Source organism: Stenella coeruleoalba, assembly GCF_951394435.1.
Source record: "Stenella coeruleoalba genome assembly, chromosome: 1".
Classification (NCBI taxonomy): domain Eukaryota; kingdom Metazoa; phylum Chordata; class Mammalia; order Artiodactyla; family Delphinidae; genus Stenella; species Stenella coeruleoalba.
Window position 1 is genome coordinate 18,168,983 of NC_137169.1, and position 142,834 is coordinate 18,311,816.

General features: G+C 47.4%; 3 protein-coding genes and 1 pseudogene across 6 annotated transcripts in view; all 4 read left to right on the forward strand.

Annotated features, from left to right (window-relative positions):
• Window positions 1-27,483: 27,483 nt before the first annotated feature.
• Window positions 27,484-27,798, forward strand: LOC307175414 (bolA-like protein 1; the record flags this gene model as incomplete). Its single annotated transcript, XM_079900498.1, has 1 exon — window positions 27,484-27,798. One exon carries the CDS (start codon window positions 27,484-27,486, stop codon window positions 27,796-27,798), a length of 315 nt encoding a protein of 104 aa, XP_079756624.1.
• A 3,085-nt stretch (window positions 27,799-30,883) lies between these two features.
• Window positions 30,884-93,756, forward strand: LOC307175421 (elongation factor 1-alpha, somatic form-like; annotated as a pseudogene). Its single transcript has 7 exons — window positions 30,884-30,891; window positions 81,716-81,858; window positions 83,818-83,996; window positions 84,109-84,358; window positions 89,022-89,253; window positions 90,805-91,037; window positions 93,752-93,756. The product of its transcript is annotated as an elongation factor 1-alpha, somatic form-like (transcript).
• An 851-nt stretch (window positions 93,757-94,607) lies between these two features.
• RPL11 (ribosomal protein L11) lies at window positions 94,608-98,802 on the forward strand. 2 transcript variants are annotated; one of them, XM_079915406.1, is made up of 6 exons: window positions 94,608-94,700; window positions 95,427-95,577; window positions 96,593-96,699; window positions 97,005-97,136; window positions 98,181-98,291; window positions 98,724-98,802. In XM_079915406.1, exons 1-6 carry the CDS (start codon window positions 94,695-94,697, stop codon window positions 98,751-98,753), a joined length of 537 nt encoding a protein of 178 aa, XP_079771532.1. In that variant the 5' UTR covers window positions 94,608-94,694; the 3' UTR covers window positions 98,754-98,802. The 2 variants fall into 2 exon arrangements, with proteins under 2 accessions (XP_079771532.1, XP_079771531.1); XM_079915405.1 differs by lacking the exon at window positions 98,724-98,802 and having other exon boundaries at window positions 98,181-98,387.
• A 33,793-nt stretch (window positions 98,803-132,595) lies between these two features.
• The window catches only part of ELOA (elongin A), a 15,730-nt gene continuing 5,491 nt past the window's right edge, over window positions 132,596-142,834 (forward strand). The window contains exons 1-7 of one of the 2 annotated variants that reach the window (XM_079903555.1): window positions 132,596-133,058; window positions 137,866-137,922; window positions 138,708-138,814; window positions 139,347-140,538; window positions 140,910-141,024; window positions 142,063-142,218; window positions 142,323-142,420. In XM_079903555.1, the coding sequence (XP_079759681.1) occupies window positions 132,984-133,058; window positions 137,866-137,922; window positions 138,708-138,814; window positions 139,347-140,538; window positions 140,910-141,024; window positions 142,063-142,218; window positions 142,323-142,420 (1,800 nt within the window). In that variant the 5' untranslated portion in view covers window positions 132,596-132,983. The remainder of the gene's footprint in view (window positions 133,059-137,865; window positions 137,923-138,707; window positions 138,815-139,346; window positions 140,539-140,909; window positions 141,025-142,062; window positions 142,219-142,322; window positions 142,421-142,834) is intronic. The other variant, XM_079903556.1, reaches the window with a different exon arrangement.

The window sequence follows — 142,834 nt, forward strand, 5'->3', positions numbered from 1 at the left end:
TGTCTTGGACACACTCTCTGCCCCTTTGTGTCCGTGTCTCTCTGTTTCTTGGCGGCTCCTTCTCTGTGCCTCTGGCTAGGGCCCTCTTGGGTTGGCTCATGGGGATGGTGCTGGGTTTAATACGTCTCTGGTCGCCCTTTCTCCTGCCTGTTTGGAGAGGCTGGGAAGAGGGAACAGGGATGTGGGCAGTCTGTTTAAACATCCCTCTCCCTACACACGTGTGAGTGGAGATGGGAGCTGGCAGGGGAAGTCTGGGGGAGCCCAGAAGATGGCAGAGAGGAGATTTGGGGAGGCCTGGCCTGCTGGGCCCGGGTGGAGTAGGAATAGGAGCTCTTGGAGGCTTCCAAGGGTTCAGAATTATTTTCGGCTCAGTTTAATTCAGTCTGTGAAAGGAATTCCTGGCCCAAGACCGGATGGTGGCCTTGGGACCCTGATGGGAAATGGGTTGGGTCTCCTGGCCCCCTCCTCTCTAGTCTTTGGGACAGGCTTGGGAGAGGAAGGGGGCTGCTTCAAGACAAAAGGCTTCCAGGTGGCTGGGGGCAGGGCCTTCCATGTACAGACAGTGAGGTACATGCAAGACACTCAGCCTGGGAGCCTAGAAACCGGGCTTTTGCATTTGGCTCTCCCACTCTCTGACAGCCCTGGACAAATCTTCTCCTTTTTGGGCATCAGGTTCCCCACCTGCCCAATGAGTTATTTAGATCAGTGGCCTTCCACCTTTTACTACACCCACAGATCCCAAGATCTCATTTATTCCAAATGCATTGTTTATATTAATTAATCTGCTTTCTCATTTTGTATTTATGAAAGGCAAGCATTCAGTCAGAGTTTCTGATTAGCATGATTCATTGCCATACAGAGCTGTTCTAATTCCAGCCAAAGGCACCCCAGGAGACCCCCAAAGCCCTTGGTGCTTTAGTAGTCTGTGCAGCAAATCCCATGGAGGACTGTGGGCTTTGGAGGCAGACAACTTGGATTTGAATCCTGAGTCTGCTAGTGTCCAGCTGTGTGACTTAGGGAGAGGTCACACCCTCCCTCTGTATCCTTATCTGTAAAAAGGGAGATATTCATAATACCAACCCCACAGGATTGCACTGAGCATTATGTCAGATAACAGATACAACAGTGTAAGAAATTAGGTGCTCAATAAAGAGCAACTGTTCGGATGTTGGTGCTCTTTACCAATGCTGTCCAGTAGAACTAAAATTTAGCCACAGACCTGAGCCACATGTGTAATTTAAGGTTTTCTAGCAGCCACATTTTTAAAAAGAACAAGTGAAATTAATTTCAATAATGTATTTTACCTAACCCATATACCCCCAATACTATTTGAACATGTAATTAATACAAAAAAAACTATTAATTCTATACTATTGTCATACTAAGTCCTCAAAATCTGGTGTATATTTTATAATTCAGCACACCTTAGTTCAGACTAGCCACATTTCAGGTGTTCAACAGCCCATAGACAGCACTGGTCTAGTTAGTTAGAAAGTCAAGATAGACCTTGGAGAGGAAAGGACACCTGAGTTGAGTCTTGAAAGGCAAGTGGGATTTTAATACTCAAAGAGAAGGCAGGAGGGAGAGGGCAGAGAATGGTATGAGCAGAGGTGCTGATCAGCTTGGGTGGGCAGAAGCTAGAGGGTAAAGTGAATGCTGGCCAAGATTGGACAGGTAGATGGAGGTGGGGGTGTGGAGAGCCTTGAACGCCAGGCTAAGCGCATACAGGATGTGGGCATTAATACTGTAGAGTGACTGCCTCTTGGAGATCCACTTTCTTTTCAGGGAAGGAGGCAGCAGTACTGTGGTTTCTAGCACTACAGCTGATTCTATTAAGACCTCTATTAATTCTAGCTATCATTTATTGAAGATTCAGGCACAATGCTAAGCATTTCATGTTAATTATCTCATTTAATTCTCTCAACAAATCCTCATACAGTACTGATTGGAATGGAAAACTTTGAAACTATAAATTGACCATATGACTTAGCAATTCTTCTGGGTATTTACCCAAGAGAAATGAAAATATGTGTCTACTCAAGACCTTGTAGGGGGATAGTCATAGCAGCATTGTTCATTGTAGCCCCAAACTGGAAACAACCCAAATGTCTATCTGATGAATGCATAAATATAATGTAGTATAATCATACGATGGAATAGTATTCAACAATAAAAAGGAACAAACTAGGGAATTCCCTGGCGGTTCAGTGGTTAGGACTCAGTGCTTTCACTGTCTTGGGTCTGGGTTCAATTTCTGGTCTGGGAACTAAGATCCCGCAAGTGATGTGGCGTGGCCAAAAAAAGAAAAAAAAAGGAACAAACTACTGATGTATACAATTCATAGATAGACCTCAAAAATATTAGACTAAGTGGAAGGAGCAAGGCACAAAGGACCACATATTGTATAATTCCATTTACATGAAATTTCCAGAAAAGGTAAATTTATAGAGACAGAATGTAGATTAGTGGTTGCCTAAGGCTGAAAAGAAAAAGGGGAGTGGCTGTTAATGGGTATAGGGGTTTTTATGGAGGGGTGATGAAAATATTCTAAGACTGATGTGGTGATGATTGTGCAATTCTTCAAATATGCTAATAATCACTTCATTGTATACTTAAAGCAGGTAAATATTATGGTATATAAATTTTACCTCAATAAAGCGCTTTTAAAAAAGACAAGCATCCCCAAAACATTTGCGATAGATACTATGGCTATCCCATTTCACATATGTGGAAACCTCAGAAAGGTGAATCCCACGGCTACTCAGCTAGGAAGTGGAGAAGCCAGGTTTGAAACCTACAAGGCTGTGCTCTTGATCGGTGGGCGCTCCCACTTCCTGAAGTTGGCTTGGGCAGTGCCCTCCAACTTTCCAGGGCATTTAACTCCATGTTTGGTGCCAGACATGTTTTCAAGCTGCAACAACTGCTCCTTAGATGACGAGGGTCAGGGGGGGAGGCAGCAGAGGGCCTGGGGTGGATTTGGGACACTGGGAGAACCTCCTTCGTGAGAAAGCTCAGGCAGCAGCTGGGCCGGGGTCATCCACGGCAACCCCCATGCTCTGACACCCCTTCCCCAACCCTGTATCCCTCCCAGGGGAGAGAGGAACTTGGCTCCAAAGCTGAGGCCAGAATGTGAGCCAGAGACCCGACCTGACCCCCACCTTAGAATCTACTGGATCTGGGACTATGACAGGGGAGGGACTGTCCCCAAACCAAACTAACACACTGAAATCCAACTGCCCCACTCAGCCCTGTTATTTTATGATCACACCATATAATCACACCATAGGACAGGCTTGAATTGAAAGTCGTGGGAACTGGAATCTTGATATCCTGGTTCAAGCCTCTATCTTCTCTGTGTCCAAACTCAACGTCCTTGAGCAACTTGCTTACGTTCTCCAGGCCTCAGTTTCCTTATCTATGAAATGGAGACAATGATATTCCCTTCAGAGTGTGTTTGTAAGAATTTGGGGGACCAGAGGTTACATTCACTTCATTTTAGATCACCTACATTACATGTCTGAAGTTGTTATGGCTTTAATAATTGCCCCACTCAAAAGAAACAAGGTTAAAAATAGTAAAATAGTAAAAATAGTTAATAAAAAGAGTATTTTTGGACACTGATTTTGTGCTGTTTCAAGTGCTTTACAGGCATTAACTCATTACTCTTCATAACAACCCATGAAATTGGTATCATTATTACCCCCATTTTACAAATGTGGAAACTGAGGCTCAGAGAGGTTAAGCACATTGACTCAAGGTCACCAGTGTGGAAGGGGCAAGCTGACTGACTCTAGAGTCTTAGCTTTTTGCCATTCAGAATGGAATAGAATAGAACTTAAGACACCAATCTGGTTTACTGGGTCCCGGTGTGTGAGGATAAGGAAAGCAGCAGTTAAGATGATGGATACTGGGGACTTACCTGGTGGCGCAGTGGTTAGGAATCGGCCTGCCAATGCAGGGGACACGGGTTAGATCCCTTGGGTCTGGGAAGATCCCACATGCAGCGGAGCAACTAAGCCCGTGTGCCACAACTACTGAGCCTGCTCTCTAGAGCCCGCGAGCCACAAATGCTGAGCCTGCATGCCACAACTACTGAAGCCCAGGCACCTAGAGCCCATGCTCCGCATCAAGAGAAGCCACCGCAATGAGAATCCCGCACAACGCAGTGAAGAGTAGCCCCCACTTGCCGCAACTAGAGAAAGCCTGAGCTCAACAACGAAGACCCAACACAACCAAAAATAAATAGATTAATTAAAAATTTAAAAAGACGGTGGATCCAAAGTAGTTGGCCAAATTTATTAACAATTATTCACATTTCCATTTCTTCTTTCAGTGAGGTCACACATCCCATCTTCACGGAAGTGCAGTGGAGTCTCCATGACAACTGCATTCATGTTTTTACCTTTAACGTAAACTATTGTAGTTTAAAATATTTTTTAATGAATAAAAGGATTTCACTTCAATGTTTTAAATAGGTAGTACTTTCACCTGGTTCAAAATTCAAAAATCTTTCATGAAAAGCCTCCTCCTCACTCCACCCCTGCCATGCCCCAGCCCACCAGTCTCCACACAGCCAGCCAGTATCACTAGTGCTTTCAGGGGGAAGGGAAGAACTGATACCTTTTGAAATTAGAAAAGGTCTGCTTGATTTGTTCTGAAGCCACAAGGCATAAAGCCTACCTCAGTCTGGTTGATTTCTTCAGGTCTGCCTCTGCCTGATTTCCTGTACCCTTTGATGCACCACTGCTTCCTGCAGGTGATGGTTGGTCTCTTAGGGAAATGGTTGGTCCCTTCTCCCTCTAAACTTTCCCCCGAGGCACCCCCTGCAGTATCTGCTATGCTCCTGACCACGTTCCCTCCCACCTCCAGACACAGCTGGTTCCTCATGCCCCAGAGCCTGCAGAGCCTGTAAATGCCAGAGAACATCTCATCATCTCACCACGGTTGACCGGGTGGAGCTGAATTCAGAGGTCACACCTGGGTGGCCTCAGGCCAAATCTAGCACACACAAAAAATTTTTTTTGGCCTGTCCAGTGATTTCAAAATTGGAAAACTTCACCTGAAAAATCTAATTTTCCAGCTTGAAATATTGGCAGATCCAGCCACACTTAACCTCTATTCATGCATGAATGATGAGATCGTCTGGGGCTGAGTAGGTGCCCCCTTTAGAAGGGATGTGTACTCTCTGGATTGTCATGGTCTCCACTACTCCCTGTTGGTTCATGTGGTAGGCAGATTAATGGCTGCTTCGAAGGTATCCACATCCTAGAAAAGGGAACCCTCCTACACTGTCGGTGGGAATGTAAGTTAGTGCAGCCACTATGGAACAGTACTGAGGTTCCTCAGAAAACTAAAAATTGAGTTACTATATGATCCAGCAATCCCACTCCTGGGCACATATCCAGACAAAACTCTAATCCAAAAAGGTACACGCACCCCTATGTTCATAGCAGCACTATTCACAATAGCCAAGACATGGAAACAACCTAAATGTCCATCGACAAATGAATGGATCAAGAAGATGTGGTACATAGATACAGTGGAATACTACTCAGCCATAAAAAAGAACAAAATAATGACATTTGCAGCAATGTGGGTGCGACTAGAGATTATCATACTAAGTGAAGTAAGTCAGAACAAGAAAGACAAATACCATATGATATCATTTATATGTGGAATCTATAATATGACACAAATGAACTTATCTACGAAATAGAAACAGACACAGATATAGAGAACTGACTTGGGGTTGCCAAGGGGGCAGGGGTTGGAGGAGGGGTGGATTGGGAGGCTGGGGTTAGCAGATGTAAGCTATTACATATGGAATGGATAAACAACAAGGTCCTACTGTATAGCACAGAAAACTATATTGAGTATCTTATGATAAACCATAATGGAAAAGAATATAAAAAAAAGAATGTGTATATATGTATAACTGAATCACTTTGCTGTATAGCAGAAATTAACACAACATTGTAAATCAACTATACTTCGATAAAAAAAGAAGGCATCCACCTCCTAATCCCTGGAACATGAATATGTTATGTGAATACGTTACATTACATGGCGAGTGGGAATCAAGTTTGCAGATAGAGTTAAGGTTGTTAATCAGCTGATCTTAAAGTACGGAGGTTGTCCTGGATTTTTTGTTGGGTTCAATGTAATCACAAGGGTCCTCACAAGAGGGAGGGCTTCCCTGGTGGCGCAGTGGTTGAGAGTCCGCCTGCCGATGCAGGGGACATGGGTTCGTGCCCCGGTCCGGGAAGATCCCACGTGCCGCGGAGCAGCTGGGCCCGTGAGCCATGGCCGCTGAGCCTGCGCGTCCGGAGCCTGTGCTCCACAACGGGAGAGGCCACAACAGTGAGAGGCCCGCGTACCGCAAAAAAAAAAAAAAAAAAAAAAGTGGAAGAGGGAGACAGAAGGAGAGTCAGAGATGTAACAGTGGAAGTAGGGTGTCAGAGAGGTGTCATGTTGCTTGCTTTGAAAACGGAGGAAGAGGTCACAGAACAAGGAATGTCAGCAGCCTCTAGAAGTTGGAAAAAGCAAAGAAATGGATGCTCCTCTAGAGCCTCCAGAAAGAAACACAGCCCTGTAGACACCTTGATTTTGTCCCAGTGAGTTCTTTGTCGAACTTCTAATCTACAGAACTGTAAGATAATAACTTTGTGTCATTTTAAGCCGCTAAATTGTAGTAATTTGTTACAGCAATAAGAGAAAACTAATACAGTTTATATGGGGGGGGTTCTCTTAGGTCTCTGGGGATGGGGGAGTGGGGCACAGCAGGCAAGGGCTGTTTTAAGTATGTAAGACACTTAGCTTAAGATGCTCAAAAAATGGCACCTAACAACTCCTGAACCCACGAGCCACAACTACTGAGGCCCGCGCACCTAGAGCCCGTGCTCCACAACAAGAGAAGCCACCGCGAGAAGCCCGCACACCGCAACGAAGAGTAGCCCCTGCTCGCTGCAACTAGAGAAAAGCCCACACACAGCGACGAAGACCCAACGCAGCCAAAAAATAAATATATAAAATTGATTCTTTAAAAAAAAAAAAAAAGAAACGCCATCGATTGTTATAAGGAATAGGCTTGTCAGGTGGGCTCAGGCAGAGGGGAGACATGGGGGGTTCTTGCTTTGGCTTTTCCTCTGTCTGCTCTCATAACACTCCTCTGCCTGGTTTCCTTCCCAGAGCCCAGTGCTCGCTGAGAGAGCAGCTAGGTCTTGGAGGATGTACATGGTGAACACTCAGAGAGTTAGCAGGTGTCAGCAGCCAGTGGAGCCATCTGATTCCTGATTGAGGACAGGGTTAGAGGGTCAAAGCAGAAAAGCAAGGACTAGGCCCCTGGCTGGCTAAAACGGCCATCAGAGCTGCAGGGGGGAGGATCAATAGCGGGCCCTGAAGTGGGGTGCAAGGTGGGACAGGGCACAGAGTTGATCCAGGCTGGAGGCCTGTTCGAGGTGGTGCTGGCTGCTGTGGGCATGATCGATGGTTAGGAGTCCCGAGGGTGGGCAATAGACTGACTTGCTGGGAGGGAGCTAAACTAATGTATCCTGAACAATTACTGATGACAGCTTTGGCTTACCGTGTCAGACTTGCCAAAACTATTCATGTTTAATAGTGCATATCACTTCTACATAAAACGATGAAGTTGCATTTCAGGTAGCAGTGTCTGAGAAGGAAAACCTCGTGGTCAGGGAGATGTAGGATGCCACGTGGATGGCCACATGACTCACCTGCTCTCAGGGCCCTACACCCCGAGAAGGTCTCCCATCTTCTAGTTTCCATACCCTTAAATGTCTTTAGGATTTCACCACAATCCTTTCACTTATTTTCTGTGTATTTTGGACAAGTTTGTTTATTTATTTTTATTATTTTTAGCAAATACTCATATAATAATAGGTGTTAAGGCACTGTTCTAAGTACTTTACAAATATTAATTTGTTTAATCATCATAACAACCATTGACAGAAGTACTGTTATCTCTATTTTATATTACAGATGAGGAAACTGAAGCACAGAGAGGTTAAGTAATTTTCCCAGGACCACACACTTAGTGAATGGCTGTACCTTCTGAGCCTCAGCTTTCTTGTCTGTTAAATTGGGTTATATTGTAGAAGAGTGCCCTCCAAATTACAGAGTTTCTCAGCTCTGGCACTACTGACATTTGGGGCCAGATAATTCTTTGTTGTGAGGCTGTCTTGTCCATTGTAGGATGTTAAGCCGTATCCCTGGCCTCTACCCATGAGATGCTGGTTACAACCTCCCCTCCTAATGACAATGTCTCCAGAAGTTGCTCAGTGTCTCCTGGGGGCACAGTCGACCCTGATTGAGAACTCTTGCTCTAATGGGATCTGGGGAGGATTAAATGAGGTAATGCATCTAAGATACTTCTGTAGACTCCTTTCCCCATCCTTCTATGCCTATACTGGGTGAATTCTGCCTCCTCAGAACCCTCTCTATCTTTCTGTTCCTTTACAGATCTTGAAAACGTGCCCACCTAAATGTAGACTGGGTGCTTGAGAGCCTCTTGCAAAGCCGAAGCTGGCTTCAGGAGTCAGACCTGTGTTCTGGTCCCATCACTTCCGCTGACACTGTGTGTGGCCTTAGCCGAACCCCTTTCCCTCCCCCAGCCTCAGTTTCCCCATGTGTCCAATGAGGGGGTTGACCTAAAAGCTTTCCAAAAGATCTTCTAGCTGCAGAGATCAGTGACTGGGTTATTCTTACCAGATACAAATGCCCCTTACAAAGTCCAAATTCTTCCAGAGACTTAGTCATTCCAGGGTTTGAACTTTCTCGCAAAAGCCATTTGAAAAATTCCTCCAGCTTAAAAAAAAAAAGCTATTAAAAGAAAGTAAAAGTTTCAAAACCAAATCCTAAGCAAACACCCCTGAAAACAATACACACACACGCACACACATGCACGCACACAACACCCAAGGTAACTCCGAGAACAGGATATGAAACCTCGCAGGCTGGCGCTAAGAAATGATTCACAGGCCTTTCGAGATGCTTCTATTTCAAGGCATGATCCGCCCACTGGATCTGGTGGCTCCAAAAACAAAATAAACCTTAAAGGAGCTGCCGTTTCTTATCTCAACAGAGTTAGCCCAGCCAGCATCCTCAGGTCTCAAGGGCTCCAGCCAGAAGACAAAGTTGAGTCCTGTGAATTCCCTTTCTGTTCTATTTCAAGTCTCAAGCTGCAGGCTTGTTTAAAGTCTTTTGCATCCACCTTTGGTTGGCTGACCCCGAGTTTAAAGCAACACAGCCTAATGGGTTTACAGCACAGCCTGGGAGTTCATAAGTTTAGGTTAGCAATGTCTCTGTATGGCTCTGTCCTACTACATTTTGGGCCGATCATTCCAATAACTGTCTCCAACTAAACAATCTTACCTGGCTTGGGGATTGTGCTAACAATATTATACTTGTCCAGGAAGCATGAATTATAGCACACCATTCAAAATATCATGCTCTTATGTAAAACAAAAATATAAAAGTAATTTATTCGTTCAATGAAATGTTTATTGAACACTTACTATATACCAAGCCCTGGGATGTACTGGTAAGATCCAGTCCCTGCCTTCAACAAGCTTTGTGAATAGGAAAATCTGACAAGTTAAATGTAATAGAAACATATAGAACTATTACTTATAGGAAAAGCCCTGCATAAAAAGTGATACCAAAGTTGGAGCAAAATTTAAAGAAATGCAAATGCTTGTGGTATGGTTAAGTACATTCTCATCTGTGCTTACCCTTGATTTTTTTGTTTGAAATACAGAAAAGTTCTACCCTTCATGATGCTTCAGTTGCTCCCTAGAATCCTGCAGAAAAGGTCACCATCTGGGCCAAACCTACTCTTCTTGCCAATAAATTTCCTCACCCCAATCATATGTTCATACCACCATTGCTACATGGTGTCATCCCTCCTCTTCTTCTTGTCTCTGAGGTCTGACTCAAAAGCCCACTTCCCCCAGGAGGTATTTGCAGACCTATCTGGCCACGTTGTCACTATTCCTAAACACACAGATCTCATGCTCTTTACTTGGCTTTTAGCCTGTCCTGCTTTTGACCTCTCTTGTATTTCTGTCCTGAACTTTTACCTAACTTGTGAATCAGGGGAAAGAGGACGGGAACTGGCATTTATTACATGCTTTCTTGGTGCCAGGCTAGCCCCTTCCTGCACATTTTGTGCCTGGCACAGAGAAAATATTCAATAAATATTTGCTGACTGAATGCTTGGGTGGTTTCACTTCAACCTAATAATAACTCTTTGAGGCAAATGCTATTAGTATTCCCATTTTAGAAATGAGGAAATTGAGGCACAGATGGGTTAAAGCCTGCATTTGAGGTCTTTCTGCCTCCAAAGCTAAGGTTCAGGTTCATTCTCCTACTCTGTATTGTTTTTCTTTCACATACATATTTTTTTCCCTAAAGTATCTTGCACATAGCAAGTGCTTAATAAATAGCTACTGATTGATAGGACACACACCGTGCTCTCTACTTTACCCCATCCCAGACGCTACTACTTGCTCTCTTTTATGGGTCCATATGCTTTATTTCTACACATAGCTTAAAAACCATCCTGCTGTTATCTGTGCCCGTCTGCCTCTCCCACTAGACTGTTGGCAGCATTAATGCAGTATGCCTTCTGTGTGCCTGGCTGGCACATGGTTCATGCTCCATGAAGGTCTGCTGAACTGGGGTGGTGGTGGCGACAGGGTGGGTTGAATTATGCCTTTAAAAAGATAGGGGCTTCCCTGGTGGCGCAGGGAAGAATCTGCCTGCCAATGCAGGGGACACAGGTTCGAGCCCTGGTTGGGGAAGATCCCACATGCCACGGAGCAACTAAGCCCATGTGCCACAACTACACAGCCTGCTCTCTAGAGCCTGCAAGCCACAACTACTGAGCCCGCGTGCCACAGCTACTGAAGCCCGAGCTCTACAGCCCATGTTCCGTAACAAGAGAAGCCACTGCAACGAGACGCCCATGCACCATAGGTAAGAGTAGCCCCCAGTTGCCGCAACTAGAGAAACCTCGCACACAGAAACAAGGAACCAACGCAGCCAAAAGTAAATAAATAAATAAATTTATAAAAAATAAAAAAAATTTAAAAAGGTATGTCTAAGTTCTAACCCCAAGTATCTGTGAATGTGACTTATTTGGAAATAGAGTATTTACAGATGTAATTAAGGTAAGGATGTCAAAATGATCTCCTCTTGCATTCAGGGTGGGCCCTAAATCCAAGGACTGGTACCCTTATAAGAGAAAGGAAAGCAAGATTTGAGGCAGAGAGAAGGCCGAGTGAAGGCAGAGGCAGAGATTGGAGTCGTGAAGCGCAAAGCCAAGGGACACTAAGGACTGTGGTCAGCCATCACAAGCCAGAAGAGAGGCATATGGAATGGATTCTCCCTCTGAGCCTCCAGAGGGAACTAGCCCTGCTGACACCTTGATTTGGGGCTGCTAGTCTCCAGAACTGTGAGAGAATACATTTCTGCTGTTTTAAGCTACAAAGTTTGTTCCAGCAGCCCTAGGAGAATAATAGGGGTGGAGCAAGAGAATAATCCTGGCTAAGAAATTCAGGGCTTGAGAGAAACAGCTTTGACTTTGGGGTCTTGTATACCTGGCTTTGGCACCTACCTGTTCTATGGTCTTAATTAATGGATTCTGCTCCTCTGAGCCTCAGTTTCCTTCTTTGTAAAATGTGGACAGTCATAGTGATAGCTAACATCTATAGGGTGCCAGGGAGTGTGCTAAGCCCTTTCCATGCATCCTAAGACTCGGCCTGAATAACAGTCCAGGAAAAACCATTAATAAAATAAACTGGGTTTGAAATGTACAGTCTCACCTTGCCATGCCTGAAGATTCTGCACCTGGCATTGTTTGGCTCTGAATCTGACATTGTGGTAATGCATGACAAGGGCACAGATGGAGTCAGACAGAACCAGGTTCAAATCCTGGCTCTGGCATTTACTAGCTGGGTAAACTTGTGCCATCTGTTTTGCCCCTCTGAGCCTCAGTTTCATCATCTGTAAAATGGCCAAGGTACTGGTCTCTACTTCATAATGTCGATGTGATGACTGGATTAAATGCTATAAGGGAATGCATGCAATTATGAGCTGTTCCGTGAAGTTTCCAAAAGTGCAGTTCTGGCACATAGTAGGTCGTCAATGAGAGGAAGTGGCTGCTGTGCTGAAAATGATGGTTCAGAAGGGGACAACCCAGAAGAGCAAGGGAGTGAGAAGAGGACTACAACAGCTGGTGGTTGATTTTCCCAGCGGAGGACTGAGGGACAGCGAGGGCCTCTCGGGCAGCTGCTTCCTGGAGTTGTGATGTCACCAGCCCATCCAGGAGGCCATGGTACCCGCGCCTGTCACTGCCTCCCAGCTGGCCGGCTCCACTTCCTGCGCCCTGAGCCTGCCCTTGCCTTCTTTCTCATGACCCTGGGGAGGCAGCTGGACTGCAGCTCAAGGAACAACTCCCATCTGCAAGTTGGGAGAGCATGAGCCCCTCCTCCTTCCCCAGGGCTCCTGCATCTTGGGAGGGACCCTAAAGTGTGACTCTTGTCCAGTGGTTTTCAAACTGGGTTCCTCCAAGCCCTGGGATTCTGCAGAAGTGCCTCAGGGACCACTGAGGGTAGGGAGGGGGAGTGTGGTGGGAGCAAGGGGTACACTAAGCAGGGTACCTTCTCAGGCCACCCCCTCCACTGCTCAGAACAGCCCCACCTCTTGTCTTCTTTACATATTAGGACTTCATATAAAATTTAAGTTCGGAAAAAAAGATTCTGTGAGAAAAGAAAGTTGAAAAACCTTTGATCTTTTGTGGTATGTGAGTTATATCTCAGTTTTTAAAAAACCCTCTGATCTATTCTACCACTTTCATTTTCTAGATGGGAGGCTGAGGCCAAGCGAGGAGAAAGAGCCCATGCATGGTCACCCAACAGGTCGGCGATAGAATTGGGAACCGGGCCACCTGTTACAAGCCAGATGCTGTTTCTACACCACGTGGTACCAGGAGTGGGATGGAGGGCAGACAACTCTGGTTGCCACATCTGACCATCACCACCTCATCCTGTCGCTCTCTGGGACACAGCTCAGATGCAAAGTGGGGCCGCTCAGTGACTAAGACAGGCAAGCTTGAGGCTAAACCACCAATCATCTTGTCTCCCTGAGCCTCCATTACCTTCCTCTGTAAAAAGGAGATACATGGTGCCTAAAGAGGGGTAAAGGGAAGAGCAAATTTATTAGTTGTTCTTTGAACAATTTTTTCTTTTTTTTGGCAGCACGTCTTGCGGGATCTTAGTTCCCCGACCAGGGATCAAATCCAGCCCTGGCAGTGAAAGCACCAAGTCCTAACCACTGGACCACAAGGGAATTCCCTGAACAAATGTTTTTTTCAGTGCCTACTATGTGCCAGGCATTGTACTTGGCTTTGAAAAATTGAGAAGGGACCAGGATGTCAGGCTCCCACCCTCATGGAAACTTACATTTTTATGGGAGAGGCATGAGCATAAGTAAATAAACAAATGACAACAGGAATGTGTCAGAGAATGGTAAGTTCTATGAGGAGAATAAAAAGGATGACAAGGTAGAGACAGAACACCTTTCTGAGTAGATTGGGCAGTTGGAGAGGATCCTCTAAAGAGGCGATATTTGAACTGAGACCTCGAAGAGACCTAGCGAATTCATGCTAAGCAAGGGTGCGGTGTCAGTGCTGAAAAGCGCACGTGAGGGATGAAACTGCCCACCATGAGTATCCATCTGTATCACAATTGCATTATTATTATACATATGCAAATGTGATGTGAACATGTCACATGTGTGTTTCTCTACTTGTGTTTGATGATGGTAATGACTGTTAACCATTTTCGCACACTCACAGTGTGCTGTGTCCTCTTCTAAGCATTTAGATCTGTTGCTTCATTCTCATAGCAACCCTGTTAGGGAGGCACTATTATTTCTAACATTTCACCCATAAGGAAACTGAGGCTCAGAGAGGTAAAATGACTTGCCTGAAGTCACACAGCCAGAAAGTGGTAGAGCTGGAACTTGAATCCAGTCAATCCAGGGTCTGGTTTTAACCACTGCCCAACTTTGCTTAATCCACTGTCTGCCCATAGTAGGTGCTCAACGAAATGGATGTCTGCTTGAGTTTGGGGAGAGGGAACTCTGACCAGACCTTTGGCACGACTGCCCCCTGAGTGGCCCATAACGTCCTGTGCTTACCTTTCCCTGCCTTGCTCCCACCAACCTTCCAAAATAAATCCCTAATGTCCCAAATTGTGGGGGAGAGGGGGGAGAAATGACTGTCGAAAATGTGCTGGCAGGAGACACGATAGTGTCTGCAATCATCTGTGTGGATTGTGAAACCTAGACAGGTTCTGAGACCGTGACTCACAAATTTTACATCAAGAAGGAAATTACCAAGAAGTAATAACTATGAACATCGTTTCACAGAGCATCCTTCCCAGGCTGTGTCACCCTGGGCCCCGGATCCTATATTTTAGTCACAGCAGGCATCTGGAATACAGATGGGAGCCTCGCAGCCCCTCCCCCAAGCTCAAGACATCCTCCTCCCAGGTCCTCTCACTCCAGAGAGTTGGGTTTGGCTCTTCCCAAGCTGCCCCCCATCCTCCTGTAGTTTTCTAAGATGATGATTCCTGCTGGGAAGCCTGGGTTCAGATCTTGGCTCAGCCATTTACCTGCTGAGTGCCTTTGGCAAGTTTCTGGACCTCAATAGCCTTATTCAAGGACAAACTAGGATCACAGATGCTCTTCTCCTAGGGCTCCAAGAGGGCAGCGTTCTTTTTTTTTTTTTTTTAATAAATTTGTTTATTTTACTTTATTTATTTATTTTTGGCTGCGTTGGGTCTTCATTGCTGCACGCAGGCTTTTCTCTGGTTGCGGTGAGCAGCGGCTACTCTTCGTTGCGGTGCGCGGGCTTCTCACTGTGGTGGCCTCTCTTGTTGCAGAGCACGGGCTCTAGGTGCGCGGGCTTCAGTAGTTGTGGCACGCGGGCTCAGTAGTTGTGGCTCGCGGGCTCTAGAGCGCAGGCTCGGTAGTTGTGGCTCACCGGCTTAGTTGCTCTGCGGCACGTGGGATCTTCCCGGACCAGGGCTCAAACCCATGTCTCCTGCATTGGCGGGCGGATTCTTAACCACTGCGCCACCAGGGAAGCCCGAGGGCAGTGTTCTTATCTGTTGTGTTCATGGCCATATCCCCACGGCTTAGAATGGTACCCAGCATATAGTAGACCCTTGATAAATATTTGCTGAATGAAAGTTCTAGCACAGTGCCTAGACACACAGTAGGTGCTCAGCATCTGGTCACTCTTATTATTACTACCGATTCCTGAAAGAGAACCTCCTGACCAGCTGACCTCAGGATTCTTGCTACTCTGCCTGTATCTCTCTCAGGATCAATGAATATGCTGGTTTGGGGTATACTGGTTGGTCCTGGATGGGTTTACTGGTGTGAGTCAGTGTCCCAGACCCTGGACACTGGGGCTGATAGAAAGGAGTTGGATAGACAAGTCTCAGCTCTGCAGAGCCTCCCCTTCTAGTCCTCCTCTCCCAACTGGGGTCTCACTCCTCTGAAGACTTCCTCAAAACTGGTCTATCCTTTGGGATACAGGGACCTTCTTTCTGCAGCGGGGTGCAGGACAGGCAGGGAGAGCACCTGCAGGGAAAGTGGTTCCTTGCATCAGTCAACGTTCCAGCAGGAAGCAGATGGCCCCCTGGAAGGGGCACCTGGAGAGAGTTTAATAAAGAGCCTTAATCTCTGAAAGGGTTGGCAGGGATAAGGGATGGGTGGGCAATTAGGGACTAGCAACAGCCCTGAAGGGGTGAAGGGAAGGAGTGGGGAGACTGTAGCTACAGGAAAAGAGCTGTGGCCTTAGGTAGACACACTCAACACAGTCAGCCCAGCCCAGCAGGGAAAAGGGAGACAGGACAATAAATACCTGACTTCTCTCTCTTCCTTTAGACAACAGTCTTCTGCCAGTGTTTCCACTGGCCAATTCCAAGTGGGAGCCAGAGAGCAGAGAAGCCCAGATGCTTCCTTAGGTGGAAAAGGGAGAGCCAGTCTGGAGGGGCAACTGGAGAAGACACAGCATGTTTTGTTTGTAGCACACCTACTCGTGAGGGGCTTTATACACATTATTATTTGTATTACATGTATTCTGACAGTCACTCTGGGAGGTGAGGAAACCAAGACTCGGAGGGGTAGAGTGACTTGTTCAGATCTTCTGACTGTAAAACCAGTTTCTTTCTTACTTTTTTTTTTTTGGCCTCACTGCTTGGCTTGTGGGATCTTAGTTCCCTGACCAGGGATCGAACCCGGGCCCCCTGCAGTGGAAGGGCAGAATCCTAACCACTGGACCACCAGGGAATTCCCTCTTTCTTTCTTAAAAAGATGTTTTAATGAAGTCTTTAGAGTTATATGGGAGATGGGGGTATATTTCAATATCTTTAAAGCCAAAGAGATGCAAAGCACAGCCTCAGCCTAGACCAGTGTCACTGGAAGCCAGACCTAGACCAGAGCTTGGAAGCCAGGCACGTTTGAATGGGGCAGCCCTATGTAGGCTGAAGAAGGGAGTCCCAGCAGCAAAGCTCCAGGAAACCCATTGCTTTCCAGTGGGCAGGGCCAACGTTATTAATAGATTACCAGTTTATTATAAAAGGATATAACTCAGGAACAGCCGGATGGACGACTTGGGTAGGGCAAGGTATGTGGGAACAGGCATGGAGCTTCCATGCACTTTCCGAGTGCCCCTTCCCACAAATCTCCAGATGTTGACTAACCCAGAAGCTCCCTGCGTTCTTTCCTTGTGGCATGATTCTGACAGATCTCACACTGACTTTCTGGCTGTGTTCTACTTTCCAGGGGAAATCTCCCTTGACCAGGTAATGCTAAGGTTCACACGGTAGGAGATTCAGGGGACAGGGTGGATGGAGAAGATGTTTTATACCGCAGAGCTTCTTCGGTGCTTACCAAACCATTCCAGGGACCATCCCTGAGGAGGAGTCGCATTCATTCTGTGATTCAATAGTTACGAAACTGACAAGGTGAAGGGATCAGGGGCTCTGCTTGGGAGGGGCATCGCCCATGGAGGTCAATGAGTAATTAGGTAATTAGCACCCGGCTGTTCCACCGGCTAAAGAAATACACATATGTACAAAGAGGCATATGCAAGATGATCACTGTAGCTTTTTCTGTAACAGTGGAAAATTGAAAACCTCTAAATGTCCATCATTCTGTGTTTTTATTGTACCTGGGGTTAATTTATAGAGGTGATTGCATGACAACAGTAAGGCCAATGACACTGAAAGAAGTTTTATGACTTACAGTTCCAAAGAGATGGGGGCACACCACACCACATAAGGCTACATGAGGAAGCACCAGGGTCAGTCAGGAACCAGAAGAAGCAAGTGAGATCGTGGCCCAGAGCCTTTATCGTGGTTCCCCTGGGAAGGAATGGGCAAGGTAGGGTGGGCAAGTTTGAACTGCTTAGGATTGCTAGTTTGAATGTTAGTAAGCTCTGGGCTGTAGGGGTGGTTCCTGGGTGTCCAGTACCCGGCCCTGGGGTGATTTAGGGCAGGGAAAATACTGACTTGATGTGTGAGAGTTAGATAGAAGAGGTGATTGGGGATATGGGTTTTGAATTGGTTGGTTTGTATATAAAAGGCGTGTTCTCAGGCAAGTTGCTTACTATTGATACCTAGGAAATTGCTAGCCCTGTGAGGAGCAATCTATCCAGGATTAGCAAGGCTGTAGAATGTGAAAGCATCATAAAGTACAGAAAATTGGGCTTCCCTGGTGGCGCAGGGGTTGGGAGTCCGCCTGCCGATTCAGGGGACGCGGGTTCGTGCCCCGGTCCGGGAAGATCCCACATGCCGCGGAGGGGTTAGGTCCGTGAGCCATGGCCGCTGAGCCTGCGCGTCCGGAGCCTGTGCTCCGCAACGGGAGAGACCACAACAGTGGGAGGCCCGCGTACCGCAAAAAAAAAAAAAAAAAACAGAAAATTTAAAACATGATTAATACATTTAGGGAACGGCTAAAAAAAGACAGTACAGTCATATTTTGGAATATTATATGGTAGTTAAAAACAGTAAGGTATGTCTCCATGTTCTGACATAGATGACCTCCAAGACACTGTTAAGTAAAGAAAACAAGTTACTGAACAATTCTTACCCATATGATTCCATTTACAAATGAAAAAAACCTCAAAATGAACCCTTAACTTCTGTACACCTATACGTATGCGTGCAGTGCACCCAAAAATGTATGAATGGACAGCAAACGGGCATCCAAGAGGAGATCTTTCACTGTAACTGTATGTTTGAAAATTTTATAATAAGTCCGTGTTCATGTATTACCTGTGTAATTAAATAGAAAAAATTCATTTAAAAAACAACCCGGCGGTGGGGGGAAATTGAATGAAGGTAGTCAAAAGGTACAAACTTCCAATTATAAGAGAAATAGGTTCTGGGGATGTAATGTGCAGCTTGGTGGCTGAAGTTTACCGTATTGTATATTTGAAAGTTGCTAGGACAGTAAGCAGCTCTTAAAAGTTCTCATCACAAGAAAAAATAAATTTGTAACTATGTGAGGTGATGGATGTTAACTAAGCTTACTGTGGTAATCACTTCACAATACATACATATACAGATCATTATGTTGTCCACCTTAAACTAATACAATGCTATATGCCAATTATATCTCAATAGAACTGGAAATAAAAATAAAAGTAAAAACAACCTTTCTTCCCTCAGATAATGTCAAACCTAAGTGATGAACACAATGATGGGGAAGCATGGGGGCTGGTTGGTGTGGAAGCAGAGACGTGGGCTCCTGCACCCTAACTAGGCAATCAGGGAGGAATTCCTGAAGGAGGGAGTTGTGCTTTGAAGGAGGGGTGAAAATTAGCCAGGTGAAGAAGTCGAGAAATAGTATTCTAGACAAAGAGAACAGAATGTTTGGAGGAGTTCAGGAACATCTGTATTTAGGAGCATAAGATTTGAAAGGGAGAAGGGTGAGGGATGGGCCTGGAGAGGTAGGTGAGGGCAGATCATGAGGGGTCTCCTAAGCCCAGCTGAGAGGTTTTAATTTCAGCCAGAGGGCAATGAGAAGCTTTGGGAGGGCTTTCAGCTTTGCCTTGAGTGGGCCAGGAGGGTGAGGCCAGGAGTAGGCAAGGCAGTGAATGGATGGGCTAGAATGAGACCAAGAATCAGGGGATACCCCTCTCCCTGCCACTACACTCCAGCCACAAGACTTTCTTCCTGAGTAAAAATGCAGCGACCCTCAAATTTCAAGGTGCATCAGAATCACCTAGAGGACTTATTGAAAACTCAGCCTGCTAGGTTCCACCCTTAAATGTTTTTAGTATGTCTGGAGTAGGTCCCAAGAACTTACATTTCTAACTGGTTCCCAGGGGATGCTGCTGGTTGGGGACCCATGTGGAGAACCCCTGCTCTAACATACCTTTCCATTACACCCTCAAGGCCTTTGCACTTGCTCTTCTCTCTCCTTGGGATGCTCTTTCTGAAATCTGTCACCTCCTCAGTGAAGCCTTCCTTGACCACTCTGTGTGGAGTAGCCACTCATGTCACTAACTTCTCAGCCTGTTTTATTTTCTTTATAGCACTGGTCACCATTAGAAATTATCTTGTTACTGAATTTGTTGACTCATCCATTTGTTGTCTGTCTGCCTCCATTAAAATGAAAGCTCCAGGAAGGCAGGGATCTATCCTTGGCGGCCAAGGACAGTGCTTGGCGTGCAGTAGACGCTCGGGAATTCTTTATCAAATTAAAAGCAGCTAGGGTGGGTTCCTCCTACCTGGGGGAGTCCGCGGGGGCTAGAGTTTTCTGGTGGAGGCCCTGATGATGGGCATCAGGAGAGAAAGATGTTTGGATACTGAACTGAGCTGTTGACACAGGTTAGAAAAACTCATCCTCTTTTGGGGGGAGGGACAGGGTGGGGTGAGAAAGAGTTTAAAATAGGTGACCTTTTCAAGCAGATGTGGGAGGAAGGAAGGGCCCTGACATCACAGCGGAGAGGCCCAGAGCTCCATTGTGGCCCAGGGGCCAGGGCCACCAGAGTGGGCCCCGGGCCTGAGTCACTCCCACCTGTAAGTCAGGCGACCAGGCCAAGCCCCGGGTTGGGGGAGTGGTCCTGGGAGGAGTGCGCAGTGGGCGGGCAAGCGGGGAGAGGTGGCAGCTGCTGCCCAACCTGCATCTCCTTTCTTCCCTCAGCCCCTCTCCAGCAGGCCACCCACCCACTGCATTATGGAGGACTGGGCGAGGCACAGGTCCTCAGTTTCCTCATCTGGGAAGTGGGGGGAGGGAGAAGGCTCAAGTCCAGGCTTCTCTGCTTGTCACAGATGACCTCACCCCAGCTCTTCACCTCCACTCACTGCACTCACACCTGCTAGGAGTTCTGGAACCAGTCCTGCCTTAGGCCTCCATTCAAGCTCTTCATTCCCCAGCCCCACCCCGACCCAAGGACCTCCTCTTCTAAGGCAATGCTCTCCATCCCCCAGGCACTGGGTGCAGGCAAGGGAAGAGCATGGGCTTTGGGGCCTGACAGACCTGGTCCCAGATCCAGCTCTCTCCCTGACACCCTGGTGAATCATCACCTTTCTGACCTCAGTTGTCCTTTCTATAGTGGGTATATCTACCTTCTAGATTGTGGTGAAGATAAAAAAGATCCTACTATGAAAGTTGGTTTCCTTTGCCTTTTTTTCCCAATTTTGTTTTGTAGTAAAATACACAAACAGAAAATTTACCAACTTAACCATTTTTAAGTATACAGTTCAGTGGCATTAAATATTTTTATAATCTTCTGTTCTCACTACCATCCATTTCCATAACACTTTTCATCTTGTAAAACTGAAACTCTGTACCCATTAAACAATAACTCCCCATTCCCCCTCACCCCAGCCTCTGGCAACCACCATTCTACTTTCTGTCTCTATGAATTCATTTATTTTATTTTATTTTATGTTTTATAATTTATTTATTTAATTTATTTATTTTTGGCTGCCTTGGGTGTTCATTGCTGCACGCGGGCTTTCTCTAGTTGCGGCGAGCGGGGGCTACTCTTCGTTGCGGTACGCAGGCTTCTCATTGCAGTGGCTTCTCTTGCTGCAGAGCACGGTGTCTAGGCACACGGGCTTCAGTAGTTGTGGCGCAAGGGCTTAGCTGCTCCGCAGCACGTGGGATCTTCCCCAACCAGGGATCGAACCCGTGTCCCCTGCATTGGCAGGCGGATTCTTTTTTTTTTTTTTTTTTTTTGTGGTATGAGGGCCTCTTACTGTTGTGGCCTCTCCCGTTGCGGAGCACAGGCTCCAGACGCGCAGGCTCAGCGGCCATGGTTCATGGGTCCAGCTGCTCCACGGCATGTGGGATCTTCCCAGACCAGGGCACGAACCCGTGTCCTCTGCATCGGCAGGCGGACTCTCAACCACTGCGCCACCAGGGAAGCCCTGGCAGGCGGATTCTTAACCACTGCACCACCAGGGAAGTCCCTGTCTCTATGAATTTAGTCGACTCCTCTAAGTTCCTCGTGTAAGTGGAATCATATGATTATTTGTCTTTTTGTGATGACTTATTTCACTTAGCATGATGCCCTCCATGGTTCCTCCATGCTGTACCAAGTGTCAGAATTTCCTTCCTTTTTGAGGCTAAATAGTATTCCATTATATGGATAGACCACATTTTGTTTGTCCATTCATCCATAGATGGACATTTTAGTTGCTTCCATGTTTAGTTATTGTGAAGAATGCTGCTACGTACATGGGTGTTCAGATGTCTCTGAGACCCTGCTTTCAGTTCCTTTGGGTATATGCCCAGGAGTGGAATTGCTAGATCACACGGCACTTCTATTTTTAAGTTTTTGAAGAATCACTCTACTGTTTTCCACAGTGGTTGTACCATTTCACATTCTCATCAACAGTTCATTTACCTCCCCCGCCCCTACCCCAGTTCCAACTGCTGTTGCCCTGAAACCTTTCAGAATTTCTCAAACTGATGAATTCCAACGGTACTGACAGCCCTTGGCTGGCCCACCACAAAGCCCTTGACCCCAGCTTGGCTGCAAAGAGACCGTTTCGCTCACCACTGACTCTGCCTCAGCCTCTGGCTAAGAGCTGGTAGTGGGGCAGGAAGGTTTACGAAACACCAACCATGCACCCAGTGCTCTCCTAGGTACCCTGCACGCATCAGCTCCTTCATTCTCCTCACTTCACAGAAGTGTCATCCGCCTACCAAGAGAGAGAGCCCCGGGAGGTCTCCTGACCTGCCCTAGAAAAGACTGGTGAGCTATGAAGCTAGAGAAATGGGCAGGGCCCAGTTTACAAAGGGCCTTGAATATACTCTATCTGGAGGACGATGGGGAGTCACTGCAGGTTTTGGACAGGAAGGCGACACGATCAGACTTGGACTGAAAGCTGAGCAGAGTTGAGATAGGTAGGGAAGAGAGGAGGCTTATGGTTTAATTTCTGCTTCCCAGAGCAGTAAGAAGGGAGACCTTACCCTGGCAAAAAGGGAATGTGATTTAGGCAGGGTACATGGCAACCAAGCTGGCACATCTGACCTGGAATGAGCCCTTTGAGCTGGGATTGGGTGGGGAGCTTGAGGAGGGTCCACATTGTCAAATACAGGGGCTCTGTGGTTTTAGGCAAGTTACTTTGCTTCTCTGATTCTCAAGTTCCTCATCTGTAAAATGGGCTTAATCGTGGTACAACCTCCCGGGGAGCTGTGAGAGTTCAATGAGATCATTAAGACATGCAAAGCACTTATGTAGGCCAATTCCTGGCACACAGCAAGTGCTCAGAACCACCGAGCATTGTGGGATCCTCACTGTTCCTGGGACAGCCTCCCATAGGCTGGGGTCTTCAATCCCCAGGGATATTCCCAAGTCCGGCTATTTCGGGGGGGCTCTATTGAATGACCTTTCTCTGCTTCCTGGAGGGGAGAATGGGAACGGGAGCCACGTGTGCAGGTGCTATCTCCCTGCCCCCCTCCCTCCTTGCCCCCACCCTGCCCTCCCCACCCCCCTCCCCAGCTCTTGCTCTTGGCCCCGGGTCTATTTCCAGCAACAGGGCTGCCTGAGGCCGAAGGCAGCTGTGGGTGGTGAGTCAGAGCCTGGCTGAGAGGACATGGTGGCCCTGGGGGCCTGAAACTGTCACAGCCTCCCTCCCTCGGCCTTTCCCAGCAGCCCTATGAGCACGGTGATGGCAGGGAAAGCTGAACCAGTTCCAGGGTTTCCCCTAGCAGCATCAGCAAGAAGATATGGGGACAAAGCCCCAACATGCCCCAAATCAACCTCTTTGCTGGCTGGAGGTGGGGGCAGGGACCCTGTCCTGTTCATCTCCACTCCCAACGTACCTAGGACTGGGCTTGGCACCTGGCAAGGATGCAATAAGTGTTCACTGACTGAATGCACCAACATTTGTAGGGGACTTTTTTTTTTTTTCAATTAAAAAAAATTTTTGTATTGGAGTATAGGTGATTTACAATGTTGTGGGTTTTTAAAAAAATATCTATTTATTTATTTGGCTGCACCTGGTCTTAGTTGCAGCACGTGGGATGTTCGTTGCGGCATGTGGGATCCTTTTTCTTTTTTTAGTTGTGGCATGCAGGATCTTTAGCTGTGCATGCAAACTCTTAGTTGTGGCATGCGGGATCTAGTTCCCTGAACAGGGATCAAACCCGGGCCCCCTGCATTGGGAGCACAGAGTCTTAGCCACTGGACCACCAGGGAAGTCCCCATATGGGACTTTGGAGAAACAGGATTTGCAGTGTTCAGGGTGCTTATGAGGACAGAGCAAGGGTTCTGCAGACAGATAGACGGAGTTTATGTGACCCTGGGCAGGTGAATTGGCCTCTCCAAGCCTCAGTTTGCTCATCAGTGAAATGGGGATAACAACGTGTACCTTGTAAAGAACCATTGTGAGGTGTAAATGAGGCCACCTCAGAGAACTGTCTACTGAGCCTCGGATCGTATCTATAACAATACGAATCACGTTTCGTTACAAGCATACTAACATATGCGTTCCTCTTCCCTGGATGGCGAGTAGCTCCTGAGTCAGGGCTGGCTCTCATTCACGTTTGCTCCCCCAGGCCAGGCATAGAGCCAGTCCCCCATACATGTTTGTTGCACAACTCACTGACCCCCCATCCATGCCTGGAGCTTGTTGGATTGTGAATAGTGGTAACTGTGACAGCAAGCCGCAGGCTATTGGAGTGCACAGAATTTCTGCCCAAAAGAGAAGTCTGCTTTTGGCTTACCATTTCTTAAGCACTTGTATGCCAAGAGCTTTGTAGCTGATTTCGTCAAATTCTTACAGCACCGCTCAAGCTGGTACTATTATTATCCCCATTTTACCGATGAGGGAACTAAGGTTCAGAGACGTTAAGTCACTTGCTTCTGGTCATGTGTTGACCTAGAGGTGGAGCTGAGTCCAGTCCCAGGGCTGTCTGGTCTCCTGAGGTTCTTAATCGTCCCTGATATCGCTGGTGTAGACAGAAGAGGGAGTCGGGAAAGCACCACTAATGGATTTCCTTGCTGACCTGGGCTGTCTTGAGGTGGCCGGGACCTCGGGACTGGAATGGCCTGTCTGCGTGTCTGTGTGCCCCCACCAGTGCTGAGGACTTTTAGGGATGAGACTATGTCTCCTTCAGCTCGGCAGCTTCAGGGTTCAGCGTAGGGTCTGGCATATCTTATATTAAGATATGAGTCTCCTGAGTGAATGAATGGCCTTCGGCCTTCTCTCTTGATTGGGTCCCACAGTGGTGAGACAGCACAACTGCTTTACTTGAAGGCAGTGCATTTCTGGGCACCAGTGCAACCCGGCTGGCAACAGCGAGTGCCTGAGAGGGTCAACCACCGGCCCCCTGCCCAGCTGAGCTGGCTCCTTAGTCATAGTCAGCACTTCCCTCCATTTCGGATTCTCCCTGTCCAGCCCCAGGTCAGGCCTCTCTCTCTCTGCTTCCGAAGACTCTGTAGTTCTTCCCTGTCCCACACCCAGCTCTTGCACCTGGCCAAGCAGGACTTGCTTTTTGGGGTCACTGAAGGAGTTCTGTGTCGGGTGGTCGGGGCCTTTTACTTAATTCCTTTGAGTCCCACAGCCTTTAGTCATTGCCTAATCCCCAGTTCCTAGCACAGTGCCAGACACATAATAGGCGCTCAATAAATACTTGTTCAATGAATGAACATATCTCAGGACTCAGCACATCTGCAGCTCTATTGAGCTCTCTGCTGCCAAAGCTCTGGATTGATGTGTGTGTGTGGGCTTGCCATTTCTAGGCCTTGGTTTTCCCATCTTTGAAATGGATGGATTTGATGGAACCAGCCCTGTCCACCCCAGCATCCACAGCAGCACGCTGGACAGATGGTGGGCATTCTCACATACAACCTCTCTATCCCCCCCCAACCCCCACCCCCACCCGTGCACACTCAGATTTTGACGAACCTCAAAAATTGCTGTAGGGGAAGCAAAGCCCGAAAATGATTTGTGATCATCACAATTATTGACCTGGGAACTAGCCACTCACTGTGGGTTGGGGCTTTAGAATCGTCAGTGCAAGAGCAAGACTCTTTTGTTCTCTTCAAGGAAGCGGATTGCAGAGCATCGGGAGTGAATGACATTATTGCAGGGATTCAGTGGTTCATCTCTTTATCTATTTACCAACTATTTATGGAGCATCTTCTAAGTACCCGGCCCTGGGGATACAACGATGAACAAAAAGCCCTTTTGGAGCTTACATTCTGGTGGGAGAGACAGGAAATTAAAACATAAGGCTATATATTAAGTGGGAAGATTTCTAATTACAATAAGTGCCATGAAGGAAACCATTGGGGTGCTGGGCTAAAGGGGGCAAGGGATTGGGGGTTACCTTAGCTGGGGGCGGGGTTGAAGCTGGTCCTAAAACTTCACTGAAGAGCTTTTTAGGGCTGCGACTAGAGGATGAGAAGGACTGACCTTGCAAAAAGCAGAGGGAAGAGTATGTGCAAAAATCTCTGAAGGGGGAAAGGGATAACGGTGGACCCTTCTAATTTTCTTAAAAAAAAGAGAATAAATGTAAAACTCTAACTCTTTAGTTATTAGTAGTGCCAGATTAATTTCTTCATTCCACAAACAAGCCCCTACTGTGTCGCTGGCCCAGTGCTAGGCCCCAGGGGACAAACAGTGATGCATGAAAGCAACATTCTTGTCACACACATCCTGGACCTGGCACCCCATGGAGATGAGCTGGTCTGATGTTTGCGAAGGGCTCCCAGCTTGGATCCTCGGGGAGTCCAAATAAACCCCGCAGGTTCTGGTATCCCAGGCCTCCCGCCAGCCGGCCAGCCGCTCCTGGCCTCCATAGGAGGGAGGCTTCTGTTTCCTGCTTCTCCCTCCCCCACCCACCTGGGCACAGAGGGTCTTTCATCCATTGTTACTGCTTCCTGCCCATCCATCTCCAGCTGCTGGTCTGAACCTTGCAGATTTACACTGACAAGCGGATGCTTTTACCAGGACCCTCGAGGGGGATAGGGAGGGGAGTGGCCTGGGGTGGGGGGAGAGGGGGAAGCTAGAGCTTTGTGACGAGGAAGAGTTTCCTGCCCTAAAGAGGTGTCAGTCCCTGAGGGCTGAAAGGACGGGAAGCAGGCCTCTGTCCCCAAAGGCTCCCCCATGCTTGGGGAGGGAGTAATTAATGACCCCTGACTCAGCAGGGCCTCCATGCCCCTTGGACTGGGTTTGGGTTCAGCAACGTCTCCCCTGGCCCCAGTTCTCATGTGTGGAATGAGCACTGAGCTTGGAGCCAAGAGTTTGGGGTTTATGTCCATGTCCGCCAGCTCCTGGCTGGGTGACTCAGGCAAATTCTGTAGCCTCTCTGGGCCTCTGCGTCCTCATTTGACAGGTAGGTCTAATAACCCCCGCCCAGCAGTGTTGTGAAAATGGACGTGATCACGTAGGATAGATGATCGCCGAGCACCATAAAATGAAAAGCATCTCCTCCCCTCGGGCTCCCCTGTCCAAAGTAGGAAGGTTACAAACTGGCTCCTGTTCTAGAAGGCTTGGTTGAACACCTACTGTGTGCCAGCACTGAAGGTAAGGAGCAACAAGACCCAGATCTAAGTGAGACAGGCAAGCAGACAGACATGCGTCAGACAATTGGTTGAAGCATTTGAATAAACCAGTCAAGAATGTGGCTTTGGAGCCATCCTGCTTGGCTCTGCCGTTTACTGGCTGTGTGGCTGTATGCAAGTCACTTACTCTCTCTGGGCCTCAGTTTCCTAAATCTGTAAAATGGGGAGAATACCCACCTCGTAAGATTGTTGTGAGGATTAAATTATTTAATATTTGTAAAGCACTTAGTACAGTACCTGTCACATAGTAAGTCTCAAGAAGTAAAAGTTATTATGGGGACTGCATTTCACCCAGAACGTCAGGAGCCCTGTCCCTGAGTGGAACTGTTGTAGCCAAAGCAGAAGGGACAGTGATGCTGAGTGAGTACCTGGTCAGGTATCTGTTCTCCACGTGGTTGCGTCTGTCTGTCCGGGACAGTGCAGGATCAGGGACCATCCGTCCCGCCAAGGCCATTTGCACAAAGTTGGAGCCGACCCTGGACCCCGAGGTGCTGGAGCTGCTCATGGAGAGCAGTGGCCACATATCCCACCGGGCAGTGGAGGTGCATTTCCGCGCGGCCATGGTGGACTCTCGCTTCCAGGGACTGAGCCCCCTGCAATGGCACTGGCTGGTCCACACTGTGCTGTCTGAGGAGCTGGTGGGGCTGGCCCATGCTCTGACCATCTAGTCAGAGACCCCTGCCCAGTGGAGTGAGAACCCCCAACTGGACATGAGGGCTCAGTCCCCCACTGTCTGGGAGGGAGCAAGAGAACTCAAGGAAGGACCAGGATGGGAATGCACTGGGGGAGAATAAAGTACTGGGGCCTGGGATTTGTAAGGGATGAGGATCCCTGGACCCCTTTCCACTGGCACATACATATTCCCCAGACATAGCAACTCATTCCCGTGAAAGCTAACCCAAGGGAAGAGCAGAATCTCTGACTACTGCTCTTGCCCTGGACTATCAGGAAAAGCTGCCCAGTTGTTTCACGTTCAATTGTGACTAAGGAACCATCAGACCTGGCAAGTTGGAAATAATCCTGTACACTGAACGAGAAATTATATGAAAAAAAGTTCTTACGATGTATAGGTGCCGATGGAGTCAACACAGAGTGGAGAAACGGTGGCCTGAGGGTTCCCAATCCAGCTGGTACCGGACTGTAGGATGGTATGAAGAGCTGAGCCTTAAATGGTGAGTGTGGATGAACCAGCACCAGGAAGGGCAGTCCTGGAGGAGGGCACAATACCAGCACAGGCACCGAGGCGAGAAGCAGCATTGGATGCTCCAAGGAACATCAGACGAGGCACAGTGGGAGATGAGGCAGAGCCGGAACTCAGTGCACTGCAAGCTACGTGAAGGCGATGGGTCATGATTCTGTAGACGATGAGAAGATTTGAAGTGGAGGAGGACAGATCAGATTTTGATCCTTCTCACACCGCCCTGGTTGAAGTATGGCGGATGGATTGGAGGGTGGAGGCTGAAGGCAGGGAGATTACACAGCAGGTCGGTGTAGTAGTGCCGTGAGAAGTCAAATGGAGGAAGGTTAGATGAGAATAATATACTCATAAAGGGCCTAGCACAGTGCCTGGCACACAGTAGGTACTCAGTTAAAGGTCACACACACAAAAAAGAAAATAAATCTTTATGTTAAATTAATATTTCTATGGCAAAAATGAATCAGCCCTAGGATTTTTTAAAAAAAAATCATTCATTGTTGCCCTAAAATTTTATTTCTACAAAATCCTTTAGGTCTATCTTTCTCCAAAAGATGGTGTAACCCACCTCCGATTATTTCCATTTCAAGGGGTAGGTGGGCATTTCCTTCTCTCTATTAGTGCCTCAAATGTACCATATGTATATAGTTGGATATCAATAAATGACTGTGGATGATTAAAAAAAAAGGTCACCATTAATGTTGTTAAATGCTGAGGGTCTGAATTAGGACTGGTTTGGGAAACACTAAAAACGTCACATCTGCAGGAATCTTTGACTGACTGGATGGGGGTGGGGGTGAGAGAAGAGGAGTCAAAGAATTCCTGAAATATTTATTAAGCACTCATCACGTCATGAGCCAATTCACCCAGCTGGTGGTCCAGCTCCTTTCATACACCACTTCTCCTTGAGCACCTACTATGCGCAAGGCAGTTTCCTAGGTGCTGGGGCTACAAAACCACCCAGAGCTTGTCCCTGGTCCCCTGGAGCTCACTGTTCAGACTTCCTCAATGATGGAAGGACCCACTGTCTGCTTTCATCAGATGACCCGAGACTGCTAGGGCCTCTGGAACCACCTCCTGGCAATCTGCAAATGCCTCAAACCCACATGCCCCAAACCAGGTTCCCACCCCTGCCCCTCCTGCTTGCACGTTTCCCCACCTCAGGAAATGGCACTGCCACCCACCAGGCGCTCAGGCCAGAGACCCAGGTGCCCTCCAGAGCCCTCTTCCTCTCTTCCCTCCACCCCACCCCCGATCCAATCCATCTGCAGCTTCTGGGAAGTTTATTTCCAAAACATATTTTGAATCCATCTAGTTCTCTCTGTTTTTCCTTTCCCATCTTAGTCCAAGCCACTGGCGATCTTATCTGGACACCATGTCCGCTGGTCTTCTTGCCACTAGCCCCCTCCATCATTACCCCACACAGCAGGCAAGAGCAAGCTTCTTCGAAGGCAAGCCACACCCCGTGAGTCCACTGCTGAAAACCTTGCTTCAGGAGCTTCCCATTGACCTCGAGTCTAATCCATAAGCCCAAGCAGATTCTCAAAGCCAGCACAGGGCTTGCCCTGCTCCCTTCCAAGCTCCTCCTGCAAGGCTACAGCCCTTTCCCCCTCTTTCCCCCTGCACTGGCCTTCCAGTTTCTTGAACCACCGAGCACCTTCCCGCCTTCGGGCTTTTGCACGTGCTGCTCTCTCCTGAGATGACCTTCCCTCCATTCTTCGCTGGGCTGGCTCCTTCCCCCTCTGCTGGTCTCAGTTTAAATGTCCCCTCCTTCCAGACACCTCCCTGCCCGTCCTGGTCTCCCCGTTAGTCTTCATCTCAGCACTGCTCATTCCCTCATAGCACTTATCCCAATTTGCAATGATTTTATTTGTCCAACGTTGTGACCTGGCTCCCCCGTCATTTGACTAGATCTCTTGAAGGCAGCGTCCATGTCTGCGCCCCACTCATGGTGTTCCCACAGCCTAGCGCGGTACCTGCCCTGCCGCCGGCCCTGTATTGACAGTGGCTGAATACTGAGTTCCATGGGTCCAGCCAGCGCACCAACCCCCTGCAGCACCTCCCAACTCCCTTTCTGTTCAAACAGCATCACACTCTCTCGTCTCCCTGGCCTCCGTGGAAGAACTTGTGGGTTATCTTGTCATCTATCAATCTCTAATAAACCAGGTTATTTTTAGAATAGGTGAAAGCAACGATCTAACATCTCTGAGAGGATTTTCCACTCCCATCTGACTTTCTACTACAATTTGGTTTCCTGTGGTGGTTGCAGAGGCTGCCAAGCCAGCAGGCTTTGTTATTCTGGGGTGCAGAGAAGGGCCTAGAAAGAACACTAAGCCCTCCTTGCACCTTCTTCCACCTTGCACGGTGAGACACTTGAGGTGCCTGGCGCAACCCCCTGGCACACAGCGGGAAGCCTGAGCGGGAGCCTGCTGTCCCTCACCTCTCTGTGACCTTGGGCTCCTCACTTTCCCTTTCTGAGCCTCAGTTACTCATCTGTAAAAAGAGGGGTTGGAGGTCTAATTACGAAAGACTCTGACTGCTAAGATTTGGATGAAACCATGAGCTGGTGAGTCTTTTCCATCCCTGGACATCAGTTAGATGCCAGTCTCAATTCTCTCTATGAATGAAATGTAGTCAGCGCCTCTTATAGCACTTATGCAAATGTATGCAAATTAATGTAAAAATAAAGGGCCCTAGAAGCTCTTGTTTACGGGACCAAGGTTTGGCCAGGCCTGGGGTGGAGGGAAAAACTTAGCTCACGCTTTCACCCTGCTTAGATGTCTTTCCCCACGTCCCACTCTACAGAGAGGAAACTGAGGCCCACAGAGGGAAAGAGACTTGCCCAAGGTCACCAAGCAAGATGCTGGCAAAGGATATTAGCAGCCAGGTCAACGTTCTGGCACCTCTCTCACCTGCTCTTCCTTCCATTCAGCTGCAGGCCTGGGACTAGAACCTGGCTCTAAGGGAAGGGAGCTGCATCCTCAGGTCGGTACAAGGTGGACTGGAATAAGCTTCAGAAGGAAGTTCAACCAAAATGCTCTATATTTGGAGCGGGGAGACAACCTTTTGGTTATATGATCAGGGTGAAGATGTCCTTTGAGTCAGGTGTTGGAAAATAGAGATTTGGAGAGAGCATTCCATGTAGAAGGAACAGCGTATGCCAAGGAGCAGATGCAGAAAAGAGGGCAGCACAGCCACGCTCAGGGGTTCCTGCTTACCAAGACAGCTTTAAGACAAGCTCCCTGCTGTATCCCCTTCCAACCGGAATGCGCTCCACCAGTCTCTTTAAATGGAAATTCTGGAAACTTCACTCCCTGCAAGATAGAGCATATGTAGGGAAAGAGTGACAAATAAGCTGGAGAGCAATGTGGTGACCAACTTGGACAAGGCCTGAAACGTTAGGCTGAGAGACCTGGACTTTATTCTGAGAACAATAGGGAGCCATTGAAGGTTTTATGGCAGTGAGAGAAGTCATCAGATTCATGTCTAGGATGACCTGATTGGCTGCTGGCTGCAGGGAAATCAGTTTGAAGGCTCGGGCAATAGTCCCAGTGGTTAAGGCAAAGCCCTGAACCAAATGGCGGAGGCAGGGAGAGAGCATGGACGCTGGTCTGAATGGAGCAGTCTGAGCCTGTTGGGATGGGGAAGCAAGGGAGAGGACTGAGAACAGTGAGTTCTGTTTAATCCAGGGAGGAAAGAGGCTCAGGCCTCTTCTCTCTGTCCTTCTCAGGACGGGCTATTCCCCAGGCTGGTGCCCAGGCAGGAGGGGAAGGAGGTGCCCAGGTCAGTGGAGCAGCTGCTCATCAGGAATCCAGGACAGAGGGCAGCTTGACTTGGTTCTCTGGGGACTTTTATTCTATTTCTCTAAGTTGTTAAGGAAAGACCTGAGGGCCTTATGGGACCACAAGTCAATATTTCTCAAACATTTATTTAGTAGTCACTAGGGCAAAGTATTAGTGTGGGGGACAGATATGCTGAGGCCATATTTTCTGAATCTCAAAGTGGGACATGCAATCTGCCTAAGATTTTTTCAAATTTGAGATTTATCTATAGGACAGGCACTTTAACGACATCTGTTATGGGTTGAATTGTGTTCCCCCCAAAGATACATTGAAGTACTAACCCTCAGGACTTCAGAATGTGACCTTATTTGGGAATAAGCTTGTTGCAAATATAAGATGAGATCATGCAGGAATAGGGTTGGCCCTTAATCTAATATAACTGGTGTTTTACAAGAAGAGGAGAGAGACGCACAGGGAGAATGCCGTGTGATGACAGAGGCTGAGATTAGAGTGAGGCAGCTGAAAACCACAGAATGCCAGGGACTGACGGCCACCACCAGAAGCTAGGAAGAGGCAAGAAAGGCTTCTACCCAGAGTCTCAGACAACAGGGCCCCGACAACGCCTTGATTTCAGTCCTCTAACCTGAAGAACAGTGAGAGAGAATAAATTTGTTACCGTAAGCCACCTCGTTTGTGGTACGGTGTTACAGTAACCTTAGGAAACTAACAAAACATTGAAATAGGGGCTTCTCTGGTGGCGCAGTGGTTGAGAGTCTGCCTGCCAATGCAGGGGACATGGGTTCGAGCCCTGGTCTGGGAAGATCCCACATGCCGCGGAGCAACTAGGCCGGTGAGCCACAACTACTGAGCCTGCGCGTCTGGAGCCTGTGCTCCGCAACAAGAGAGGCCACGATAGTGAGAGGTCCGCGCACCACGATGAAGAGTGGCCCCCGCTCGCCGCAACTAGAGAAAGCCCTCGCACAGAAACGAAGACCCAACACAACCAAAAATAAAAAATAATAAAAAATTTCAAAAACATTGAAATAAATCACATTTCACTTTTGTCCATTTCAGCCCTGACCACCACTTTAAAGGAGGGAATCTTTTTAGAGCAATCATGTCCATGTCACTCCCTTGCTCAAAACTTGTCCATAGCTCCCCAGTGCCCCGGGCAAGGCTTTGAGGACTTCTTGTCCGGGCCCTGGCTGCTTCCCAGCCTCACCACTCAGCACCTTCCCCTCTCCTCTCAGCACCAACACACCATCTCCTCTTTGGGCCTTTCCTCTTGTTACTCCGTCCACACCTCCCCATCTGCCCCCAAAACCTGCTCCCTCTTCCTTTTCTTGGTGGAGCGGTTAAGAGCCTGGTTTTAAATCCTGGCTCTGTCGTTTCCTAGCATCTGGCAGTAAGACCTTGCGTAAATTCTTACCTCAATGCCTCAATTTCCTCACCTATAAAATGGGACTACTAGCACTTCCTATCTCACAGGTTTGTTTGAGGATGGAAAGGTACAAAAGTCTCTAAAGACTTAGCCCTTTAATCTGGCTTGTAGGAAGCACATGAAAGGATGGTTAATATCACCTCCCTTATGCTTGGCGTGCTATCCTCCAGAAAACCTCCCTGACCACCGCCCTGGCCCCCTGCTGGATTGTGTCACCTGGGTCTTGAGCCTGTCTCGTCATGTTTGTGTCTCCACCAAATTGTGTACTTCTCAGGTTGGGGAAGAAGCCATTCTGCATTCCTGCCTCTGAGCACACAGCAGGTGCTCAATAAATGCTTGTATGAACTATGGAGCAGAGAATTAGTAGTAGCCAAGGAGATCTGGGAGGTAGAGCTTGGGACAGCTTTCATAGGACAGTCTGCCCATCCTTCTGGAAGTGAAAGTCTTACCGTTAGTTCTGAGAGCATGAGAAAGAAAGTGAGAACCAGAGAGAAAAAGGCAGTGGGCAGGGTGCAGGGGGCAGAACCCGAACTCCACTCTGCACACCTGACCTTGCCCCTCAGCCTCGGCACATCCTGCCCCCCGAGGTGCCCCTCCACAAGCTGTCACCCACGCACACCTACCCTGTCCCCAGCCGGCAGCTTCCTCTGACACACATTTTCCATTGCTGGGTGGGGCAGAGCAGGTTACAGGTGAAAACAATCTCTGAGTTTTCCTCTCCAGGATCCCAGCCCCTCACCTGGGTTTGGTTTCTGTCCATGCTGAATCCACCTGTCCACAGCCCCTCACTTCAATGGCACAGGATCAGCTGGGGGCCAGAACATTCAAGACCACGTGAGGTATCGCCTGGTGTCCTGGATCAGGTACAGGACGGGGAGTCGGGTTGCTGGCTCTGCTGTGTTTGAGCTGCGTGACGCTGGGCGAGCCCCTTGCCCTCTCTGAGACTTCCTTTCCCTCACCTGTAAAAAGGAGGAGCAATTCCAGTCCCCAGGGGCTGTTGTGGGAATTAAATGGAGCCATGGAAAGAGCATGAGTGAGCTCTACCAATCTGATTATTTGTGGGGACAGGGCAGGAGTCCAGTGGCAATAGGGAAGCTCCCTGTCTCTGGGCCCAACACCGTGCCAGGCACTGAGGGGCTGTAAGGGTTTAGACTCCAGAGTTTGTTGAGTGTGGGGGAGTTGGGGTCTAGACTCTAATGGAGAGAACCCCAGAATGTACTGGAGTTAGAGACCTGGGATTGGGGACCCCCTCCCTCTCTATGTGACTTTGGCACATCAGTTTCTCTGGTACAATAAGGGGAATAACTTAGTTGCTCTCTAGGTCTTCTGGGTCTGACATCCCAGACTCGGTGCTAAGTGAAGGCCAGGCCAGGTAAGGTTGGGATGGACTTCTGTGTTGTTACCATTTTTAAGCCACTTGTGAGAGCCTGGGATGAAACCTTGGCTCAAGGCCAGTCCTCCTTCATTTCCTCCCACCAGCTTCTGTTGCAGGTTCTTCTGTGTCACTGGCCAGCCCGCATCACTGACCGTCTCATCAGCCAGGCTTCCTTCTGGCTTTACAGGCCCCTGTTCCTCTTTCGAGACCAGCGTGTGTGTTCCTTCCTCAGGCAGCCTTCCTGACTCTTGGTCACGGTTGGGCATTTCCTCCTTGGAGCTCCTAGAACCCTCCATCACCACACTTGCTCCCTCGCTTAGACTAAGTGCCGTCTGCTCACCAGGCCTGAGTCTTACTCACTGTTGCACGTCGAGCATTCAGCACGGGGTTGGGTGCAGAGTTGACGGTGATAGACGGGTAGGTGACAGGATGGGGGAAGAATGAATGAATGGTGGGTGAAGGAATTGAGAGGTGGATGCGTGGATAGGCAAAGAGGACCATGAATGGATGCTTCTCTGGGTGGATGGATAATTGATGAATAATAAATAGGTCAGGGGCTTCCCTGGTTGCACAGTGGTTAAGAACCCGCCTGCCAATGCAGGGGACACAGGTTTGAGCCCTGGTCCAGGAAGATCCCACATGCCGCGGAGCAACTAAGCCCATGGGCCACAACTAATGAAGCCCGCACGCTTAGAGCTCGTGCTCCACAGCAAGAGAAGCCACCGCAATGAGAAGCCCTCGCATGGCCACCAAGAGTAGCCCCCGCTCGTCTAGAGAAAGCCCGCGTGTAACAACGAAGACCCAATGCAGCCAAAAATAAAAATAAATAAAATAAATAAATTTATTAAAAAATAATAATAATAAATAGGTTAGGAATACTCAGCTACTGATCATTATTCTTAACATCACACAACATCTCTGGAGTCACCAAACACACACCCTGGACATGCCAGGGAACTCCCCTTGCTTCCAGCCATTCTTCCACGGCTCTGGTTTCCCCTCCAAGGCATGAATGTGGGTCTGAGAATCTTCCCACGAGAGCCTGGGGTAAGCTGCCCATCAGAATGTCTTACCTTTATCATCGCATTATAACTTCCCAAGCATCAGTGTGAAAATGATGGTGAAGAATTCACTGTGAACTCTACCTACATCCCTAGGCTCCAGGAGTGAGCATTTCTGGATAATCCAGTGTTTGGGCTCGGAAGGAAGTGCTGACCATGGCGTTGGCAAAGATGCCAGGATGACCTGCAGCCACTTTCCAGTGTGCCTAGTCTAGTTGCCACCCTGGCCCTCCCCATCCCCTGCAGCCCCTGCCTGCCACCACTTAACGACCCCCTCCCCCGAAAAAGAGAATTTAACAACTTACCAGAAGTCCTCAGTTCTCTTCTGTCACCCTACCCCCATGCCATCTCAAGGACTTAGAAGAAGAGGGATCAGAACCCATTTTAGAGGGTTATTACTTCCCCCTAATCTGTCCCCTGGAATCAGCTGAGGTACAAACATTGCAGGGTTTGGGGTCAGAGGACTTCAGTTAAAGTTTTGGCTTCAGCCCTCATCAGCTGCTTCACTCTGGGGAGAAGGGGTTGGTCCAGAGACAGAACAGGCAACAGGAAGACACAGGCTTTGGAGATACACAGATGCAGGTTCAAATCCTGCCCCACCAGGGAGTAACTGTGACCCTGGGCAAGATACTCCTCTGAGTCTCTGCTTCCTTGCTTGCAAAGTGGGAGAAACAGCACCACTTAGCTCCCAGAGCTGTTGTGAGGATTGAATGACATGCTGCTCCAAACTAGCCACACGGGGCTACTGAGCCCTGAACTGTGGCCAGGCTGAACTGAGATGCACCATAAACGTAAAACACACATCAGATTTGGAAGACTTAGAAAAAGATGTAAAAAGCTCTAGAATTTTTCTATCAATTTTAATTGATAAGATTATATGTTGATATTTTGAAATGTTGGGTTAAATAAAATGTTATTAAATTTTTTAAAAAGATGCTGCTCAAAAGTACTTCCGCTGTGCAGTCTTCCCAGCCTCTCGGAGCACGACAGTTTCCCTTCTGCCTTGCCGCAGGGTTCGTCCATGCCTCTATTATGGCTTTTAGCAAATATTGTGGTTGTCTGTTAAGGTATGTGTCTCCCTGTCTAGCCCATGGGCTCCTTGAGATCAGGGACTCTATCTTGGTCATCTTTGCCCCTGGCTCCCTGCACAGAGCCTGGGACACAGCAGATACTCAGCAAAAAAGAATTGAGTGGATAAATACCAGTATGTGAAAGCCATGTGAATTTTTATTATTCTACCATACCTGGAGTCCTAGATGAATACCTCAGGGTACAAGTCACACATGATCAGGGCCCTGGCAGGAAACAGATGGTGCACTCAAATTGAGTAATTTGAAGAGAGTTCAATCAAGGGTCTATTAACAAAGATGTGGGCAGGATCTAGGGAAACCAGAAGGGATGGCGCAGTATCCCGGGGCTGGCAACAAGGTGGAGCTGTTACCACCCGTGGCCTGAAGGGTGGGGAGGGAGAGGTTACCTGGACCCAGGGCCAGAGATGTATGCACGGGGCCACTGACAGGAGCTGTAGCCTTTGGGTGAGGGACACAGACAGCCTGTGGCAACCCTGCAGGAAGGGGCTGGGGGAATAAATAAGCTGTCCTCACTGTCCGCCTGCCTCTGCCCTCCTGCCCCACCCAAGCAGAAGCCAGAGGGCAAAGGAGGCCATTGATATCACCCACAAAGGTCACCTACCAGGCACAGAACAGATGGAGATGGGCAGATGACAGTTCCGGAGGGACAAACAGAAAATCCAGCACTAGAGAGAACATTAGGCCCCCAGAATCTTTGAGGGCCTCTGGACATCCTTAGAAAGTACAAGAAATGGTCACAGCCAACCATAGTCGTTAGTTAAGCAACTACTGTGTGTTGGGTGCTGTGCTAATCCTTTTCCAGGCTCAGAGAGTCTAAGAAACTTGCCCAAGGTCACACAGCAGGAAATGGCCAGGACTGGAACATAGGTCGGCCTCAAAATTTTGGTTCTCGTTGCCTCTTCATGACTCCATGTCAGCCTCTATGCTAAGCACTTTGTCTACATTATCTCTCATGTAGGTCATGTCCTTTTCCTGTCTCAGAGAGGTCTAGTGATTTCTCCAGAGCCACACAGCTCGTGGGAGGTAGGGGTGGGGCAGGGAAGCAGGGTGGAAGAGTTTGCCATTAACTGGGGCAGGTGACGGGCAGATTGCACGGTGGCAGCCTCAGGGATTTTTTTAGCCCCACTAGACCCAACGGGTGTAGCCACCTCTCACCAGGTGCCTCCTAGAGTCGCTCCCCAGCTGCAACCACAGGACTTAGATTTTCAGAGCTGGGCAGGGTCCTCAGCATCCTCCAGGCTGGCTCTTGCCTGTGACTCTGAAACTAATAATAATTACGGCAGCGACAGCCATGGCTTCCTGAGCCCCTGGTATATTCATTCATTGTCTTTCTCTACATTGTCACTAAATCTGGCCACAACACTCCCTTAGGATGGTCTGATACCTGTAGGCAGGTATTACAGGCTGCTCACTTTGCAGATCGAGAACTGAGGCTGAGAAGGCAAAGGACTCGTCCACGGTCACACAGCAAATCAGACCCTACAGAGCCAGACCTGCCCTCAAGGCAGTGTATGCAGCTCAGAGCACTGATTCTGGATCCAGACAGGCTGAGCTCATCCTGGCTCTGCACCTACCAGATGTGTTGACCTCAAGCAAGTCATTTTTCTGGATCTAAGTTTCCTCATCTGTAAAAGCGGGATGACATAGTATCTACTTCATTTGGTTGTGCTAAGGATGAAATGAGTTATTCTATGTAAAAGCACTTAAAACATGGGCTAGGGGCTTCCCTGGTGGAGCCACAACTAGAGAAAGCCCGCGCGCAGCAACGAAGACCCAACGCAGCCAAAAATAAATAAATAAATAAATAAATAAAATAAAAAAAAAACAAACACAAAACATTGGCTAGGACATACCAAGGGCTTTAGGACTATTTTACCTCCCAGTCCACTGAGCTTTCCAACCTCACCTGCAGAAGCTCTTAAAATTGTGTTCCTGCGTGATCCTGGCTTTCATAGTAACTGACTGAGTAGCTGCCTCCCCACCGGGGCGTGCCTGTGCTTTCCGTGCTCATGCTTGCCTCATCCAGCCCTCACCGCAACCCCATCCCCACTTTACAGACAAGGAAACTGAGGCCCAGAGAGAAGGAATGACCTGACCAGGCCTTCACCCCTCAGAAATCTCAGAGCCAGGATGGCCGCTCCCAAGTGCAAGCTGGTGATCCCCCCTTCTCCCAACTGCAGGAAACCCAAATTGTTATGATTATTGACATTGTCCAAAACAATACTCGAGACAGTAACAATAGGACAATCATGGAGAGTGCTTATTTCCATTGGCTCCACAATCATGCCGCCACCCATGGGCAGGGAACCTGGGGCTTTAAGAAGAGGCTCCTAGAGAGGCAGGATGAGAAAACAAGCAGTGAAAACCCTGCAGCTGGGCCCCAGGTGCTGGGAGAGAGTGGGGCAGGAAGCGGGCAGGCCATTTCTTTCTTTCCTCTTCTTTCTTATTTGTTTGAGAAGCAACTTTACTTTCTAAATCGGTCATTGTCACCCGTTGGCCTCGGCCCCACCTGGGCCAGTGCCTCTGGTGTCGGGGGCTCAAGAGGAAGCTCTAGGGGGCAGGCAGGACGATGGTACTAGGTGTGGCAGGGCCCGGACCCAGCTGGACTTGGGGGAGCGTGTTACCCTCCTTCGGGTGATCAGAGCCTGGCAGACGGTGCCTGCCTGAGGTGGGACCTGGGTCCTCCAGGTTCAGCTGCCAGGGGGCTGGGGCCCATCCTAAACAGGAAGGTGGTGGGGCAGCAGTTCCAGGCAAGGCTCTCGAGTCAGGCCCCTTTAGCTTCCAAGCTCTGTGACCTCATTTCTCTGAGCCTCTGTTTTCTCACCTGTAAAATGGGAGGGTTTGTTGTGAAGATTAAACATCATTAAATAACATGGCCAGGATTAAGCATTTAGCACATTTACTAGCACTTAGCATATGCACTAGCTGGAGACTCACTTAAGAGGTCAATAGTTACTGGGCATTTCCTACGTGCCAGGCGCTTTTAAAGCATTCTACACATATTCATTCATTTAATCAGCACAATAACACTTTCTTCACTAAAGACATGAGAAAACTGAGGTACACGGAGAGACCAAATGCATTGCACACACAGGGGCAGATCTACGTTTCGCAGGATGTCAGTAGAGCCTACACAATATTGTGGGGTCCCTTTAAGGAAAAGAATATAAAATTATGAATATAAAATGAGGTATAAGGCCATGCAAGTGAGAGACCTGAGGCTTAAACTTCATGAGCCCCACCTTAAATGTCCCTCTAAGCTCTAGACCACCTGCTAGCAAGTGGCAGAGCCCAGGCGGCCAGCTCCAGAACCCACAATGGTTATAAAAGCAGTACTGCTGGTAGACAAGGCAGTCACTGCAAAATGCCATACAAGATGCCAGCAAATAAGAGGCAACACTTCCGCTGTGCTTGCCATGGGCCACACACTCTTCTAATCTAACCCTCCCAATGAACGAATGAGGTGAGCACATTATTACCATGCCCATTATACAGATGAGGAAATTAGGCTCAGAGAGGACCAGTGACTTGCCTGAGGGCAGAGCAGGATTCAAACCCAGGCAGCCTGCCTGCGGGGGCCTAATGTGTAGCCACTACAATAACTGTTACCTCCCTCATCGCTGGGGATCAGAGCCTTCTGTCATCACTCCTCACCTCCCTTTGCAGGTCCCTCCATCTCTTATCCAACAGCAGCTTGGGGTGGGGACTCCGGCTTTGGAGTCAGAGATGCTTGGATACTAATCCCCATGCTGTCACTTCCTAGCTGTGAGTCCCTGAGGCAGACTTCTCACATCTCTGAGCCCCAGTTTTCTTATCTGTAAGCCAGGATTGCATAATTTATAGGGTGGCTATAAAGTCTAGATGCATTGATTATGTTTTTTAATTTATTATTATTTTTTATTTCTGGCTGTGTCGGGTCTTCGTTGCTGCACGCGGGCTTTCTCTAGTTGCGACAGGTGGGGGGCTACTCTTTGTTGCGGTGTGTGGGCTTCTCATTGCGGTGGCTTCCCTTGTTGCGGAGCATGGACTCTAGGCACACGGGCTTCAGTAGTTGTGGTGCGGGGGCTCAGTAGTTGTGGCTTGCAGGCTCTAGAGCTCAGGCTCCGTAGTTGTGGCGCACGGGCTTAGTTGCTCTGCAGCATGCGGGATCTTCCCGGACTAGGAATCAAACCCGTGACATCTGCACTGGCAGGTGGATTCTTAACCACTGCACCACTAGGGAAGTCCCGATGCATTGATCATTATTTGACATGTTTTCTAATATACAATCAATGAACCATATATTGTGTATGTATATTTGCCTCTGTTTCTAGACCTTATGGCTGCCCTGGATAACACTCCACAGGGTGGCTTGGAGGACAAGAGATAAAGAAAGGTGAAGTGCCTGGTCCATATTAACTGTTCAGGACCAGTAGAGATTGCTATCGCGGAGGCAAGGTGAGAGGCCGTTTGTAAGGAGTGGAGTGTGGAATGGAGAAAGAGCACAGAACCAGGTGTCAGGGGAGCTGCACTCTGGATGGATCTCTAGCGCAGCTCGTTGTGCGACCTTGCACAAGATGCTCCCCTCTTTCTGGGCTCAGTTTCTGCATCTGCAGGTTGCATGCCTTCTCCCCAGTGCATGAATGACATTTTCTCTAAGGTCTTTAAGAGACTGAATTTCTGAGTAGGAGCACAGGACTGTTTTCTGGGGTGCCCTGAGGGCTGCTCCCATGGAGGCGCCTGCTTCTCTCGGGGTGCTGTTTGTGGCTACCACCCTTGAGACAGAGAGGAGGGTTTGCAGCGAACTTTCACATCTCATCTGCACTGGTAGCAGCAATGCCGCAGCGCTGTGGCCCTGGCCCGTGAGCTCCGCAGCCACAAGGCTTTGATCTGTTTCCTCATCTGTAAAATGGGGATGGAGATAATAGACTTGCTCATCCCCATTGTACAGATAAGGAGACTGAGGTTCCAGGAGGCACAGAGCTTGCTGGAGGTCATGACCCCCATCTTTCCGTGTCATACTCTCCCTGCCTCACCCTCCCTCAGGTGAGGGCTTGCCCAGTGTGGGAACCCTGGCTTCCTCTCCCCATCCCAGAGACTGGGTCATGTTTTTTTTTCTCTCTCTGCCCGGCATCCTGCCCCTCCTCTCTTCTCCACCTGGTAAACTCATCCGGTGGGGTCAGACCATCCCTGGTGCCCCCACTTATAAACGTTGTGACTTTGAGCAAAAGCCACCTAACCCTTCTGGGCCCCTACTGCCTCATCCATGAAATGGGGACAGCGGTCCTCACCTCATATGTGGAAATGCTCAGCACATCCAGCACCTGACCCATTGTGACATGCACAGAATGTCAGCTCTTTTTGTCCTCATCAGTTTTCTTTTGGACCCACCTCAAATGTTGCCTTCCTGTGGGGCTGCGCCAGTGCCTCCATATGGACCGCGTTTCTCTGGCTCTCACAGCCCGGTCTCTGTGGCACTTATCACCCCGTATGGTAAGCTACTCGCCATCACATCATACCCCATGCTGCCTCAGATGCCTGTGTTCTAGCCTCCTTGACATCTGCTGTGTCTGGCAGGGCGGCTGGTATACCGCAGGTGCTCCGTTAAAGACTGTTGAATGGGTAAATGAATGAGGCCTCAGTGGTGCTGAATGTATGAGCTAGACTTTCTACCCTATCAGGGTAGCAGGCTTCTGGATACTATGACCACTGTCACTACTAACTATTATTGAGCATTTAGCATGTGCCAGGCATTGGGGTAAGCATTTCTCAGTGCCATCTTGCTTGTACCTCTCACTCATCCTATGGGGTGGGTGTTCTGTTAGTTTCCTCATTTCACAGGTAGGGAAATGGGCTCTGCTGGGGGTGGTGGTAGAATCTGTACTGGTCCATCAGAGCCCACAGCCTTTTTCCACTCCGGGGGAGGGTGGATTGTTGGAGCCCAGAACCGTGGGAGCCTGTCACCCCTTCCAGAATTAGCCTTTGCCCATTGCTTCCTTGTAGAACTTCTCTCCTCCCTTGAAGACCTTGCTTCTCCCAGAACCTCTCTCAGACTCCTCAGTTTCCTTCCCAAGTTATGTCCAACCTGGAAATGTTGGTGTTCCCCAGTGTTCTGGCCTCAAACCTGCGGGCTGGTGGGGTGTCCAAACAGGTTCCTACCCACTGGGAAAGGCAAGTAGACCAATCACTGGGCGCCATTCTCCTTGATACAGTGGTTGGGTTGGGCTTGGACGTGTGATGCAGGCTGGTCAGTTAAGGCTCCCCCAGGACTGTTGATGCAGCTAGTGGGGACCATAGGCTTTCTCCTTCTGAAGTGTGAGCTGATGGAATGTGAACATGTGAGTATCTTTCCTGGGACTGGAGAGGGCCCATCTGCCATGGGAGAGAAAGAGAAGAAAGCCCATTCTTAAAGAAAGGCAGAAACACACAGAATCGATAGATGGAGGTGGTGGGGAGATAATCCAATGACATTATCAGGAATCCTGGATCCAGCAATGCCTGAAGTTGACACTCCCTTGAAACTCCAAGAAAACAGAGCCACTAGATTCTTAATCTCTCTCTTTCTCCTTAAAAACAATTTTTTTAACCTAGTTTGAATTGAGTTCTGTTACTTATAATGAAAAGATTCCTAATATTCTCTTCTCTCTAGCCTCTCCCTGGAAGATGTTGGGTCTTATCTACTCCCACATTTGGGGGTTTAGCACAGACAGCCCTTGAAGAAATGGATGTCTGACTCGTACCTCAAAGGTGACCTCACCCTGCTCCCTTCCTGGGTTCCCCATCACAATTAATTTGTCCCCTTCCACCTCAAGCTCCAGAGACAGAAAATTCAGTCACCTTTACCTTCTCTCCCTCAAATCGTTTTACTGTAAGTACTGCTGTTCTGTTTCAGAAAGTTCTCGCCCATCTGTCCCTTGCCATTGCCTTGGTTCGGGCCACCTTCAACTCAAAGCAACAGCTTCAGTCTGTCATCTATTCCCTCTTCTTGCCTTTACCCATTCTCTGCACCTACCACAGTGATCTTTCTAGAACCCACACCTGACCACATGTTTCCCCTGCTTCGAAGCCTGCATGCGTCCCCATCAACCTCAGGATGGAGTCTGAGCTCCCTAGGGAGGCACTGGAAGCCCCGCCCAGTTTGCCTTCATCTGAACTCCTCCCTCCTTCCCGCCCTGCACTTCAGCCACATTTCATGCCCTTTCCCTGAACACAAGACACACTTTCTCATGCCTGGATTTCTCTGCTGGAATTTGTCTCTGCCTGGAATACACCTCCCCTTCTCCTCATGGGAACTACAACCATCCCTCAAAGAGTCCTCTCATGGCTGACTCCTCCGGGAAGTCCTCCTCCTTGTCACCCCTTCCCTGCCTCACCCGTTCCTCCCTCCTCTGTGCTTCCACAACACTTTTACCTCTGAGTAACTGGACCCTGAACCCCCTGATGGTAGGATCTCCCTCCCCACTTTTGTGCCAGTGTGGCATGACAAGGTGGGCTCCATGAGCGAAGGTAAAGTCCAGTGGCCTTTCTCAAGGGGACCCTCGGTAACTCACTGGCTAAATCTAGTTTGGTTCTTGACCAATCCTTGACCCTGTAGGACAAAATAATAAAAATTTTTTTTTGCATGTGGACAGCACTTCACAATTTACAAGTGTTTCCAGGTTTATTTTCTCATTTGATCTTTACATCCCAGTGGACTGTCAGGGAGGACGTTATCAACCCCATTTTACAGATGGAAAATTTGATTCAGAGAGTTTGGGATGGAACCAATCCCCAGGCCTGGGCAAGTGCCTGAGTCTCTCAGATCCTCAGACTTTTCCCATCCGAGCCTCCCCCATCCTCCCCATTTCCCAGGTAGGAGCTGAGAACCAAGGAAGCCCAGAGTACCTGAGTGAGAGGAGGGAATGCCTGCCTCTGGACTGGGCAGTAAGTGATGATAACCACAACGATAGCTGCTGCCCTCACTGTGTACCGTGGTCTAGGCACTTCGTGAGCATTATCTGCTCATGAAGAAGGGTTAATCATTCCTATTTCACAAATGAGGGCACTGAGGCCCAGAGCAGTTCGATTTGCCTCTGTTAGGTTCTTCCTGACGCCTCGGCATCGTACCGCGCTTTAGAGTTTATAACGTTCACGTCGCTTCCCCATCTCACCAGCCTGACACTGGGAGGTGGGTATTCTCCCATTTTACAGAGGCGGCAACTGAGGCTCAGAAGTCAGCGGCGGAGCTGGGAGATGGCACCAGGCCTTCTGACGGGGGAGCGCGCCCGGAGTCGGGGGGGCAACCGGGGTTGGGGGGGCGGCAGGGCCGCGAGTGGGTGTTCCCCCTGCCCTGCCCCGCAGCACGCGCGCCAGGTGCGTGGCCGGTGGGCACGGCGTAGCGGGTGTGCCCGTGTGGGCGCGGGCGAGGGACGCAAGCAGGCGGAGCCCCACGCCCATCCTCCCTCCTACCCGCCCTTTCTCCCGTGGCTGGTGGCAGGTGAGTGGGTGTCGAGGAACCGCCAGGCAGCAGAGAAAACAGGACGCCGCAGAAATCAGATTACTCACCTGCAGCTGCGACTACCCAGGGCTAATAAAAGCTGAGCTTCCTGTTGTTTCTTTATTACCACCCACTGCCTCCCCCAGCCCCAGCCTGCTCCCAGCTGCAGCCCAGAGCCCTAACCGATTGCCAGAAACCAGTAGCTTCGGGGTCCAGGACCACTCTGCTGCCTGAAATTGGACCGTGTGCGCAGCACACCATTGGGTTAATGTTTCCTCAAGGGTGGCCCTCCATCACCTGCATGGGAATCACCTGGGGTGCTGGTTAATAAACTAGGTCCCCAGACACTGCTTCGCATCTGCGGAATCAGAATCTCTGCAGTCTGGGGCCTAAGAATCTGCGAATTCACACCAGTCTGGTGTTTTGCATGCAGGTTAAAGTTTGAGAACCACCGAGTTCAGGTATTGGAGGTTCAGATGCTATGAGTTTATTTTCCTGTCTGTCACCCATAAGTTAGGGATGGAACCTGGCCTCGATCTTAGCCAAATAAGTCCACCCCACTTTCAGGGCCTTCAGATGAGCCTCAGTTTGCTAAGTGGGGATGAAAATAATACAGATTTCTTGAAACTGAAACGAGGCTCAAATGAAATATCATGTTTAGCACAATTCCTGGGTTGCTCCTGAGTTTACAACCAACCAGGAATAGACACTGAACAAATATGATGAGTAAGACCTAAGGGGTGAGCAGGGTGGACAGGAGCTGTAGGGGGAGCATTAAAGGGGTCATAATTCACTCTGGGAACATTGAGAAAAGCTTCTCCAAGTTCAGTCCCCACAATGCGACAAAATGATCCTGCCCAGAGCATTGACAACTCATTATGGCCAGATCTGGTGGCCTCTTCTCAGTCTATCTGTGACTCTGGGGCAGGCCACTCCTCCTCCTTCAAGGTGAGAACCTCCCTCAGCTTCAAGGAGACCTCACAGTCCTATTTTCCTCCTCCTCCTGCCACTGGGAATGTGGGCAACGCAGCCCGCTGCACACCCTCCATTACCTTTCTAGATAGACGCCGTCACTCACTCCTAGTTACCTTCTCCAAGCTGACCTCTGCCCTGAGCTCCCAAGGTGTAAATACAGCACCTCCTAGACATCTCCCCTTAGTGACCCCCAAGCACCCCAACTCAACTAAACCACCTCTGAACTCATCCTCCTGTTCTCCCTTCCAACCTGCTTCTCCTTCTCGGTTCCCTGTCTCAGGGCATCACACCTAGATATTGTTCCATGTGATTTCTGCTCCTTTGCCCCCAGATACAGTCTTCAGTCCCATCAATTTTATCTCCCCAGTAGCTCTAGAATCCATCCCTTTCTTTCCAGCCCTCCTGTCCCTGTGCACTCCACATCCCCTAGCTCAGGACTCTATAATCTCTCACCTGGATTATTTTAACAGCCTCTTTTTTTTTTTTCTTGCGGTACGCGGGCCTCTCACTGTTGTGGCCTCTCCCGTTGCGGAGCACAGGCTCCGGATGCGCAGGCTCAGCGGCCATGGCTCACAGGCCCAGCCGCTCCGCGGCATGTGGGATCCTCCCAGACCGGGGCACGAACCCGTGTCCCCTGCATCAGCAGGCGGACTCTCAACCACTGCGCCACCAGGGAAGCCCTTAACAGCCTCTTAAGCGGGCTTCCTGGCTCAGGTCTTACCCCTCGCTTTAGCCAGGGGGATCTTTTTGAGACACAAATCTTGTCCCTGCCTTGCCTCAAAACTTCAATGATCCCTCTGAGCCTTAAGGGTTCAAACTCCTTCTCCTACCATTCAGCGCTCACGTGGGCAGACTGACACCCTCCTCTCCACCCCACCTCCTCAGCATGTTGCACAAACAACAACATTGACTGAGCTCTTACTAAATGCTTTTATCCTGGCGAGCCAGTTATCTTTAAAGCTTTATCTAAGACTTATAGCATCGCATGACTGTTATTCCTGATGTTGATGAGAAAACTGAGGAGGAGGGAGGCTGGGTATGTTACCCAAGGTCATACAGCTAGTAAATAGCAAAGCTGGGATTTGCACCCAAGTCTCCCTATAGCACCAAAGCTGGTGCTCTTCACTTCTCTCATCTCAAGCTACTTCCTCCCAACTGAGTCATGTTCTCATTTTTTGTGTCTTCTAAGAGGATGACTGGTATATGGTGGATGCTTGTTGAATGAATGAAACCACTCTATCCACATTCCGATTTGATTCTTCCAACAGCCCTGAAAACTGCAGAAGTTAAAAAGCCTTTATTATGTAATATTTGGTGAATACAAAAAAATGTGTGATGAACATCTGGTTTATGAAGAGAAACAACTATGAACCTACTGCCCCAACTTGGGCACTAGAACTTTACCAGCACCGTTGAAGCCAGCTACGTGCTTCCCCAATTCTCTTCCTTGCCTTTCTCCAGAGTTCAGCACAATCCTGAATTTTGTGATCACCATTCACTTGCTTTGGAAAATAAAATACTGTCACCCTATGGGAACGGATCCTACACAACATATTGGTTTGTTTGCTTTTTGACTTTTATATAAATAATATGATGCAGAGATATTCCTCTTTGGCTTGATTTTTTTCACACATCACTAGGTTTCTAAAATACATACATGATTTTGCCTTTTAGCTGACATTCATTCATTTTCTCAGCAGTCTTGTACTCCATCGTCTAAATTAGACCTCAGCTTCTTTATCCATTCTCCAGTCAATGACCATGTAGGTTGTTCCTAGTATTTTGCTATAACTACTAGGGCTGCCGTCATCATTCTTATACCTGTCTCTTGGTGCACACATGTGGGAGTTTCTCTGAGCTACATATCTGAGATTGAAATTGTGGGTCATCCAGGTACATCCATGTTTAACTTTACAAGTGGTGCCAAGTTGTTTTCCAAAGTGCTCATACCCATGAACACTCTCCCCTCCCGCTGCCACAGCGGATGAGAGTTCCAGTTGCTCCACATCTTCACCAACACTTACTAACAGGTCCTCGCCAACACCAACCAACACCAGACATCTTCACGGTGCCCAATATGTCAGTCACCATTTGCATTTCCCTAATAAGGTGTAGCGTCTTTCCATTTGTTTATTTTCCATCCTGGTTTCTTTTTCAGTGAACTGCATGTTCAAGCCTTTTGCCCACTTTTCTATTAGGTTGTTTAGGTTTATTTTCTTATTGCTTTGAGGCATTCTCAGGGAGGTTTCTTGGTTTTGTTCCTTTTTTTTTTTTTCCTTTTTTAAAATTTATTTATTTATTTTTGGCTGCATTGGATCTTCGTTGTTGCACACGGGCTTTATCTAGTTGCGGTGAGCAGGGGCTACTCTTTGTTGTGGTGCGCAGACTTCTCATTGTGGTGGCTTCTCTTGTTGTGGAGCACAGGCTCTAGGCGCACGGGCTTCAGTAGTTGTGGCATGTGGGCTCAGTAGTTGTGGTGCATGGGTTTAGTTGCTCTGCGGCATGTGGGATCTTCCCAGAACAGGGCTCAAACCCGTGTCCCCTGAATTGGCAGGCAGATTCTTAACCACTGCGCCACCAGGGTAGCCCCTGGTTTTTTTCCTTAATAGAGTTAGAATCTGAGACCCAAGTTCAGAGAAGACAGAGCTGGGTCCCAATTCCACCCATCTGATTCCAGGACCCTTTGTACCAATCCCTTTGCCTCTCATTCATTCATTCATTCATTCACTCTTCAACTGTCTACTGATGACCTTCTCAATAAATATTGGAGAAGGAGGAGAGAGTCGTGGTTAAGAGTACAGACTCTGGAGCCCACCTGCCTGAATTGTAATCTCTTCTCTACCACTCACTAGCTATAACCTTGGGTAAATTTCTAACCAATCTGTACCTTAGTTTCCTTAACTATAAAATAAGGATGATACTAACAGTACCTCTTTTACAGGGTTGATGTGTGGGGACTGAATGGGTAAATTCATACAAAAGGGTTTAGGACTATATCCAGCACAGTCAGTGCTGAATAAATAATTAGCACATGCTAGGCACTAAGCTGGCAGGGTAATTGTTCTGGGGACATGGGGATGAAAAGACATTCAGGGACACTCTGACCTCATGGAGCTCACTGTCCAGCAGAAGGAGACAGACACAAAACAAGCTAATCAATTAATTATTATGGCTTATAATAAGGGCAAGGAACCAAAGCACGGGTGACAAGACAGTGACCAGGCACTGACTCAGCTGTGTGTTCATGCAGGGAGAGCCCCCTGAAAGAGATGATATTTAGGCTGAGGTGTGGAGGGTGAGAAAGAGCCACCCAGGCAAAGAGCAGAGAGGAGAGCAGCCCAGCAGAGGGAAGGGTACATGCAAAGTCTCCAAGACAGGAAGAGCAGCGCATGTCCTAAAGACAGGAGAGCAGCGTGGCTGGAGCCAAGAGAGCAAGGAGGTGGGCAGGAGAGGAGGGTGGGGAAGCCACCAGCAAGAAGAGTCTGAATTTTACTACAAGTGCAGTGGGAGGTTTTGGACAGTAAAGTGTTGTTTACGTTTTGAAAAGATGACTCTGACTGCTGCGTGAAGATCAACTATCTATGAATTCATCTAAATACTTCTTGTAGCCACTAGTATTTTTAGCCCCTACCCCCTCTGTGCAAAGCAAAACTTCCCTTTATTGGTCTTAAATTTACCGCTTTCAGGTTTCAAGGGGAGCCCCCTTCTGCCTTGTATCTGAGGGTTATTGGGCCCCATGTGGGATCTCTGGTCAAGATTTTTAGAGTGGTTGAGAGGAAGGTCTCCCAGCTTGCTCCTTACCTGCTCTGTGATGTTTCCCCACCTGTGAAATGGAAATGGTGAGAGTGGTCACCTCAGAGAGGCTGTGAGGATGAAATGAGATGCAGCTTGGCCACAGGGATTGATCGATGCAGGCTGGCTGCCGTGAAGATGATAACGGTGCTGATGGCGATGATGGTGATGAGAGGAGTGATGGGGGCGGGGGGGATCCTGCTGCATGATCTGGGGCGAGTCACTGAATCTCTCCAGCCTGAGCTGAGAAATAAGATAAAATCAAGGTGCTGTAAAATAAGGGTGCTGGACCAGATGGTCTGCGGGGACCCACCCTGCCCCGATGTCCCAGGCTTCCCTGATTTAGACCCTCTCTTCCTCCTCTCAGCCTGGTTACTCTCCTCCCTGCAATTTTGCTGTTCCCTACTGATGTGATGAGAGATGGGGCAGCTTGGCAGAGAGAAAACTGGCCTGGAGTCAGGAGGCCTGAGATTCCAGCCGTGCCATTATGCCAGAGTCCTCACCACAGTGCCTTTAACTTACATTTAAACACGCACGTAGGAGGAGAGAAGAGAGAGTGCAATGTGCAGGAATCGCGGCTGCGGAGTCACACTCCCATCCCATCCCATGAGCACTCACACCTTCGTGGGGACATGACCTGGTGTGACCTGCCCTGGTCCCCCAGTTGGTCCTAGTTGCCCCACATCCAGCAGAGTGTGAGCTCTCACCATGCCCAGGGCGATCCTGGCATTCAAAGGGTTTTTATACTGTGTGGCCCTAAATATAAGCCAACCTTTTCATCTGGTGGTCAGCGGAAGCCACAGCTATCTGTAACAACACAGAAGAATGAACCCGCCATATTCGCCGTCAGCTGATGGATGACCCTGTTTCCTGTTTCACTGGAAAAACAGAAGCAATCAGAAGGAGGCTTCCCCAGACTCCCACCTCACCCTCTGCTCACCTGCTGTCCTCTGTGTCCTTTCTCTGCCTCTGCCCCGTTGCACGGATGCCTCGAGTGTACTTCTAAGACTACACCCTCCACCTGGGCTCTGCACTGTCCCTCTTGCTGACTCCGGGACACATCCAGCAATTCCTCCCGTTTCTCCCGCAGCGTCGGGTTTCCTCCCCTTCTACTGGTTATTCCCATCAACACACAACTATGCTGCAATTCTCCCGGTCTTAAGCACACATACGCACATGCAAACACACACACCTTTCTTTGCTTCCCTTTACGGTAAAACTTCTCCAAGAGTTTTCCAGATAGACACTCTGTATTGCTCTTTTCCTTTTCTCTCTTGAACTCACTCTGGTTGGGCTTTCACCCCCACCACTCCATGAAAACCGATCTTGTCAAGGTTATCAATGACCTCCTGCTGCCCAATGCAACGGTCAGTTTTCAGTGTCCTCCTCAGCAGCATCTGACCAGGTGATCGAACCCTCCTGCTTGTACACATCCTTCCTGGATCTTCCTGGATGCCACTCTCTTGGTTCCCCTCCCAACTCAGAGGATTCCTTTCCAGTCTCCTCCCTCATCTTCCCGACATCCACATGCTGGAGTTCCCTGGAACTCAGCCCTTGGACCTCTCCTCTCCTCTGGCTCACTCTCCAGGTGCCCTCATCCTTCCTGAGACTTTAAATACATTCTTAACTACTGATGACTATAGATTTGTTTCTCCAGCCCAGACCTTCCCACTCAACTCCAGAATCATACATCTCCACTCAGATACTCAGCAAGAAACCCAAACTTCATATGTCCACGACGGAACTCTTCATTTTTACCCTCAAACCTGATCCTCTGTTGGTCTTCTCATCTCAGCAAGTAGCAACTCCATCCTTCCCGTTGCTCAGGCCACAGTGAGTGTCATCCTTGACTCTTCTCTCTCATACCTACATCTGACTCAGCACAAATACCCCGGCCCTACCTTCAAAAGATGTCCAGAGGGAGTTCCCTGGTGGTCCAGTGATTAGGATTCGGTGCTTTCACTGCCAGGGCCCAGGTTTAATCCTTGGTCGGGGAACTAAGATGCTGAAAGCCATGTGGCGTGGCCAAAGGAAAAAAGAAAGAAAAGATGTCCAGAATCTGACCCTCTCCACAGCTACTACCTGCGTCCAAGGCACTGTTTTTTCCTGACTGGTTTTATGTAAAAGCCTCCCAGTGGGGCTCTGCTTCCTTCCTTGCCCCTCACCCCATGTTCCATTTTCCATATCATAGCCAGCATCATCTTTTAAAACATGAATCAAATCATTTCACTCCAGTGGCACCCTTCTCACTTGAAGAAAATCTTAACACCTTACCAAGACCTAGAAGGTCCTAGCTGAGCTGTGCACACCTCTTCACCTTGCTTCCTCTGGCTTTCTGCTCCCTCACTTCAGCTACCCTGGCATCCCTGCTGTTCTTTGAGCAGCCAAGCACAACTGCACCTCAGGGCCTTTGCACTTGCTGTTCCCTTCCCTCTGGCCCATTTAGCCATCCACAGGACTCACTTCTGCTCATCAATAAAGAGGCCTTCCCTGGCCACCTTACATAAAATAGCCCCCTGTCCTCCCCCCTCACCTCTGCCACTTTCAAGCCCCCTCTCCTGCTTGACGTTTCTTCATATCACTCGTCATTATTGAACGGACATACTAAGCATTTTCTTGTTTATTTGTTTATTGTATGTCTGACCCCTAGAATGTCAGCTCCACAAAAGCAAAGACTTTGTTTCATCCTCTGCTGTATTATCCAGAACAGTGCCTGGCTCCTAGTGGCTGCTGAATAAATATATGTTAAATGAATGAAAGTGTGTGAATAACTCAGAAGCTACTTTTTAGTATCCACTGGGCATCTTCCTAAAGGATTTTCAAGCATTTGCTCATTCAACAAACATTTGGTGGGGTATTTTATTTATGTGCCAACTTAAAAAACCCGACTTCCAGTAAGATGAATTTCCACCGTGTTCTCTGTGTCATGGCCCTCCCTGGGTTCCTTCGGTGAGATGCAGAAACCATATATTCAACATGAATTTGTTGAACATCTGTCACGTGCTGACTATCGTGCCAGGGTCTGAAATTCAAAAAGGAGCAGTCCAGGAATTCCCTGGTGGTCCAGTGGTTAAGACTTGGTGCTTTCATTGCTGTGGGTCCAGGTTCCATCCCTGGTCGGGGAAGTAAATGATCCCGCAAGGTGTGGAGCGGGGAAAAAAAAAACAACCCACAGAAAACAAACAAACAAGACAAAAAGGAGAGCTCAAAATAAGACCATCTCTGGAGAGAGAGGCAGAGACGAAAATGACATAATGTAAACACACAATTGCCCTAAGAGTAAAAATATTGGTGAGGCTGTGGGTAACATCACAGGTGGAAATGTAAATCGGCAGGACCTTGAGGAAGGCAGGTCCTTTTGCTCCTGAATCTCCAGTCTAGGAATTTACCCTCAGAAGATTATCACCCAAAGACAGAAAGATACAGGCAAGTTCACTGAACTTTTTTTTTCCATTATAGTGAAAAGTTGGAAACACCAATGTCCAAACCATAGGGGTTGGTTATGAAAATTATGATAGACCCATACAATGGATACTAAGCGGCCATAAACATGAGGTTGTGGAGGAATATTTCGTGAAACTTGAGACCATATTTGCAATATATTATTAAAAGTAAAAAATTTTTAAAAACAAATTGCAAAACAACATGTATGTTATTCTTATATACACATGTTTGTATGTCTTTAGTCCCAGGAGGATGTTTAGAAAGACAGCTCCCACATGTTTAAATGGGGCGGTTTCAGTTATCGAATTGAGGTGGTGGGTGTGTGGGTGTTTATTGTGTTACTTTTTCAAACTTTCTGCATGTTTGAAAAAATCTTACAAGAAAAAGTTGAAAGAAAATGTGGTTATTTTGGAGTAGAATGATTTGGGGAGATTTTTTTTTTCTTCTTTGTAGTTTATGTATTTCATTGAATTTTCTATAATGAGCATCTACTACTTTTACAAAAATAATAAAGTGATTTCAAAATAAAAGATAGTTTGGGAGTTCCCTGGTGGTCCAGTGGTTAGGACTCAGCGCTTTCACTGACGTGGCCTGAGTTCAATCCCAGGTCGGGGAGCTAAGATCCTGCAAGCCGCTCGGTGCGGCCGATCAATCAATCAATAATAGCTCTTGTCATACAAAAAATTTTTTTATTAAAAAAATAATAATAGCTGCCCTGATAGTGTAAAAAGAAAACGGAAGACAATACCACTACTTGCAAATAGAGAATTGGGTAAATAAATCGTGGGAGTCATATAAATACTGTGCTACTGTTTAAAAAGGTGTAATAGAAAAGATATTTATAGTACTTTGATAAGCAAAAAAACAGAACATAAAATAGTCTGTACAGTATTAACTCGTTTTCAAAAAAAACAATATATATATAATGCCCACCCATAGAGAAAACTGGAAATACCCACTCCAAAATGTTAGCAGTAGTTTTCTTTGGGAAATGGAATTACAGGTTGTTTTTTCCCCCTTCCTTTTGCTTATTTGTATGTCATACGTCAGTTTTGTCCAATAGAACTTTCTGCGGTGATGGAAATGTTTTATATGTGCACTGTCCAGTATGGTAGCCACTAGCCACATGTAGCTACTGACCACTTGAAATGTGGCTAGTGAGACTGAAGAATAGAATTTTAAATTGTATTTGATTGTAATTAATTTAAATCTAAGTGACCACGTGTAGCAGGTGTCTGTTGCCTCGGGCAGCACAGTTCTGAAATGTTTACAAAGAACACGCGTGGGCTTTGCAAAGAGGAAAGAGAGCTTTTCTTTCTTGTTTGTTTTGTTTGTTCATTGGCTCTGCTATGCTGCTTGCAGAGCTCCCTTGAGATCTCAGCAAGAGGCAGTGAGTGTGAGGGCTCTGCAGACTGTAAAGTGCTGTGCTCAGGAGCTGCTTCTGTACATGACTCTTCTTCCTCTTACCTGGGCCCTTTTTCTTCCCCACCTCTGGGCTCTGATATGGAGCCCCGATGACAGAAAGCATCTCTGAGTGGCTCCTGGAAGTGGGGAAGGGTGTCCTGAGATCCGGCCTGTGCACCTAAGGAGGAATTCATTCGCTCATGCATTCATTCAACAGCCATTGCACGCCTTCCCCCTGCTGCCCAGGCCCTGCACTAGGACCCAGGTATAGAGGGGCCGTGGCATGTGGAATCTGCCCACATGGAGATTAAAGCCAGGCTTGGGAGGCGTGGAGTGGAGAGTCACAGGGCATGGACACAGAGGGCCTGAATTCGGACCCCAGCTCAGCCTCGTCTGGGCAGGTCATTTCATCTCCCTAAACCTCCATTGTTTTCTTGTGTAAAAGTGTGAAAATAGTGACACTGTCCTGCTGATCCCACAGGGTTGATCAGGGCTGGGAAAGTGAATTGCAAAGGCCTGCAGAGATGTTCATGGTCAAAGAACATTCTCTCCTGGGGACTAAGTGAGCAGTGACAGCCAATTCAATGCCCACTGTAGATATTATTATTGTTAATATTTGATCACAACACACCATAGTTTCTTTAAGCATAGTTAAAATATCAACCTTAGGAAGGCCAGAAAAAGATGTCACCGTTCATCCGTGGGACATTTACTGATCCCCTATCGTGTTCCAAGCCAAGGTGGGATAGGGGTTCTGTCTGGAAATACGGACCTGGATTATGGCCCTTCCCTTGGAAACCTGACAAGAGGGCAGAGGGGACACGAGGAGACAGACGAACTCCATTCGGCCGTTCCACTGGTATATGCCAGGCTACTGAGGACGCAATGGAACAAGGCAGCCTCCGCTCTCAGGAAGCTCTCAAAGGAAGTGAGGGAGGCAGATATTCATCAAATAGCCACCCAAATATATAATTACAAACTGTGATAAGGGTTAAGAGGAGGAAGCAGAGTGCTCTGAAGGCATATGGTGGGGGATCTTGATTTAGTGGTGGTGGGAGGGTCAGAGATGCTTCTGAGGATCTGAAGGAGTTTAATAGGAGGTGAAGGGGTGCAGAAAGAGGGTCCAGGTGGAAGAAACAGTATGTGCAAAAGACCCGAGGTGGGAGGGGGAAGAGTGTTCCTGAGGCCAGTGTGGCTGGAACCCAGTGGGCAGAAGACATGGGCTATATTATGTGGCTGGGGACAGAGCAGAGCCCACAGGGTCTGGTGGACCATGCTTGGGAGCCACTGAAGGGTTTGAGGGAAGGGCAGTGAGGGTAGCTGTCCATTCGGGGAAGACCACTGAAGGGGCAGGGTGGGCACAAGGGTGGCTGGTGTAAGGGAGGTGGCATTGGGGATGTGGACCAGGGGAGAGATGTGAGAGCTGTATGGGGGGTAAATAACTTGGTGTTGGATTCGCCCTGGGGGAGGTGGCAAGAGGGATCCTAGTGTGAGAAGCTCTGTGAGCAAGAAAGTTCTGATTAAAGTGGACTTGAGGGGCCTGGGGCAGGCCTCCCAGGTGGAGCAGGTCTCCCTGGGCTGTGGAATGGGTTGCAGCACCCCTGGTGGAGAGACAGCGGAAAGGCAGTCTCCGCAGATGAACCCATGGAGCAAAACTTGTGTGTGCTTGGGGACCTGGGGGTGAAATGAAACTAACATTGATTGAGTACTGGCCATTTGGCCAGGCCCTATTCCAAATGCTTTGCCTTCACCACCTCATTTAATCCCCACAACAACCCTAGAAGCCAGGCTTGGGAGGCGTGGAGTGGAGAGTCACAGGGAGGTGCTATTATCATTCCCATTTTACGGATGAGGACACTGAGGCTGAAAGAGGCTCTGCCACTGGGGCATGAACTCCAACCAGGCTGACTCCAGACCTGCCTTTGGGCCATGGGGTCAAATTGCTCATGTAGTTTGGGGTGACTAGAGCTGGAAGAGTTGGAGAAGCGAGAGGGATGAGGCCAAGGCTGGAGAGATGGGCTGGGACCAAACCCTGAAGGGCTGCATGTGTGTGGCTGGGGGATCTGGACTTTATTGTAGCAGAATAGGTAGCACGTTCTTAGGGTGAGGATGATGAGATCAGATGTGCTGTTTTGAGAAGTCACTGTAGGACCAGACAGGCAGAGAAAAGCCGGAGTGGGTTGGGAGGAAGGCAGGGGAGAGACCACTGCAACAGTGGAGGGGAGGGTGGGAGAGCAAGGTTGCAGTTGCAGGGCTAGGACAGGGGTGGACCCCAGCCAGACAGTTCCAGGTTCCATTCAACAAGGTGGCTGGCAGGTGGGATGTGAGGGGAGAGCAATCAAACTTGAGTAACTGGATGGTGCTGATTATTTTATTCATGCAGAGAGCAGACTTTTATTGAGCACCTACTAAGTGCCAGGTCCTGAGCAACGCACAGAGAGCACAGAGAAAAAAGATGGGATTGCTGGTCTGGAGAAGCCAAGAAAGGAAGTAGGAAACACTGGAAGAGAGGAAGGGAAGGGGAGGCAATGATGAGTTTGGTTGGGGGTGCTCTGCATTAGAGGGACTGGGGGTAGCCATGTGGCAATGTCCAGGGGACTCTGGAGAGAGGGTCCGGGACTCGAGAGAGAGGTCGAATTTGAGATACACTATTTTGAAAATCAAATCTTGAGCGCTGCCCTGCGCACCCACCCCGAAGGGAAGACTTCATGTTGCTTATTGCCAGTTTTTTGTTTACTTTTCAGGTTTGTACTACAAGGTTTAATAACAAAATGAAAGTTTTTTGGGAAAAAAAAAACTTCCTGAAAATTATTGAACTGTACACTTAAAATGAGTAAATTTATAACGTATAAATTATAGCTCAATAAGGTTTAAACATGCAATTAGGAAAAAACTGAGTCTTGAATTTTCTAGGAAGTCACGAAACACAGATGGGGAGAACATTCCCCACAGAGGGCAGGAGTGAAAGCCTGGTGACGTGACTGGACACGGGTAACACGGTGTGGCTGAACTCGGGCAGCTTGGGAGGGAACAGGAGTTGTTGCCTCTCGCTGAAGCCATCTGTACTAGTCACATCACTGAGCACTGACCCCCTGCGGGTGCTGCAACACGAGCCTTTCATCCTAGATGGAATCAATCCTCCAGACAGCCCCAGAAGGAAAGATGCCATCCTCATCTTACAGATGGGGAAACTGAGGTTCAGAGAAGTTAAGCCAGTTACACAAAGTCACATTGCCTTTATTAAAGGAGTAGAATCAGTCCAGTCCGGCTCCGTCAGCTCCAAAGTTTGGCTCCTAACGAACATTCTAGACCAAGTTTTGTCACGTACAGCAAACATCCCCATCCAAGCAGAGGCAAGCAGTGCAGATGGGACCTGGGAGCCCACTGTAGGGAGGCGAAGGGCCTAGATACTGGTGCTACGATGGCTCCATCTGCTGGCTAAGATGTGGAGCTAGGCCGCAAGGGGAAGGCGCTCATTCCTAACACAATTCTCTTTTTCTGCCCCTCTTCTGAACGTGGTTTCCTCCCAACAGCCCTGGGGGGCTAGTGGGCAGGGATTGTTGTCTGGCTTCAATTTACCAATAAGGAGACCAGGGCTCAGAGAGGAGAAGTGACTTCTCCAAGATGACTCAGAGAAGTAAAGGAAGACCCAAGATTCAAATGCATGTCAGTGAGATGCACTCCACATTCCACCTGCCCCCAGTGTGGATTCAGCGCCCAACGTGTCCCCTGAGGGCATCTAGGGGCATCTAGGTCAATCCCCTCTCTTTCTGGTTCACAGATGGAAAACAGGTCAGTAGTGACCTGACCAACCCAGCTTTGTCTCTGCGGGATTATGCCTCGCAGAGGCTACCTCAGGATCTGCGTGGGGTTTTCTAGGTTCTCTGTCTGGGCAGAAGTCCCTCCCCCTCCCTGCTTGGGAATCTAAACCAGGCGGCATTTCTCTTTGGGAAATGGCTGCCCTTTCTCCTTCCCCAGCCCCTCAGGTATCCTGGGTCTCAGCTTCAGGAAGTAGGAAAGGGAGAAAAAGAAGGGACGCTCAGTAGAAGTGGTGGTCGGAGAGCAGTGAGCTAGGAGGAGAGGCAGAGGCAGGGGGCCAGAGCAAGGCCAAGGTGAGAGGTGATGACGGCAAGGACCCTAGGCTGAGCTACCACTATTAAGGGACCTGCACGAGGTAGGTGCTTTTCGGGGCTATCACCCTTAACCCTCTCAATGACCCTGAGAGGCAGGAAGGATTATTACCTTCATTTACAGCTGAGGAGCAGTATCGGGATTGGAGTAACGTGCCCAAGGTTACACGCAAGTGAGTATTTTAGCTGGAATCTGAAAACAGGAAATGTGACTCCAGGAGAAAGGGATTGATGGAAAGCAGATGGGCTACCCAGACGTCAGGCTAGGAGCGGGGAGCACAGCTGCTGGGGGTCTTGCTGTTGTGCATATGAATGTATATGTGGCAGGGAGGGAGAGTGTCTGAGAGCCTGTTTGCACACCTTGGTGACAGCCCTGGGGCGTGAGTTGTCTGACTGTGGCTGAGCAAGCTGGGATTGGTGAGGAGCCTGAAAGGCTTCTTGTCCCCCATATCCCTGGGCCGTCTCCTAGTCACCCTTCCCAGCTCAGCTTAAAAGTCACCTCCTCTGGGAAGCCCTCCCACATTGCTAAAACAGGGTCAGATCCCCACGTTACACACATGCAATGCTTCTCCTGACAAGCACTCATCCTGTGTGTTAGTGGTTAACTCTTTGTATTTTACTCAGTAAATGCAAATTTGCCTCTGACCCAATGGGGATTGGTAGTAGGCAGGTACCAAAAGACTCTAGATAAAAAATAAACATGTGGGGCAGATTGCAGAGAGACCCACTGGCCTTGAATACTCAGTGTCTCCTGAGCTCCAGGCTCTGAGTTTTACTGAGAGAATGGAGAGCGATGGCTAATCTTCCCATGGGTTAACTGGAGTCATATCAAACCAGCTTCCACTGGGTCGGCTTAATATCCATCTTTCCACCCTATTTGCCAGCCTGTGAAGGTCCGGATAACTGTCTTGATTCCTGCTGTATCCTCAGCACATAACACAAAACCTCACATGTGGTCCTGGCGTTAGGCAAACACATGTTGAACAAATGAGTGAACGAATGAATGAGGCCCATGAGTCTGGGCACCGGCTGGGGAGGCCAGGTTTGTTGTGAGGGTGTGAGGGGAAGGGACCGAGGAAGGACTCGCACAGGGTGGTGGCAGGGGGCCACCAGGCCACTTGTAGTCCCCTCTGCGATGACCTCTCCTGGAGCTGCACAGTGGGGGCTGCATCCGCGGGCCCTGAGACAGCACCTCTGTGCTGGGCTGGCTTCCCCGAAAGGCAACTGGGAAAGAAAGCCTGGAGAAGGCAAGCGATGTGTCCCCCTTCCTCCCCAACCCCCAACCCAGATGGCTGGTCCCCTCTTTGCCCAACCCCTCCTGGGGAAACCGAGGAGGTTAAGCAGCCCATCCCAGGGCAGTGGGCCAGGCCGCCGCACCCGCATCTGGCCAGGTACTGCCCTTGACGCTGTTACCTGCAGCCTCCCTGAGAACAGTGGTAACAGAAATAGGAAACTGCCTCCCAGCCCCCATTCCCACGCCTGATCTGGAAGTAGGACTTAGAGATAGTGAAAGTGGGGAGAAAGCGGCAGAGTCAGAAAGATGCCACTGTTCATCTGTAAGAGGCACGTGAGCCTCAGCCCCCCTCATCTGGAAAGGGGGATAATAATAGCCACTATTTCAGAGTTTGCTGTGAGGATTACAGATTTTCTAGAGCATAGCTCAGTAGGTGACACCACTACCAATATTAAACAGTGAGGAGTCATCCTCTCAGAGTCGGCCCCTCACTAACATTAATACCTTATCTTTATCGAGCACGTCCTATGTGCCAGGTACATTCTTAGCGCTTTACCTGCATTAATCATTTAACCCTCATACAAGGTTGTGCCTATTTTGTAATAAAGACAAGGGGTCTTAGGCACAGCAGGGCACACAGCTAGTAAGGAATGGAGCTGGGATTTGAACCCAGACAGTCTGGCTCCAGAGCGGGTGTCCCCAACCACTTTGCCACATACTTGTATTGCCTGGTCAGGAGCATTTTTCACATTGCTGTGTCATTTGGGGTGATAATCATCTTAGCCTCGCTGCAGTTGGTTCAGCTCAGCATTTTCTGATCACTTATCGGTACCAGGCCCCATGCTGGGATAGAAAAGGAGGCCACAGAGAGCTCGCAGTTGGGTTGGAGACAGACACACAAATACTCACACTAGCAAGTGGTGGGTTCAATGATAGTGCTTCTACAAGGCACAGAGGAGGGAAGGATATACCTTAGGACAGATTACTGAAAGCAGAATGATTGGCTCAAAGAGAATGAATGTTTGTAACCTGAGCAGGGTCTTGAAGGATGAATAAGAGTTTGCCAGGCAAAGAAGTGAAAAGAACAGTTCAGATAGAGAGAAGAGCATGTGCAAGGGCGGCATGAAACACCATGGTAGGTTCAGAGCAGCAATCATTTAGTAGAACTGGAGCATAAAGAGGAGGGGGATGGTGGGCGGATGTTTCCAGGAATCAGGGTTTTTCACTCTACAGCTAATGGCAGCATTATAGGGCAATGTTGCAAAAGCCAGCTGTGTGGACTTGGGCAAGTTCCTTTACTTCTCTGAGCCTCTACTTTCTTTTCTGCAAATTGGGATACAATAAAAACTTCCTCATAGGACTGTAGTGAGAGTGAAATGAAATAATATCTGTTAGGTGTCTAAAACAAAGTGCTCAGTAAATGTGAATTGTTCTTATTGTTACAATTATTATGAATATATGTAAAACACTTACTTAAAAAAAAAAAAGCAACAAGCAAATCTCCTTTTTCCAGATGGACTCCCAGAAGTGAGGGAGGAATTTAACAGATCAGATAGCACATGTTGAATAAATGAAGTTGAATTATTATTTTTCTAATATAAATTTATTTTATTTATTTATTTTTGGCTGCATTGGGTCTTCATTGCTGTGCGCAGTCTTTCTCTAGTTGCCGCAAGCGGGGGCTACTCTTCGTTGGGGTGCACAGGCTTCTCATTATGGTGGCTTCTCTTGTTGCAGAACACAGGCTCTAGGTGCACAGGCTTCAGTAGTTGTGGCACGCGGGCTCAGTAGTTGTGGCTCACGGGCTCTAGTGCGCAGGCTCAGTAGTTATGGCGCGCAGGCTTAGTTGCTCCACGGTGTGTAGGATCTTTCTGGACCAGGGCTCGAACCCATGTGGGGTGTGGATTAGGAGAGGTTGCTTGGCAGAGATAAGCTGGTGTCATCCAATCGACTCAAGAGAGAGGTCACAGCGTGGACGGGCGTCCTCCTGGGACTACAAGGCCAGCTCCCTCACTGCTCCCATCCAGTGATCCGTGGGGAGAAGAGGTGCCTCGTGAGAAGGAAGGGAGAGCCCAGAGGATGCCCTTGGAGGACATGGACAAGACCTCAAAGAAGGAGGTTGAAAAGAGGGGCTTCCCCCTGGCCAGGCAACCCCTCAGGAGAAAAGTCTCTACAGGAGAAAGCCCCCCAGAGGACACTGTCCCCCTTTTCCTGCTGCCCAGGGAAAAGATTCCTGCAGAAAAGACTGGAAAGCTTCTGAACATCGGTAGGAGAAAGGACTCACTCTGAACTCTGCATCTTCTTCCCCAAACTCCTCCTTCTCCAAACTCCCCACCTTGGTCCACAAATCCCCACCCACACAGACTGGCTACCTAATTGGCAGGGCCCAGTGCAAAATAAAAATGCAAGGCCCCTTGTTTAAAAAGTATTAATAACTTCAGGACTGTGGCAGCAGGGCATTAAACCAGCACTGGGCCCTTCTGAGTATGGGGCTGTGCAGGTCACATGCCCGTAAAGCTGGCCCTGCAGCCACCTATCACCCAGGCTGGAAGCCTGACTCTCATCCTTGGCTTCTTCCCCTCCCTCACCCCGACTTCAAGTCCTGTAGATTCAAGTTCACCAAACAGCTGTCCCTTCTCCATCCTAAATGCCATTCCTCTGATCCAGGCAGCACTTCTCACCCCTGGACAAGAGCATCCGTTCAAAAACTTCCAGTCTCGCCTGCTCTGGCCCATCCTCCCCGAAGGAAAGCCACAGAAAGCTCTTCTAAGGCTAGTCTCACCCTAGCACCTCCCTGCCTAAAACCTTCAATGGCATCTGCTATGAACTGAATTGTGTCTCCCCAGCCGCAAATTCATATGTTAAAGCTCTAACCCCCAATGTGACTTATTTGGAAATAGGACCTTTAGGAGGTAACTAAGGTTAAATGAGATCATAAGGATGGGTTCCCCGATCCGATAGGATTGGTGTCCTTATAAGAAGAGACACCAGAGAGCTTACCTCCACCCTGTCCCCAGCACAAGAGAAAAGGCCATGTGAGGCCCCAGGGAGAAGGTGGCCATCTGCAAGCCAAGAAGAGAGTCTCACCAGAAATCGGATCTGCTGCCACCTTGATCTTGGACCTCTGGCCTCCAGAGCTGTAAGAAAATACATTTCTATTGTTTAAGTTACTGAGTCTGCGGTATTTTGTTATGGCAGTCCGAGCTAACACAGCTCCCCTCTGCCTAAGCTCTGGTCATGGTCTTTGTGGCCCTGTGTGATCAGGACCCACCTCTCCAGACCATCTTCTTTCCTGTCTCTGGGGGTCCACAAGCTCTCTCTCCTCTGGGTCTTCCAACATGCTCTTCCTCCACTTGAAACAGTCTTCTCCACCTCCCATCTGGCCAAACGCTGCTCTGCTTTCAGTCCAGCTTAGAAATGAAGCATCCCTGACCTCCCCCAACCCGTGAACCGCCAGGTTGAGACCCTTCCTCCCTGCCCCTACAGACTTTCCACGCTGCCTCGCTTGTCAGTAAGATTTGTCACTCATGTCACTACATATTTGGGGCCTCTCTTACTTGCTAGTTCAGGATCTCCCTGAGTACTGGGACTTATTCTGTTCAACCTTCTGTCTGAAGCATCTGCTGGGCCCAGGGCCTTTTAACCCTGGTGGCTACTACAGAAAGTTTGAGGCCAAAGAATGGGGCTGGAGAAGCAGGGCTGAGGGAGTAGGGAGAGAGTTTGGTTAACCTTTCACTCCCGGGGAGAATTTCAATTAGATATGCTTGGAATGGGTCGTTCATTTATTCAGTCAACAAACATTCATTTCTCTCCCACTTAGGGCTGGGCCCTGGGCCAGGAGCTAGGATGCTGCAGGGAAGGCACCTGGGTCCCCACCAGGAAACACCCAGACACGAGTCATTACATTGATCTGCCGAGTGAATAGTGGGAAAGAGAGGATTCAGAGGTCAGACGAGCCTAGATGCGAATGCAGGCTTTGTTCCTCATTAGCTGGTGACACTGGGCAATCCGTGCACCCCACCTTTTATATCTTGAAAGTGGCCCTGACATCCACCTGTTTGGATTAGGGATTCTCGAACTCCTTGGTCTCAGGAGCATTATTAAGGACCCTCCAGACATTTTGTTTATGTGGGTTATTTCTTTTCAGTATTTGCCATATTGAAAATTAAAATTGAGAAATGCTTAAAACACAGGAATACACAAACACACACTCCTTTACCCATCAGAGCAATGGCACAGTCATGCCCCAGGACCTGTGCTCAAGCAGAAAAGCAAGAACCAAAGCCCCGGCACCCAGGTCCAACTTTACGAGAAGCAGAGGCAAACCTTAAAAAAAAAATTAGTTTTTAAAACTGACATTACAGATGGGCAATATGACAGAACCAGTTGGAGAACTGTGGAGATATTTCTCCTCTGGTGGATGAATAGCACTACCCCAAACCCCATGGGTGTCCTGAGCACCCTGGCAGCCTCAGCCCACCCCAGAGACCCTCCCACTATTGTAAATAATTCTAGAAAGAATATCCCTGTCGTTATATTTCATTTTAAATACCTAGAATTGACTTACTGAGTCAAAAGGATACACATTTTAAGGCTTTAGAGTCATATTCCCCAAATGCCCTGCAGAATGTTTCCATCAATTGAAATTCCCACCAAGCAAGTGTGAGAGTACCCATCTCCCTATGTCTTTCCCCAGCGATGGTCTTTATACTTTTTCTAATGCTTGAAAACCCAGAAGGTAAAAAATAGTATGTTGCTTTAATTTGCATTCCTTTGATTCTTAGAAATGTTGACTATTCTTTCTTGGTTTATTGCCTATTGACAGGGCCTCTTTTTATTGATTTCAAAGAAATTTTTATATCAAGATGATGCAGGGAATTCCCTGGTGGTCCAGTGGTTAGAACTCGGCAATTTTAGTCACAGGCCCGGGTTCCATTCCTGGTCGGGGAACTAAGATCCTGCAATTATGCAGTGCAGCCAAAAAAAAGGTGATGCAACTGCAAAGTAAACTCTTGTTTCCGACCTGATTTGGGTACAGCATCTTCCTTTCCTACCCCCTCTAACCTCCTCCATGGATCTAGGAGAGGAATCATTTTTACTGAACCCAGTAAGCCTTTTTACAGGAGAAATCTTGAGAAGATGGAAAATGAGAGACAATGAGGGATTCCAAGTGTTTCGTATTTTGGAAGATTTTCCTCTCCAATCTATCCCTCCCTGCTTCAAACTGGAAAGATTGCTGTGTTCTTTTGTAGCCAGAATAACTGAGTCATGACAGGGTGTGATCTTTCAGGCTTGCTACACTCTCTGGGCCAAATGGGTCCCCACCCAGGAGATCTCTTCACTTTTGAGCTGTGCTGACACAGGTAAGACCCAGCTTCTTGTCATCTCACCAAGCCCTGACTCAGTGTCTCTGCTGCTCACCAGCTGTGTGTCATTGCAGGAGTCCCTTAACCTCTCTGTGCCTCAATGCCTTCTGAAATGAGAAAAGCATTACCCACACATTAAAGTAATGTGTGTGTATGCGGCACTGGACACAATGCTTGGCACAGTGTAGGTGCTCAAGAAACATCTGTCAAATTAATAACTGACAGTTGTTTTCCTTTCAGTTTGTTCTTGTTGTGTGTGGGGGGGTGTCCATCCTTGTTTAGCTTTCTCTTTTTTCCTACTAAAAACAAACTCAGCTTTTCAGAAATATAATAAACCAAACCTCTGTGCTTTAACCTATGTAGGTTAGAAACCTTTGGTGACAAGGAACAGAAATTAACTGGAGTTTAATAGAAAAGAAAAAAGTGGGGAGAATCCATTACAAAGACTCAGGGGTGTCTCAGATTTCAAGAGCTTGAAATGGGGATTCTTCTCTCTGCTCCCCCCTGTAGGTCTGCTGCGTTCCTCTTTCTGTTTCTGTCTCTCTCTCCCTCAAGACTGTCTTTCTCTGCCACCATGGCCACCAACAACTGCTTCTCCCAGTTAAAGTCTCAACTGCATACAGAGATTCACTAACTGACCCTAAATCCCCAAACCAGGGTCTGACTCAAATCCCAGATCCCAGTCAGATGTTGTCTCTTGAGAAATAACACAGTCATTCACTGCTGGAGGGCAGATGAGTTCATCAGAACTGCTTTTTATAGGCAGGGAAAGACCAGGCCAGCTAGGAGCTTGAGTTCTCCCAGAGACGGGGTGGAAGTGACTAGAAATTGAATTCAGAGCTCACAAAATTGACCTCAGAAGGTCAGAGCTTGAAAGAGATTTCTATATTACCTAGTCTAACTTCTGCCCCCATTAAAAAAATTTTTTTTTAATAAAGAAGGAATGAAGCCCAGAGGTATGTGGTTTGTCCAAGGCCCCCCAGCCAGTCAGAGACAGAGCTGGAACCAGAACTCAGGTCTCCTGGCACCGTGGCTCAGGGTCAAGGTCTCAGTGAGGGAGGGGCTGTGACACTCCCCACTCTCTCAGGGAGCAAGCTGAGGCACAGAGCGGTCAGGTGGCGTGCCCAAGGTCCCCCAGCTGTGGCACCATCTGAGCCTGGGTCCAGTTCTTCCCATGAACCCCTGCGGAAGAGGGGGTGAGAGGGAGAACCGGAAAGGAAGATGGAAAAGTGGGGAGGGCAGGGAGAAGGATGGGGGAGGGGAACTGAAAGGCAGGGGAGAGGAGAGCGCCTCACCCTGGCCAGGATCACCCTGAACGGGTTTGTCCCCCAGGAATTCTAGGCCCCTCTGTGCTGGTCATGGCTGTGAGTCCGTCACCTCAGTACTGCATCTTGTTCTTTCTCTCCATGACCTTGACCTTGCACTTTCCGTCTTCTTGGTGAACCTGATGGATATTACCCCCAGATGAGGCCTTTCCTTTCCCTCCCTTCCCTTCCCTGCCATGTCCATCTTTCCCACCTGGGTGAAGGCTGGGCTCTGATGGGAAATAAAAGGTCAGAAGTAGAAAAACCAAATAGAAGACAAAAACTGGGACCCATGGGCTAAATTCAACACTCAGAAGGTCTGGGTTTGGCCCAGATTGCAATATTGAGCAATATGAAACACCTTAAAGAACCAGGTGTCACACCTGGAATAGATCCTGTACGTGGTCTTGTGACTTGTTATCCTTTCACCCTGTTCTCCAGGTTGTCTTCACAGGAAAGTAAATATTTCTCTATGCCCCAATTTCTATCAAATGTAAGAAAACAAAAGCCAATGAGAGATGGATGTTTCAAGAAAAATGGAAGCATCTTTGTGAACAAGAGCTCATTTCTATATGTTTAATTTTAAACCAACTGTCTGCAGGAAGACAAATGATGCATTTCACCTGCCTGGTCCCAGGAGGCACTGAGTTTGCAACCTCTGCGTTGAATGGTTCTAGCAAGTGTTTCTCAAAGATGGGGCATTTTATTGGGCAACACTCTCTCAATTGGGTGGGAAAATCCATGCATTGAAGACGTTCAGCATCCCTGCCTACTTCCAATCCCTAGAGAATATCAGTAGTGCCTCCCAAACCTCTTAGAGGGTCCTTGGTATAGGTTTCGACCCAGAAGCTTCCTGGGGGCTGGACCAGCATCTGGGTAGCCATGGCACCACCGGCCTGGGCCTGGCACGGGGTTGGTGCTCAGCAAGCTTTTAGCCCGTCCTTCACTGAGGACCTACTGTGTGCCAGCACCATCGAGGCACTTCATATTCATACAACTAATCCTTACAACATCCAGCTGAAATCAGCATCATGAAGCCCATTTTAGAGGTAAAAATGCTGAGGCTCCGAGAGGGTAGCAAATGTGCCCAGGATCTCACAGCTACGGGAGACCAGGACCAATAGAACCCAGCCCGCCTGACTCCAAGACCAGCTGTTTTGTACTTGTATGATCAGGCCACCCAAGATGGCTGTTCTCTTGCTCTCTGTACATCCCTTGCTCTACCAGTCTCTGCTTCACCTACACGCTGTTCACATGCCTGACCTGCTCTCTTAATCATAGAGCCTCATCAGTAATTTCCTATGTACTTGCCCCCCATCCCGGCTAGTGATTGTTCTGATATTTAGATCAGAACTATCTCCACTATGATGGTTTGTTAAAGGGGTGTGCCCCTCTGCTGGCTTCCCTGGTAACTGATGAGCCAACCTGATCTCAACTCCCTTTATAACTGGTAACCTCCCCCCCCATCCCATAGCAAAGATTGCTGCCACGTCTGCCTCACATGGCGGGGTGGCGCTCCAGAACCTTGCTTCAGACATGTAAGACCCCCATCCCCATCCATTAAACCATTGATAACTCTGTCACTGACTCCAGGCTCTTTCTTCTCCCGTGAGGCTGGGCAAGCACAGGGCTTGCATCCCGTGGGGGGCAGCCCAGCAGTACTGCAACACGGCTGCCTCTCAGACCATGGGGGAAGCAGAATGCCGGCCCCTGGGGGCAGAGGTTTTGTTGCTCTCGTTCCCCAGTGCGTAGAACAGTGCCTAGCACATAGTAGGTGTTTAATAATACTTGCTTTAAAAAATGAGTGAATACACTGATGAATGCGACATAGGTTATTACCATATCACAACTGCTAGTTTAGAGAGTCTGAACAACAGCTTTTAGAGCAGGAGAGAGATGTTTTCTACCCAGGGACTCAGGGCAGCCTTCAGAAAGACTGACCAGTGGGCTGGGCCTCGGAGGATGAGAATGGTTTCCATGCACCACGCAGGGAGTGGTAGAAGAGGGCATTCTTGGCAAAGGGAAACATTAGCAAAAGCCTGGAGGCTTGGAGAGAAGAAGACTTTCCTGAGTCTCCTTGCAGCTTAGTTAGGTGGAGGAGCCAAGATTCAAGCCCACAAAACTCAACTTCAGAGCCTGTGCTCTTAACCACTACCCAGACTGCTTCCCATGAAATAAATAGCAAGGTCAGTCCGGGGCATTCAGGGAAGAATTGACAGGAATAAGGGATTGAATGACGATGGAGAGGAAGAAATTGAGAATGACTTCAGGTCCTCAGTAAGTCACTCACTGAACAAGTAGTGAGTGTACTTTCTGTGCCAAACTCCAGCTAGGAGTTAGAGAGTCAACCACAAGTAAGTCCCACCTCTGCCCCCCAGCTCATGGTGACCAGGCCCAAGGGCGAGAGGGCAGCCGTGGGAAGCTGACTCCCGGCACAAGTCATTAAAAGGTATTTCCTGTCTTGCCTCTTCCTCCAGGTACAGAGGTTTATTTGGCATCACAAACACCATAGCAACCATATGGGGGATCTTGTCTCCCATGGCTGTGGGGTTCTTAACCCCCCAGGGGAAGGACCTAGTTCAGGTGGCCAGGGATATCAGTTTTCCCCACTGCACCAGGGACTCTGTCCCCATTCCCTGGGACCACCAAAATCAACTTGTCAGACAGAGAGCTAGTAGTATTCTCTCTTTCTCCCTTTTGCAAACCTGGCCTGAGATGGACGTGCATTCCCCCCTCCCCACTCCCAGGCAGAACTTCCTGTTCCCCCACAGATTATGCCAGCTTCTGGCATTTCTGCTGCTGTTGGACTGAGAGAATCCCAGAATATCAGACCAAAGGCATTGAAAGCGTTTCTAGTCCTGAGAGCCTCAAATCCCTACCCTGGGGAACATGGCCCTGGTTCATGTGTGGACATGGGGCTTCTTCAGAGCAGGGGTCACAAACTCTTTATTTTTCCTTAAATATTTGTTTATTTATTGCTGCATCGGTTTTAGTTGCAGCATGTGTGATCTTTCGTCGTGGCGCGAGGGCTCAGTAGTTGTGGCGCACAGGCTGACTTGCCCTGCAGCAGCTAAGTTCCCTGACCTTAGTTCCCTGACCACGGATCGAACCCGTGTCCCCTGTATTGGAAGGAGGACTCTCAACCACTGGACCACCAGGGAAATCCCCACAAATTCTTGTAAACTGTGAAGTGGGCTGAGTGCAAGGGAAAAAAACTGAAATGCTGCATATATGTATGGGTCTTCCCCCCATTTTTACATGGATTCTAATGTGTAAGATACACAGTTCCTGACCTTACTTTTTTACTTAACTAATCTTGAAAAGCATTTCCTTCCTTCCTTTCTTTCTTTCTTCTTCTTTCCTTCTATTTTTTCTTTTTCTTCCTTCCTTCCTTCCTTTCTTTTGTTCTTTTTCTTTCTTTCTTCCTTCCTTCCTTCCTTTCTTTTCTTCTTTCTTTCTTCCTTCCTTCCTTCCTTTCTTTCTTTTCTTCTTTTTCTTTCTTTCTTTGTTTCTTTCTTTGTTTCTTTCTTTCTTTCTTTCACAGCTGTAATAGTACTCTACTGTACAGATGAACCAAATTTTTAAACCAAGCTAGAGAGATGCCCATGGGTGTTCTTAAATAGAAGAGTTGAGAAGCCCTAAAATTTTATCCACCTCCCTCTTTTTTACAAATGAGGAAACAGAAGTTCAGAGGGAGAGGACTATCATTTATTGAACGTCCAGTACATGCCAGGCATGTTCACACATGTGATCTGGGTTTATCCTCATGAGATATATATTAGTATCTCCATTTTACAGAGGAGGAAACAGAGGCTCAAAGAGGTTAAGACACTTGTCAAAGACCACACAGCTAGTGAATGACAAAGCTGGGATTTAAACTCAGGTCTGTGTAACTCTATGCCCTTAGCCAACTTGTGCTAAGAAGAATGAGGCTGGGGATTTGGCCAGCATTTTAGAGGGGGAGGCAGGGTGGAGTGGGGGCCGTGGAGATTACTGAGAGCCCAGGAGTAGCTGGGTAAAAATTCAGGAGCAGTTTGTGGATTCCTCAATCCCACCTGGAGTTCTTTCAGCTCAAACCCCCATCCTCACCCCACACCTGATCCTAAACCCAGACGGCTTACTGTGGTCCTAAATAGAATGCATGACTCCACACCTGTGCTGTCCCCTGCGTCCTTTGGGGATTCCATTTATACCTTATTCCTAAGGTAGCTTGAAGTTGTCCCAAGCTCACTGATGCTTTGTAATTATTTTTAAGTCTTTTTCTCTTAAATCTGTCTCATTTTGGATACTCTCTATTGCTATGTCTTTAAGTTCACTAACCTTTTTATTGGCTGTATCTAGTCTGTTGTTAGTCCTATCCAGGGTATTTTTCACTTTAGATGTTGTGGTATTAATCTCTACAAGTTTGATTTGGGTCTTTTAAATACCCAAAAAGGGACTTCCCTGATGGCAGAGTGGTTGGGACTCCGCACTCCCAATGCGGAGGGCCCGGGTTCAATCCCTGCTCAGCAAGCTGAATCCTGCATGCGTGCCACGGCTGGGAGTTTGCATGCCACAACTAAGGAGCCCACGTGTCGCAACTAAAGAGGCTGCGAGCTGCAACTGAGGAGCCTGTCTGTTGCAGCTGGGGAGCCTGCCAGCCACAACTAAGGAGCCTTCCTGCCACAACTAAGACCCGGTACAAACAAATAAATAAATAAGTAAATAAAAACTATTAAAAATAAAATACCCAAAAGAATTGAAAGCAGGATCTGGAAGAGATATTTGTACATCCATGTTCAAAACAGCATTAGTCACAATTGCTAAAACATAGAAGCAGCTCAAATGTCCATCAGTGGATGAACGGATAAGTAAAATGTGGTGTATACATACAATGGAATATTATTCAGCCTTAAAAAGGAAGGAAATTCTGACGTATGCTACAACACAGATGAACCTTAAGGACATTATGATAAGTAAGATAAGCCAGTCACAAAAAGACGTACACTGTTTGATTCCACTTACATGAGATACTTAGAGCAGCTAAAATCATAAAGACAGAAATTGTGTGGTTGCCAGGGGCTGGGGGGAGGGGTAAATGAAAAGTTATTGTTTAATGGATACAGAGTTTCCGTTTTGTTAGATGAAAAGACTTACAGGAATGGATGGTGGTGATGGTTGCACAACAATGTAAATGTATTTAAGACCACTCAATTGTATGCTTAAAAATGGTTAAGATGTTAAATTTTATGTATTTTTAACCAAAATTTTTAAAAGACATTAAAAATCTTCCATGTCTCTACTTATCATGTTTAACCTTTCTTCTACCTGCCTGAACACCTAGAATGTAGTTACAGTAACCCTTAATTCCCTTTTCTACTAATTCTATCAGCTATGTCATTTTGGAGTCTGTTTCTATTGACTGGGGTTTTTTCTGCTCATTTTGAGTCTTATTTACTTGCTTATTTGCATGTCTGACAATTTTTTATTGGATGCCAGACATCATAAATTTTACCTTTTTTGGTGCTGGATATTTTTGCGTTCCCATACATTTTCTTGAAATTTGTTCTGGGCCACAAGTTACTTGGAAATAGATTTATTCCTTCAAGGCCTGTTTTGAGGCTTTGTAAGGTGGGATTAAAGCAGCCTTTACTCTGGGGCTCATTTTGTGCCACCACTGAGACAGTACGCTTCGGAGTACTTTACCCAATCCCTCTTGAACTGTGAGGTTTTCCACTCTGGCTGGTGGGAATACAAAGTATTCCCGACACTAGTGAATTCTGGTGATGGTTCTTTCCCCAGCCTCAGGTAGTTAAGTTTCTTTACACATGAGCTAATTCAGTTCCTCAGCTGAAGAGGGAACCCTCTGCAGATCTCTGTCTGCAGCTCTCTCCTCTCTGGTGCTTGGCCCTGCTAACTTCCTTCCTTGATTCCAACTCTACCCCAGGAGTCGGCCAGTCCCTCCCCGGGCTCCCCTCCCTCTGCTGCAGCTCAGAAACTCTCCAGGCTATAAGCTGGAGCCATCGTAAACTCACCTTATTGGTTTCCCCTCCTCAGGAATCATTGTCCTCCATTGCTCGTGGTCCAAGTTAGAAAACCATTGTTTCATATATATATATATATATATATATATATATATATATATATATATATATATATATATATTTTTTTTTTTTTTTTTTTGCGGTACGCGGGCCTCTCACTGTTGTGGCCTCTCCCGTTGCGGGGCACAGGCTCCGGACGCGCAGGCTTAGCGGCCATGGCTCACGGGCCCAGCCGCTCCGCGGCATGTGGGATCTTCCCGGACCAGGGCACGAACCCGCGTCCCCTGCATCGGCAGGCGGACTCTCAACCACTGCGCCACCAGGGAAGCCCTCACATATTTTTTTGTCCAGTTTTTTTAGTTGTTTCAGGTGAGGGAGTTTATCTGGTACCTGTTACTCCATCTTGGTCCACAGCAGAAGTGTTAATAGATTTTTAATGGACTAGTTTAGAGTTTATTTTTAGTATCTACTAAGGAGAAGGGTCCTTGGACAAAGCAGCCTTTAAAATAGTCTCTAAGGATAACCACAGAAAGGCTTGGAGAACTACACAATTCATGAAAAGTAGAGGTCTGTTTTGTTTGTTTGTTTGCTTTTTAATTGAAGTATAGTTGTTTTACAATGTTGTGTTAGTTTCAGGTATACGACAAAGTGATTCAGTCATATATATATGTGACTATAGAATATATATATATACTTTTTCAGATTCTTTTCCATTACAGGTTATTACAAGATATTGAATATACTTCCCTGTGCTATACAGTAGGTTCTTATTGGTTATCTATTCTATATATAGTAGTGTGTATCTGTTAATCCCAAACTCCTAATTCATCCCTCCCCTACCCCTTTCCCCTTTGGTATAGAGGTCACTTTTTTGTACTAGGAGTCAGAGGCCAGAGTCCCTCCTGTTCAAGACAGCATGCAGGCTGGCTTTCAGGGGAATTCAAACTGGTCCTTGCTCTCATACCTGACCCATCTGTCTACAAATGGTGGCATCATTACTCTCCCTCCACCCTCCTTGGTAGGCACCTGTGCGGTTACACCTACATCAACCTCCTCCCCAGAGCCACAGGGAACAGGATAATGGAACCTTGGCATCCCACCCTGGGAAGGGTAAGAATCTTTGCACTAAATATTAAATACATTGGGAGATGGAGTGGCCTCTCATAGCCACTGCCCCCCACACCCCCTCAAAAGAAAACTTAAACTTTTATTTTGAAATAATTATAAACTCAAAGGAAAGTGTAAAAACAGTGCATGGAGACTTGTGTATCCTCACCCAGAATTCCCCTGTGGTGACGTCTTACATAGCTGTAGTACAGTATCTTAGTTCCCTGACCAGAGATTGAACCCATGACCCCTGCAGTGGAAGCATGGAGTCCTAACCACTGGACCGCCAGGGAATTCCCTGTAGTAGAGTACCTAAACTGGGAAATTCACATTACTCCTGCTGCATTACCACTAACTGGTCTACAGATCTTATTCAGTTTTCACCATCTTCTAAAAATTGCACTCATTCGTGTGTATGTGTGTGTAGTTCTACTTTATGCCCTGTATAGGTTCCAGTAATCACCATTACAATCAAGATGCAGAACAGTCCCATCATCACAGTTGCTTTGTCCTATGTCTTGTATTCCTAAACACTCCCACCCTATCCCACCTCCTCACCCCTGTCCCTGTCCCCCTGGCAACCACTGATCTGGTCTTCATCTCCATAGTTGTGTCATGTTAAGAATATTCTACAGGGCTTCCCTGGTGGTGCAGTGGTTGAGAGTCCACCTGCCGATGCAGGGCACACGGGTTCGTGCCCTGGTCCGGGAAGATCCCACATGCCGCGGAGCCGCTAGGCCTGTGAGCCATGGCCGCTGAGCCTGTGCGTCCGGAGCCTGCGCTCCGCAACGGGAGAGGCCACAACAGTGAGAGGCCTGCATACCGCAAAAAAAAAAAAAAAGAATGTTCTACAAATGGAATCACACAGTACGTAATCTTTTGGAATTGACTTTTTTTCACTAAGCATAATGCCCTTGAGGTCCATCCAAGTTGTTGCACGTTTCAATAGTTCATTCCCTGGTGTTGCTGAGTCATATTCCGTGTCATGAATGTTTCAGAGTTTTCAGCAATGATTGCATTAAATACATTTTCGACACCTTTCTCTCTTCTCCTTCTGGGACCCCTATAATGTGAAGGTTAGTACACTTGATGTTGTCCCAGATGTCCCTTAAACTGTTCTCATTTTTTTAAATTTGTTTTTCTTTTTGCTGTTCTGATTGGGTGATTTCCATTATTCTATCTTCCAGATCACTTATGCCTTCTTCTGTATGACCTGTTATATGACCTGTTAGTTGGTTGTTAATTCCTTCTAGTGTGTTTTTCACTTCAGTTTTTGTATTCTTCAGTTCTTACTGGTTCTTTTTTTAAAATATTTATTTATTTATTTGGCTGTTCTGGGTCTAAGTTGCAGCACATGGGATCTTCATTGCAGCATGCTGGATCTTTTAGTTGCGGCATGCAAACTCTTAGCTATGACATGTGGGATCTAGTTCCCTGACCAAGGATCGGACCTGGGCTCCCTGCATTGGGAGCATGGAGCCTTAGCCACTGGACCACCAGGGAAGTCCCTGACTGGTTCTTTTTTATATTTTCTAGTTTGTTGTTAAAATTCTCACTGTGTTCATCTATTCTTTTCCCTAGTTCAGAGTAGCTTTGAGCCCTTAATCTGGCAAATTATTTATGTCTGTTTCATTAGTTGTTTTTGCAGGGTTTTTTCTTGTTCTTTCATTTGCAACAAATTCTTCTGTCTCTATGAAGTTAGGTGAAACAATTACCTATCCTGATCCTGAAGGGTTGTCCTTGTGTGGGAATGTCCCTCTACAGTCCAGTGGCTTTGGTAGAAGAGCTGGATCTGATGTGAGCATGAGTCACATCTCCCCCCAGAGTACCTTGGCAGCTATCACCTTGGTAGGAGGTGGGGCTGGAGGTGGAGAGGCGAGAGCCAGAGCCAGGTGTGAACAGGGGCTGCTATCTGCTCAGTAGATACCACCACCATATCGGGGTGTGGTCAAATCCCAAATTGCTGGAGCAGAAGCCCTGAAGGTCAGGTTCTAGCTGGTTCTGTTCCTTCTCCAGCACCAGCACCTTCTCCCCAGAGGGGAGCAGTGCTGGAGCAAGAGGGGCCAGAGCAGGTGCCTGGTGAGGGCTGGGATGCAGGCTGTGATGTTCCCAGCACACCTGTCAGAGTTCCAGACCACTCCCAATCTGCCACAGGATTTTTTTAAAGAAAGGAAGAATCTGAAGGAAATATGACAATTTAACGATGATAGTATCTGGGTGGTTGTAGGATTATGAATAATTTGGTTTTCTTTCTGTATTTCTATAACCGCTATATTGACTATATATTGCTTTTTTTTTTGAAGCCACTACTTCCTTTTTAAAAAATCAATTAATTAATTTATTTTTGTCTGTGTTGGGTCTTCGTTTCTGTGCGAGGGCTTTCTCTAGTTGTGGCGAGCGGGGGCCACTCTTCATCGCGGTGTGCGGGCCTCTCACTATCGCGGCCTCTTGTTGCGGGGCACAGGCTCCAGACGCGCAGGCTCAGTAGTTGTGGCTCACGGGCCCAGTTGCTCCACAGCATGTGGGATCTTCCCAGACCAGGGCTCAAACCCGTGTCCCCTGCATTGGCAGGCAGATTCTCAACCACCGCACCACCAGGGAAGCCCTATATATTGCTTTTTTATTGAAGTATAGTTGGTTTACAATATTGTGTTAGTTTCAGGTATACAGAAAAGTGATTCAGCTATATATATTTTTTCAAATTATTTTCCATTACAGGTTATTAGAAGATATTGAATATTGTTTCCCTGTTATACAGCAAATCCTTATTGCTTATCTATTTCATGTATAGTAGCTTATATCTGTTGATCCCATACTCTTAATTATCCCTTCCTCCCTCCCTTCTGTTTTCTCTTTGGTAACCACAAGTTTGATTTCCATGTCTATGAGTCTGTTTCTGTTTTGTATACAGATTCATCTGTATTATTTTTTAAATTCCACATATAAGCGATATCATATACTATTTTAGTTTCTCTCACTTGTGTACTGCTTTAATAGTTAATAATTAATTAATTTAGTAATTAATTTTTTCAAACCCAAACTTTAGTGTTGAGGGAAAAAAAGACAGACTGTGAAAATGTGTGAAAGACTGAGCTTGGCCTCCCTGTTTTAAATCCTTTCCTGTACTTTCCGTCCTAGATGTAGGGATGATGGAAAGACACTTTAGTTTGATTCTGGATAAAACTTGCCAATTCCACGAGCATTCACTGCAGACCTATGGTGTGCCAGGCCCTTTGCTAGGTCCTGGGGGATACAGAGATGACTGAGCCATGGTCCTTGCCCTGGAAGACCTCATAATTGAGTCTCCAGTATTGGCTTTTCTTAGAGCTAGAAGCAGTTTTATCTGGAGGCTGAAGCCTTAGACCAAACCAAATTGTCCAAAGGTGGCATTAAAAGAATCAGCAAGTCAGTGAGAAAAGCCCTTTGGGAGAAGGAAAGGGAGAAAAAAGGGGGGGTAGTTGGTGATGTTTTAAAAGAGGAACCCCAGACCTCCCTGGTGGCACAGTGGTTAAGAATCCACATGCCAATGCAGGGGACATGGATTGGAGTCCTGGTCCGGGAAGATCCCACATGCCGCAGAGCAACTAAGCCCGTGTGCCCCAACTACTAAGCCTGCGCTCTACAGCCCGTGAGCCACAACTACTGAGCCCGTGCGCCACAACTACTGAAGCCTGCGCGCCTAGAGCCTGTGCTCTGCAACAAGAGAAGCCACCGCAATGAGAAACCCGCGCACCGCAGCGAAGAGTAGCCCCTGCTCACTGCAATGAAGATCCAATGCAGCCAAAAATAAAATGTAAATAAATAAATAAATTTATGTTTTTTTTTAAAAAAGAGGAACCCAAAGCAGCAAATTGCTTGCTCTGGTCTGAATGCTTCCGTTGTTGAAATCTGAATGCGTGATGTGATGGTATTAGGAGATCTGGCCTTTGGGGACTGCGCCCTTATAAAAGGGGCCTGAGAGAGCTCCCTTGCCCCCTCCACCATGTGAGGACACAACAAGAAGTCAGCCCCCCAGAAGAGGGCCCTGCCCCAACCATGCTGGCATCCTAACCTCAGACTTCCAGCCTCCAGAACTGTGAGAAATAAATTTCTATTGTTTTTCAGCCATGCAGTCTGTAGTGTTTTGTTATAGCAGCCTGAACTAAAACACTGCCGATGGTGGAGTTTCTGGGGTGATGATAGGCTGGTGCAGAGAAGGACCCTCAGGGACGGTTAAGTCACTACCAACCTCCCCTTGGCAAAAAGCCCAGTCCAGTGCTTTTAAAAACCCAGATACTGGAAAACCCCTTAAGAGGTAAAATGAAATTTCTGACCCATTTGGGGAGGTGGTCAGCAAATAATCAGCATGTTAAAACCATTGACTAGGCACTTATTGACATATTTCTACAGGCTAATGCCATACAACAAACAGGCATTTCTGCAGCAAAATCATTTTACAGCTCACATGATGTTCACAATAATCCTGTGAGGACGGCTATCACCATCCTTCCCTTACCGATGAGATAATGGGGTTCAGAGAGGTCAAGTGACCTGCCCAAGTTCACACAGCCATGAGGTGGTAGAGCTGCGACTTGGGGCCTGGTCTTTGGATCCTAAAGCCAGTTTCCTTCCCAGCACTCCACAGAGAGTCTCAGAAACCTGAGCTGAAAGGCCAGAGATGGGTGAGAAATATAACTGTCCCTACTAGATAGGGTAGGAGGTCTCCGGAAGAAAAGAACCAGATATAGAGAAGCCACTTTAGGCCTAACCCTTTTTCTCTTTTAATATTTATTTATTATTTGGCTGAGTCTTAGTTGAGGCACACAGGATCTAGTTCCCTGACCAGGGATCGAACCCAGGCCCCCCCACATTGGGAGCATGGAGTCTTAACCACTGGACCACCAGGAAAGTCCCAGGCCTAACCCATTTTGTGATCTAAGCTTGGCCACAATGCTTGCCCTTGAACAGGTCTCAGTAATACTGATCTTAAGGGAACAGACAAGAGAAGTAACAAGAGCAAAGATAATAAATCAGTTGTAAAGACTCCCAGTTCTGTTTCAATGGTAAAGATTAGCCTGAAGCACTGTCTTGAGCTGTTTGCAGAATTTAAACCCCCTCAACCATGAGATCAACTGGAACCTAAGGAATGATGATGCTGACCTTTGCTGACCCTCAGGACTTCAGCCAACTAAAGCTTGGACTCTGTCAACCTTTCCCCCAATTCTATGCTGAGTTCTCCTCTGCTCAAGCCCCCTCATGAATATGCATGCACCCTCATCTTAAAAATTCCCCAGTTTTGCTGCTCCAGGAGACACCGCCTTGGGAAAGATCTCCGGTGTTCTCCTTACTCGCTGCGGGTGATAAATCCGTCTCCCGCTCCTTGGCTTTGTTGTGTCTTTTGGCTCAACATCCACCGAGAGGTGAACCCAGTTTTTGGGTAACACTAGGGCCTCACTTTACCTTTTATGAACTCGTGGGAGTTAACAGCCAAACATTTCTGTTCACATAAGAAGATGCAAAATAATTAGTAAACAGCAAAGCTTAGATGAAGTTGAAATTAACTACATCATCCAACCACCCACTCACAAATCCTTTCTCTACCACCACCTGTATCCAGGAGGAAGGACCAGAATTGGTCATGTCATCAGCAAAGGGTTTAGTAACAGCCCCTCAGCTGTCCCCAGCTCCCAGTCGCCCTGGTTGTAAGAATATTTTTCTCTGCGGTTTGTGGTTAGAGCGCCCCCAAGTGTTTCTCCTTCGCCTTAAGTCTTTTAAAGCAGGGGTCCCCAACCCACCCCCCGCCCCCGGCCACGGACCAGTACCAGTCCATGGCCTGTTAGGAACAGGGCTGCATAGCAGGAGGTGAGCGGCGGGCATCTGCCACTCTCCATCGCTCACATTACCGCCTGAACACCCCCTCCCCCAGAGTCAGTGGAAAAATTGTCTTCCACGAAGCTGGTCCCTGGTGCCAAAAAGGTTGGGGACCGCTGTTTTAAAGGGCCTACTGTATTGCCAGCATCCTGTGGATTTATAGTGGGGGGAGGGGTGCCGTATCTCCTAGAATCACCACAACACTGAGAGGTAGTTGGAAACCTGGGCTCAGAGGGGCTGGAGGACCACAGGAGGAGGGTGGTAAAGCCAGGGTTCTAATCCAGTTAGGCCAGCGTGTTCTTTCTGCCACCTTTCCCTGCATCACACTGGTCTCCGGGCACAGAGTCAGGTCCTCAGGAACTGATGTGTGGATGGTTCCAAACGCTGGCATTGTGCTGGCCTCACACTCCAGTCCGGTAGCTCTGACCCTTAAGCCTGGGGGCAGCCCTTCCCTCAGGGGAGAGACCCCTCCAGCTCATCTTCCCCTCCAGGTCCCACCCTCGATATTCACTTAGTGACCCACTCCCGGAGGCTGGGACCCCAGAGATGAACAAGGCTGTGGCTGCAGTCACGTCCCTTCCTCCCTTCCTTCCTTCAGACGTTAATTCGCTGAGAGGTAGAGCCATGCTCTGGCTAAGATGCTGGGGTCAGACAACCTGTGTTCCAACCCTCGTTCTGCTACTTTCTCACCGGTGGTCCTGCCCCTGAGCCTCAGCATCCTCGCTCTTCAGAGAGAGTTAGTAGCAGCATAAAGGGGGTGGTGCACACAGGGCTCTGGGGGCAGGGCCCGGAAGGCGGTAGTCGGCGATTCTGCATTTACTCAACAAACTCAGGGTTTGCAATGGGTCGGGCTCTGTGCTGGCTGGAGACAGGAATGAATCCATTTGCTTCCTGAGGCCCAGGATGACCCAGGAGGCAGATATGTAAAAAGCTAGAGCTCCCACCCTTTCCCATACACAGGCCTGAATGCCCAGCAAGTACAGGACCGCCTCCGGACCTCAGGTTCCTTCCTTCACCTCCCATCCTCAGGCCTGCCTTTGACCCTTGGGCCATCTCTTAGTGCCCAACCTGGCATTGGGAGTGGTTGGGGAGAGGGTGTCGTTCAGCATCTCAAAGCCCACAGGTGCCTCCTTTTGGTGGCAGCAGGCTCATCCCCTCCCCTCCTGAAACATGACAGCCCACCCCCTGAGAGCTGGGCCCTGGGTTTTTCCCATGTGGTCCAGAGGACCAGTGGGAGCCAGTGGGGATGTGGGGATGCAAGAGGCAGGCCTGGGATGTGGGCTGTAAAAGGGAGTGGGGCTGGGCACCCGGTGGGTCAGCTCTAGATGCCAAGAAGCACCAGGGGCTCCTCCTGACTCAGGAGGTAGACATGACCCCCTTGGAGCTGGGGGAGAGACCAGAGCAGCCTCCCCAGGCACGAGGTGTTGGGGAGGCCCCCTTCCCCTTCCTTCCCGGCCAACTGTTTTCCTCTCCTGTCTCAACCTCTGCTGGCCCAGTCCCAGGGAAGGTGAGCTGGGGGCAGGGGCCCTGAGCACACCTGTCCTTCTCTCTCCCAGCAGCTCCCAGCATGGGCAAGAGATCAACATCGTGGTCATCGGCCGCGTGGACTCGGGCAAGTCCACCACAAATGAGCGTCTTATACAAATGCGGGGGTGTCAACAAGAGGACCATCGAAAGGTTTGAGAAGGAGGCCTCCGAGCTGAGGCTGCTGTGCCTGAGTGCCCCCCACCCCCTTTCCAGCCTTGGTTTCCCTGGGAGGGAGCCCTTATGCTGGGGGAGGGCACAGCCCGCTCCCGCTGAGCACCTGCTGGGCTGGTAGGTGCTTTTCTTAATCATTCCAGGCAGGCGCTGTGGCTGCCATTTTCCAGGTGAGGAAATGAGGCTCAGGAGGGTTAAACAGCTCGCCTGAAGGTGGCGCCAAGGTTTAAATTCAAGTGTGCCACACTGTATCTCAGGAGGTAAAGCTGCATCCCCATTTAAAAGGGTAAAAGGGCTTCCCTGGTGGCGCAGTGGTTGAGAGTCTGCCTGCCGATGCAGGGGACACGGGTTCGTGCCCCGGTCCGGGAAGATCGCACATGCCGTGGACCAGCTGGGCCCGTGAGCCATGGCCGCTGAGCCTGCGCGTCCAGAGCCTGTGCTCTGCAACGGGAGAGGCCGCAACAGTGAGAGGCCCGTGTACCGCAAAAACAAAAAACTGAGTTTTTAAAATATTTAATTCATTTAAAAATAACAGTATGGGGACTCCCCTCGTGGTGCAATGGTTAGGAATCCACCTGCCAGTGCAGGGGACATGGGTTCGAGCCCTGGTCCGGGAAGATCCCACATGCCGCGGAGCAACGAAGCCCGTGTGCCACAACTACTGAGCCTGCGAGCCACAACTACTGAGCCTGCGCCACAACTACTGAAGCCCGCGCGCCTAGAGCCCGTGCTCCGCAACAGGAGAAGCCACCGCAATGAGAAGCCCACACACCGCAACAAAGAGTAGCCCCCGCTCGCTGCAACTAGAGAAAGCCCACGCGCAGCAACGAAGACCCAACGCAGCCAAAAATAATAAATAAATAAATCTATTAAAAAAAATAACAGTGATAAACCCCTTACATATTAAATAAATATCATAGTTTTGTGTTTGAAAAGTAACTATTTTTCAAAACAAAAAAATCCTAGAGCGGTGGCATTGTTTTACATTTTTTGCAGGTATCATTAATGTCTGGCTTAATGGCAGGCAGCTGGATTCTCTTATCAGCTTCTGCATTAAATCTGTTGCAATTTCATGTCATGTAGCCTCTAAAAAACACAGCTAGAGGACCTGGAACCACTCTTTGAGAACTGCTTATCTAATATATATTCTAAACTGTGGGAGACTTTATACAAGTTCCTAAGTCAGGACACCTGGGTTCTAGTCCTATCTCCTAATAAACTAATTCATTTTCTTGAAGAATCCACCTGGTCTCTGGATTCTCCTGATCTCCACTCTGCCTTCAGGGCCTAGCACAGCACTTAGAACTGAAATGAACAAATGTTCAGGGTCTCCCAGCTGGCAAGAGGCAGAGCACACCCTAGACTAACATGGTAACCTGTATATGCTACAGAATTTTTAGTAGCCTCATTTTCACCAGTGCTGAAAGAAATTCAACTTACCCAGGATCCCAGGGGTAATTCTCAGTCACAGCTACCATTTAACACAGGGTAATGGTTAAGAGCATGAACTTTAGCGTCAGATGCCTTGGGTTCAAATCCTGCCTCTGCTGCTTATTACCTGTGTGACCCTGAGCTAGTCAGTTCATTTCTCTATTATGTCATCTGTAGAATGGAGGTAATAAAACTTCACTGAATCGCTGTGAGAATTCAATGAGATAATCCATGTTAAGTACTAAAAGCAGCACCAGGTACATGGTCAGCATTACATACCTGTTTACTGCTGTTAATTCAAGGCTCACTGTGGCCCTGGGTCATTCTGACTCTAAAACTTGCTCTGAAAGAAAAACTTAATTGTACAAGTAATACATTCTATTATTTTAAAAATTCAAAGGCATCTCCATACACTGCCCTGTTACTGTCTCCTCTGACTCTCAGCTTACTTGGGAACTTTCTTCTTGGTCGGTAGGCAGATTTGGAAGGCAGAGTGACCCTGGGGTTTTCCCTCCCACTCCTGGCCCAGATGGGCAAAGGCTCCTTCAAGTACACCTGGGTGCTGGACAAGCTGAAGGCGGAGCGGGGGCATGGCACACCACTGACATCTCCCTGTGGAAGTTCGAGACCAAGACACACTACATCACCAACATCAATGTCCCGGGTCACAGGGACTTCATCAAGAACATGATCATGGGCACCTCACAGGTACCACCAGGGGGGGCTGTCTGCTCTGCCATGGGTGCCCTGCTATGGGGATGGGCAGTGGTTGTTCTAGGACAGGTCTGAGTTGGACCTTCCTCTCTGTCCCTCAGGCCAGGCAGACTGCACTGTGCTGAACGTGGCAAGTGGTGTAGGCGAGTCTGAGTCTGGCGTTGTCAAGAACAGGCAGACCCATGATTATGCACAGCTGGCCTATACACTGGGCGTGAAGCAGCTCATGGTGGCGGTCAACAAGATGGACATCACAGAGCCTCCTTACTGTAGGATGCACTTTGAGGAAATCAGCAAGGAGGTGAAGGCCTCTCTCAAGAAGATCGGTTGCAACACTAAGGCTGTTGTCTTTGTGCCCATCTGAGGCGGGCTTGGGGACAACATGACAGAACCCAGCACAAAGGTGAGGGCGGATGGGGACAGGGCCAATTACATGAGACTTTCCAACTCAAATCTTTGGGCTTTTCCTCGAATATAATACCTAGGATTTAGAGTGTGCTTCTAGGCCAGTCACTGTGAGTGATCTCCATCGCCATGGGATACATGATTTGATTCCCATTTTACAGAGGAACAAACAGAGGTAACTCAAGACTACGTGACTAGTAAGCATAGAGCTTCACTGTCCAATATGGTAGCCACTGATTATATGTGGCTATTTAAATGATTAAATCAAATAAACGCACTTCCTTAGTTGCATTAGCTACACTTCAAGTGCCCAACAACCATATGTGGTTACCATATTGGACAGTGAAGTTATGAAATATTTGTCACTGCAGAAAGTTCTATTGGGTAGTGTTAGCAGAGTCTAGAATTCTAGCCCATGCTCGCTGCGTCTAAGCTATCCTACCTCTCAGGATGGGTTAAGCAGTTATGGGGGCAATATAAATGTCTAAGATATAGTCACTGTGCCCGTGGATCCCAGAATCTGGTAGGGTTTAACATTCCTAGATGAGTGTCACCCTACTAAGGAAGTCTAGCTCTAGCATCAGACCTGGGTTCAAGCTCCATTTCCATCCCTTGCCCGCAGTAAAGGGACGAGGGAGGTATTAATGCTCTGGAACTTAGGACTCACTTCATGGGGTTGTGGGAATTACCTGGGAGACTCCACATGGGCAACTGTTCACACAAACAGTTGGCGCTCAAGCGCTAACTGCTACTACTTACTGCATTTGCCTAAAGCCTACCTTTTCTATAACTGACTTGAGGATTCTTAAGCTTTTGCTCCCCGTGTACATAGCTATCTTTTTCTGACTATAAAAGTAATGTCTAACATTTTACAAGGAGCATTTCATGCAGATATGAAGCATAAACTGCTATCCCACGGCTTAACAGATAACTTAGTTTTCATGTAGTTCTTTCTCGACGTTCACAGCTGGACTCAAACTAAACATAATATTCTATAACACTTCTAATTTTTAAAATTTCCTTGCCATTTAAACATGTTCAGGGGGCTTCCCTGGTGGCGCAGTGGTTGAGAGTTCGCCTGCCGATGCAGGGGACATGGGTTCGTGCCCCAGTCCGGGAAGATCCCACATGCCGCGGAGCGGCTGGACCCGTGAGCCATGGCCGCTGAGCCTGAGCGTCCGGAGCCTGTGCTCCGCAACAGGAGAGGCCCCGACAGTGAGAGGCCCGCGTACCACGAGAAAACAAAAACAAAAACAAAAAAACATGTTCAGGGGCTTCCCTGGTGGTCCAGTGATTAAGACTCCATGCTCCCAATGAGGGGGCCCAGGTTTGATCCCTGGTCAGGGAACTAGATCCCACATGCTGCAGCTAAGAGCCCCCTTTCTCAACTAAAAGATTCTGTATGACAGCTAAAGATCCCACATGCCGCAACTAAAAAAGAACCTGCATGCCATAACTAAAGATGCCGCATGTCACAGTGAAGATCCCGCGTGTTGCAACTAAGACCCGGCACAACTAAATAAATAAATATTTTAAACATGTTCAATAGTTAATGGGTGTGTTTTGTATTGAATCTCAAAATACAGTATTTTGTTTAGCCATATCCATTATTAAATGAAAATGGTGATTAATGATAGAAGAAATTACTATGTGACAGATACCAGACTAAGCACTTTACACATACAGAACCCCATGAAGAAGGCATTTTATTCCCATGTGAAACAAGAAAACTGGAACACAGTTAAGGAATAGCCCAAAGGCACAAGCTTCTAAGAATACTGTTTCTAATTTTATTTAAAATTGCCATAAGCATTTTGGTAAATAAATCTTTGCATGTGTCCTCAATAACTTAATTAGTATAATCTCTAACGAAACAAAGGGTAGGCATTATTTTGGAGTCTTCTGACATATCTTGCCCAATTGCCCTTGAGAAAGATTAGAACTGCCATTGGCAATGTGTTCCTTTGGACCGTATTTGAACTTCTGCACACAGGGCACTGTGCTTGGTGCTAAGGGTACCACAGTGAATAAGCAGCAGCTCTGCTCACAGCACTCACAGTCGTGTGTGTGTGTGTGTGTGTGTGTGTGTGTGTGTGTGTGTGTTGGGAGTGGGGAATAATATCGTGTATGATGACAAGTGCTGAGAAAAATCTAAAAGGTAAAGGGACAAGGTAAGAGTGTGTTAGTGGTAAAGGGGGACTCACCTAAAATGACAAATCTGAAGTTTTTGATGTCTGTTTCCCCACACCGACTTTTTTGTTTGTTTTTTTGATTTTTGTTTTTGGCTGCGTTGGGTCTTAGTTGCTGCACGCGGGCTTTTCTCTAGTTGTGGAGAGTGGGGGCTACTCTTCATTGTGGTGCACGAGCTTCTCACTGCGGTGGCTTCTCTTGTTGCAGAGCACGGGCTCTAGGCGCATGGACTTCAGTAGTTGCAGCACGCGGGCTCAGTAGTTGCAGCACGCGGGCTCTAGGCATGCGAGCTTCAGTAGTTGTGGCACGTGGGCTCAGTAGTTGTGGCTTGCAGGCTCCAGAGCGCAGGCTCAGCAGTTGTGTCGCACGGGCTTAGTTGCTCCGCAGCACATGGGATCTTCCCGGACCAGGGATAAACCCGTGTCCGCTGTATTGGCAGGCGGTTTCTTAACCACTGTGCCACCAAAGAAGTCCCACCCACACGCTGAGTTTTGTTACACATTTCAGCCAGTAAGATAAGGGAGTTTCATGCTCATGTCCTTTTGAGCATTTATTAGGCATCTACCATGTTCTAGATGCTAAAAGAACAAAGCCTGCAGCCAGTGGACTAGATGGTAGACTTGGAGTTTAGACTCAGCTCTCAAATACCTGTGACATTGAACTCCTCGGTTTCCCCAGCTTTAAGATGGAGCTGATGCCAACCTCAAAGGCTGTGCAGGTCTGTGAGTTGGCACAGAGCTAAGTGAGTTGCCAAGTTCATCAAATTAATTGAAGAGCTCATCCTCATTGAGGAGGCTGCTGTTTGATAAGGAGGCGGCCTCATTATCAACTCCCGGTTTAGCCATCTGCCAGTCATTGGTCCTTTGGCAACCTACTTCTGACCCTCAATTACCCCCTCTGGAAAAAGAAGGGATACTTTTATTTTTTTTACAAGTTTGAATTATTTATACAAAATTGCTTATTAAATTTTCTCAAAGCCTCCTACCTCTCCCCTCTCCCCCATCCTCTATAAGAGCTGAGTGTTAATAGAAATGGTAGCCTTCTTCCTTGGGCCACTAATTTTTGAGTCCATGAGGCGAGATGTGTTCTGTGTGGCTTCTGTACTGCATAGCTTTGCTTCTCTTCCATGGAAGAAGGCTTCCTTGACTGGAGCCTCCTTCCCCATCCACCAAAACCTTCCCTGATGCCCCTTCCCCACCCTTTCACCCATGGCACTTGTTGCCTCTTCCCCTTCTGAGAGTCTCACTAAGAACTGAGAGTTCACAGAGCTTGCTGTGAGTGCCCTCAGGGCCAGGGCACCTACCCTCTCCACAGTGCTGTGGTAGGGGCCGGTGTTCCCTTTGATACAGGTGGGATACTGAAGTTTCGAAGCCTAGACGTTTGCTCAAGGACCTATGGCTGAAAGGAGGCACTTCATCAGGATCCCAATTGTCTGCCTGACCTATAAGGTCCAAGTGCTGACCAGCTCTTGGTCAGCCCACCTGGCCCTTAATATCAACCACCTTGATTCTTTCTGTATGTCCTCTGTCCTGGATTTCCAGTTAACTGATATATCTTTGAAGGCAAAGATGATGTCTCTGATGAGCTTTGGGTAGGGTTTTTAGAGGAGTAAAGACAATGTCTGCTTAAAAGGCCTGCATACAATGCACTGTCATACTGAAAGTCCTCTTCCCAGAAGGTCTTTTACTCAATAATGTGCCCTTGCTTATAAGTCTGCTTCCTTGGGGAGCATCTTAGTCTTTAGAAGGTATGAGCGTTAGAGTATCTGAGTCTTGTTTTCCTTCTTATTACTAATGTTTACTTAACTTTGCTGAACATTAACAAGTCCTTCCTCTTCTCTGGACCTCAGTTTCCCCATCTGTATAAAGAGCAGATGGAATGGGATGTAAGGGCTATTCAGATTCTAGGAATCTCTGCTTCCTAAAACGTATGGGCTCAACTCAGGGGCAATGCCTGCGAGATGTGGAGTAATTGCCACCGTTTAGGGGGCACATAGTACGTATCAGGTATTGTGCTTGGTGGACTGGGTGTGGTCTTTTGTGTCTTTACACTGTTCTGCCAGTAGGCAGTGATATTGCCGTTTCACAGATGAGGAAGTCCAGGCTCAGAATGCTTAAAGAAATTCCTTGAGGTCCCATGTTAAGTGCGGGCTGGTACCTGGGACAGGCTTTCCCAGGGCTGAGTAAGGTGGACATGTGGTTGCTTTTCCAGATGCCCTGGTTCCGAAGCTAGAAAATTATCAGGAAGGAGGGGAACGTGGTAGGCACGAAGCTACTAGAAGCGCTGGACTCCATCATGCCGCCTGCCTGCCCTGCAGACAAGCCCCTGCGGCTGTCCCTGCAGGATGACTGGGGGTGAGCACATGCTGGGTGGGGGTACTTGAGGTTGAGGGCCCACTAGGGTCTGGTTTCTCTGTCCCTTCAGGTATTGGCACCATGCCCGTGGGCCAAGTAGAAACTGGCATCTTCGCCCCCTGCAACATCACCACCAAGGTCAAGTCCGTGGAGATGCACCGCAAGGCCCTGGCTGAGCCCCTGCCTGGTGACAACATGGGCTTCAATGTGAAGAACGTGTCCTTAAAGGACATCAGGCAGGGCAACGTGGCAGGGGACAGCAAGAATGACCCACCCTTAGAGATGGGAGCTTCCTCTCCCAGGTGAGAAAGCCCACTTACGGGTGTCCTCCTGAAGTGGCCATACTGTCCTGAGAGCAGGATGGGTCACTGGGTCATTCAGGAAGTGGTCACTGAGCACAGGCTCCATGCTGGGCTCTTGTCAGCAGTGTAGGTACAGTCAGTCTGGGTTAGTACCCTGACTCTGCAGTGTATTTGCTGTTTGCCCTTGAACGAGATGATGCATTTTGGTGACCTGGTTAATTTCCAAAGTACGCTCTTGATGCCTTAAAGCAGGAGTTCTCAAACCAAATGCATTAGAAATCACTGGGGAAGTGGTTCAAAACTTCAGATTCCTAGGGCTTCCCTGGTGGCGCAGTGGTTGAGAGTCTGCCTGCCGATGTAGGGGACACAGGTTCGTGCCCCGGTCCGGGAAGATCCCACATGCCACGGAGGGGCTGGGCCCGTGAGCCATGGCCGCTGAACCTGCGCGTCCGGAGCCTGTGCTCCGCAACAGGAGAGGCCACCACAGTGAGAGGCCCGCGTACTGCAAAAAAAAAAAAAATTCAGACTCCTAGAACTCTCCCTAGTGGTTCTGATTCAGTAGGTTTGTGTGGAACGTGGGAAGCTGTATGCTTGGACCTCTCAGGTGTTTCCTTGACCCAGAGTCAGAATATGAAGCCCTTTCTTTTTTCTTTTTTTTTTTCAATTTGGCCACGCTATGTGCCATGTGGGATCTTAGCTCCCTTTACAAACCCGCACCCCCTGCAGTGGAAGCGCGAGTCTTAACCGCTGGACCGCCAGGGAAGCCCCATGAAACCCTTTCTTAATGCAATGTCTAGCACATTCTTCTTCTTTTTTAAAAAAATTAATTAATTAATTTAGTTTTGGCTGCGTCGGGTCTTTGTTCCTGCCCACAGGCTTTCTCTAGTTGCGGCGAGCGGTTACTCTTCATTGCCGTGCACGGGCTTCTCATTGCGGTGGCTCCTCTCGTTGCAGAGCACGGGCTCTAGGCGCTTGGGTTCAGTAGTTGTGGCATGTGGGCTTAGCTGCTCTGAGGCATGTGGGATCTTCCCAGACCAGGGCTCGAACCCGTGTCCCCTGCATCGGCAGGCGGATTCTTAACCACTGCGCCCCCAGGGAAGTCCCTGGCACATTCTTCTTTGTGCATGTGGAGGCTAGGACTACCTTGCAGTGATCTTGGGATTATTAAATTGGTGATGTATAAAACAGCTGACCTGGGGCCACCTAACAAGTTAAGTAGCTATTATTATAATCCATTTTTCTAAAAGGTGGGGGGAAGTGGTACACATAATCATATCTATCACTCATAGACATCATTTATACCCAGCTCTGCCACTTCCTCGCTATGAAATTTTGGGTTACACAGGCTCCCTGCTGTGAAAATTAAAGTGAAATGAATGACATTTGCTTTGCATGGAACTTGGCATACCCTATAAACATTCAAATATTCACTATAATTTAAAATGTGTCCAAGGCAGCTGACCCCTTAGCTGGTTAGAGCCACTTCCTTTGAAGGATGCTTGGCTAATACCCTCCCCATACCCCATCCCCCCCACTTCCCCCCAGTTCCAGGTGATCATCCTCAACCATCCCGGCAGCATTGCAGCTGGCTACTCACCAGCTCTGGACTGCCACAGCGCCCATCACCTGCAAGTTTGCAGAGCTGAGAGAGAAGCTTGACCGGCACTCAGGCAAGAAGCTGGAAGACAGCCCTAAAGCCCTGAAGTCCGGGGAGGCAGGCATCACCCAGATGATGCTGAGCAGTCCCATGTGCATGGAAAGCTTCCCTGAGTACCCACCCCTTGGTAAGGCCCAACAGCAACTGGCTACCGGGGCTGCTACCTCCTCCTCCCAGCTCCGGGGAGCCAGTTGCACACCTGAGCTAGGAAGCAGAACCTGGTCAGAGGATCTGAGTACCAGGTTAGAAGGGCCCAGAAAGGGAAAGCAGCTTGCCTAGTGTCAACGGGAAGGCAGGGGCCACTTTAGAGCCTTGCTAACTCAAAGTGTGGTCCGTGCACCAGCAGCATGGGAATCCCCTGGGAGTTGGTTAGACATGCAGAATCTCAGGCTCCATCCAGACCTGCTGAATTCAAATCTTCATTTTAACAAGATCTCCAGGTAACTGAGGTGCACATCAAAGTCTGAGAAGCACTGACCTAGAGAAGGTGAACAGTAAAGAGATGAGTAGGGACTTTTTTTCCTTCCACTACTCTCTGGTGCAGTGGTTTTCAAACCTAGTGGATTACCAGAACTACTGATGGAGCCTATTAAACCCAAAGGCTCAGATTCCGCAACCTCTTAGACTCCCCAGTTATCTTAGGCATGACTGCGCTTGAAGCACAAGAACTTTCTGAACTCAGTACACAGGGAATGGCACTTCCTACTCTGTGCTAGGCTCTGTGCTAAACGTTAGGCTGTCAGGGTCACCAAAGCCGTGGAGAAAAAAGCGGCTACGTGAGGCACGGTCACCAAGGCGACCATAAAAGCCGCCAAAAAGTGAGTGGTGATGGCTACTCAGGCCGCTCCAGGCCAGGGGCAGCCCAGGCAGAGCCGCACCCTGCGAAAGAGTGAAGGCTTGGACGTGCTCTTCTCTTGCCTGGGCCGTCCTAAACCTGCCCCTGCTAACTGGGTTTTCTTTTTTTTTTTTTTTTGCGGTACGCGGGCCTCTCACCGTTGTGGCCTCTCCCGTTGCGGAGCACAGGCTCCGGACACGCAGGCTCAGTGGCCGTGGCCCACGGGCCCAGCCACTCCGCGCCATGTGGGATCCTCCCAAACCGGGGCACGAACCCGCGTCCCCTGCATCGGCAGACAGACTCTCAACCACTGCACCACCAGGGAAGCCCTGGGTTTTCTTCTTGCTGATGAGTTTCAGGCATGGGGATAAAGCACAAGTCATTTTGCCTCTGCTTCTACTGACCTGGATGTGTCAAGCAAGGAGGAAGCAGAGGGGTGCTGGGTCTCATTCTGCCCCTCTGGCTTCCTCCTGGGGGCCTGACTGGTGCAAGAACCAGAGAGCTGGGGTCACAGGGAGGAAAAGGTGTAAAGGGGGAAGCCGGGGACAGCTTCTGGCCCTGGCTTAGATCATCAGTTCCTAGAACAGGACTGGACTCTGGTGTTAGACCCCCTGACTTAAATAGTGTCTATAAACGTTACTGAACCTCTGTGTGCCCATCTATAAAATGGGAAAACAATAGTATTTGCCTCCACAGGGATGTTGAAGTTTGAGTGAGTTGGTGCCTACTGGGCACGGCATATCAGTATCAATTAGCTATTCCTCATTACCACCTGTGGGTACTGCTGTCAAGGGACTCGGCTGGAGAAAAATTGTAGTGGGAGGGAATGAGATGGGAGTTCTTGAGGATAAGCTTTTATGTATCTTCCTAGGTACATGTTTCCCTGAAATTACTTTCTCTACTTTGATGATTTCAGAGTTACAGAGAAGTTTCAAGAAGTCCCACATATCCTTCATCCAGATTCTCCAAATCTTAAATTTACCACATTTGCTTTATCCTTTTCCCTCTAAATATACATTTTTTTCTGAACCATTTGATAATAAACTGCAGATATGCTGCCCCTTTCCTCCAAATACCGAATGTGTGTTTCTTTTTTCTTTTTTTAATAGCAAGTAGTTTGAAAGTTTACTGAGGTTTTTTAAAATTATTATTATTTATTTGGTTGCACCAGGTCTTAGTCGTGCCTCGCCAGCTCCTTAGTTGAGGCAGGCAGGCTCCTTAGTTGTGGCATGCGAACTCTTAGGTGCGGCATGCTTGTGGGATCTAGTTCCCTGACCAGGGATCCAACCTGGGCCCCCTGCATCGGGAGCATGGAGTCTTATCCATTGCGCCACCAGGGAAGTCCCTGAATGTATGTTTCTTAAACCTAAGGACATTCTCTTATGTAACCAAGTTCATATAATCAGGTCAACATTAAATTACCATGCATACATTTCTGAAGTCTACAGATTTTGCCAGTGGGTCCAATAATGTGCTTTATAGGAACAGAAAATGCAGGATCATGTGCTATATCCAGCTGTCACATCTCTGGAGTTTTGGAGAAGTCCCTCCCTTGGCTCTGCCCACCCTAGGGGTCTGCCTGAGGCCCCTGCTCTGCACTAGTGCTGGGTGCTTGGTAGAGAAGGCTCAGAGGATGGGCCTTTTCTCTTTGCTTTCCTCCATCAGCCCAGCTTCCCAGAAGTGTCCTTTCGTCCCTAAGGATGATACAAGGAGAACCTGGGGGCTTCTACCTCCCCCACGGGGATGAGAGAAGGAATTATGGCTGTAGAAGAAAGCCCCTTCACTCCTTTTCCACCGAAGCCCTGTATGCTCTCCTTTCTCCATTTGCTTCTGTCAAAGAAACCCCCTGACTCACAGCCAGCTTCTGTCTGGGGTGTGGACCTTGGCACAGCACCCCCTTGGGTCCTGCTGATGAGGATTTAGTGCAAACCAGGGAGGCCTGTTACTGTCTGAGGTTGGAGTACTTGTCTGTCAGACTAATCTGTAAGCCATCTTTGTGCCTGCAGGATGACCCTCTCTTCATCATGTACCATGTCTAACACTTTTTGGGGGGAGGGGGTTGCTTGAATATAGTGGGTTTACATTAATAAGAATAACCCACTATATTATTATTGTTATTATTACCTCATTTAATTTTCACAACAACCTCAAGTGATATAAGTACCAATTTTATTTTTGGTTTTTTGTTTTTTTTTTTGCGGTACACGGGCCTCTCACTGTTGTGGCCTCTCCCGTTGCGAGGCACAGGCTCCGGACGCGAAGGCTCAGTGGCCATGGCTCACGGGCCCAGCCGCTCCGCGGCATGTGGGATCCTCCCGAACCGGGGTACGAACCCGTGTCCCCTGCACCGGCAGGCGGACTCTCAACCACTGCGCCACCAAGGAAGACCAATAAGTACCAATTTTAAAGCTGAGGGAAACTGAGGCTGAAGGAGATATAATTAGTAACCTGCCCAAGATCTCATAGCTACTGAGCTAGCGAAGACAGGACCACATCTGCCTGTCTTCACAGCTCAGGACTCTTAAGCCAACACTCTGTTCTAACTACTGTTTAAATATTTAAATGCCATTTGTTTACACTGTTACAGAGTAAAACTGTTACTTCATAATTTGCATAATTGACAGTGTATTCTGGCAGTCTCAACAAGCCAAGAACCACCCGTACCTGAGGCTGTGGGCGGGAACAGCATCCCTGGGGACCGGAAATTCAAGGAAATGCCAGTTCAGGGAGCTTTAAAAACCGGTTTTTGGATAAGCCCACGCCCCAGTGGTCAGCCAGCGTCACTTGCAGTTGACATCTGTGTCCACGAGGGGGAAGCCGACTCTACGCGGCTCCAGACGCGCCTCTCTTCCTCTCCCTCATCTCGCTGGTTAGCCTGGGAAAAGGGTCCGCCTTCTGGCCCATAAGGCCCTGGCTCAGAAGTCTCACTTTCTCTTCCTGTTTCCCGTCATGGCGGTGAGTAGCTGAGGTGTGGGTTTGCTTCCCTTCATCCGCTTCCATCCACGGCCGGCGGAGCCTGCGGGGGTTACCTCTCCCGCCGCCCGAGGAGAACGGAGACCGCGATGCCGGCCGTGCCGAAACTGGCAGAGCCATACGAGCCGAGGCCGCGGAGCTGGACCCTGTCGCCTTCCTCCCATCCTCCCAGGAGGAGGCTCGGGGCAGCCGCGGGAGACCCAGAAGCACGGCCCGCAGGCTGCAGCGAGGGCCAGTGGAGCGATCGGAGGGGTGTTTGGGACGCGGGGTTCGGACCTGTTGCTGGGCCCCGGGACTTGAAACTTGCCTGGTGCTGGGGAGCCTCAGCCGGTTCCTCCTCGGGGCAGAGGCCAGGCTTCGGGGGACGCTGCCCAGCCACGTGCTGTTTTCTCACTCCTCACCGGCCGTGTAACGGGGCGCCCTCCGTCACCTTACACTTTGAGCCCCTTGGGGTTCATCCGCATTGTCTGTAACTTTTCCACTCGGTACCTGTCCTGTTTCTGTTCACCCGTTCCGTGCGTGGGGGAAGGAGAAAACAAGACCCCGAGATGTCTTCCTCGGTGCTTCCCACACAAACGTGGTGCTAATTCTTGAACCTTTAGGGCTTTCGGGACTATTTGGGATGAGCGGAAATGCGCTAAGTATAAATATTAGGCTGGCAGTTCCGGCGGGGTTGTGTGTGTTGACGGCTGCGCTTCCTTGTTGCAGCAGGATCAAGGGGAGAAGGAGAACCCCATGCGGGAACTTCGCATCCGCAAGCTCTGCCTCAACATCTGCGTGGGGGAGAGTGGAGACAGGCTGACCCGGGCAGCCAAGGTGCTGGAGCAGCTCACAGGCCAGACCCCTGTGTTCTCCAAAGGTGAGTCGTGGCCGGCAGGGAAGGGCTAGTGGCTGGGGATGTCGGGATGTTTCTTACCTCGCCTGCTGTCAAGCCTGTTTTGTACCCGTTTTGAAGGTGATATCTCTTTAAAGTATTGCCTTCCTGAGCTTCCCAAGAGGTATCTCCCTTCTAACATAGGAGTGGTATTGGAATACCAGATTTTGTATGAGCCGAGATTAAGCTAAGACTAGCCCAAGTAGAGGTTTTTGCAAGTAACGAGAGTATGAGGTAGCGTGGAAATGTTGGGAATGCAGAAAATGGTATTTGGCTTGATTAGCAGTTAGGGTTACATAGGCTACAGCTAGAACAGGGCTGTGTCCCTAGGCTAACCTGGTTCGCATCCCGGCTCCATCACTTGCTAGTCTGTGACTTTGGCTTCTCTGGGCCTCAGCTTCGTTATTTGCATACAGGGGATGGTAGTACTTGCATTACAAGATCGCGGGGGACAGGATAGGTTATATGAAATGCCTGCTGCATACCAAGCACAGTGTAGGCATTACTGTTGTTACATTTTTTGTTTTTAGAGTTTCATTGCTTTGGGGTAATGGAATATGGCAAGTCCTTGGAATCACAGCCTGCCTCTTACTACCAACTGATCTTGTGCAAGTTAACCTTTCACGGCTTCTGTGAAATGGGGATACAATAAGGTTTTAGCAAATATTAGCTATTATTAATAAACATTATTAGTAGAATGCATGGTCATTTTCCTTTAGCTTACACTGCTTATGAACTTGCCCTCCCTGAGACTTTGACATTATGGCTCTGAGGTCTTAATCGGTCAAGTATGGCTGAGTGACTTGGAAGTTGGAAAATCTGTTTCTGTGTTACAAATGAATCTGATTAACGGATACAAGTTGACACTGATTAGAACATCACTTTAGAATGCGGATGGATACTTAATGTCACTTTGGAGTCATGGAGATGATTTTCTGGGGGAGAGGGGAGTGCAGTGGGAGTATGATAACAGCTGACTCCTTGTTACCCCTGCCCGCAGCTAGATACACCGTCAGATCCTTTGGCATCAGAAGAAATGAAAAAATTGCCGTCCATTGCACAGTCCGTGGGGCCAAGGCAGAAGAAATCCTGGAGAAAGGTCTGAAGGTGAGGCTGATCCCTCCGTGGGATAATACTGAAAGCACCAGTTAGCACATAGTTACAGTGGTAGTGGTTACACTTAATGTTCTGCCTTCTGACTTTTTTGAACTTCTAAAGGGTTTTTCCCTTCCCTTTGAAAGTTAGTAGTTATATGAAGTCCGTAGCTGTGATTTGGTGTAGTGGGAATATCAGATTTTGTTGCTGGCCAAATTACATTGAATTGTGTTTTGGGGGTCCTGAGTGTTGCAAGCTGAGCTAGTTATTGCGGGGTAGAGTTGACAGGGAGTGATTGCTGCGTGTTTTTCCCTCAGGTGCGAGAGTATGAGTTAAGAAAAAATAACTTCTCAGACACTGGCAACTTTGGCTTTGGAATCCAAGAACACATCGATCTGGGGATCAAATATGACCCAAGCATTGGTATCTACGGCCTGGACTTCTATGTGGTATGAATACTTAATCTTTTCTACTCCTGGTCTGTGAGAGTGCAGTCTGTTCCTCCTTTATTTCATATGTGCTGTCTTGATGGTGACATGTTGGGTTGGGGCTCTGAGTGTTGTCTGTCTTCTCTCCCTTGGGAAGATACACCTCGTTTGTGGCAGGTGTGGGGATATAGCACTGTGAACTAGATGGACAAGATCCGTGACGTTTACGGTCTAGGATCTAGCAAGCACTGATGTTGCTCAAAGGTGGGCGAAGGAAACAGTTCCATGCAGCCACTGAACTGGAAATTTGAGAGACGGTATTGGGGTTGCATTTGGCGTCTGGGTTGGCTGCACTGAGGCTGCCCTTTCCCTGCTTCTTCCCTTAGACTCTGGGAATGGGGTGGCTTCCATCCAGAGGACGTGGAAGCAGGTTTGACGATGGGGCTGTTTGCTCAGGATGGGGATTTTAATGGAGACGTGACCATTTGTGTCACTGTAATGTTTTGGTCCAACCATCAAAGTAAATAAATGGCAAAACCCTGAAGTCCTGACTAGTATGAACCTGAAGGATGGCAGCAGTCTTCATACTAGATTTGAATGTCCAGAGAAATGGTGGTGAGAGTTGGGTGCTCACGGGGGATGACAAACCTTTAAGAAGCACTTTTGAGCTGAAGCAGAGGAGAGAAATAGTTATTTCTTTGTGCTTCTTGAAAGTTTAAGATTTCTACAATGCACATGTTGGAGTAAAATTTATTTGCTTTTTTTTTTTTTTTTTTTTTTTTAATAAAAGTGCTTTGGGGCATGGGGGCAGTGGTGAATCCTTAGCTGCCATTGGAAGTTAGGTAGGGGAGCGGGGAGGAGCTGCAAGTCCAGCCTCCAGAGCAGACCTATAGTGTATAGGAAGGCGATGTGTCATCTAGGATGCAGGTTCCATCAGACACTGAGATCATGGGTCTCTTGGGCCACCAGGTAACTCTTGAAGATCAGTCACTCCAATGTGTGAGTCTTGTCCATCTGCTCTTGACTCTGAGCTGGCTAGGTGACTGTTGGTTATTCCTGGGACAGGTGCTGGGTAGGCCAGGTTTCAGCATCGCAGACAAGAAGCGCAGGACAGGCTGCATTGGGGCCAAACACAGAATCAGCAAAGAGGAGGCCATGCGCTGGTTCCAGCAGAAGGTAAAGCTTGATGTGTCTCAGGTGAAGTGGTGGAATGTGGTGTTGGTGAATGGAGTTGGGATTCGGGGATGCAAAGTCTAGCGCCCTTTGGTGGGTAGCTCTTTTAAAGGTGGAACATTTGGGCAACTTGGAAAATGGGCTTCCAGGGTTGGTGGTTTAAAAGAACACCCAGAACCAGACTTTCTCCCCAGCCCCGTGAATGCAGATAGCTGGAAGGGGAGGAATATGGCTTTAATAGGAGCCCCTTTTCTCGGGGTATAGTGCAGTTGAGCATAGTGTAGCAATTGTTAAAGATGGCCAGCTTCCTGTTTGGGGGTATGGGATTCAAAGCCGAAGTTCATGTACCTGATTTGAATTCTTGAACGTTAGCCATTGCTGCAGTCTTTACTGTTAACCGCCTGTTCTGAAAAAATAAAATCTGTTCTCTTTCAGTATGATGGGATCATCCTTCCTGGCAAGTAAATTCCCGTTCCTATCCAAAAGGCTAATAAAAAGTTTTCAGTGAAATGTACGATTACTGTTGTGTGTTCTGTGAAAGGAGCCTGGCCATATTCAAGTCCTTGGACCTCAAGCCACTTAAAGCTTCGATGGGAGTAGCTGGTAACAACCCTGTCACCCCTGATTGGATGCCAGTGTTTCCTGGCAGATCCAAACCTGAGAACTTCCGCAGCACTGTCTGTGCTCACCACACCCTTGTTGACAGGCTGTGGTGCAGTGACCCCGTGGAAACTGACTGTAGAGGGGAGGGAATGGTTGGGGCTGGGTTTGAATTTAGAGCCTTGATTAAAGTGGGGTGCAGGGCTCCCCTCTGTTCAGCAATTCTGCTCTTCATTAGAGGTTTTACCAGCAACGATGTATGAAAGGATCAGAGGCTTTGGTGTGGTGCTTGGGATTAAATATTGGACTCAGTTTTCCTTTAAAATGAGAATCTAGAGTTGATGAGACTGTAAGTAGAGGAAGGGAGTGGTCTTTGAGACACATTGCATGGATGTGATTCCTCGCCCTGCATTTTATTAGCTGTGTTTAAATCTGCCTCAGCTTCCCTGTGTGTATCGTGAAGGCAATAATGGTTATATCCCTCAGGATTAAACGGTTTGATACTTGTAGGATGCTTAAACTTGTACCAGGCACAAAGTGCTCAAAAGGGATTAATTTTGTGTTATCATCTGTGAGAAATGTTACTCTTAACCAGTTTGCTCCCCCTTTGGTGTGAAAGTGGAACGTGTCTTGCCTGTACTTTACCAGGTCACTGAAGCAGTGACATTCAAAAGCCACCATTTCTCTATTGGACACAATACTTGGCCAGTGGTTCATAGTTTAAATTTTGAGCACAAGTTAACTCAATAATTTACTCACTTGTGACTAATGAGTTCAGTTGTCCCTGGGCCACCTTTCCGTTGCTGTTAAATGGTTCTCTAATTTAATAGCTGCCTTCGTAGGTATTTTTAAACCTTGAAGTTATTTGGTATGCCCAACTTTTTATGAAGATACTACTTGGTCTTCCTGATAAAGTCTTAGGCATCAGATCCAGATGCTAAAGGAAAGAATCATGAAATGTGTTAGCATAAACTTTTTGTTTCACTTAAAACATCAATGTGCATTCACTTCTCAGTCTTTTACTGTGGACCACCACTTTGTAAATGGAGTAAAGACTTGTGAACGAGCCCAATTCTTGTGATTCAGCTTCACTTTTATAGGTGGGTGCACCTCATTGTTAAACATCTGTAATTATACTAACAACTACAACTGGAATAAACATCTTAGAGAACAAAGTAACTCTTGGTGAATATATTAGTTAACTAGGACTGGGTGCTCGCTGCTGTGGGAAGTCAGTATGTTTTCCAGAGGTGGGAGTGTATGCTAGCTTCATCTAAATAAAGCACCGCAGGAAAATGAAACGTAGAAAGTGGAAGTCCTGATAGTATTGCCATCCTTGTGCTCTTTACTGTTAGCCATTTGCCGTGTAGCTGTGCTTTTAAGCTTGTGGTACTATTTAGTTTAACAGTGTACACCTGCCCACCCTCCACTTGTTCCTGCTGTATTGTGTACTCAGTTGAGTTCACTTCCCATTTAAAAATTAAGCCGCCTGGGCTTCTGGCCCAGAGGGAAAAAGGCCCTAGGGAGTTTGGAGAATAGCTGGATTTTACTCATAGTTCTAGCAGTGGTATTTTAGGTGAGTGATGAAACATGTTGGGAACTGGAACAGGTGAGGACGCTTCCTTAACCAGTTTAGAGCAGCAGTGCCAGGAAAGCTTACCCGCTCTCTGATTAGAAGCTTGGCTTCCAGACAAATGTCACACAGGGTCTGAAGCATTGATGTTTGGGTCGAGCTTGCTTGGATCACTTGGGGGTTGTTAGAACTCCTGTAGGCCCCACCTCAGACCCGAATTCCTTTAACAAGATCTGTAGGTGATATGTATGCATACTAAAGAGTAGAAGCGCTGACCGCATCCTAGGTCAAAACAGAGAGGGAAGGCATAACGGGGAGACTTCTTTCATAAGTTTAGTTTTATGAAGTTCCTGCTGTGTGGTTTTTCTCATTTCCTCAGCTACTGCCCATGAAAACTTAGGTAGATGTTAGGTGACTCTGGACCCACGCTACATGTGGTTGTCCAGAATAAGGTAGTGTCCCTGGCGGGCATCTGTCTATCCCAGTTTCAGGCTCGGGAACACTAGATGCTGCTTGGATGAATGAATGTTGTAGTCCTGCAACTACCCTTTGGGGTAGAGTTCTCAAACTGGGGCAGCGTTGCCCCTCCCCATCCTGGGGTATTTGGATATTTGTGGGGGTGGGCTTTTGGTCATCACAGTAACCAGGGCTGCTATGGGCTACTGGAGGTCAAGGGTATCAAATAGTCCGCCATTCGGGACGATCACAAATGTGTGATGTGCTATGGGGGTAGTTACAGGGTGGTTACTGATGACTTTAGCTACATGATGGGCTAGCTAGCCAGCTGTGCAAACGCTAGCAGGGCCCAGTCTGGTTGAGGAGCAGCAGGGAGACCACAGCCAGAGGGAGCGAGGGAATAGTCAGGTCAGGCCTGTGCGGAGCCAGATCGCAGAGCCTGCTATTGGAGGCTCCAGCTGTTTGGCGAGACAGACTTTAGGAAGGGGAACTAGGGCAGAAAGGGAGGGACCACGTGGGCTGTTGTTCCAGGGTGCTGGCACGTCATCCACATGGGACAGCCAAGCGGACGGGAGAGATCAAAAGCCAGCCAGGGAAGTGTAGTCACGGGAAGTCATACATGTGCACGTGTTACTGTTCTGAGCTGTTAGGTAGAAAACGTGCCAGATAACTTCAGTCAGAAATGATTGCATGAGAATCACAAGACTAAAGACAGTTTCTCCATTGGAAATGCTAATTCACAAACATGGCTCATGTTACCTTCCGGCCTTTTTTTTTAAAAAAAAAACAAATTGAGAGGAAACTATAGCTATAATCTGTGCGCTTTTTTCTCCTCTTAACATAAGGTGTTCTCATGTCATTACAGTGGCTTCATAACGTGCCATCCTTTAGCTCTATAGGCCAGACTACCTTAATCCGTGCAGCCGGCACCAAGTGTCAGGAATGTCAGTTCCACAGAACTGCCCTGGTAGAAGCACTGTCGTCCTGTTTTCTTGGCCCTCTGTCCAGTGAGTGTGTGTAAGGTTCTTGTATCTTAAAGCTGTTGGATGGCGTTATATAAGTTCTGCTCTGCTTCTGCCAGCGTCGTGACCATAGGCAAGTAACAGCACATTTCAGCCTCTCTTGCCCTCTATAGCAAAGCCTATTGGGTTTTGTGCTTTTGCCTTTTCCTCCAGCTTAACCACCCGCTAGTCCCAACCTGTTAAACTCCATGTGTACACAGAGGCGCTCTAGCCGACTGGTGAGTAAAGACTACAATGAGTAGGCTGCCAGAGGGGCCTGCGTCTGAAAGGCTTAAGGCCCAGGCCGCCTAGGTGAGTGGTGAGGTCAGGGCCCAGAAACCACCCACAAGTAGTGTAAACTGCCTGCCGCTGGGGACCTCGCTGGTGCCTGGGGGTACAGTACCACTTTAAGAGCAGCTTGTTATGGAAACCAAGGTTCTGGTTGTCAGAGGGGAATCCAGCCTGAGGTACCTGGAGGCACCAGGAAGACTGAACTTGACTGTTCAAGGTGCAGGTGCAGGAAAGCTTAGGAAACAAATGCAGATGGTTTGTGTTTTTACATATCTGAACAAAAATAATGTGTGATTGTACCAATTAAGGACCTTGTATAACATGATTTAGGATTATATTTATCACTATTGGTTGAACTTGTTATGTAATAAATACATCAACAGTTACCTGGAATCTGAAAGTAGCTTAAAAGGCAAAGGCATTCGACGACCTAAGCAGAAGTGATGTTCTAGACTCTCCCGGTTACCCTGCTAAACACATTGCTTTGATAACATGACTTCTAACCCTTTTAATATTGTGGTGACTGCCTCTGGAAATGTTTTCCTGTAGTGTATTTCTGTTTTTTGCTTTTAAAGATTGGTTCTGCTTCCTGTATTGTTTTCTATGTGTGCAATTTCTTATGGATCTATATGTAAAAAACGGGGTGTAATTCTATGAGGAAATGAAATATGGTTTATACATCTCTCTATTTTCAAAATTCCAAATTTCTTACTGTACTCCAAAATAACTGAAAACAATCAGTTAATTAAAAAGCACCTATTAAAAGAAAAAAAACTGCTTCTGCTTCTGCTTAATCAATACACGGTATATCACAGTGGGTAGGAGCCCAGAATTTGGAACGTAAGCATCTCGGATCCCTTGCAGGTCCCTGGCAGATAGTGTAGACTTGCTTTCTACGAAAGGTCCCACTCGCTGCCACTTCACCCCTTTTCCAACTCTCATTTTAGGAAATGGCTGTGCAACAGCTGTTACCCTGAGGGTGGTGGTCCAGGCAGTCACCTGGGGGAGCGGGGTGTGCCTTCCCAGATGTTGGTTGGGATTCTTTCCTGACATGCATATTATCTCATTTAGTTTTCATAACTGTGAGGTGTTCGGATGATGAGGACATAGAGACCGGCTGTCTTTTTGTACAGTTTTATATAGCTCTTGTTGTAATAAGGTTAAACCTTTTTATAGCTTCTGTTGTAATAAGGTTAAACCACACATCTGCCCCTTGAAATATACTTCCATTAAATTTTCCTTGAAATTAGGTTGACAGGCCCACAAAATGCTAGCCTACATTCTCCAAGTCCCCAAGAGGGCTGACAATCATAGCAATGGAGTTGGTCTTTACTTTTCAAAGACTGGGTCTACAGGGACAAACACCCAAGTAACTACTGAGTTATAGGAAGAAAGTTCTTGAGAATGGGAGGTGTGTGCATTTTGTGACTCATGTTCTGTAACCTCAGGCACAAGGCTGCGTCTCACTGTGCGCTCCCAGTGTCTGACCTCCGAGACCAGCTTGTTGCTCAGATAGGGCACCGCCAGCAACACTGCCCCTTACTACCTGGGTGAGACTTCAGGCAAGTCAGCCAACGTCTCTGGGCCTAAGGTCTTGTGTAAAATAGGTCAACACCTACCTTTCAGGGTTATTTTCAAGAATTAAAGGTAGTATATGTAAATCACATAGTAGGAGCTGTTATCAGTATGTAAATATTACATATTTATTGAATATATATTCTTTGGTCTGTGGTAGGCTTAAACGTAAGAGGTTTTATTCTGAGACTTGAGTGCTTCTCTTTCCTGGGAAAGGAAAGATGAGGATGAGGGTTATTCACTGTAAAGGCGCTGAGTAAGCTCAGATTCAGGGGGTTGTTTTCAAAAAGCTGGGCCTTGAGAATGACAGTAACTTGGAGAGGAACCAGGCACAGCTTCCTGTTCTCTCAGTTCAGCATTTCTCTCCTTAGTCATTCAGCAAATACTTGAGTGCTTACCTCCCTGAAGCATGGCATTGAACCAGACAGATACAGTCCTTGCTGCTAAAGTGGACAAAAAGTACACGTTCCTCCTTCCCCCACTTCTCAGGTAGAAAAAAAATCCAGTGTCCTTTTTAATGTTATAAAGAACAAAATAGGGCTCCTCCCCAATATTACAGTACAGTGATATTAACTATGCTTTTCCAGATCATCCCTTAGCACCACCCAAAAAATGGAGGGCTGGGATTTGCTCCTTCCCAGGGCATTCCAACCCCCTTCTTCCCCCTCCCCCAGTGTTGAAGAGCACTGCATGAGTTGGGTCCTGGGGGCGGGTTTGAGTTCACAGAGCTCAGTTAAGTGTGGTCTAGGGCCACCTGCATCAGTCAGCTGTTAAAAATGCAGATTCCTGAACTCCACTCAGAGACTTGAACTTTGTGGGGCTTAGCAGTTTGCAGCACTGAAAGTTGAGATTCGTTCTCTCAACAACAATAGCTTTCAGAGTTTTTTGACAACAGCACCCTGCCACACACACACAAATTTTATATCACCACTTTATTAAATACATATATACTCACCTCTGAAAAATATTTCATGAAACAATACCCTTACTACAGGCAATGCATTCTCATTTTATAGTCTGTTCTGTTAATTTTTTTTTTTTCCTGATGCTGGTTCTAACCCATTAAATCTGCAGTTTGAAAAATCCTGCTTTCCAGGGTAGTCAGTTGTGTTTCAATCACAAAGTCAGAACTTCTGAGCTAGAAGAGCCCTCAGAGGTGATCTGGTCCAGCAGTCCCTAAGTCCTAATCCTTGCCCAGCACTGGACTGGTTGCAGGAGAATCACCTGAGACATATGTTTAAAATACAGATTCCAGCCCCAACCCCAAAGAGCTTCGAGGAGAAGTAGGAATCCTTTTTGTAACAACCTTCCTAGATGATTTGTGTGCACAGCCAGGTTTGAAAGTTCTAGGATGCAACCCTTACGCTGTGAAGGCCCTCTAGAATGGCAGAGGATTTGAATTTGCCTGTCTGTATATAGCGGGCAGAGTTTCTCAATTTGTAATCCACCTCTAGTTTATTTCTGAAGTACTGTTATTTACCAGATATTTTCTTTAAAAGTCATAAAAGGACCTGTCACTGAATTTACAGGTTTGACATGTTTATTATATTACTTGATATATTTTTAGTTGGCCGTGCCATGTAGCTTGCAGGATCTTAGTTCCCCGACCAGGGATTGAACCCAGGGCCACGGCAGTGAAAGCGCTGAGTCCTAACCACTGGACCACCAGGGAATTCCCCTACTTCTAGTATATTGTTCTCCAGTAAATATACTAAATAGGTATGTAACTATCTAAAAAATGTGTCCTACTTAAGTCATTTATTCTGTAAAGTTTTTGAGTGCCCACTATATGCCTGGCACTGTTTAAAGTTCTTAGGCTATATCAGCAAACACAAACAAATATTTCTGGGAATTCCCTGGCGGTCCAGTGGTTAGGACTCCGTGTTTCCACTGCAGGGGGCATGGGTTCGATCCCTGGTCGGGGAACTAAGATCCCTCATGCCGCATGGCGTGGCCAAAAGAACAAAAGATTTCTGCCTTCGTAGAGCTTAAATTCTAGTGGAAGGAGATGCATAATAAACAAGACACAAGTAAATTATAAAGTATGTCATAAAATGATGTGCGCTGTGGAGAAAAGAAAAGGTAGGGTGGGGAAAGGGGGATGGGGAAGGTGGTCAGGGTAGGCCTCATTGAAAAAGTGAGGTTTGAGAGGACTTGAAGGAGGTAAGAGTTGGCCAAATGGATCTGTGAGGTAGAGCTTTCCAGAGAGGGAGCAGCTAGAGCAAAGGCCCTCCACCAGAGGGGTATGTAGCACAGAGACCAGTAGAGCCAGGCAGAGTAGGAGGGGATGAGGTCAGAGAGGTAAGCGGGTGAGGAAGCTGCTTGTGTAGGGCTTCATAAGCCATTATAAAGACTCTGGCCTTCACTGTGAGTAAAACGGATCACGCTGAAGAGTTAGAGCAGACGTATCACGTGATCTGACTTCCATTTTAAAGCTACCTCTGCTGTTGGAGACTGGAATATGGGGGAATGGGTAGAAGCAGGAAGGCCTGTTAGAAAGTATTGCAATAATCCAATCATGTTGGGTCTGACATGGTGGCAGTATTGGAGGTGGTGAGAAATGGTCAGATAGTAGGTTTAGAAGGTAAACCAGCAGGATTTCTTCGAATGAATGGATGAGCGATGTGAGAGAAAGAGAAATCAAGAATGATTAAAATTTCTGGCCTAAGCAACAGAAAATACAGAGTTGCCATTAATTTCGATAGGGAAGGCTGTGTTGGGAGCAGATTCGACAGGAAACTAGGAATTCCGTTCTGAACATGATTACCACGTCTATTAATCATCCCAGGGGAGATGTGGAATAGGCAGCCCAGAGTCTGGAGTTTGGGCTGCACATGTGTTTGGGGGTCTTCAGCATCAGGATATCCATATTTAAAGTCTTGAGACTGGATGAAATCATAAAGGAGTGGGTGTGGTGAAAAGACGACCCAGGACTGAACCTTGGGGTACTTCAGCATTAAGAGGTCTGGGAAAAGAAGAGCAATTGACAAAGGAGACTCAGAAGGAGGGACTAACTAAAGTAGAAGGAAAAACAGAAGAGTCTGGTGTCCTGGAAGCCAAGTGAGAACACGTGCGGGAGGAGGGTGTGATGAGCTCAGGGAAGTGCTGCCGGTGGGTCAAGTAAAGGGAGCACTGAGAATTGACCATTAGATTTCTCAATGTGGAGGCACTAGGGACCTTGACTGGAGAGGTGCTGGCAGGGTGGTAGAGGTGACAGCCTGAGCAGAGTGACTGGAGACAGCTGGTATAGACAGCTCTTAGGAGGAGTTTTGCTGTCAAGGGGAGCAAAGATGGGTGAAATAGCTTTTTCTGGTGATTGGAAAAGTCCAGTAGGAAAATAAAAAATTGATGTGGGAGAGGGGAGATGTGCTGTAGCAATACCTTTGAATAAGTGAGAGGGGTTACTTTTATCACACAAGTGAAGGGGTTCAGTTTGGGTAGAACTGTGGCTGGTAAGTCAAGAGGCTGAGTATGTGGGCGTAGATGTTGGTAGGTGGTGGATGTGGGATGGAGATCCGTGGACATTCTCTTCTGACTGAGCTTCCATTTTCTCAGTGAAGCAGGAGAGTAAGGATGGGGGGAGAGGTGTTAGGCCTTAGAGAAGGAGTGAAAGAATCATCTGGGAGAGTCCCGCACCAAATACGGAGGAACACTCCTGAAGGGCAGGACCCTCTCAGTGGAGCATCGATGGGTGAAGAAACAGGCTGAGAGCTAATGGGCCATGTTCAGGATCACACAGCTGGTTAAAGGCAGAGCCAAGCCCAGCCCAGCTGGCCTGGTTTCCTGGCCTGGTACTTGGTAGATCCACAAGGAACTGATCTTTTCCATGATAGAATCTTTGCTCTTCCTGGCAGCGTCTCAACCTGCGGGTCTGTCCCGATACAGAGTTGCTGTCAGGCGAGCGGCTTCCTCTCACCTCTGCTCTTGCTTTCTGGCTTCTGTCTGGGCTGTCTTCCAGCCCTGCTCTGTATCTTTGTCTTACAGATCAGTGATGATCAAACCTAAGAGTGCAGTAGGATCTCCTGTAAGACTTGTAAAAACCAGCCTGCTGGGACCCCACCCTCAGAGTTTCTGATTCAGTAGATCCGGGGTGGTGTCTGAGAATCTGCATTTCTAACAGGTTCCCAGTTGATACTGAGGCTAGATGGTCGATTCAGGAACATTCTTTGAGAACTACTGAACTAGGCTGTATACTTCTCTGTAACTCATTCATTCAGCAAATTCATATTGTGGGCCTGCAGTGTATTGGGATCTGGGGGATACAGCAATGAAAGTTAGTCTGTGTCCCCGAGGAACTCCCAGTTTAGTGGGGGAGACAAGTGAATAAATCAACAATATGCTTCCACAGCTTTTCTTCCCTCAGCTTTATTGAGGTATAATTGACAAATAAGATTATATATATTTAAAGTATACAATGTGATGATTTGGTATATGTATACATGTGAAATTATTACTACAATCAAGTTAACGAACACACCTATCACCTCACATAGTTATCTGTGTGTGTGTGTATGTGTGTGTGTGAGAACACTTGAGTATACTTCTCTAACTTTATTTGTTCCAATACTGCTTTTATTATTATTTTTTTGCCATATCCAGGTACCACCTGTATTATTGCCTAATGTTTATTTTAAAGGGACTGAATTGTTAAATTTATATCTCTTTATATCCTGCTATAAATGGAACATCAGTATCAGTAGCTGGTTAGCTTCTGTTGCCTGCTAAAGGCTCTGGGCCTGAGGCTTGCTCTATTCAAGAATAAGTAGCAGGGCTTCCCTGGTGGCACAGTGATTGAGAGTCCGCCTGCCGATGCAGGGGACACGGGTTCGTGCCCCGGTCCAGGAAGATCCCACATGCCGCCGAGCGGCTGGGCCCGTGAGCCATGGCCGCTGAGCCTGCGCGTCTGGAGCCTGTGCTCCGCAACGGGAGAGGCCACAACAGTGAGAGGCCCGCGTACCGCAAAAAAAAAAAAAAAAAAAAGAATAAGTAGCAGTAGTCAGAGAGGAGCTAAAGAGAACTATAGTAATTGTCTGCTCCTGAGCACCGACCCTGGGCAGGTAATGAGTTAATGTTATTAACTCTCTTGATCCTTGGACCGACCCCATTTATACTCTTGTCTGTGTAGTACAGATGAAGAAGTTGGGGCACAGAGAAGTCAAGGGCTATTATGTAGCACAGCAGGGAGTGAACCCAGGCCGTCTGGCTCCAGGGGCCGTGCTCTTCCCCACCACCTGATCACCACCACCGCAGTGAAACTTCCTCCTTGTAGTCAGAGATTAAAAGAGAAATGGAAAGGGGATACCTTTCTCACTTTGTGATTCAATATTATTTAATATTGTGTCCATGTACCCACCCCATACTTTAGGATACAGCAGGTTAGAAAACTGATGGATGGTGTGCCAGAGGTTTGCTCAGGCTGTTCTGTGATTACTGTGTGTGTGTGTGTGTGTGTGTGTGTGTGTGTGTGTGTGGCGGGGGGGGGGGTGCAGGGGCGGCGGCAGTTGATGACAAAAAACTCACTTGATTTAAATGTCGGTGTCATGAGTGAACCAGGCAAAGAAAAGGGCTGAGGAAAGTCATTTCAGACAAGGCAATAGTGATCACTAAGGTATGGAAGCAGGAAGAAGGATGTTAAGTTGTGTCTGGAGCCGAGAGCAGTGTTGGGGGCAGGACAGGAAGGCTTTGGGAAGCCGCTGGCTGTAATGGGGAGGGCACGAGCTCTGGAGCCGCAGAGACCAGGGATGGAATCCCAGTCCTGGCTCTTAATAACCTTCCGATCTTGGTGAGTTTCATAATTTCTCTGAATTCAGTTTCTTTGATAAGTAGGGATAGATATTCCTGTGTGACTTGGTTATTATGAAGAGTGAAAATAATGTAAGTGAAGTTATTACGACACAAATGGTCAAATGATTATCAGTTTCCTTTGTGTTTAGAAAGCTCCTCCTAGCAGCGGGTTACCAGGGGCATCAAGACTGGCCAGAGGCAGAAGCACCAGGAACATTTTGCCATAGTCCTGATGTAAGATGATGTGACCTGAAATGAGGCAGTTGGAGAGGGGATGGCAAGTAGAGATAGCTGAGTGGCGTCTGGTGTTTGTGAGTTTTAGTCAGAATTACAGCTGTTTGCAAGCAAACCTGGAAGTCTGTAGCAAATTTTAATTTGTAATTTTGCTGAGACATCCTAAGAGGTATCCTGTTATGAAAAAATCATTTGCTAGTGAGGGTAATGGAGGTGAAGAGAAAATGATGTGCTCTAAAGAAAATGGTTTCAGAGACACAAACCCATGGGGGATAAAGAGTGGAAGTCAGATTTGGCAGCCTTGAATCCATGATGTGAGGTAGGTGGCCCCTGTATAGGCAGAATATTGTGTACTCCGCAGCAAAGAGGAAATGCCATTTGTTTCCATCATTTTCATCCACAGTAAAAATCAATCATCCAAGGAGAAGGAAAAGATCAGGTAAAAGTTGACAAGATTATTTAATAGCTCTGTAAAGCACCATAGTCCTGGATTTATGTGATCAGTGGGTATCTAAGGGTCTTTTTTTCTCCCCAGTTATAACTTATGTCATATTTTGGGGGCAATTATATGGAAGTATAGATTTGGGGAAGTCTCCTATCCTTCCAGAATATCAAGTGTTCTCTGTAGAAGTGATAGGCTTTGGTCTATAATTTTCAAGGCTATACTTTTCTCATGTTTTCAAAGATGGCAACAACAAATGAAGTCAGTGAGTGCAAGTTCTGAAAAGCGATTACAGGCCACGGAGCTTAGTTTGAGATATGTTAATCCAGTATCCTGGTCCAGTCTTTCAAAATATATGCCACTGACCAGAGCATATCTGGAGGGCTGTGGTCAGTTTGGAGGTTTTGACATATCAAAGTAAGGTCCAAGGAGGGCCTCCAGGAGTTAAGTATAAAAGATGTCTAGACTGTTTGAGATCTCTTGCACAAATACATCTCCTTCATCCAAGCTAGAAGCATATAATTGTCCAGACTAGTGGGTTCAGCCTAGACTGACTCCCATTGAGCCGTAACAGCTATTAGAGATGACAAAAGGGCTTTAAATTCAGACCGGCCTTGTACTGTTGAACTTGAGCTTGTACGTTAACCTCTCTGAGCTTCCGTTTTCTTATTTGCAAAATAGAGATAATGCTATTACACAGGATTATTGAGAATTAAGTGAGATCATACTGGGGACTTCCCTGGTGGTGTAGTGGTTAAGAATCCGCCTTCCAATGCAGAGGATGCAGGTTCAATCCCTGGTCAGGCAACTAGATCCCACGTGCATGCCGCAACTAAGAGTTCGCATACCACAACTAAGGAGCCCTCAAGCCGCAACTAAGGAGCACACATGCCGCAACTAAGAAGCCCGTTGGCCACAACTGAGGAGCTGGCGAGCTGCAACTAAGGAGCACACGTGTTGCAACTAAGGAGCCCACCTGCCGCAACTAAGACCTGGCACAACCAAAATAAATAATAAAAAAATAAAAACTAAACATTTTTCAAAAATAAAAAAAAAATAGATGAGATCATACCATGTAGTAGGTCCATGACAAGCACTGGCTTCCACATTCTTACAGGAGACTTCTAAAAAGCCTTTGTTTAGAAGAATAGAATAGAATAGGTAACATCTATCTAGTTTCTCATCTAATAAATATCAAAAGCTAGTGTATTTCAGGTACTGTTTAAGCTCTGGGTATACTTACTCTCATGGGGATTACATTTAGTAAACAAACATATATATAACATCAAGCATTGATTAAGTGGTATGAAAGTTAACTGGATAGAAGATGATAGAGGATGTAAATAAAAAGAGTGGTTAGGGGAGACCTCTGGGCAGGCTACATTTGAACAGACCTGAAGTGAGGGAGGCAGCCTTGTTGTGAGTATCTAGGAAGGCGCTAATTCTAGACAGAGGGAACCTTGACATGAGAAAGGACCTGGCCACTTTGAGAAACTACAAGGAGGCCAGTGTGACTGGAACACAGCAAGGGAGTGGGAGAATGGAAAGAAAAGAGGCTGGAGAGGTGCGGAGCAGACCACTTAAGGCCTAAAAGGCCATGGTAATAAAGAGTTTGGGTTTATTATGTGATGGGAAGGTGTTGAGGGGGGTTGGAAAGGAAATTGAGGTGGTCTGATGTAGGTTCCTCCCCTCATGCCTGTGACATTTCATCAACCTTTTTTTTTTCAGAGATTCATAGCATTTTATTGCTGGAATGGCCCCTAGAAATTACATGCTCCAGGCTTCACATATTTATATACCTATAGGGGCTGGGGGTAACAGAGATGGTTGAAGCTGGCATGGTGGTGGACCCTTCCCCTTTCTCAGAGGAGGTGGGGATGGGGAATCTCAACTGTGCCAATTCATCAACCTTTTTAAAAAATCTTTTTGTTTTGGAATGATTTAAGACTTAAAAAGTTGATGTCACATACACACAAATGAGTACAAGTGAAATGGAGAAGATAGGTAGATTGTATCAATATTAGTATCCTGGTTGTGATATTATACTATAATTTTGCAAAATATTACCATGGGGAGAAACTGGCTGAAGTGTACAGGGATCTCCATTATTTTTTACAACTGCAGGTGAATCTACAATTATCTCAATAAAATTTTCAATTAAAAAAATGATATTAACATCTTATATAACCATAGCACAATGATACCAAAACTAAGAACTTAAAGGACTTCCCTGGCAGTCCAGTGGTTGAGACTCAGCACTTCCAAGGCAGGGGTCACGGGTTTGATCCCTGGTTGTGGAACTAAGATCCCATGTGGTGCAGCCAAAACAAAGAATGAAGAGGTTAGTATTGAGAGAATACTACAGACTTTATTTGGATTTCACCAGTTTTTCTATTCCAGGATCCCATCTAGATGCCACATTGCATTAAGTTATCTACCCTTAGTCTCATCTAGTCCGTGGCAGTTCTCAGTCTTTCCTTGTCTTTCATGACACTGATACTTTTGAAGAGTACCGGTCAGTTACTTTGTAGAATGTCCCTCACTTTGGGTCTGTCTGCTGTTTTCTCATGATTAGACTGAGGTTGGTGCATTTTGGGGAGGAATACTACAGAGATGATGTGCCCCCCTCAGTGCATTGCTCTTAGCGGGTATATGATATTGATATTTCACTAAAGAGGTAGAAGAAGAAAGGATCTGAGCTAAGTAACTTTGGAAAGTAGTGTTTGATTGGAAACTGTAAGGCTAAAGACAAAAAGAACTGTACACAAACACTGTATTCTAGTTGGTAAATTTGTTCATCACACTGGGGAGGGGAAGAGAGAGGAGGAGGAATGTGAGTTAGCAATTCTGAAATTACTTGATGCTTATTCTAGGACTGAACAATAAGTAAATATATTGTAGATAATGAGAATCAGGTTTCTCAGTGTTGAAAAAGAAGTGACCAGAAGAATTACCAGTAAGCAAAGGGGAAATGCTAGAAGGAACCCTGTGGTGCTGGATTGAAGTTGTTGGTATTGCTTGGAACTCAAAAGAGATAAATGTGTGTAGGTACATGAGTTAGTATAAACACATATTTTCTAGCTCTTTCTGCTGAGAAGGTCTAGAAAAAGTGACACCTCAGTAACACCACCTTAACCAAGCAATCAAGATTAACATCACCAATAGTAAGACATACTGACATCGTGATGTATGTTTTAAAAGACTAGTTGCGAGGAGAGAAGGCTGTAGGGTCAAGGAGTGGATGTCGAGGCACTTGCAGTGAGAGGGCTTGGACTAGGTTGGTAGTGGTGAAGACATGGTGAGCAGGGTGCGATTCTGGATGTTTGAAGATTGGTTTGACAGGATCTGTTGATGGATTGCATTGGATACGGGGCCTGAGAGAGAATGGCATCAAGATTGCCACCTAGGTTCTTGGCTTGAAGAGCTGGGTCAGTGGCTGTGCTAGTTCCCAGTGGCAAAGACTGCAAATGGAGCAGGTTCAGAGAGAGAAAATCAAGAGTTTGCTTTTAAACACATTACATCTGCAATGCCTTTTAGTCATCTAAATGGAGAAGTCACAGAGCAGTTGGATAAGTGGGGGAAATTGATATAAACTTGGGAGTTAGCAGGATCAGGATGAGTCAGTTTATGCATTGTGTGTAGCCAAGTGCTTCTCAAACCTTAGCGGGCTTACAAATCTCCTAGAGAGTTTATTAAATAAAATACGTTTTCCTGGGCCTCCCAGGGATGCAGATTTAGTAGATCTGCGGTAGAGTTGAGAATTCGCATTTCTAACAGTGTAGCAGGTGACGCTGATGCTGCCGGTCTTCCAAGCACACTTTGAGTAGAACGTGATGCTGGCCTTTCCCCCGTGTATTTGATTTTTCCCTTCCTTTCTCTAAGAAGGCAAAATATCATACTCTGGAGGACAAGTGTCTAAAAGTCATATGCCTCAAGTAATCATTATTATTTATTTAAACAGATTGCCTGAGTCTCATTCACTTTATCATGCCTAAAATCACAGCATGAGTGAATGGCAGAGTCAGAATTTGAACCCAAATCTCCTGAATGGTTTGCATTATGCCCTACTGCCGTGTGCAGGCTGTGTAACCTTAGACCAGTCTTTCAGCTCTCCCTCTGTTTCCTGCCTGGCTCAAAAAAGATAATATATGTGAAAGTGTCATGCAAAGTCCAACAGAGTTTGTCTCTCCTTGTGAGGCATTTCCATCATCATCATTTCAGATGTGGTCAAGTGTTTGTCAATGTGCCTAACGTTTCTGATCTGGGAGTAATAAAGATTCTCTCAGCTCTAATTGTGGATTGAGCCTCTGTGAAGAGAATGTGTGGTGTATCAGAACCATTAAGGCTTTCCAAAACAGATGATCATGCCAATCAGTTGAGCACACATAATCTGTGTGTGGGAGGGGGTGGGGGAGGGATTAGAGGAGATAAGGAGGGGAACATGTATTGACAACATCCCCTTGGTTCCAGGCTCTTTACGTATCTGAGATAATCTTTGTAGTTGCCCTGTGAATTATATAATAATCCCGTTTTACAGATAAGGAGAGAGAGAGGCTCAGAATCACTACCAGGACATGGTGGAGCTTGATTTCTAACCCTTTTCCTTCTGACTCAAAGCAGCAATTCACAGTGTGCTCCTGTTGCCTCATGAGAGTGAACCATAGATACTTGGATGTAGTTTTATATACTTCTACCTAAGAGTTTCAAGTGTAAGGCCGTAGACAGGATGAGCCCCGTAGAAAGGCATGAAACCTTAAAAAAAAAAAAAAACTGGGGAAAACAAGACAAACTTGTGGGCACCCTCCTTGGGACTTCTGGGAGTAAAAATCCCTGTCAGGAACTGCTGCCACTTTTCTTCCGTTTCTATCTCCTTCAGGTTTCCACCCTTCACCCAAGTCAGCTAAATTGCCATTCATTCATTCATTTAACAAACATTGATTGAAACACCAGCTTGTGCTGGTCCCAGGAGTAAGACAGACATGGTTCCTGTCTTCATGGCGCTAAAGGCTGTGTTGAAGGAAGGGCGCAGGGAGTATTAAAGAATGGAGAAAAGCAATATATATATATACATTTTTAAATAAATTTATTTTATTTTTGGCTGCATTGGATCTTCGTTGCTGCACGCAGGCTTTCTCTAGTTGCAGTGAGCGGGGACTACTCTTCATTGCGATGCATGGGCTTCTCATTGCAGTGGCTTCTCTTGTTGCGGAGCATGGGCTCTAGGCGCATGGGCTTCAGTAGTTGTGGCACGCAGGCTTAGTAGTTGTGGCTCACGGGCTTAGTTGCTCTGCGGCATGTGGGATCTTCCCAGACCAGGGATAGAACCTGTGTCCCCTGCATTGGCAGGCGGATTCTTAACCACTGCACCACCAGGGAAGCCCAAGCAACATATATTAAACGTAGAATTACCATTTGATCCGGCAGTTCCACTTCTGGGTATACACACAAAAGATTGGAAAGCAGAGCAACTGATATTTATGCACCAATGTTCATAGAAGCATTATTCACAATAGCCAAAAGGTGGAAGCAGCTCAGATGTCTGTAAATGGATGAATGGATAAACAAAATGTGGTACATCCATACAGTGGAATATTATTCAGCCATAAAAAGGAGTGAAATTCTGACACGTGCAACAATGTGGAGGAACCTTGAGGACCTTATGCTTAGTGAAATAAGCCAGACACAAAAGGACAAATACTGTATGATTTCCACTTATATGAGGTACCTGGAGTAGTCGAATTCACAGAGACAGAAAGAACAGTAGTTACCAGGGGCTGGGGAGAGAGGAAAATGAGGAGTTATTGTTTAATGGGTATTGAGTTTCAGTTTGAGATGATGAAAAGTTCTAGGGATGGGCAGTGGTACTGGTTGCATGGCAACGAGTGTACTTAATGCCACTGACCCATACACTTAAAAATGGTTAGAATGGTAAATTTTATGTTATGTTTATTTTACCACAATAAAAAAAGTAACACATTTTGGATTTTGTCTTGAAGAAAATGAAATGAAAAATTATGAAAATAGATTCATCTTATATTTAACCAAAATAAGGAAATACAAATAGTTCTGTGATGGCCGTCATGTTAAGTGCTACAGAGCAGCGCTCCCTGGAGTTGGGAGAGAAGAGAGCAGGTGAACCTGCTCGGGTTGGTGGGGTTTGGGAACTGGGCAGGGCTTCGTCAAGAGAATGGCATTTAAACCAAGCCCTGAAAGAGTCAGCTTGGTGAAAGGGGGGTGGGTGTGTGTGGAGGACAGAACACTGCAGACAGAAGGGACAGCAGGGGGAAGACCAGGGGCAGCAACGGCCCTGGGTGCAGTCGAGGAAGAACAAGCCTGTGTGCGGAGCAGAGGAGGAGGCAGAGTGGGGAGGGAAGGTCGGGCTTGTGGGGCCTTGCAGAGGATTTCAGGCTCCTCGAAAAGCAAATGGAAGCCACCCTTAAGAAAGGGATTTTTTTTTTTTTTTTTGCGGTACACGGGCCTCTCACTGTTGTGGCCTCTCCTGTTGTGGAGCACAGGCTCCGGACGCGCAGGCTCAGCGGCCATGGCTCACGGACCTAGCCGCTTCGCGGCATGTGGGATCTTCCCAGACCGGGGCACGAACCCGCGTCCCCTGCATCGGCAGGCGGACTCTCAACCACTCAACCACTCTCAACCACCAGGGAAGCCCCGGGATTTTTATTTTTAATTTGCAAGCCTATTGGTTTAGTTGAGATTAAGTAGAAAGGGAAGGAAATTAAAGTTTATTGAGGGATTGCTCAGTGCCAACTAGCTCCTTACCATTCAGCTGTCTCTAAGCATAACACTTGGCACAGACAAGATGCTCAGTAATGATCCAAATGGTTGATGTTCCAGATGAGGCTCAGGGAGGTGAAGCCATTTGACTCAAGGCAGTACAGCCTGTGGGATCCTGGCCTCTGTGCTTTAAAGGGTCCTTCCCTGGACGCCCTGGAGCTGTGTGCCTCCCCACATGACCCAGGAACTATGCCAACCTGGAGCCCATACCCACTTCCAGACCAACCACAAGTACAGAAAACCCACATTTCCTTGCTCAAATGGCCCCAGCTCTCTTCTAGAGTCTCCTTCCTGGGTCCCTCCTCCCGAGAACACTGGTGTTATGCTGGGGTGGCCAAGGGGCAGCTGTTGGTGGGAGGGCCACTTAGGACTTGTGACTGGCATGGCCCAGCAGGTAAACACGAGGCTTCCTGGTTCAGGGCAGAGCCTGGGCGGTTAACTAGTTTCCTGTTGCTGCTGTTAAAAATTATCACAAATGTATCTTCTTACATTTCTGGAGGCCAGAAGTCAGAAACAGGTCTCAGTGAGCTACAATCCAGGTGTCAGCAGGGCTACACTCCTTTTTTGAGGCTTTAGAGGAGAATCCGTTGGCTTGCCTTTTCCAACTTCTAGAGCACAGAGGGCTGGTGGCGCCCTCTGTCCGTCTTCAAAGCCAGCAATCCCATCACTCCAAACTCTGCTTCTGTCGTCACATCTTCTCTGACTCTGACTCTTCTCTCCCTTTCACTTCTAAGGATCCTTGTGGTTATGTTGGGCCCACCAGGATAATCCAGGATAGTCTCCCCACCTGGAGGAGAGGTCTGGTGATCAGCAATCTTAATTCGCCTTTGTCACGTAAGATACCACATTCACAGGCTCCAGGGATTAGGCTGTGGACATCTTGGGAAAGAGGGGCATTATTCTACCTACCACTGGTGGGAAGAGAAGCAGGTAGGTTGAGCTAGTTTTCCTTGTTCCACCATATTCCCAAGAACTCTAAGAATTTGAAATTCAAACCTAGACTTCCAGGTCATTATGAAGGTATGTTTATCAAAGTAGGAAAATAGAACAGAAACTGTATTTAAATGGTTTATTAGTTTATTTGATAACTTTTAGATATTGAGACATGTGGTATGTGGGCCTCCATTCGCACTCCTGCCACTGGCCCTACAAATATTAGGGGTAGACCTAACCCAAGGTCACATAACAAGCAATTGTCCAAATTAGAACACAAATTAGAACAAATCCTCTGTTATTTCCATCACACAGGGCACTTCTTCAAAGAGAAGTAAGGCTACCACTGTCTTACTCAGTTGTGATGCTACGTAATCTATCTATCTGCCTCCCTGGTGGTTATAAAGCTGTCTATTTTTGAACCTCCTATCCAGAGCCTAGCTCCCTGAAGCGGAAGCTCCTGAAGCTGTAAACCCCCTCTAACTAGTTTCCAATCTGCTCATAACTTGCTCATACCATACGTTGTCCTAGGTGGGTACCTCTCACACAGACCCTCCTCTTGGTCATTCAAGTTCTCGCATTTATGGTTTCACCAAACAATTAATCAGCGCCTCCCCTGGGGATACACAGATGGTTTAGTCACTATCCCTGCCCTCATGGAATTCACAGTATAGTAAGGGTGCCGGACAATGAAATAGACGATGATAACCCTAGGTACAGAGATGGGTGCATTGCTAATCCGGGCAGATCTGGGGTTGGGGTTTGGTAGAGGCTTTTCAGAGGAAGTGGTTCTCAAGCTGAGTCTCAACTAGGCCAGGAGGCTGGGGGCCAGATTTTTGGGTTGAGAGACTGGCATGTTTATAGGCCCTGAAGCTACAGTGGGGCAAGTTTGGGGAATCCCAGATCAGTCAGGCTGACTAGAACAAGGAGTGGGAGGTGGGAGGAGGCAGAACTAAGGCTTAAAATACGAAGAGCCCCAGACTGACCCTGCTAGACCGCAGGCTTCATGAGGGCCCTCATGCTACTCTTTGCTTAGTCTCCATGCTGGCTAGGTGTCTGGTACACAGCAGGTGCTCGATAAATATCTGCTGAAAGACTGAATGATGTGGAGTTCCTGAACACCATACAAAGGCTCCCTGGAGGCAGCATTTCTCAGCCCGGCTGCACACTAGAATCACCTGGGGGAGCTTTCAAAACTAAAAATCTGGGGCTTCCCTGGTGGCGCAGTGGTTGAGAATCCGCCTGCCGATGCAGGGGACATGGATTCATGCCCCAGTCCGGGAAAATCCCACATGCCGCGGAGCGGCTGGGCCCGTGAGCCATGGCCGCTGAGCCTGCGCATCCGGAGCCTGTGCTCCGCAACGGGAGAGGCCACAACAGTGAGAGGCCCGCATACCGCAAAAAAAAAAAAAACTAAAAATCTGGGCCCTACCCTAAACCATTTCTCTTACTAGCTTATTAGCTCCTTGAGGGCAAAGGTTGTATCTCATTTCTCTTGAAACTACTCAGTGCCCAGCAAGTGCCTGGCTCACAGTAGGGTTCAATATATTGTCTGGAGGAGGAGGGGAAACAAAATGGAAAAGGGCCACCCTGGATGCTCTCTCTGAATCTCTGGATATGGGGACTTGGTGCGTTGGGATCACCTTTAAGATTCCCTGGGTGATTCCAGCGTGCAGCCAGGGCTGAGATCAGGGCCGCAGGCCCCACACCATGGAAATGTCCTACCCAGATCAGATTGGCAGGCCAGATACGCTCTGAATTGACAGCTCTGCAGGAAGTGAGGGGGGCTGGGTGCAGAGGTGGTGGTGTTGACCGTATAGTGATCCAGGCGAGAAAGAATAAGGGCCCCAACTAAGGTGATGTGAGAAGCAAATGGATTTTGAGAGAGTTAGGATGACACAGTCAATAGGATCTGATGGCTGGGGTGGACAGGTGAGAATCTAAGATGCTCGGGACTTCAGGTTTGGAAAACTTAGGTGAGTAATGGGGCTGTTTCCTGGAATCTGATATATTGGGCGGACGCAGGTTTAGGAAGCATTTCGTGGCCCTGTGATCCTAACGGGGCTCTGTAAACAGCTGTCTACTTTTTTGCTGGCCTTCTGACTGTTAAGCCCTAGCGTTTCCCTAATCTTTTCCATCTTGCCTCAGGCCCTCCCTGAGTAGTTCCAGCTCCTTTCTTTCCTTCTTCACCACCTTCACTATCCACTTGAGGGCGGGATGGGGCTGGTGGGCACTTCTTCCACAAAATCTGGCTGATGGCACACGTCTCTTTAGCTCCTCTCCTCCCTGCTGCCCCAAAGACACACTCTGGGCCTGTTTTCTTCAAAAAAAAAAAAAAGTCAAAGCGGGGGCATGGTATAGGAATAGGGGGCAGCAGGGAGAAGGTTTCCCTTACTGTTATCAAAGTAACGCTCTTAAGAACATTTGGAAAATACTGGGGAAAAAATTTAATCATTTATATCATGCCCACATAAATCCAGTCACTGCCATCATTTTGGTGTGTTTTCTGCCCCCCTCCTCTTTTTAAACTAGACATAAATTATTTTGTTATGTTCTTTTTACAGTTGTAATCATACTGGTGAAACAGAACTGATTTATAAAAATAACGAAGCAGCTTAAGGGGGACAGCTTGAGAGTGGTGCATAGAAAGCAATAGAAAAAATATACCCAGTGGAGGCAAGGGTGTGGAAAACAGGCCCGTGTTAGGGTGTTGGTGGGAATGTGCATTGGTAGAGCGTCTGTGGAGGGCAACTTAATATCTATCAAAATCTCATATGTACATGACCTATACCCCATAATTCTACTTAGGATTATCCTATAGAGGATATGTTCAAGTGCATAAATTTAGGTGAAAGAGAATGTTTCTGCCTCAATTTTTATTTTTCTTTTGGACCTGCACCCCTGAATAAGCTCTGGGCTCTCCCAACCTTGGCCTCTTGGCAGGTGTTGGGGGAGCATCAGTTTGAAAAAAAAAAGTAAGGAAAAACGGGAGACAGATGTTTACAGGGAGATAAATTAAACAAATTGTAGTGTGTCCATAGAAATGGGAGACCATGCTGATCTGGATAAGTGGGGTGGAATACTTTGCAGGATGGTATGTGGTATCCCATTTTGGTATTAAAGGCTAACACAAAATGTCTTGGAAGGGAGCCACTGAACTGTATATTGGCGAGGTCCAAGATCTGGGCGGTGGGGACTTGTTCTGAGGATGCTCCAGAGGCCTGTCAGCATTGCACTGAGATTCAGGCTCTCCAGTGAGGTGACTGGGTTCAAATCCCTGTTCTGCCTCTTACTGCCTGTGTGAACTTTGACAGGTCATGAACCTTTTGTGCCTTCATTTTCTCATGAGTAAAATGGAGATAATAATCATTCCTATCTCATAGGGTTGAAGTGAGAATTAAATTTTTAGTTCATGTACGACCCTTAAAAGTGCTTAAGTATATGAATGTGCTTAATCGATATTAGCTAAATCAGAGATTCCTGAGTTTGCATTCCAGCTTTGCCACACTTTGGGCAAATTTCTTAACTTCTCTGAGCCCTGGTTTCCTGCAGGGTTGTAAGGATCTGGGCTAATGGTATGTAAATATCTTGCTGAAGAAATTGTCTCCCGCTGTAGTTCCTGGCCCTGTTGCAGAGGTGGTAATACCATTTTCTGGATCTTATCCCTGGGAGTGCATCTCATTCAGTCTTCAACTGAGGGGGAGCACACTTCAGGGCTAGAGGTAATGGAAGTCAGTGCAGCAGCCTTAGGGCCAGAGGATGGCAGAGTGGGGGGATGTGGTGGAAGGAGGGGTTCGGCTGCTACTCAGCTCCAGCCACATGTAGACTGGCCAAGAACTGCTAGATCTTAACTGTTTTTTGAGAGAAGTTGAGAAATCTCCTGGTTTTTAACTCTTGGCAATTAGCTCAATTTTGTAAACACTTTGAGGGCAAACAAAACATGGCAGCAGGCCATATTTAACCCACGAGCTGCCAGTTTGCTGTCTCTGCTCCAGCCTTTCTATTCTTGGATTAGCAAAAGATTTAATAAGTGCCCTGCTGTACCCGTACTCCTCAGCGCCTGATCGTGTTTACCATTCTGCAACCTCAGGTCTGCTGGCCCAGTGTTGCTATCACGTACTAATTCAGCAGGGTGCGTATTTCATTGTGGTTTTAATTTGCATTTCCCTGATTACTAGTGAGATTGAACATCCTTTTATGTATCTATAGAAGTATTTTGTTCCTCAGTAGAATTTTTGTTTTAAGTCTTTGGATCGTGCTCTAGTTGCTGATAGTTTCAGGGCTTCCTTAATGGAATTATTCTTTTGAATAGCATCGCACCCACTAGGCTGGACTCCTCACAGCTTTGGTGCCGTCTGCACATCTTAGGGGGCCCAGCACCAAGCACAGTGCCTGCTACACAGTAGGAAGCTCAGTAAATATTTGAACGAATCAAGTCCTGTTTCAAGAGTACGATATTTCTTTATTTTGCAGTTCTCGGCACAAGTAGCATTGAGTTAGCTATCGGCTTATTCGACAAGCACAACTCCCCCACTTTGATGAGAAGACAGACAGAGAGATTTGTCTGTGTCTTGCCCCGTTAAAACCAGGAAGTAAAAAGAGGAACTGTCTTGCCTTAAGGGAACAGTGATTCTTGTAGGTGATTAGGGAAGTGTTTACTGAAAGAGGTACTGGTGCTTGAGAGAGGGAGAGATTGGAACTCTGATAGCCAACTGCTTAGAAATTATCCTAACCTGAGGCTGAGGAGGATAAGCCTGAGGTATGAGTGCCCCCTTGATAGTTTGTGCACATCATATTAATACGTGGCCTTGAATGTGCCCTTTTCCCCATGATACAGAGGGTCAATTGCGAAGTGAAGCCTCTTTTATGTTGAAGTGGGAAGAGCATTGTTTTCACAGCCATAGACCTGAATTCCAGTCCCAGTGGTTCCCATTACCTCACCAAGCCTCAGTTTCTTTTTCTATAATGTGGGGACAGTAGTAAAAAAGGCTGTCCTTTAAATGAGAAAACGTTTAAAACATCCATTTCTCCTAACAATACTAAGTCTTCCATTTGATTTTTGTTGTGTTTACCATAACTAGTCTGCCTTCCTACTAGGTCAGAGGGACCTCTCATCTGGTGGGGAGGGACCTAACCCATGTTTGTCTCTGAATCAATCCGCCTGTCTTAGGCAGCTCTGTTCCCAGGAGTGATCTTCCTATGGATTTGCCGATCAAGCCTGGTCTTTGCGGTGGCAGCTTCTCTGATTCTTGGTTGCACGGCGGCTTTCCTAGAGAGTCCGTTCCCTGAGGGCTGCAGGGAGGTCACGCGGTTTGAGCAGTGTGGTTCTGCACGGCTGGTTTTGCATCTGTGCTCAGATTACCAACTTTTTGTTTTCAAGGTAGAAAACTATGCCAGCCTCACACCCCTTCAGTCAACACCCACTGGAATTATTTGCGGATGTATTTATTGGTTTGGGGTATCTTGACCAAGACTGGGTGGGGGGTACACTGTAAGCATTGCCTTTTTCCTCATCTCCCCTTCCTTTACCCTCCACTCAAGCCATACTTCCATTTCCTCTAGCACTGCAGACCCTCTCAGACCTCCAGTTCCTTTTGTTGCCTCACCTGGAGTGTCCTTCCACTCACTTTTCACCTGGCAAATTCCTTCCTTCTCAGCCTTCAGGATCCAGGTCAAATGATTCCTCTCTGAAGCTTCCTTTGGCCCTCTAGGCAGATTGAGGCCTCCCTTCTTTATAGATCTCCATTTACTCACTCACTTGATTAGCTACAGATTAATTGAGGGGCTACTGTGTGCCAGGCAGAGGCTACGGAGATTCATTTTAAAAAGAGTCTTTGCCCTAAAGGAGTGCATAGTCTAGGTGGGGAGACCCAAGCATGCAGACAGACATGCTAACTGCATTAGGGAAGCACTGAGGGGGAGCATCTCACTTGCATCTGGGGACAGGTGACAGGGAAGGTTCCTGAAGGTGGGGACACCTGAGTCCTAAGAATGTGTGGGTATCCAGGTGGAAGGACTGGCTTGGGCAAAGATACACAGTAGAGAAATAATGTGGTGTGTGCAGGACAGCGGCAAGCAGTTGGTTGTGTTGGAACATAGGCAAGGGCTAGAAAACTTAGGACTTTGTAGGTTGAACCACATGAAATTGTCATTTTTGTAGGTCAAAACAAAAATAGTCAGATATCATCAGTTTCGTATGGTTCAAGCTAATATGTTCTCCTAAGGGTTTTGGATCCTATCTTAGTGTTTCCCACACCTCTGTCATTCTTGAACCACCTTCATAATTTTCACCACTGAGTACCCACTTAATTTTTATGTAAAGAGACTCACTCTTTATTTTTAACTTAAATAAATTTATTTTAAAAGGAAATTTTATGTCCAAATGAAAAAAATCATGATTACTCAACATAAAAAGAAGTTAATTGTAAAAAGAAACTCAGTGAAAATAAAACTCTTGCTAGATCCTGTTGCCTGCCTTGCTCTGCCTAAAAATGTCCCCTTCCACAAATAAAAGGAGTCTAAGCAATTGTTAGAGAAGTGTGCAGAGAGAGAGAGTTTGAGAGAGCAAACATATTTTAAGAGCCCAGGAGGGTTCATGGCAGTAGGAATTTCGAGGAGAAGATGGAATCAAGAAACGTTTGGGAATGAAAATCACCAGGATTAATTCAATGTCACAGGAGAGAAAAGAGGAATCAAGAATGACTCTCAGGGCTTCCCTGGTGGTGCGGTGGTTGAGAGTCCGCCTGCCGATTCAGGGGACACGTGTTCGTGCCCCGGTCCGGGAGGATCCCACGTGCCACGGAGCAGCTGGGCCCGTGAGCCATGGCCGCTGAGCCTGTGCGTCCGGAGCCTGTGCTCCGCAACGGGAGAAGCCACAACAGTGAGAGGCCCGCGTACCAGCAAAAAAAAAGAAAAAAGAATGACTTTCAGGTTTCAAGCCTGGAGGAACGCGGGTAGATGACGGCGCCCGCTACAGATGTGGGGAACAGTGATTTAGGAAGGGAGGATGGTGAGGTCAAGTGTGCACATCTCGCATTTGAGATGCCCAACAAACAGCCAGGATGAGGGTTCGGAGCAGAACTACTGGGCACAGGCAGTCCTCAAGGCTGAACCTCTAATAGACCAGCTATGGGGGCAGCCGTTTTGGTGTGAGTGCTTCCTTGCATTTCCTCTCAGGCTAAAAACCGATCTTTGCCCTCCTCTGTGAAGGGGTAGATGGAAGTCCTGGGGCAGCAGTGTTCTCAATCATCTCGGTCTCAGCAGCTCCTAGCTCACTAGAGGAAAGGAGGTTGAAGGAGAAGATGGCAAGTTCCACTTTGAACCTGCTGAGCCATAGGACCGTGGGGGACATCAAGGAGGAGTATCCATCCAGATAGATTCTGCTCTCCATCCAGGCAATCTAAAGTTTGGGACTAGACCTATAGATTTGGGAATCACCAGCCTAGAGATGTGGTAGAAGCCATGAGAATAGATGAGAATGCCCAAAGACAGTGTGGTATCATAACAGTAGCGGGCCCAGGACTAAACTCAGAGGAACTACAGCACTTAAGGGGAGAGAAGTGGTGGGAAAGGAGACCATGAAGGAGACAGAAAAGGAACAGTCGGAAACTTTCAAAGTTAATCAGGAGAGGAAATGTCATGGAAGCCAACAAATGGAGTTTCCCAGAGAGGAGAAATCACCAGTGTCAGGTATAGCAGAGAGATCCACCACAGTAAAAACACCTTCCGATGTTGCAGTTGGGATTTTACTGGTGACCTTGAAAAGTTGTTTTCAGTAGAGTGGTGAGAATAGAAACCAACATTCATATTGATTGAGGTGATGAACAAGCATAGATAGCAAATGTACACTGTTCTTTGCAGGGGCATATAACAGACCTTTGTTATTTGTTCATGCAATAAATATCTATTGACTGCCCACTGTGTGCCAGGCACTGTCCTAGGTGTTGATGAATAAAGCAGTGAACAAAAACATGGAATTTATATTCTAGGGATGGAGAGACAGACACTTTATGAAATACAGTTGATCCTTGAACATCATGGGTGTGAAATGCATGGGTCCACTTACAGACGGATTTTTTTCCCATACATATATATACGACTATGTTTACTCTGCAAGGTTGGTTGAATCCACAGATGGGGAACCATGGATACAGAGGGCTGACTGTAAAGTTATATGGGGATTTTCGAGGGGTGTCGACGCCCCTAACCCCCCAGTGTTGTTCAAGGATCAAGTGTATATCAGGTGATGATAAGTGCTTTGAAGAAAAATATAGTGACAGAGGTGTGTGGGTGTGCGTGCATGTGTGCACTACTTTATATAAGGTGATTAGGTCAAGTCTCTCTGATCAGATGACTGTTATAAGGGATTGTTGAGTTTGTTTTAAAGCACAGTATCGAATTAATTGTAGTCCTTAATTCTTTTTTTTTTTTCTTTTGCGGTACGCGGGCCTCTCACTGTTGTGGCCTCTCCCGTTGCGGAGCACAGGCTCTGGACGCGCAGGCTCAGTGGCCATGGCTCACGGGCCTAGCCGCTCCGCGGCATGTGGGATCTTCCTGGACTGGGGCACGAACCCGTGTCCCCTGCATCAGCAGGCGGACTCTCAACCACTGCGCCACCAGGGAAGCCCTGTAGTCCTTAATTCTTGACACCCGGTCTACAGTGTTAAAATAATTAGTTTATAGGTTTTACCACAATAAAATTCAGGATTAATTCAATGTCACACTCCCCTACCTGGGATCCATAAAACTTCACAATAAAATACAAAGTCCTTACCACGGTCTCTAAAACCCTCCATAATCTGCCCCCTGCCTTCCTCACCAATTCATCTGGTGCTGCCCTTCCCCTTTCTCGGTCCACTCCAGCACCAAGGCTGGAGTGAGTGAATGAAGGAATGAAGGAATGAAGTGTGTCAGTTGGATGGTGTATTCCCAAGTGGCCTCTCTGGCAAAAGGGGAAACAAGGCAGCTTAAGGTCAAAGAGCTTGAGCTTTGGTGCTGGACAAACCTGGCTTTGACTCCTGGCTGTGCTGCTTACAAGTTCTGTGACTTTAGGTAGGTCACAAATCCTCAGTTTCCTCATCTGTGAAATGGAGATTATATGATATCTATATTGCAATGAACAATATTATAGGTACAGTTGATAGTTAATGCAAATTGCTTAGCATAATGTGTGGCACATTGTAAGTGCCAAGAATTGGTAGTAGTGTTACCACCATTGTTATTGTTATCATTGCTTTGATACATCAGGCCTCCTCAGTTAACAGATGAGGAAGCAGGCCTCGACAGCGTCAAGCAATGAGCCAGGGAAGGAGGAGAGGTGACCAGCACCCAGGTGTTCACGTATGGAGTGCAAGCCAGTGTGGGCTTCCGAGCTGAGCAGACCTTGGTTCATGTTTTGGGTTTGTCATTTACCACGGTTGAGCTAGTTGCTTTACCTCTCTGAGCCTTGGGTTCTCCATCCTTAAAATGCCTCATGAGATTGTTGGAAGGTGGAGAAATAACATATAAAGGTAGCCCAGAGCTGGGCCACCTATAAGGCACTCAACAAGCAGCAGTTCTTCCCACCTCAGTGGTGGGGCTGCCTTCTTAATCTTCTCTGCTTAAGCCAGTGGTTGGTTGGTTGGTTGGTTTATCCCAAAGAGATAAGGGAGACACGGACCCCTTTGAGAATTTGTAACCTGTGGACACCCAAACTCAGAGGGTTCCTAAACCTTTGCTGATAGTGGGGGTGAAAATTTAATAGATCCAGACTTAATCCAATCAATCAATCTCTCCTTCTTCTCCCTCCGTCCTCTCTGTTCTTTCTCTTTACTATCCGGCCCTATGTGTGCCAGGCAATTTGCTTTTATTTAGCTCACACTTTTTCTAACAACTTACCTCTAAGGGCCATTCTCAGCAAAGACCACAACCGCACTCTCACTTTCTGGAGCTGAGGGCATGGTGTCCCTCAAGTTTCCAAAGCATCAATTTCCTTATCTGTAAAATGGATGGTGAGGATTAATGAAGATAACATTGTTGGTTGATAGCACTTTGCCAGGTATGTTCACATGTAATCTCATTAAATCGAAACAATAATTCCGTGAGGGAGACCTTTCATTCAACTCAGTCAATATTGAGTGCCTACTATGTTCTAGGTAGTTTTAGCCACAGTGATGCCTCATGGAGCTCACAGAGGGGACTCACAGAGCTCAGAGACTATAAAAACATGAACCACTAAATAAGGCAGTTTCAAATTGTAACAGATGTTGTAACAAAAATGAAACAAGGTAAAGAGCTAAGGGATGGGTGGTTAGGTTACTACCTGGATACAATTTATATAAATTCGTAGTATCAAAGTATATCCTTGATACTTCTTTCTTTCTTTATTATTTATTTTTTTATTTTTATTTTTTGGTACGCGGACCTCTCACCGTTGCAGCCTCTCGCGTTGCGGAGCACAGGCTCCGGACGCGCAGGCTCAGCGGCCATGGCTCACGGGCCCAGCCGCTCCGCGGCATGTGGGATCTTCCCGGACCGGGGCACAAACCCGCGTCCCCTGCATCGGCAGGTGGACTCTCAACCACTGCACCACCAGGGGAGCCCCATACTTCTTTATTTTTATAGTAGCTCCCCGCCCCCACCCCCGTCCCTGCCCCGGTCCCATAAATACAGATTCTCAGTGGACTGCTCTCCATGGGCATTACAGAATGCTTCAGTCTGCCCTCTTAAGACAAAGGGCCTCCGGAGGTTTCTAGGCCTGATATCCCTAACTAGTTAGTAGAGAGTTTAACTGAACTTCAAGGCAAGTCTATGAAAGATGTGGACTTTGACTCTCAGACACCATTGGAGCTGGCAGTCTCTGCTTGCATTACCACATTTGAAGAGGGCAAATCCAGCCTGTGAAACTCATAAAGATGCCATCCCTAAGTAAAATAACCACCAACTGAACATGTTTGAAGTATGTGAAACAAAGATGAATGTAGTCAATTCAGAAAAATGAGCCCATTGGGGAAGAGAACAGTGGCTACAGCTGTGCAGAACGAAACTGCCCAGATGGTTTTATATTCTCCTTTACAGCAGAACATAATATTCTTTTTACCAAGGCAATGAATTTTCTCTAATAATTTGTTCTTTAAAAAAAAATACCTGGGCTTCCCTGGTGGCGCAGTGGTTGGGAGTCCGCCTGCCGATGCAGGGGACACGGGTTCATGCCCCGGTCCAGGAAGATCCCTCGTGCCGCGGAGCAGCTGGGCCCATGAGCCGTGGCCTCTGGTCCTTCGTGTCCGGAGCCTGTGCTCCGCAACAGGAGAGTCCACAACAGTGAGAGGGCCCACACACCGCAAAAAAAAAACAAAAACAAGAAAAAAACCTACTGTATGTCAGTTACTTAATATAACGTATTAATAAACTTCACAAGAAATCTATAAAGAAACAATTTCAGCCAGTTTAAGTAACTTGACCACAGCCAACATTGGCAGAGGTGTCACTGAGCTCCAATCCTGTGTCCTTTAAATGCACCGCCCAACAAACCTCAGATGCCGCCCACTTGGTTAGAGAGAGGAGTGGCAGAGCCCAGGCCAGGCGAGGTCCAAGGGGGAAGCCCTTCACCCACCTGTATTCCTCACCCAGCACACTGTCCAGCCCACAGAATCCCACTTGACCATTCCATGAAAGGCAAGGGCCCCTTTCTGCTATCAAAGACAAAGTGGTTGGTTTTTTGTTTTGTTTTGTTTTGTTTTTGTTTGTTCCCCCTCCCCTTGTCTTTCAGTGTTTTAAATGACTCTAGTGCCAACCAGCTTGGGATTGCTCTTTTCCAAAATTAAAATGCCTTTAAGTTGTTTTCATTATAAAAGTGAAACATATTTGTTGCAAAAAGTGTGCATAGCAGAAGAGAGCGAGCCTCCCTGCCCATATTTGTCTCCCAGGATAGCCTTAAACATGCCTTCTGAACATGCTTTCTTGTTGTTTTAAAAGATGAGTCTTTTTTTTTTTTTTTTTTTTTTTTTTTGCGGTATGCGGGCTTCTCACTGTTGTGACCTCTCCCGTTGCGGAGCGCAGGCTCAGTGGCCAGGGCTCACGGGCCCAGCCGCTCTGCCGCATGTGGGATCTTCCCGGACCGGGGCACGAACCCGTGTCCCCTGCACCGGCAGGCGGACTCTCAACCACTGCGCCACCAGGGAAGCCCAAGATGAGTCTTTTAAGTCCTCTCACAAGGGGCTGTATAGTGCTAACCCCCTCGGGTTTTCAGATGACACTCTGGGCTGGCCTTAAGTTGAATAATAATTAGTTCAGTTTTCAAGAAACCTTTATGGAATGTCACCTGTGTGCTAGGCGTTGCTGATCCAAGGTGGACAAAACAGCCTCAGACTTTAGAGAACTCATTCTGTTGTTGAAAATCCTTGCATAAACCAAGGATTAGATAGATGGTAATCCCCCAGTGAACAGAGTATCATTTTTAGAACTGGTTAAAAACTTTCTTTTTAATCAGAATGACACATATGACATAATTAACTGATCTGAGACATAGACAAATATTCACGTGTAAGAGTTCTTTACTTTGCAGGTAACCCTGCCTCAGGCTGACATAGATGGGGTAGGGATGGGGTGCATACCCCCCAGCAGCATACATTGTTTCTTTTCATTCCCGTTGTTGAGATCTCCCTGGGTAACTTGCACAAAGTGTTCCATGTGGCCTAAGTATATGCCAGGTCAGTTAGTCAGCAATTCTGCATCAGGAATGGGCCCATTTTTCCATTACACCAATGTTACATTTTCAAAATGGAAGGCATTGAAAATGTAAATTTAAAAGCATTTTTTTTTAACATCTTTATTGGGGTATAATTGCTTTACAATGGTGTGTTAGTTTCTGCTTTATAACAAAGTGAATCAGTTATACATATACATATGTTCCCATATCTCTTCCCTCTTGCGTCTCCCTCCCTCCCACCCTCCCTATCCCACCCCTCCAGGTGGTCACAGAGCACCGAGCTGATATCCCTGTGCTATGCGGCTGCTTCCCACTAGCTATCTACCTTATGTTTGTTAGTGTATATATGTCCATGCCTCTCTCTCGCTTTGTCACAGCTCACCCTTCCCCCTCCCCATATCCTCAAGTCTGTTCTCCAGTAGGTCTGTGTCTTCATTCCTGTCTTACCCCTAGGTTCTTCATGACACTTTTTTTTCTTAAATTCCATATATATGTGTTAGCATACGGTATTTGTCTTTCTCTTTCTGACTTACTTCACTCTGTATGACAGACTCTAGGTCTATCCACCTCATTACAAAAAGCATTTGCTGTGCAGGAAAGGGAGATTCTAGGGCCAGGACTAGAAACCAAGTCTCCTCACACCAGTTTGATGTGTTTTCCATTACACCCCATGATTGAGTCTTAGAGCACTGAATGGGTGATTATTAATCTTTATGGACTTTTTATCCAATGCTGATTATATGGACTGGATTGTGCTGGGCAACAGAGATTTAAAGTTGGACAGGTCAGGGAATTCCCTGGCAGTCCAGTGGTTAAGGCTCAGCACTTTCACTGCGGGGGCCTCGGTACCATCCCTGGTCAGGGAACTAAGATTCCACAAGCCACACGGTGCAGCCAAAAAATAAAATAACATTGGACAGGCCAGTCACTGCACTTGATAAATAAACAGCTCAGTGAGAAGGCAGAAGAATAAATTGACAATTTACACCCTGAAAAGTGTTAGTTGCAGAGGAAAGGGCACCAAGCAGAGGGGGTGGGAACACAGTTCGGGGCGGGGGGAGAGGGGGGCTTCTCAATTTACGGAGTGAATGAAAGCTCATTTGAAGAAACAATTTATATTGTTTCTTTTACCTTTCCCAGACCCAAGACCTGAAGAGCCCCTGGGCTTTCCCACATTGGTTGGGAGGTCAGGCTCAGTACACTGCCAAATTGTTGATGGTGATCAGATTAGTATGTAATCCGATATGATCTAATCAAACAAGATGTAATCAATGCTGGTATTTTAAACCAATTTTCAACTGTTTAGTAGTTTTGTTTTTTTTTTAGTAGTAATAATACTTTATTAATAGTAAAATTTAGTGCTTCTAGGATGAGGGTAAGGGCCCTCAAGGATGGTGTCTTGGGCTTGTCTGATTGAGGCCCTACTGATTTAGAGGAAACAGCCATTCATTCATTTATTCACTCATTCATTCAAGAAGTATTTATTTGGTACCTCTGTACCAGACACTGTTTTTTGGGGAAAGTGAGACACGGGCTATTACCTCTTGTAGCTAAACTGTTTGAATTTTGACAAATCACTTTCACTCTCTGGGCCTCAAATCCTTGACCTGTTCAGAGATGTGCGGTCACAGTGGACCTGGACTGTTTAGATTCACATTCCAGCTTCACTTATTTCCTGTTACATGACCACATGCAGGTTAATTTAGTCTCCCTGAGCTTCAGTTTCCTCATCTGTAACATGGGGATAATATGCCTCGTTTCACTGGGTTGTACTGAGAGTGAAACTTAGCTCAACCACTGGGCTTAGTGCCCTCAATCAAGGCTGGTCACTAGCGTCAATCCCTGATTTCCTGAGCCGCAAACCCACCCTGGAACCACACACAGGTGTTATTTGGGGCGTGGCTCACAGCGCAAGGGGGCGGGCTAGGATTTATAAAGGCAAGGTCCGGCGCAGTGGTCTCATCCTGCCTTGGCTGGACACCGGAGTGGTTTTCCAGGCCGCGGCTCCGCACTACGAGGACCAGAAGCGAGGCTGCCCAGCGGCGACCAGTGCGAAGCCGACGCGCTCGGGCCAAGCTGCTCCAGCTCCCGGCGCACGCGGCTCCGGGAGGGCGCAGAGGACCGGACCCCAACAACCACAGGCCGTGGGGGCGGGGCCTGCAGCCGGCCGGCCCCCCCACCCCCCGCGGCCCCTACACCCCACTTCGCCGAGGCCCGGAAGGGACCAGTCGCGCTTCCGTCCCCGCGGGGGAGGCACGGAGGGCGGAGCAGCAGCCAGAGGACGCGACGCGAGCCCAGTTCCGGCGAGGAGGCCGCGCCAGTGACAGCGATGGCGGCGGAGTCGGCGCTCCAAGTTGTGGAGAAGCTGCAGGCGCGCCTGGCCGCGAACCCGGACCCGAAGAAGGTGAGCGAGTGGGCAGCGCGGAGCGGGCCGGGTGTTGGGCGCGGCGCGGCCCCGTAACGGTCGCGGGCCCCGGTGCGGCTCCTTCCCGAGCGGCCGGGGCCGTGGGGGCTCGGACCCGGAGCGCGGCCCCGCCGGTCTGCGGCCTGCGATCGGGAAGTTAGTGGCCCTTGGCCGCTGCCCACGCGGTGGGACCCCGCACGGCGGGCGGCGCGCCTCGGCGGGCCCGGCCTCCCTGCCTCCCGGGCCGGGCGCCCGCGGGCTCCGGGCGGACACCGCGTGTCGGCGGGGCTCCCGGAGCCCTCCCCCGGCGTCCCGGGCCAGCTGTTTCCTGTCGGGAGAGCTCGCCCGGAGTTAACTCCTACCCGCTCCATTCCTCACCCTGCGAAATGTTTCTGATTTCTTAGTGTCTTTTGATGTTTGTTGGGAGGAGGTGGTTCTGCCTGTGCTTGATGGAGTCTAGGCTCGGTGTGTGGTCCTGCGTCTTTAAGACGTTTTTATTGCTTTGGCTTGATTATTAGAGCGTGGACCTTTTCGCTTTCTCAGTAAATCTCTTTCGAAACAAAATAAACCTCACGTCACCCTAACTAAAAACTTAGGTTGTAAATGGAAAGAAAAAAAAAACAAGACTTAGAAGTTGCAGCTAGATTTCCTTCTGGCCTTGATAGAAAGGTAAGAGCTACCTTTTCTGGCTGCTACGAGTGATGGGCAACCATTTTTAATTGCACTCAGCTAGTTTTTTTCCCCCTTAACTATTCTCTTAAGTTAAATGCGTTCTTCTCTCTTTGCGACTTTTCTTCCATCCAGCTTCTTGGTGTCTGGGAGAGTGTCCCGTGGATGTTAGAATTTTTTTTTTTAATTGAAATACATTGATGAAAACACTCAAGGTGTTTGACATTCTCTGTCAGCATTATAGCTGGAGTGTACAGTGTTGTAAGAGTTGGATCTCTGAACCCCAGAGTGGCTTTTGAAGAGGAAATAATCCAGGGAGGCAGTCGAAATAAAGTGGTGAGGAGATTTGAGTTCTAATTTATTTGCCAGCCATGGACATTAGGGATGTTCCTTGCTAAGCCAGTTTCCTCACCTGCTTCTTCCCAGGACAGAACCAAAAGGCAGAAGTGCTCAGTAGATGTTAATCTCCACTCTTTACAATTTTTCTTGAAGGGCCCCTTTCTCTTCACCTTTTCTTGGCCTGTCATAGGTGAGGTTTTTTTCCCTCCGTTTCTAAAGGCTGCTCAACGCATCTCACTATCAGACCACTGTTTAACTCTTCTCATGCATACCTAGCTCAAAGATCCACTTCTTCAGGACGACATTTTAGCTTTAAGTCTGTGAAAACCGAAATGCTTTCACTTGTTTTGTGTTATATTTTCTATAATGGCTTCAGTACCTAGTGAACAGACACATTTACAAGTTTCTTTTTACAGTAACCCGTTGTGGGCATCTAATAAATGGTCATTATTTCCAAGTACTAGCTTGTTTTCCCAAACACTGTAGGTTTGTGACTGATTTTTTTTAAAACCCTAGAGCAATATGATGTAAATCGCCCCCACCTCCCCAATTTGGTCTTCCATCGGGTTAAAAACAATGCACTGTGTAGTGTCTACAGTCATTTTCCCACTAGAATTTAAATTTTGAAGTAGCTTTTCCAGTAGTTGATGTGCATGAAATTTCAAATTAAGAAAAGGTTTGTTTGACTTCACATCCTATTTGAACTATTAGTGATTGTGAGAATCTGGGCTTTCTCTTCCCAGATGGAAACTCACCCTGAGCTTCTGACTTTGCATTATATGAAGATCATTTGTGCAAAGGGCACAATAGTTGGCATTCACAAATGAGCTAATGCACAGGGAAAACTGCAAGCTGGCACACTGGCCTTCTCAACCTTCCGTTAACCCAACAAGCTCCCACAGGTTGTTCTTGAAATTGCAAGATGATTATATGGCAGTACTGAACTTACAACTAAATCTTGATTTCAAACCATTATTAGCCAAACGGTTGATTCCACACCTGTATTCATAGATTTCCTCGTATTAAACATAGGTGTTTAACTGTAACTCTCTTTTCACTTTAAGCCCATCTATGATCTAGGCTTACTTGGGGAAAAAGGTATCAGGCAAACCAGGGTCACTTGGTTCCTATTATTTAAGTAGAAACAATTTTCATGGCTGGTAAAGTTACCTGTCCTGGGTTACAGTTTGAACGTGGAAACTACGAAGAACACAGTTTGAAGCCAAGCGGAGAACGAGGGCGACATTATGAACATCTTTAGCTCTTTGTGATGAAGTAGTGTGCAGAGGATAACTGAGATTCTTAAGCGTGGACTGTGCAAATGTTTGACATTTCTCAATGACTTGTTATCAGTTCTTGCAAACTACAACTGGTCCCTAGGTTTGATAACAGCAAGTTTCCACCTACCTGAGGATACCCAAAGTGCTTTATCATTTTAACGCTTTGTTCTTTTTTGAACCTCATTGAAAATAGAGGGGCTCTGAAGCCCTTTTTCTCTTATGTTGGGCTAAATTGGTTTGAATATCTCTAGGGTTTTAGTTTCATCTGCTTTTAAGCCATCCCTCCTAACCCAAAACGAAGCAGAAAGGCAGTGCTTATACTTCCAATTAGTGCTGGGCTTTGAGATGAACACACCTTCAGTGACTTCTGGCCCCATTCTTTTTTTTTTTTTTTTGCGGTACGCGGCCTCTCACTGTTGTAGCCTCTCTCATTGCGGAGCACAGGCTCCGGACGCGCAGGCTCAGCGGCCGTGGCTCACGGGCCCAGCCGCTCCGCGGCATGTGGGATCTTCCCGGACCAGGGCACGAACCCATGTCCCCTGCATCGGCAGGCGGACTCTCAACCGCTGCGCCACCAGGGAAGCCGTGGCCCCATTCTTATATGTGGCCTTTGTAGAGGTCCTGGGACTCTGTCCTGGTGGTGACCTTCTTTCCTCTGTGGACTCTAAACTGCCTGACAACGTAACACTAAGGAGGGGTTCTTCAGCTTTGTGTCGAGTGTGCTAAGAGGCACATGAACTACTGCTCCATTTCCTTTTGCGGTCTTCTAAGGACAGTGTCTTTACGTTGGTTATTTCTCCTGACTCTGTAGTACATGCTGTGGTAAACACACTTGACCTACTCGCTTGTCAGGCAAGTTACCTAACCTCACTGGGCTCAGTTTTAATATTTGTAAAATGGGGAACATAATATCCATTTTACAGAGTTGGTTAATGAGGATGAAATGAGGTAACACATGTAAGGACGTAGCATAGTAGCCAGTGCACAGTAAATAGTATATAAATGCCTTCCAGGGAATGGCATTAGAGGAGACAACCTGTCTTTAACCTTTTCAATGATTCTAAATTTTCCTTTAAGAAAAGGAATTGGCATTCATCTTTGCACCCACAGCTTTGATGACAAGAAATACACATATACTTTGTCCTGAGTTGGATGGTGGTGGTGATCGAATTCGAAGTGGAGGATAATTTTCACTCAACTATGAAGGGGAAACTCCTTAGATACACCACTTGGCTTCTCATATGTTCCCAGTCAAAACAAGATTATCACATGTGATCCAGTTGCTCTGCCTAGCAACCAGGTTCAGTAATTATTGAAGTAGAATGACCAGAAAAACATACTTGCTACTCCACCTAGTAGCAATATAGCATACTAATTGTTGCCTGGGCTACACATAGGAAAAGAACAGGTCTTGTTATCAGATATTTAAATATAAAGGTAGTCACAGTTACTCTATTTTGAACTACTTGTACTTTTCAGCACTCCTCGAAAGGTAGGTATACTTATATATACATAAATATTTCCTAGAGAATGGCATAGCAGTCATGACTTTGGGTAGAAGTGGAGCAAGTAGGAATTGGCTGGGGAATATCTGGTAGAGGATCAAGGGTAGCCGTTTAAAGAATGGTCAGTTGATGAATGAAATGATTAATAAGCATTTATTGAGCTTGTATAGCATTCCAGGCACTATGGCTAAAGACTGCACATGGTTTGTCTCTCTGAATCCTCACAGCTTGTGAAGTACAGACAGGATCCAGTTCCTGTTTTGCAGATGAAGTAACTGAGGTTCAGAGAGGTTAGTGACTTGCACAAGATCACCCCACAAGGAACTGGCAGCGCCAAACTGAAGCCTGTCTCTGACTCTGGAACCCTGTCTTAACAGCTCTGCTATCTGATTTTGAGCTAGCTCAAGAGAATACAGAAAAGAAATGTGACCAAACCCAGATTGCTTCTCTAATCTACCCAGACATTTTGTGTTCACCATTTGCAACGGCAAAGCTCTGATTCTAGCAACTTGAAATTGGTGTTGGCTTCCCACTTACATCGAAAAAACCCAGTTCCGTTAAACACACTTTTTCTGGAAACATGATACCCTTTTTCTGTAGAGACCTCTTCTCCTTTTTACTTTCCTCTATGCCGGGTGCATGAGTAATTTCCTAAAATTGGCTCCTTTCTCAGAAAGTGTCTCTCAAAACTGGGCAGAAAGATAGTGGTTGATTACGTTTCTCAGAGCTGATAGGTTTGATTCTCTTCTCTAAGTTTGGTTTCCCCTTGGTGTAGCATAGTGGCTGAAAGCGCGCAATCTGAAGCCGCACACCTAAGCGAATCCTGCCCTACTTGCATCCTGGGGCAAGTTCCTTAACTTTTTCGAGTCTGTTTTCACACTTGTAAAGTAAGGATAACAGCCATACTCTATACTACAGAGCAGTGTAAGTACTTAACCACTGGATATTATTCTTATTTGTCCCAGTGAATGATTATGATTTTATAGAAATTAATGTTTATTTTATTCTCTGCAGCTATTGAAATATCTGAAGAAACTCTCCACCTTGCCTATTACAGTAGACATTCTTGCGGTAAGAACTGTGTAATTTTAGACGTTATATAGCTATATCCCCTCCCCTTCCCGACCACAGGGATTGTACAGTAAGAGCATGGGCTTTAGAAGTGAAAGAAACCAGACACAAGGCCACATGTTGTATGGTTTTATTTATATGAAATGTCCAGAATAGGCAAATCCATAGATAGAATGTTAGCTTAGTGATTGCCAGGGGTGGGGGGAATTGGGAGGAACAACATTTCTTTTTAGGGTGATGAAAATGTTCTGGAATTAGTGGTGATGGTTGTGTAGTATTGTGAGTATTCTGGAAACCACTGAACTGTACACTTTAAAATGGTTAAAATAGTGAATTTTATCTCAGATTTTTTTCTAAAAATTAAAAGAACATTGGCATCTAGTCCTGGATTCAAATCCAAGTTTGTGACTTTAGGCTGTTCCTTCTTTGTAAAATGGGGCAGGTCCTAACCTCACAGAGTTATCATATGATAAATATTAATTCAGACACTGTATGCAGTGCTCTTAGCTCAGTGCCTAACACCTGCCATGATCACTCTTGTTATTATTGCTACAGTTCTAGAAGTGTTTTAATTTAGTGTTTTCCTCTTCTGAATCTGGTGCACTTTGCTACTGTGTATCACTAGAGGTTTGGGGCACAGACACAAAGTAAGTTTGTACTGAGACTTGCAAGGTATGTTTTTGGAAGGAAGTATTGGTTTGTTGAAAAGTAGGAGGTCTTATTTCTTTAGAAGATTGTGAGCCTAGTTCTACAACCCTCTAACAATTCCTTTGTCAATTTTGTAGGAGACCGGGGTTGGGAAAACGGTAAATAGCTTGCGAAAACATGAGCATGTCGGAAGCTTTGCCAAGGACCTAGTGGCCCAGTGGAAGAAGCTGGTTCCTGTGGAACGGTAAGAAAAGTTCCTCAGTTCTGCCTCAATTATAAGAAATAATCCATGATCATTATAGAATACTAGAAAACATTTAAAAATAGAAATAAGAATAAAAATTTCTTAATTCAACCATCCAAAGATAAGCATTATCGACGTTTTGGAATGTTTCTTTCTAACCTGTTCTTAAAAGGCATTTTTATGTAGTTGTGAATAAACTGATGTAAATGACAGCTCTTTTTTAATGTAACAAGTTAAATATTTCCCTGTGTTGAAAAGCTTTTTAAGTATTTTCACTTCCCAAGATGTTTGATCTTCTTTGTGTCCTGTAGTTAAACTCGTCATTTTCCACTTATTGAATATTTGGGCTTTCCCAGTTTTAAACCTTAGCTGAGTGTCTTTGAGCAGAACCCATTTACCTTCTCCCCAAGACCTTGTTTCTAACTCCAAACTCTTCATCTCTTTCGTGAGTTCAGGTCCTGTGATGTTGTCCTCTGAACAAGGATTACCCTGAGATTTATGTCTGCTTCATCTGCTTTTTCTTTTATTTTAGAAACACTGAGCCTGATGAACAGGACTTTGAGAAGACCAATTCTCGAAAGCGCCCCAGGGATGCCCTTAAGGAGGGGGAGGGGGAGGGGGACTACCCAGGCAGCTGGAGAGCCTCCGGCAGCCAGTCGTGCAGTCCTGATAACAGGCAGAAGAAACACAGAAAACTCCCGGAGCTTGACCGGCCTCACAAAGTATCTCACAGTCATGAGACGAGAGACGAGAGAAAGAGGTACCACAGAGCTTCTCCAGTTTACTCTTCAGACCACGAATCTTCGGACTACGGCCATGTTCAGTCCCCACTGTCATCCGCCAGCCCTCATCAGATGTCTGTGGACCATTACAGATCCCTGGAGGAGGACCACGAGCCCTTTGTTTCACACCAGAAGCCTGGCAAAGGCCACAGTAATGCCTTTCAGGACAGACTGGGGGTCAGTCAAGAACGACACCTGGGTGAAGCCCAGGGGAAAGAGGTCGTGAGTCAGAGCAAGGAGCACAGATCTTCCCATAAAGAAAAACGTCCGGTGAATTCCAAAGGAGATGAGAAGTCGTCTTTGAGCAGAGAAAAATCACACAAGGCCATCTCCAAAGAGGAAAACCGGCGGAGGCCACCCTCAGGGGACAGTACAAAGGAGAAAGCGCCCTCTAGTGGTGTCAAGAAAGAGAAGGAAAAAGAGGGCAGCACCAAGAAGCTTTTACCCCCCTTGGAGGTGGCATCAGACAACCACCTTAAAAAGCCAAAATACAGAGACCCAGAGAAAACCAAATCAGACAAAAACAAGCAGAGTCTAGAAAGCTTAGACACAGGCAAGGGGGCAGGAGACCTGTTGCCCAAGGCAAAAGAGAAGGTTTCTAACAACCTAAAGGCTCAAGAAGGAAAAGTAAAACCTTCTCATTTAGATAGAAAGTCCGTGGGCTCCTTCCTTAAAGCTGAGGAGGCAGACATGGATGATGAATTCGAGCAGCCCACCATGTCTTTTGAGTCATACCTCAGCTATGACCAGCCCCGGAAGAAAAAGAAAAAGATCGTGAAAACTTCAACCACGACTCCTGGAGAAAAAGGATTAAAAAAAAATGATTCAAAAAGCACTAGTAAAAACTTGGACTCAGTTCAGAAACTACCTAAGGTGAACGAAAACAAGTCAGAGAAGCTTCAGCCAGCTGGATCCCATTCAGCCAAGCTGAAAAAGGTAAAGGTAAGCCCTGTGGCCCCTCCCAGCCAGAGCGCCTGGGCTGGCAGAGCTCCCGGGACGGGACGACCCCACCGCTGTCTGGGCTGGCTTTCCCGTGGCCTGTTGAATTTCAGTGTGAAGTAATTTCCTCCCGGCCTGTCTGGCCACCAGGGTCAGTAGAACCCAAGAAAAGTATTTTCTGAGGCATCCCATTGTGCTGGGCCCATCTCTCCGTATCTCCTGACTTAGGTGGAGTCAGGCACAGCTGCCGCCCCTCCTGCAGGCTGGATGTGCCTGTGAAGTTATCTGCCACGTCAACACTGCTGGGCGTCGACTGTGGGAAAGAGCTGTGCTTGTAGAAAGAGGCTCTCCAGTCACTGGTCTCTTCTCTGCAGGTCCCCAGCGATGTGCTGCCAGTGTTACCAGACCTTCCCTTACCTGTGATACAGGCCAATTACCGCCCACTTCCTTCCCTTGAATTGATATCTGCCTTCCAACCAAAGCGAAAAGGTAATTTTCTTTGTCTTTTTTTCTTTTTTTAATGGAGAAAATGGTTTTAAAAATTCATTCATGCTCTGTCATCAGATTTTGGTGCATTTCCTAAGAGCACAGGTTCTGGAGTTGGATGGCTTGGGTTTGAATCCCAGCTCTGGCTTTTACTACAAGTTACATGAACTTGGGTACAACTTAATTTCCTTGGACTTCAGTTTCATATTCTGTGAATGGGAGTAATAATGGTATCTGCCTATGAGGTGGATTGAAAGTGATAATGCTGGTAAAGCTCTGAGCTCTGGGTTTTTACACGTAGTGTTTGCTAAATCTTAGCTGCTGCTATTACCAGCAGCCTTTTACTCTGTACATTCCATAGGGGCTTAAAAAAAAGGCTAGGGACTTCCCTGGTGGTGCAGTGGTTAAGAATCCGCCTGCCAATGCAGGGGTCACAGGTTCGATCCCTGGTCCGGGAAGATCCCACATGCCGCGGAGCAACGAAGCCCGTGTGCCACAACTACTGAAACCCCTGTGCCTAGAGCCCATGCTCTGCAACACGAGAAGCCACTGGAATGAGAAGCCTGCGCACCACAACAAAGAGTAGCCCCCACTCGCCGCAACTAGAGAAAGCCCCCGCGCAGCAACAGAGGCCCAAACACAGCCAAAAAATAAATAAATAAAGGCTAGTTTTAATAGCAAAAGAATTAGATGCTACATAGGTGTCCCTTAGCAAGAGACTAACAGATGGATCGTGGTTCATCCACACAGTGGCATCCTACGCAGCCGTTGAAAAAAAGAAGTAGAAAATCTATGTACTGATGTGATTTCTAAAATGTAAATGACAGAATGGTTATAGTATGTTATTGATTGGTTAAAAAGGAATAAAATAAATATTAGTTTATTTTTGCATAGACTCTCTGGAAGGACACAAGAAACTGGTAGCATTGGTTGTCTTTGAGAAAGGAAACTGGGAGGCTGGGGAATGGGGTGGAAGGAGAGTTTTCACTGTATTGCTCAGTGCCTTTTATAACTTACACTCCTGTTTTTCTTGCCCTACAGCACTCTCCTCATCCCAGGAAGAGGAAGAAGCTGGATTCACCGGACGAAGAATGAATTCCAAGATGCAGGTCTATTCTGGTTCCAAGTGTGCCTATCTCCCCAAAATGATGACCTTGCACGAGCAGTGCATCCGGGTGCTTAAAAACAACATTGACTGTAAGTCACATGCTTCTCTCTTGCTCTTCAGCACGCTGTTGTGGCACTGGGACACCGGGTGACTTGGCCGCTACTCAGTGCTTTTCCCCTTTGATTCTCTGCAGCAATCTTTGAAGTGGGAGGCGTCCCATATTCTCTCCTCGAACCTGTTTTGGAGAGGTGTACACCTGATCAGTTATATCGCATAGAGGAGTACAATCACGTGAGTATCCTGTTTGGATGGGAAGAGGGCAGTGTGCTGGCTTGCATCTCCAGAAGTAGCTTTGTCTCTGAATCTGCCACGATGATGGGCAGGTGGTGGTCGGATCACTTTTCTGGGTTTGTCTATGGGCCTTTAAACAGGCAGGTTTTTAGCACCTGCTTGTGGCATCTTAAGTAGGCCTCTTGGGCTAGAATCAAGATGGGATTGAAAGGTGGGAGAGGGGGACCATTTCCCACACCTCCCTTGAGCTTGCCTAGTTACAGAGGTCAAAGGAGAATTCTAGCAGCACAACCCTTGGGATCCAGGGCAGGGACAGAGCTATGTGTTGACACTCAGGTGTCTGGTGAATATAAGATTGGCTGGGTGCCTCCTAGAGACAAACAGATCTATCCCCAAATCCTCCTAATGCTGGAG

Bases quoted from the DNA above. Each gene is read 5' to 3' on its own strand.
- RPL11 (XM_079915405.1), top strand. The intron at 96,700-97,004 runs GTGAGGCTGATC...TTTTTCCCTCAG, and splicing joins TCCTGGAGAAAGGTCTGAAG to GTGCGAGAGTATGAGTTAAG. The intron at 97,137-98,180 runs GTATGAATACTT...TTCCTGGGACAG, and splicing joins ACGGCCTGGACTTCTATGTG to GTGCTGGGTAGGCCAGGTTT.